This window comes from Oncorhynchus gorbuscha, linkage group LG03 (genome assembly GCF_021184085.1).
Source record: "Oncorhynchus gorbuscha isolate QuinsamMale2020 ecotype Even-year linkage group LG03, OgorEven_v1.0, whole genome shotgun sequence".
Lineage (NCBI taxonomy): Eukaryota > Metazoa > Chordata > Actinopteri > Salmoniformes > Salmonidae > Oncorhynchus > Oncorhynchus gorbuscha.
The window spans coordinates 30,358,239-30,502,417 of NC_060175.1; the positions used below are offsets into that span (position 1 = coordinate 30,358,239).

General features: G+C 44.6%; 5 protein-coding genes and 1 pseudogene across 9 annotated transcripts; 2 read left to right on the forward strand and 4 right to left on the reverse strand.

The window, feature by feature from the left end:
- The first annotated feature begins 5,350 nt into the window (after window positions 1-5,350).
- prph (peripherin) lies at window positions 5,351-12,508 on the forward strand. Its single transcript, XM_046334729.1, has 9 exons — window positions 5,351-6,056; window positions 8,948-9,008; window positions 9,655-9,750; window positions 10,047-10,211; window positions 10,409-10,534; window positions 10,790-11,010; window positions 11,101-11,150; window positions 11,347-11,420; window positions 11,579-12,508. Exons 1-9 carry the CDS (start codon window positions 5,479-5,481, stop codon window positions 11,675-11,677), a joined length of 1,470 nt encoding a protein of 489 aa, XP_046190685.1. The 5' UTR covers window positions 5,351-5,478; the 3' UTR covers window positions 11,678-12,508.
- A 28,045-nt stretch (window positions 12,509-40,553) lies between these two features.
- Window positions 40,554-68,354, forward strand: LOC124031201 (transmembrane protein 198-like). Of its 2 annotated transcripts, none has more exons than XM_046342162.1 (5): window positions 40,554-41,057; window positions 63,762-63,932; window positions 65,375-65,950; window positions 66,311-66,459; window positions 66,847-68,354. In XM_046342162.1, the coding sequence occupies exons 2-5, from the start codon at window positions 63,791-63,793 to the stop codon at window positions 66,994-66,996; spliced, it is 1,017 nt and encodes a 338-aa protein (XP_046198118.1). In that variant the 5' UTR covers window positions 40,554-41,057; window positions 63,762-63,790; the 3' UTR covers window positions 66,997-68,354. The 2 variants fall into 2 exon arrangements, with proteins under 2 accessions (XP_046198118.1, XP_046198117.1); XM_046342161.1 differs by having other exon boundaries at window positions 40,555-41,057; window positions 63,668-63,932.
- Window positions 68,355-70,017: 1,663 nt separating this feature from the next.
- On the reverse strand, window positions 70,018-77,693 carry LOC124016802 (annotated as a pseudogene).
- A 6,275-nt stretch (window positions 77,694-83,968) lies between these two features.
- On the reverse strand, window positions 83,969-100,635 carry suox (sulfite oxidase). Of its 4 annotated transcripts, none has more exons than XM_046342165.1 (5): window positions 100,478-100,635; window positions 91,123-91,199; window positions 88,196-88,391; window positions 87,653-87,925; window positions 83,969-85,949 (listed from the first exon to the last, which is right to left on the reverse strand). In XM_046342165.1, exons 2-5 carry the CDS (start codon window positions 91,179-91,181, stop codon window positions 84,714-84,716), a joined length of 1,764 nt encoding a protein of 587 aa, XP_046198121.1. In that variant the 5' UTR covers window positions 91,182-91,199; window positions 100,478-100,635; the 3' UTR covers window positions 83,969-84,713. The 4 variants fall into 4 exon arrangements, with proteins under 4 accessions (XP_046198121.1, XP_046198120.1, XP_046198122.1 ...); XM_046342164.1 differs by lacking the exon at window positions 100,478-100,635 and adding an exon at window positions 93,909-93,931; XM_046342166.1 differs by lacking the exon at window positions 100,478-100,635 and adding an exon at window positions 92,755-92,976.
- Window positions 100,636-104,312: 3,677 nt separating this feature from the next.
- On the reverse strand, window positions 104,313-113,418 carry LOC124016818 (microspherule protein 1-like). Its single transcript, XM_046332212.1, has 9 exons — window positions 113,365-113,418; window positions 112,425-112,563; window positions 112,104-112,179; window positions 111,969-111,997; window positions 111,695-111,787; window positions 105,466-105,509; window positions 105,037-105,124; window positions 104,541-104,665; window positions 104,313-104,399 (listed from the first exon to the last, which is right to left on the reverse strand). The coding sequence occupies exons 1-9, from the start codon at window positions 113,416-113,418 to the stop codon at window positions 104,313-104,315; spliced, it is 735 nt and encodes a 244-aa protein (XP_046188168.1).
- A 22,580-nt stretch (window positions 113,419-135,998) lies between these two features.
- Window positions 135,999-143,355, reverse strand: LOC124019410 (25-hydroxyvitamin D-1 alpha hydroxylase, mitochondrial). Its single transcript, XM_046334745.1, has 9 exons — window positions 143,048-143,355; window positions 141,918-142,108; window positions 140,891-141,087; window positions 140,341-140,541; window positions 139,637-139,800; window positions 139,166-139,332; window positions 138,146-138,227; window positions 137,794-137,991; window positions 135,999-137,208 (listed from the first exon to the last, which is right to left on the reverse strand). Exons 1-9 carry the CDS (start codon window positions 143,273-143,275, stop codon window positions 137,089-137,091), a joined length of 1,548 nt encoding a protein of 515 aa, XP_046190701.1. The 5' UTR covers window positions 143,276-143,355; the 3' UTR covers window positions 135,999-137,088.
- Between the last annotated feature and the right edge of the window lie 824 nt (window positions 143,356-144,179).

The following is a 144,179-nucleotide window of genomic DNA, read 5'->3' on the forward strand; positions in this document are numbered from 1 at the left end:
CTCAACGCTCTAGGTGACCAGTTTTGATAGCCTTTAGCCGCACCCTCATACTACTCCTCCTCTGTTCCGCGGGTGATGTGGAGGTAAACCCAGGCCCTGCATGTCCCCAGGCACCCTCATTTGTTGACTTCTGTGATCGAAAAAGCCTTGGTTTCATGCATGTCAACATCAGAAGCCTCCTCCCTAAGTTTGTTTTACTCACTGCTTTAGCACACTCTGCTAACCCTGATGTCCTTGCCGTGTCTTAATCCTGGCTCAGGAAGGTCACCAAAAATTCTGAGATTTCCATACCCAACTATAACATCTTCCGTCAAGATAGAACTGCCAAAGGGGGAGGAGTTGCAGTCTACTGCAGAGATAGCATGCAAAGTAATGTCATACTTTCCAGGTCCATACCCAAACAGTTCGAACTACCAATTTTGAAAATTACTCTCTCCAGAAATAAGTCTCTCACTGTTGCCGCCTGCTACCGACCGCCCTCAGCACCCAGCTCTGCCCTGGCCACCATTTGTGAATTGATCGCCCCCCATCTAGCTTCAGAGTTTGTTCTGTTAGGTGACCTAAACTGGGATATGCTTAACACCCCGGCAGTCCTACAATCTAAGATAGATGCCCTCAATCTCACACAAATCATCAAGGAACCCACCAGGTACAACCCTAAATCTGTAAACAAGGGCACCCTCATAGACGTCATCCTGACCAACTGGCCCTCCAAATACACCTCCGCTGTCTTCAACCAGGATCTCAGCGATCACTGCCTCATTGCCTGTATCCGCTACGGAGCCACAGTCAAACGACCACCCCTCATCACTGTTAAACGCTCCCTAAAACACTTCTGTGAGCAGGCCTTTCTAATCGACCTGGCCCGGGTATCCTGGAAGGACATTGACCTCATCCCGTCAGTTGAGGATGCCTGGTCATTCTTTAAAAGTAACTTCCTCACCATTTTAGATAAGCATGCTCCATTCAAAAAATGCAGAACTAAGAAAAGATACAGCCCTTGGTTCACTCCAGACCTGACTGCCCTCGACCAGCACAAAAACATCCTGTGGCGGACTGCAATAGCATCGAATAGTCCCCGCGATATGCAACTGTTCAGGGAAGTCAGGAACCAATACACACAGTCAAAGCTAAGGCCAGCTTCTTCAGGCAGAAGTTTGCATCCTGTAGCTTCAACTCCAAAAAGTTCTGGGACACTGTGAAGTCCATGGAGAACAAGAGCACCTCCTCCCAGCTGCCCACTGCACTGAGGCTAGTCGGTCACCACGGTCACCACCGATAAATCCATGATTATCGAAAACTTCAACAAGCATTTCTCAACGGCTGGCCATGCCTTCCGCCTGGCTACTCCAACCTCGGCCAAAGGCTCCGTCCCCCCCCCCCCCCCCAGCAGCTACTCGCCCAAGCCTCTCCAGGTTCTCCTTTACCCAAATCCAGCTAGCAGATGTTCTGAAAGAGCTGCAAAACCTGGATCCGTACAAATCAGCTGGGCTTGATAATCTGGACCCTCTATTTCTGAAACTATCCGCCGCCATTGTCGCAACCCCTATTACCAGCCTGTTCAACCTCTCTTTCATATCGTCTGAGATCTCCAAGGATTGGAAAGCTGCCGCAGTCATCCCCCTCTTCAAAGGGGGAGACACCCTGGACCCAAACTGTTACATACCTATATCCATCCTGCCCTGCCTATCTAAGTTCTTCGAAAGCCAAGTCAACAAACAGGTCACTGACCATCTCGAATCCCACCGTACCTTCTCCACTGTGCAATCTGGTTTCCGAGCCGGTCACGGGCCCCTCAGATACACTCACGGTACTAAACGATATCATAACCGCCATCGATAAAAGACAGTACTGTGCAGCCGTCTTCATCAACCTTGCCAATGACTCGGTCAATCACCATATTCTTATCGGCAGACTCAGTAGCCTCGGTTTTTCGGATGACTGCCTTGCCTGGTTCACCAATTACTTTGCAGACAGAGTTCAGTGTGTCAAATCGGAGGGCATACTGTCCGTTCCTCTGGCATTCTCTATGGGGGTGCCACAGGGTTCAATCCTCAGGCCGACTCTTTTTTCTGTATATATCAATGATGTTGCTCTTGCTGCGGGCGATTCCCTGATCCACCTCTATGCAGACGACACCATTCTATATACTTCCGGCCCGTCCTTGGACACTGTGCTATCTAACCTCCAAACGAGCTTCAATGCCATACAACACTCCTTCCGTGGCCTCCAACTGCTCTTAAACGCTAGTAAAACCAAATGCATGCTTTTCAACCGTTCGCTGCCTGCACCCGCACGCCTGACCAGCATCACCACCCTGGATGGTTCCAACCTTGAATATGTGGACATCTATAAGTACCTAGGTGTCTGGCTAGACTGTAAACTCTCCTTCCAGACTCATATCAAACATCTCCAATCGAAAATCAAATCAAGAGTCGGCTTTCTATTCCGCAACAAAGCCTCCTTCACTCACGCCACCAAACTTATCCTAGTAAAACTGACTATCCTACCGATCCTCGACTTCGGCGATGTCATCTACAAAATTGCTTCCAACACTCTACTCAGCAAACTGGATGCAGTTTATCACAGTGCCATCCGTTTTGTCACTAAAGCACCTTATACCACCCACCACTGCGACTTGTATGCTCTAGTCGGCTGGCCCTCGCTACATATTCGTCACTAGACCCACTGGCTCCAGGTCATCTACAAGTCCATGCTAGGTAAAGCTCCGCCTTATCTCAGTTCCCTGGTCACAATGGCAACACCCATCCGTAGCACGTGCTCCAGCAGGTGTATCTCACTGATCATCCCTAAAGCCAACACTTTTGCACACCAATATCTCTACCTGTACATGACCATCTGATCATTTATCACTCCAGTGTTAATCTGCAAAATTGTAATTATTTGTATATAGATAGACTCACCCTTTTTTTCCTACTGTGTTATTGACTTGTTAATTGTTTACTCCATGTGTAACTCTGTGTTGTCTGTTCACACTGCTATGCTTTATCTTGGCCAGGTCGCAGTTGCAAATGAGAACTTGTTCTCAACTTGCCTACCTGGTTAAATAAAGGTGAAATAAAAAATAAATAATAATAAATGGTTTGGGATGAGTTGGACTACAGAATGAAGGAAAATCAGCCAACAAGTGCTCAGCATATGTGGGAACTCCTTCAAGACTGTTGGAAAAGCATTCCAGGTGAAGCTGCTTGAGAGAATGCCAAGAGTGTGCAAAGCTGTCGTCAAGACAGCGTCAAGATTCTTGGAAGAATCTCAAATATAAAATACATTTTGATTTGTTTAATCACTTTTTGGTTACTACATGATTCCATATGTGTTATTTTGTGGTTTTGATCTCTTCACTATTATTCTACAATGTAGAAAATATGAACGATAAAACAAACTGGAATGAGTAGGTGTGTTCAATCTTTTGACTCATACTATATATATATATATATGTGTGTGTGTAGAGAAGCTTAGGCCTAACCCCAGAGAGAGCGATAGAGATACGCTGACGCTGACATGCATTTATTTATGTCAGATGGCTACTGCGTCTGCTATACAGATATAGACATACAGTAGGAGGCTAATTTGTTCATTTTCGATTATATTGTTAGATTATACAGTCCCTGGTTCGAATCCAGCCTGAGTCACATCTGGCTGTGATTGGGAGTCCCATAGGGTGGCACACAATTGGCCCAGCATTGTCCGGGTTTGGCCTTCTGGGTAGGCTGTCATTGTAAATAGGAATTTGTTCTTAACTGACTTGCCTAGTTAAATTAAGGTTAAATTAAATTAAATTAAAAAAATATAGGAGTAACTCTGGTAGGCCTGAAACAGACGTCTTCTCCTCAAGTTCAACTGTCAGAGTCAGTTGAAGCACCGAGGCGCACTGCCTTCATATCATAGGCCTGCAATAGCTAAAGCTTAATTATAGCCACCTCATACCAAACCTTCACAAATGTTTCTAAACTTTATTAGGGTAGTATCAAAAGTAAGTCAAGCCATTGTTTATAGGGAAAATACCAGCAGAAAACTAATGTAAACCAGGTAAGAAACGCACTTACCCTTCCCTGTGACCTATAAAAAAAACACACTCTTCACAAAGCAACAAAAAATGTTTGGACTACCCCTCCCCCAAGTCGCTCTGGATAAGAGCGTCTGCTAAATGACTTAAATGTAAATGTAAATGTACATTTCGATCTGTCCCTTACTCAGTCCAGAGTCTATCCATGTACTGTAGGTAATCATGATGTATTTTATTATTTTTGTTTCAATAAAAATAGGATTTACCCAAAGTACCCACAAAAAAATGTAAATCTGAAATGTTGATGTTGTCATTGTGTCTGGGCTCAGAGGACATGACTGGATCCACACAAAACAAAGTGTTCCTCTGAAATCTGTTCAGCTGCTGAGGAGATCTCGCCAAACCTAATTTCCAAAATAGGATTCAAACACAGATCACTCGATACCAGTCAGTGCACACTAGCCATGCGGGATAGTCAGTCAGCCTCCCAGAATATCAATATAATATTCCATTACAGTGGAAATAAAGGGAAGACAGAGCGAGGAAATACATTCAGCTCTGCAGTGACAACCAAATGAGCTTTGTCATATAAGAAACTGAAAAATAAAAATAAAATTTGTTTTGTGGATTTATTTAGACAAACTACTTTGTTGAACAACTTTAAAATGTCTTACATAATCACATTGATGATATCACTTATGTATTTCTACCATTACAGTAACAGTAAATTAAGAACATTAACAGTGAAAGAGAAGAGGATGGTGATAAGGAGTGGGACAGAGCAACAGGAGGAGATGTACTGATAAATCAAGATAGGAAAAGTGGAGAAAAAAATAGCAGGGAGCGGACACAGCATCCTACAGAGGATACACTGTCTCAGCTGTCAAGGTGAGGAGAGGGAGGAGGGCTTGGCGATGGAGACATCTTTAGAGATAGAGGCATTAACGTGGGAGACAGTTTGGCCTCCTGCCATGTGCTACGGATAAAAGGGAGGTGCAGATGGAAAATGAGAGAGAGAGAGAGAGAGAGAGAGAGAGAGAGAGAGAGAGAGAGAGAGAGAGAGAGAGAGAGAGAGAGAGAGAGAGAGAGAGAGAGAGAGAATACAGGGATGGAGGGGAGGAGGGCCTGCTACTGTAGGCCGGGGTGTGGCCTAAGACTGCATGTATGTTGAGGAGTGATGGATAGAGGAAGGAGGCAGGGGATCTGGAGACTAGAAAAGAGGGAGGGAGGGTTGGGGTGAGGAGGAGCTGTTTGCAGAGAGGCAGCAGGGTGTGGGGGTGGGGGTGAGGAGGATGGGATGTCGTGGGTATAAAAGCTCCGGCACTCCTCAGTCGGACGTCCTGTTGCTTTACTCCCTGCTCCGAGGCACCTTTGGCTCCAACAAACAGAGACAGCAAGAAGGAGAGCTAGACAGATAGATAGTAAGAATTAGAGACCACCAAACCTCAACCATGAGCCACCCTTCAATGATCCACCATTCAGGCCGCGCCTCCACTTCTTATCGCCGCACGTTCGGGGTCCCCAACCCTATCTCCATGTCCTCCTACTCTCCTTCCTACTCGTCTGTCAACTCCCGCAAGCCAATGTCCAGCGGGCGCTACATGCGCTCCATGTCTCCCGTGGTGTCCTCTCGCTCCTCCAACTACCACCACCAGCAGCGGCAGCGCTCCAGCACCCAGCTGCCTCGTCTCACCTACGAAAAGGTGGACTTCCAGCTGGCCGATGCGGTCAACGCCGAGTTCCTGGCCACCCGCAGCAACGAGAAGGTGGAGCTGCAGGACCTCAACGACCGCTTCGCCAGCTTCATTGACAAGGTGCACTACCTGGAGCAGCAGAACAGCGGACTGCAGCAAGAGCTGAGCCAGTTCAAGGGCCAGCTGCAGGAGGGCAAGCCCAACCGGGCCACCGAGCTCTTCCAGGAGGAGTTGAGGGAGCTGAGGCGCCAGCTGGACCACGTGGGCAAGGAGAGGGACCAGTACCAGGTTGAGAGGGACAACCTGGCCGAAGACATGAACCTCCTCAAACAGAGGTGGGTGACACAGAGGAGGGAGAGGGAGGTTAGGATGGGGTGGGGTATGGAGGATGTTTGGGTAGATTTGGGAAGTGAGGGTTAGGGTAAGGAAGGTGGGGGGTTATAGTTGGGGGTGTGCATGAGTGACGCAGATACATTTTGGTTGGTAATGGTGTTTGGAAAGGGGGGTGTAACAATTGGAAGTGTATTTTAGAAAGTTGGCAGAGGTGGCAGGGGACTGGCTGTTTTTTGGGCTCTGATGTTGATTGACACATTCTGGGCAGAGCCTGTCGGGGAGGGGACATGGGCAGGGCGTGTGACTGTGGACAGTCTGTGACGTTCACCACATCACCACCACTCTCCCCTCAGCAGTGGTTGTCTAGCTGGGGCGTGGCACGTTGGAAGGTCGGGAACAAAAGCACCGCAGCATACTACCACACTGTGGTCTACTGCAGTGTGTGTGTGTGTGTGTGTGTGTGTGTGTGTGTGTGTGTGTGTGTGTGTGTGTGTGTGTGTGTGTGTGTGTGTGTGTGTGTGTGTGTGTGTGTGTGTGTGTGTGTGTGTGTGTGTGTGTGTGTGTGTGTGTGTGTGTGTGTGTGTGCATGCTGAATGTCATGACAATGGACAAGATCCAACAAAAGAACAAGATGAAGTGCTTCAGCATATCATAACCAAGCAATGAATGGAACACCAAGGAAAACAAGGCATTGGATACAGTAGCAGAACATTTGTACATTAGCCGAACATGTCTACATTGGCAGTATTTACAAACTTTCCCTGAACATCTCAGCATTTGTTGAGCATCTGCAGATTTTTTACTAAATCTGTTTTATTAAATCAAGAAATGTTAAAAGGAAGATGAAACTCGTGCATGCATTGGATGTAAGTATGGACACAGTACATTTGATTTGAAATGATGTTGCAGTTCTGTCAGCCCTTTCTTACCAAACCACAATACTTTGCTTTGAAACCTACATTTGAGAAAATTCAGACAACTTGTTATGTGAAACAGTATTTTTCCCCATTTGAGTTAGATTATCGGAACAATTTCTGTAGACATAGTTACATATTAATACACAAACACTCCCCATGTCTATTCCCAGCCCTAAAGAGAGAGAGAGAGATGACAGAAGAGGAGGATGGATAGACTGCGCTCTGGGTGGCGCCAGGAAAAAAGTAGGGAGGGGGATAAGAGAGGGAGGGGGCATAAGAGGAGGAAGAGGAGGAAGAAGAGGAGGAGAGGGAGAGGTTGTGTAGACGCAGAGAAAAATAGCATCTGGTTAAATCAATGTGATTGAATAAGAGTGGCTCCATTAGTGGGTGGGTGTTTAGTGTCTCCTTGTGTTGTTGGGGCGGTGCCAGGGACACCATTGGGAAAAAAGGAACCCTGTGACACGGCATGAATTAAAGATGAGATGAGGCAGCAAACCCCCACATCCAGTACATGCAGTTTCATTAAATGAAACACATTTAATTAAAAGGAAGATGAAAGTCCCTGCATGCATGGAATTTAAATATAGACACAATAACACATGTAATTTAAATATAGACACAATAACACATGGAATTTAAATATAGACACAATAACGCATGTAATTTAAATATAGACACAATAACACATGGAATTTAAATATAGACACAATAACACATGTAATTTGAAATTACACTACAGTTTCACCAGCCCTTTCAAACCAAATCACAATATTTAGCTTTGAAAGTTAACATTTAGAAGAATCAGACAACCAGTCATGGGAAACAGTATTTTTCCACACTTGAGTTACAATTTCTGTAGACACACACTAGCTACATGTAAATACACATACACATCCCTGACCCAGAGAGAGAGAGAGAGAGATATGACAGAAGAGGATGGATAGACTGTGCACAAGGTGGAGCCAGGAAAGAAGTAGGGAGAGTGATGAGAGAGGGAGGAGGCGGAAGAGAAGGAAGAGGAGGGGTCGGGAAATGGGGTGTAGTCGGGGAGAAAATTGTATCTGGAAAAATCTATGTGACTCAATGAAAGTGGCTCCATTAGGGGATGGGTGTTCAGTGCCTCCTTGTGCTGATGGGACAGTGCCAGGGACCCCATTAGGAAAAAAGGACCCCTTCAACACGGCATAAATGAAAGATGAGATGAGGCAGCATAAAGTATATTTGACGTTTGGGAAAGGGAAGGCTTAGTCAGACCAGTCAGTATACTATAGGCTTACATAGTTATGTCTTTGGCGGCAAAATGCCCAGAGCTGTCAGGATTAAAACAGGGTGTGTGCAGTCCACGTGACCTCTAACAAGTGATTTGCCAACATGTGTTTGGAGTAGCAGCTGCTGACCCCATTGGATATGCTAACCCTAACCCTTTTACAGGACTTGTGAATTACCAAATTGATCCAGAGGCTTCTTTTGCCAGCTGATGCTTCTTCCAGAGGAGGCCTATGATAGCCAGTCAGACATATTCGTCTGTGTCCCAAATGACACCCTATTCCCTATATAATGCACTACTCTTGATCAGAGCCATATAGGGGATGCACTATATAGGGAATAGTGTGCCATTTGGGATGACACCTTGGATAGCACTTATGCAATTAGCACTGTGTTCAGCCCTGTCCCAATGCTTCAGCTTCCTTTGTCCAGAGCAGGACTTAACCTAGACTAAAGCCCAAGCATTGTAAACGACATAAAAAGGTTAAAGAGATACAGAGGATGTGTGTTTATTAACTACAATAATATATATATTTCATGTAATGTATATTTATTTTCCATTAATGTATTTATTTATTCTAAGGAGTCCCCTAAATAGATAACATGAAATTACAACATGAATTTACAACAGTAGGCCTATGCATGATTGTAATATATATGTTCTCCTTGTATGTGTGACCACACCCTAACCCCCCACCCTCTTCATACAGGCTGGATGAGGAGAATCAGAAGAGGGCGGAGGCTGAGAGTAACCTGATTGTCTTCCGCAAAGTAAACACACCCTAGACTCAAACCATCACACTGTACACCAAATCAATATTTTGGGCAGCGAGTCGATAGTTGACTGTAAAAGTCTGATTGAATCACACACCAGTTATGATGTCAGGGCCCAACCCAAAGCATATTTTTCCTCATAGCCCTGCATAACAGTGACATCTTCTGGTTCGCTGAGATAGAGCTGATTATTATGATAACTTGGCAGCTCTGAGAACCCGGAAATCAGGGGTATATTCACTAAGAACCAAACAGAAACAAACAGGCTGAAACGATGAGGAACTAATCTGAACTTCTCCAAAAATAAATGCTTGTTTTCAATGCAAAACATTATTCTATGGTTTGCACGAATGAATACAACCCAGGATACTTCCCACTGTGCACACACTGGTTGAATCAACATCGTTTCCACGTCATTTCAATGAAATTACGTTGAACCAACGTGGAATAGACGTTGAATTGATGTCTGTGCCCAGTGGGTTATAGCAATGACAAAAGACAATATTGATAGCACTGCATTGTTGATATATTACCATATGCAACCTACCCACTGTTGAGTGTTATCTAACCAAGACAATAACATTTGTTTACCTGTTTGGGAGTTGATAAATTGCTAACTAATAGTACTTTGATCTAAAACCAGGATGTGGATGATGCAACTCTGTCTCGCCTGGAGCTGGAGAGGAAGATCGAGTCTCTGATGGATGAGATTGAGTTCCTCAAAAAGCTGCATGAAGAGGTAGATGCCGCTGCTGAGACGGTCGAGCACAAATCATGATCTTTGTGATGGTCCATTATAATCCACTATGGTCCTTATGAATAACAATCAAACTGTGGTCCTGATGGTCATGTTATGGTCCTGGTGTATTACCTGTCATTTGGTATGCTGATCTGCTCCTACTTGCATTTAGTTTTGTACATATTTTTGTGAATAGTTCACTAAAGTTTATTTGCATCATACCTTTCTGGATTGTACCTGCCATTTAGAGGACTTTTTTCCCACTAAACTTCTCACTTGCTCTGCGGTCTTTTCAGGAGATCCAGGACGTGCAGGTGAGTGTCCAGACCCAGCAGATGAAGATGGAGGTGGAACAGACTGCCAGGCCTGACCTGGCCGCTGCCCTCAAGGACATCAGGGCCCAGTACGAGAACATCGCCTCCAAGAACATGCATGAGTCTGAGGAGTGGTACAAGTCCAAGGTGAGGGGGGAACAATACACACACACACACACACACACACACACACACACACACACACACACACACACACACACACACACACACACACACACACACACACACACACACACACACACACACACACACACACACACACACACACACACACACACACAGTAACACCTGTCCTTATTTGTGTTTCTTCTGTGCTCCCGGAGTTTGCTGACCTGACGGACTCTGCCAAGCGTAACACTGATGCTCTGAGGCAGGCCAAGCAGGAGCAAAATGAGCACAGGAGGCAGATGCAGTCCCTCAACTGTGAGATCGATGCACTGAAGAGCACGGTGAGGCCTCACAGAACCTTCCTATTTATTTGTAATCACCCCCAGTTTACACGGCTGAGTGAGGAACGAGAGTACATTGATCTTAGGCTTAACCCAAAATGGCTGCCAGCCATGAATCATCCAAGTGGGTCATGCATGTAAGTAGAGGATGATGCGAGTGAACAAAATCCCTCATAATTTCTTCCCCCCAAAATCTCCCACAGAATCATCCCCCAAAAATTGTCCTCATATGTACAGTATGTGTGTATTTTTCAGAACGAGGCTCTGCTGAGGCAGATGCGTGAGATGGAAGGCCAGTTTGGCGTGGAGGCCAATAACTACCAGGACAACGTGGGTCGCCTGGAGGAGGAGATGCACCACCTGAAGGACGAGATGGCCCGCCACCTGAGGGAGTACCAGGACCTGCTCAATGTCAAGATGGCCCTGGACATAGAGATCGCCACTTACCGCAAGCTGCTGGAGGGAGAGGAGAGCAGGTGAGGAGGATAAGGGTTAGGACATCCTTACTTGTGTTTGATTATGAATATGTTCCTGAGCTAACATCCTATTGCTTAATTTCTCTTTAGGATTATTGTTCCCATGCATCCCTCCCAGTACGGCCGTAGTGGTGATAGGGGTGAGATACATCATATTGCCAATAATACTAGTATTTTTTTCTCTCTCTTCTACTATTACTTTATTTCCTACTCCAAGGAAATACACAGATACTTGTCAGTATCATCTTTAGATTTAACATATCCATAATTGATTAAATTGATATAATTGATCATGCACAGTATCAATGTTACTAAATCAGACTTATCCCCTCATAGCCTATGACCACACCCCAGACACCCCTAAAAGGAAGCCTGTGGTGATTAAGACAGTGGAGACTCGTGATGGAGAGGTAAACATTCTAAACATTTCCTGGTATGAAGAAAATGTGTTCCATATTTTCCATGTCCCCATGATGATACTCACTATACAGTGTAATTTCACTATACAGCATTTGCTGGAAGTGATGTAATTTGACTGTGGTCTGTTTCGCTTCTTCTCTTCCTCCAGGTGGTGAAGGAGTCAAAGACGGAGAAGGAGAGGAGCGAGATGGATGGCAGCCATGGCAGGAATGAAAGGGACCATGATAGGAATGGCAGGGATGACTAGAATAGTTAGGTACCAATCGCCTGTTCCAGATTTAGATGTAACAAAACAAAAGATGGAAACAAGAAAAGCAAGAAGTAAAATAAATAGTTTAAAGCTCCTTAATTGCTTCTCACCTTTCACCCTTTAACAGATATTTTCTGTTGAGTAGAGAGCCTGTAGTAGATATTTGTGCAATGTTAAAACTTGAAGAAATCTCTTAGATAGCAAACTTAGTCACAGGATGTGACCGTGGGGTTACTTTTAATAACCGATCATTCCCCATTGAAGAAAAAAGACAAAGACAGCCTTACATGAGCATACAGACACGATAGTGCTATCAAGCAGAGAATGAACGTAAACTTGAGTGGCTTCTGCTGCAAATCAAACATTTATATTGATACATCACTTGAGGCCTTATTTACATTGAAATCCCTTACATAACATGTTTTGTAGCTGAATTTATCATTCACCAAGGGGAAATAGAAAGTGGCGTAACAAAGCAACAGGGTTTTAGTGATCCCTCTGACAGATTCTCTCCAGTAGAAGGACAAAATCTGATGGAGCTTTGAGAGACAGTGGACATCGATAAGGAACAGTTGGAGGAAAGGGAAAATGTCTCTGTATAGCGCCATGGAACTCTCAATGTCAAATATCAGGCCAGAGAGGGACCACCAATGGGATTGATGGGTGAATACTTCCCTTGCTGCACCACATACTCTGCACATTGCGCTCTGCTCAAAATACAAAAAGCTGACAGGGAAATGTGCTATGCAAACATATGAGAATGTGTGTTTCTGACAGCTATAGACAATTTTAAAAAATACAAATGCAATTAAAGTCAACTGGAACAGAGCTATAGAGTTTGTCTTGTCATTCATGTGTATTCCTCTCATACTACTACCCATGGGCAGCTCCAAGGAGGGGCAAGACAATGCTGAAGCCCCCTCTAGAATAGGCCCCTCCAAGAAAGATTTTATCAGTACATCCACACATCTTCACTGACATTTTCAACCTCTCCCTGACCCAGTCTGTAATACCTACATATTTCAAGCAGACCACCTGTCAGGACCCGGTTACGAACCCAGGTCTCCGGAGTGAGAAACAGTCACTTAACCAACTGAGCCACAAATAGTTGGCAGAACCCAGAAGATGAGGCAGACACAGCAGTACTTGAGACGGTGTATTTAATGAAGTAAAAAGCGAAGTTCTTCAGGAAAACATGTAACTCCACAATCTCAAAAGGAATTCCACAAGAACAAAGGTAATCCTCCAAGACAAAAAGGTAAATCCACAAGGTGGAAGGTATAGCACAAAAAGCAAAAAACAGAATTCCACAAGAGAGTCCACCGGGATCAACAAGAGTTCACAGAGAACTAGGGCTGGGTGCTAACATACAAACACAGAGCAAAGGACTGAGGAAAACAAAGGGTTTAAATACAATCAGGGGAAATGAGGCACAGGTGCAAATAATAATGGGGATCAAGGGAAAACAAAAGGTCAAAAGGCACAATGGGGGCATCTAGTGACCAAAAACCGGAACAACCCTGGCCAAATCCTGACAGAATCCCCCCCTAGGAACGGCTCCTGACGTTCCTACCAGCTCTCTCAGGGTGGAGGGCCCTGAACTGACGAATGAGGTCAGGGTCCAGTATGTCTTTGGCAGGAACCCAGGAGCGCTCCTCGGGACCGTAGCCTTCCCAGTCCACCAGATACTGCCAGGACCGCTGCACCCGGCGGGAATCCAGTATCCGATGGACGGTATAAGCCGGCTGGCCTCCAATGACACGAGGCGGAGGGGGAGGTCTGTCTGCCGGGACAAGGGGAGAAAAAACAACAGGTTTTAATAAGGAAATGTGAAATGTGGGATTAATCTTAAGGGATCTGGGTAAGTGTAGGCGATAAGAAACTGGGTTAACTCTCCTGGCAACCTTAAAGGGACCGATGTATTTTTGGGACAGCTTGCGAGACTCCACCCGTAGTGGTAAGTCTCTTGTGGAGAGCCAGACTCTCTGGCCGGGGCGCAGGGTAGGCCCGGGCCGGCGACGTCTGTTGGCTTGTTGTTGGTACCTCTGTGAGGAACGCATAAGATTAAGACGGGTCTTCCTCCACATAAGCCGACAGCGTCTGACGAACTTCAAGGCTGAAGGCACTCTGACTTCTGCCTCCTGGTCCGGGAACAATGGAGGGGCATAGCCAAACTGACACTCGTGCGGGGACATACCAGTGGAGGAGGAGCGCAAGGTGTTGTGCGCGTATTCGGCCCAAACAATGAAGGACGACCATGTGGACGGGTTGTTATGAGTCATACATCGGAGGGTGGTTTCCAGCTCTTGATTCATCCTCTCTGTTTGGCCGTTGGACTCCGGATGGTACCCTGAAGATAGACTGGCAGAAGCTCCCATGAGTTGGCAGAAGGCCTTCCAAAACCTAGAGGCGAATTGGGGACCTCTGTCAGAAACCATATCTTGAGGAATGCCGAAGACTCGGAACACATGATTAATTACCAACTCAGCCGTTTCCTTGGCAGAAGGTAACTTAGTCAGAGGGACGAACCTGGCCGCATTTGAAAACCTGTCGATTATGACTAGGATAGTAGTATTGCCATGGGATGGAGGAAGGCCAGTAATAAAGTCCAACGAGATATGGGACCAGGGTCTGTGGGGAACAGGTAAAGGGTGAAGGAGTCCTTGCGGGCGGAGGTGAGAAGATTTGCCCTGGCAGCACACGGGGCAGGCATTGACGAAAGTGGCAACGTCTTCTCTTATGGTAGGCCACCAGAACTTACGCTGGATGAACTCCAAGGTGCGACCTATGCCCGGGTGACAGGTGAGGCGAGAGGAGTGCCCCCACAGAAGGACCTGAGTCCTCACTGCCTTGGGGACAAACAACCGATTGGCAGGACCTCCTTTCGGGTCCGGTTCAATAGCTTGAGCTCGTCTCACGGTATCCTCAACTTGCCACGAGATCGGAGCCACGATCTTAGCAGCAGGAAGGACAGGCATGTCCGTGTCATCTCGAATGGCAGGAGCGTAGACTCGGGACAGGGCATCCGGTTTGAGATTCTTCGACCCGGGCCGATAGGTGAGGATAAACTGGAATCGATTGAAGAAAAGAGACCATCTAGCTTGTCTAGAGTTCAACCGCTTCGCCTGCTGGATATACTCCAGATTTTTGTGGTCCGTAAGCACTTGAAATGGGTGAGAAGCCCCCTCGAGCCAGTGTCTCCATTCCTTCAATGCCATCTTAACCGCTAGGAGTTCACGATCCCCCACATCGTAGTTCCTCTCAGCCGGGGTAAGCCGGTGTGAGAAGAAAGCGCACGGATGAAGCTTCTCGTCTTCACCCCTCTGAGACAGGACAGCTCCAACACCAACCTCTGAGGCGTCTACCTCCACCACAAACGGTTCATCCGTAGTATCAGGATGGGAGCAGAGAGGACGCGCTGCTTGAGTCCTTGGAAAGCCGTCTCAGCTTCTCTTCCCCACAAAAACCTTGCATTGCCACCCTTGGTTAAAGCTGAGAGAGGGGCTGCCACCAAGCTGAAGGTCTTGATGAACTTGCGGTAAAAGTTAGTGAAGCCCAGGAAACGCTGAACTTCCTTAACGGATTTGGGGGTGGGCCAATCCACTACCGCCCCTACCTTCCTGGGGTCCATTTGGACTCGACCGGGTTCCACTACAAATCCAGGAATTGTACTCGGGATGAATGGAATTCACATTTTTCCGGCTTAACGTACAGATGGCTGTCTAGGAGGCGTTTGAGTACTTGTCGGACATGCTTTGTGTGTTCTTGAAGAGAGCTCGAAAAGATGAGGATGTCATCCAAGTAAACAAACACAAATATGTTAAGCATATCCCTAAGCACATCGTTAATGAGCGCTTGGAACACCGCTGGGGCGTTGGTCAGGCCGAAGGGCATCACCAAGTATTCATAGTGACCAGTAGGCGTGTTGAAAGCGGTCTTCCACTCGTCACCCGGTCTGATCCGCACAAGATGGTATGCGTTCCGCAGGTCAAGCTTAGTGAAAACAACTGCTTCCTGAGCAGCTCAAGGCTGTGGCCATAAGGGGTAGCGGGTAACGGTTACGGACGGTTATGGCATTGAGTCCCCGGTAGTCGATGCAAGGACGTAATCCACCGTCTTTCTTGGCCACAAAGAAAAACCCTGCTCCCGCCGGGGAGGTGGATGGACGCATGAGGCCTGCTTCCAGAGCGTCCTTGATGTAGGTATCCATAGCAGCTTGTTCGGGTGGAGATAGGGAAAAGATCCGACCCCTGGGGGGGCAAGTGCCCGGAAACAGTTCGATGGGGCAATCATAAGGTCTATGGGGTGGTAGCATGGTGGCCCTCTGTTTGCTAAATACCAGTTTGAGGTCATGGTAACGCTCAGGAACTCGGGTCAGGTCGATGGATTCTAAAGACTCGGGAGTAGAACTCGGGGAATTCGGGAAAATACAAGTAGCTTGGCACGTAGGACCCCACTGCTTGATAGTGCCCACAGACCAGTCGATGTGAGGGTTATGGCTGTGAAGCCAGGGGTATCCAAGGACGAGAGGGAACTCGGAACAGGAGATCAAATGAAAGTTCATCAATTCCTGGTGTTGTGAAACTGAGAGTCGCAAGGAGGTAGTGACATGAGTGACAAGTCCAGATCCCAAAGGGCTTCCATCCAATGTAGTAACCCTCATGGGGTCACTTAGAGGTTCAGAGGGAATGCCATTCTCCTTCGCCCAGACACCATCCATGAAGTTACCTGCGGCTCCAGAGTCTACCAAGGCTTGAAGGTGAAGCTTGTGGTTATCCCAGGAAAGGGTGACTGGAATGAGCAGACGGGAGTTGGACGGATGGGAGGAGGTTATGTTTCCCGTTACAGTTCCCCCCAGTCTGTACGGGACAGAACGTTTCCCTGGAGCCCGGGACACGTGGAACGGAAATGGCCCGGTTTGCCGCAATATAGACAGCGTCGCTCCCTCATCCGGCGGTCTCTCTCAGCCTGGGAGATGCGTCCAATCTGCATGGGTTCCGGTGGAGCCAGCGAGGACAAAGGTGGGGACTCGGAGCTGGGACTGATAGGGGCTAGAGGTCTACGGTTGAGTTCTCTCTCTCTCAGACGCTGGTCAATGCGTGAGGCCAACTTGATCAGGGACTCGAGATTGTCCGGTGGTTCCCGAGTGGCCAGTTCATCTTGGATAGTGTCGGAAAGGCCTTTCAGAAAGCACACCGTGAGCGCCTCGTTGTTCCAGCCACTCGCTGCTGCCACCGTGCGGAACTGGATGGCATAGTCCGTCACGCTGCGCCGACCTTGGTAGAGAGTCAGGAGCTGTTTGGCTGAGTCAGGACCACTGCTTGGGCCTTGAAACACTCATTTGAATTCCTCAGCAAAGGCAGAGTAGCTGGCACAGCAGGAACTATGGGCATCCCACACAGCAGTAGCCCAGGCCAGGGCTTTTTCCGACAGCAGGGTGATGATATATGCGATCTTAGACCGGTCGGTGGGGAACAACGAGGGTTGCACCTAGAAGGAGAGAGAACATTGGGTGAGAAACCCTTTACAAGCACTTGGATCACCTGAGAACCGTTGGGGAGGTGGAAGACGAGGTTCAGCCAGAGGGTTAACTGCCATGGGTACGTGAATCTGAGGTACTGGGACAGGAACAGTTGCCGGGGTAAGTCGATCAGATATCTGCTTTATGGAAGTGAGCATCTCTGACAGAAGATGAGAATGTCTAGCCATTAAGGCCTCTTGCTGAACCAGGGCAGCTTCGTGGCGTTGGACAGTCTCCTGGTGGTGGGACAGCATGGCAACAAGGTCCTGGGAACTGGCTGCCTCTGGGTTCATTTTTGGCTCTGTGTTTCTGTCAGGACCCAGTTACGTACCCAGGTCTCCGGAGCGAGAAACAGTCACTTAACCAACTGAGCCACGAATAGTTGGCAGAACCCAGAAGATGAGGCAGACACAGCAGTACTTGAGACGGTGTATTTAATGAAGTAAAAAGTGAAGTTCTTCAGGAAAACATGTAACTCCACAACCTCAAAAGGAATTCCACAAGAACAAAGGTAATCCTCCAAGACAAAAAGGTAAATCCACAAGGTGGAAGGTATAGCACAAAAAGCCTAAAAAAATACTCAAAAACAAACAAACAAGAACAAAAAACAGAATTCCACAAGAGAGTCCACCGGGATCAACAAGAGTTCACAGAGAACTAGGGCTGGGTGCTAACATACAAACACAGAGCAAAGGACTGAGGAAAACAAAGGGTTTAAATACAATCAGGGGAAACGAGGCACAGGTGCAAATAATAATGGGGATCAAGGGAAAACAAAAGGTCAAAAGGCACAATGGGGGCATCTGGAGACCAAAAACCAGAACAACCCTGGCCAAATCCTGACACCACCATAGTCCCTGTGCCCAAGAACGCCAAGGTAACCTGTCAAATTGACTATCGCCCATAGCACTCGCGTCTGTAGCCATGAAATGCTTTGAAATGCTGGTCATGGCTCACATCAACACCATCATCCCAGACACTCTGGACCCACTCCAATACGCATACCGCCCCAACAGATCCACAGATGACGCAATCTCTATTGCACTCCACACTGCCCTTTCCCACCTGGACAAATGGAACACCTATTTGAGAATGTTGTTCATTGACTATAACTCAGAATTCAACACCATAGTGCCCTTCAAATGCATCACTAAACTAAGAACCCTGGGACTTAACAGACTCACACATACTACACTGACACTTCAACACACACATACACTCACACAATACATAAACTCTCACACACATGCACATGCATATTGACGTCACACACACACACACACACACACACACACACACACACACACACACACACACACACACACACACACACACACACACACACACACACACACACACACACACACACACACACACACACACACACACACACACACACACACACACACACACACACACACACACACACACACACTTTCACATATGCTGCTGCTACTCTGTTTATTATCTATCCTTAGTGAGTAGTCACTTTTACCCATACCTGCATGTACATACAGTGCATACAGTGCATTCAGAAAGAATTCAGACCTCTTGACCTTTTCCACATTTTGTTACGTTACAGCCTTATTCTAAAATGTATTAAATAAAACATTTTTTTTTTTTTAATGTTTGCAAATGTATTACAAATAAAAAACGGAAAAACCTTATTTACATAAGTATTCAGACCCTTTTCTATGAGACTTGAAATTGAGTTCAGGTGCATCCTGTTTCCATTGATCATCCTTGAGATGTTTCTACAACTTGATTGTGGTAAATTCAATACATTGTATAAGGGCACAAAGCGAGACCCAAATGCAGACACAGGAGGCAGATGATTGAGCTCCGATATTTAACATAGCAGAAAGGGGTAGGCAAAAGGCAGGTCGGGTACAGGCGATAGTTCATAAACCAGGTCCAAATGGTACAAGGCGATAGGCAGGTTCGAGGTCAGGGGCAGGCAGAGTGGTCAGGCAGAGTGGGCTCAGAGTCATGACAAAAAGAGAAAAGAGACACTGGAAAAAGCAGGAGCTGAGACACAAAAACAATGGTTGACTTGACAAACAAGACGAACTGGCACAGAGAGAACAGGGATAAATTCACCAGGGATAATAAGTGACACCTGGAGGAGGGTGGAGACAATCACAAGGACAGGTGAAACAGATCAGAGCATGACAGGGCGCCACCTGGCATCCTACCTGGGCGCATACCTGGTTGACCGGGGTGTCGGCGTTAGAAGTCGGCGATGAGGGCTGGATCCAGGATGTCTCTAGTGGGAACCCAGCACATCTCCTCCGGGCTGTAACACTCCCAGTCAACCAGGTACTGGAAACCTCAGCCCCGTGGTCGAACACCCAGGAGGCATCTCACCGTGTATGCTGTTTGGCCATCGATGACACGTGGAGGAGGGGTGGGCCTGGAGACAGAAGACAAAGGGCTTAATCTTGTTGTTTTGGAAAAGGAGGGAAGCGCCCTCTACCAAATTATGGCTCAGTGAATTGGCAAACACTGTACACTTAGAAATAATTAGATATATTCTTAGATATAGATATATATAGATAATTAGATATATTCTTTACAATCATGAAAAAATGTTTGTACACTAAAAAATAACATTAGCTATGCAGCTGTAATTTAAAAAAAACCTCTGAATTATTATCATCAAATTATTAACATCCCCTCTTGACTTGGCCTATTCAAACTGGTCCTTGTGTGCAACTTGGTGCATAATCTAGGGGAACAACATCACACTACTACAATAAGATGCCTCCAATGTCGTTTTAGAGAATTTTGCAATACGTCCAACCGGCCTCACAACTGCAGACCACGTGTATCGTAATGTCTACGTTGTGAATCGAGTGCCCCAAAGTGGAGATGGGGTTATGGTATGGGCACGCATAAGCTACAATTGCATTTTATAGATGGCAATTTCAATGAACAGAGATACCGTGATAAGATCCTGAGGCACATTTCTTTTTAAAGATATCTGTGACCAATGGATGCATACCTGTATTCCCAGTCATGTGAAATCCATAGATTAGTGCCAAATTAATTCATTTCAATTAACTGATTTCATCATACGAACTTAAATCTTTGAAATTGTTGCATTTTGCATTTTATATTTATAGTTAATCCTGAGACTTACCTTTGCCCCAACTCGACAATTTTGTCCAGATCATCATGGCATGTGTAGTTCTTTATGATAGCCACATTAACAGCTAATTAGCATTTCATTTGTTGGGGGTGAATACAGAAGAACATATTGATAAGTCACCTTGTCCGAGAGACAGGGACGCAGTGACTCAGTCACTCCGCAACTGCCAAGGGCAGACGACAGAGGGTCTTGATTGACCATGAGCAAGATGATGATTAGAGAAGTAATATAATAATAATAATATATGCCATTTAGCAGACGCTTTTATCCAAATCGACTTACAGTCATGTGTGCACACATTCTACGAATGGGTGGTCCTGGGAATCGAACCCACTACCCTGGCGTTACAAGCGCCATGCTCTACCAACTGAGCTACAGAAGGACCATTTTCAGTTTGATTAACTGTATTTATATACAGCTTTTCCAATTAGGTGCTCAGTGTTTTACATAGAAAGGGGGAAACTCACCTCATCCTCCACCAATCTGAGGAATCCAGTTGGACCCAATATGATTGAAGCATCTTCTTACACAATGCCTCTACAGGGCTGTATGGGGACTGAGGATGGGGAAACCTGGACCTTCACATACCAAATATTTCTGAGAAGGCAGTAAACAAGTCTTAGAGAAAATCCAGAGAGCGAGATAGCTCCAGGTTTATTGGAAACATGATGCATTTGATGGGCTTGTCATTATATTATTCAGTCTTTCTCTTCAGTATTCAGTGTTCTGTATGTCTTTCAAAGATCTAGCCAATACAGGGATTGTACTGTCAATGCTCAGGTTTTAGAATAAAAAAAGAGATGTTTCTTTCCATGGATTTGTCCCAAATGGCACCCTGTTCCCTTTATAGTGCACTACTTTGGATCAGGGTCCATACGGTGAAAAGTGTCATTTCGAGGCCGTCCATATAAACTCAATATTGTAATAAACAGATTACTGGTTAACATTTATCACTTTTGGGGAAATAAAATATCTGCTGTTTTTAAAAAGCTGTTTTCAGAATGTTTCTCATGTTGCATATACAGTTCAAGGTAAAACCTGCGCATGTTGACGAATAAAAAATTACAAGTTTTGCTTCTGGAGTACACCAGCACACCCTTTTCACCACTAGGGGGCACGTGCCAATGTAGAGAAGATTATCTGTCAACCACAAACTCAATTTCCTGGTGGATTTGTTCAGGAGCCAAGCAGAACATTTTTTAAGCACATGACAGAACCAATGTTAAAACTATTCCTCTATTATTGAAGAGATTAGAATTTGTGCAATTTCTTAATCCTTAAACATTTCTTAATCCCTTAAACATTTCTTAATCCTTAAACTTTACAACATACTATCTGTTTTTCCTAATTACTCCAGCATGTCAAACCAAATCAAATCAAATCAAATGTTATTTGTCACATACACATGGTTAGCAGATGTTAATGCGAGTGTAGCGAAATGCTTGTGCTTCTAGTTTCGACAATGCAGTGATAACCAACAAGTAATCTAACTAACAATTCCAAAACTACTGTCTTATACACAGTGTAAGGGGATAAAGAATATGTACATAAGGATATATGAATGAGTGATGGTACAGAGCAGCATACAGTAGATGGTATCGAGTACAGTATATACATATGAGATGAGCATGTAGACAAAGTAAACAAAGTGGCATAGTTAAAGTGGCTAGTGATACATGTATTACATAAGGATGCAGTCGATGATGTAGAGTACAGTATATACGTATGCATATGAGATTAATAATGTAGGGTAAGTAACATTATATAAGGTAGCATTGTTTAAAGTGGCTAGTGATATATTTACATAATTTCCCATCAATTCCCATTATTAGAGTGGCTGGAGTTGGGTCAGTGTCAATGACAGTGTGTTGGCAGCAGCCACTCAATGTTAGTGGTGGCTGTTTAACAGTCTGATGGCCTTGAGATAGAAGCTGTTTTTCAGTCTCTCGGTCCCAGCTTTGATGCACCTGAACTGATCTCTCCTTCTGGATGATAGCGGGGTGAACAGGCAGTGGCTCGGGTGGTTGATGTCCTTGATGATCTTTATGGCCTTCCTGTAACATCGGGTGGTGTAGGTGTCCTGGAGGGCAGGTAGTTTGCCCCCGGTGATGCGTTGTGCAGACCTCACTACCCTCTGGAGAGCCTTACGGTTGAGGGCGGAGCAGTTGCCGTACCAGGCGGTGATACAGCCCGCCAGGATGCTCTCGATTGTGCATCTGTAGAAGTTTGTGAGTGCTTTTGGTGACAAGCCGAATTTCTTCAGCCTCCTGAGGTTGAAGAGGCGCTGCTGCGCCTTCTTCACGACGCTGTCAGTGTGAGTGGACCAATTCAGTTTGTCTGTGATGTGTATGCCGAGGAACTTAAAACTTGCTACCTTCTCCACTACTGTTCCATCGATGTGGAACGGGGGGTGTTCCCTCTGCTGTTTCCTGAAGTCCACAATCATCTCCTTAGTTTTGTTGACTTTGAGTGTGAGGTTATTTTCCTGACACCACACTCCGAGGGCCCTCACCTCCTCCCTGTAGGCCGTCTCGTCATTGTTGGTAATCAAGCCTACCACTGTTGTGTCGTCCGCAAACTTGATGATTGAGTTGGAGGCGTGCATGGCCACGCAGTCGTGGGTGAACAGGGAGTACAGGAGAGGGCTCAGAACGCACCCTTGTGGGGCCCCCGTGTTGAGGATCAGCGGGGAGGAGATGTTGTTGCCTACCCTCACCACATGGGGGCGGCCCGTCAGGAAGTCCAGTACCCAGTTGCACAGGGCAGGGTCGAGACCCAGGGTCTCGAGCTTGATGACGAGCTTGGAGGGTACTATGGTGTTGAATGCCGAGCTGTAGTCGATGAACAGCATTCTCACATAGGTATTCCTCTTGTCCAGGTGGGTTAGGGCAGTGTGCAGTGTGGTTGAGATTGCATCGTCTGTGAACCTATTTGGGCGGTAAGCAAATTGGAGTGGGTCTAGGGTGTCAGGTAGGGTGGAGGTGATATGGTCCTTGACTAGTCTCTCAAAGCACTTCATGATGACGGAAGTGAGTGCCACGGGGCGGTAGTCGTTTAGCTCAGTTACCTTAGCTTTCTTGGGAACAGGAACAATGGTGGCCCTCTTGAAGCATGTGGGAACAGCAGACTGGTATAGGGATTGATTGAATATGTCCGTAAACACACCGGCCAGCTGGTCTGCGCATGCTCTGAGGGCGCGGCTGGGGATGCCGTCTGGGCCTGCAGCCTTGCGAGGGTTAACACGTTTAAATATCTTACTCACCTCGGCTGCAGTGAAGGAGAGACCGCATGTTTTCGTTGCAGGCCGTGTCAGTGGCACTGTATTGTCCTCAAAGCGGGCAAAAAAGTTATTTAGTCTGCCTGGGAGCAAGACATCCTGGTCCGTGACTGGGCTGGGTTTCTTCTTGTAGTCCGTGATTGACTGTAGACCCTGCCACATGCCTCTTGTGTCTGAGCCGTTGAATTGAGATTCTACTTTGTCTCTGTACTGACGCTTAGCTTGTTTAATAGCCTTGCGGAGGGAATTGCTGCACTGTTTGTATTCAGTCATGTTGCCAGACACCTTGCCCTGATTAAAAGCAGTGGTTCGCGCTTTCAGTTTCACGCGAATGCTGCCATCAATCCATGGTTTCTGGTTAGGGAATGTTTTTATCGTTGCTATGGGAACGACATCTTCAACGCAAGTTCTAATGAACTCACACACCGAATCAGCGTATTCGGCAATATTTTTAACTGACGCAATACGAAACATGTCCCAGTCCACGTGATGGAAGCAGTCTTGGAGTGTGGAGTCCGCTTGGTCGGACCAGCGTTGGACAGACCTCAGCGTGGGAGCCTCTTGTTTTAGTTTCTGCCTGTAGGCAGGGATCAACAAAATGGAGTCGTGGTCAGCTTTTCCGAAAGGGGGGGCGGGGCAGGGCCTTATATGCGTTGCGGAAGTTAGAGTAACAATGATCCATGGTTTTACCACCCCTGGTTGCGCAATCGATATGCTGATAAAATTTAGGGAGTCTTGTTTTCAGATTAGCTTTGTTAAAATCCCCAGCTACAATGAATGCAGCCTCCGGATAAATGGTTTCCAGTTTGCAAAGAGTTAAATAAAGTTCGTTCAGAGCCATCGATGTGTCTGCTTGGGGGGGGGGGGTATATACGGCTGTGATTATAATCGAAGAGAATTCTCTTGGTAGATAATGCGGTCTACATTTGATTGTGAGGAATTCTAAATCAGGTGAACAGAAGGATTTGAGTTCCTGTATGTTTATTTCATCACACCATGTCTCGTTAGTCATGAGGCATACGCCCCCGCCACTCTTCTTACCAGAAAGATGTTTGTTTCTGTCGGCGCGATGCGTGGAGAAACCCGTTGGCTGCACCGCATCGGATAGCGTCTTCCCAGTAAGCCATGTTTCCGTGAAGCAGAGAACGTTGCAGTCTCTGATGTCCCTCTGGAATGCTACCCTTGCCCGGATTTCATCAACCTTGTTGTCAAGAGACTGGACATTGGCAAGAAGAATGCTGGGGAGTGGTGCGCGATGTGCCCTTGTCCGGAGTCTGACCAGAAGACCGCTACGTTTCCCTCTTTTTCGGAGTCGTTTTTTTGGGTCGCTGCATGCGATCCATTCCGTTGTCCTGTTTGTAAGGCAGAACACAGGATCCGCATCACAGAAAACATATTCTTGGTCGTACTGATGGTGAGTTGACGCTGATCTTATATTCAGTAGTTCTTCTCGACTGTATGTAATGAAACCTAAGATGACCTGGGGTACTAATGTAAGAAATAACACGTAAAAAAAACAAAAAACTGCATAGTTTCCTAGGAACGCGAAGCGAGGCGGCCATCTCTGTCGGTGCCGGAAGTAGTACATCTAACGTGTGCAACTAGAGGCAAAAAATTCAAGACCACCTTTACTCCACACACTGAAACGCATACAAAGCTCTACACTCTCCATCTGACGAATCTGACCATAATTCTATCTTTCTAATTCCTGCTTACAAACAAAAGCACCAGTGACTTGCTCAATACGGAAGTGGTCCAATGTTGCCGATGCTAAACTACAGGACTGGTTCTTACGGCAGTTTGGAATACGTTCTGGGGTTCATGGCATTGAGTTTACCCCATCAGTCTTGGCTTCATTAACAAGTGCATCAATGACTTTGTCCCCACAGTGACCTTATGTACATATCACAACCATAAACCATGGATTACGGGTAACATCCGCACAAAGCTACAGGCTACAGCAGTTGCTTTCAAGTAGCGGGACACTAATCCGGACGCTTATAAGAAAACCCGCTACGCCCTCTGCAGAAACATCAAACCGAAAAGGCATCAATACAGGACTAATATTGAATCCTACTACACCGGCTCTGACACTCAGCTGTGGCCCATTCCTCCATGCAGATCTCCTCTAGAGCAGTGATGTTTTGGGGTTGTTGTTGGGCAACACGGACTTTCAACTCCCTCCAAAGATTTTCTATGGGGTTGAGATCTGGAGACTGGCTAGGCCACTCCAGGACCTTGAAATGCTTATGGTGGAAAATAAGTATTTGGTCTAACAGAAGTTTCTCACAAAGACACTCTTCTTTTCGTTGCTGGTATTTTGGCGGGCGGTGTGTTTTGGATCATTGTCATGCTGAAAGACCCAGCTACATTTCATCTTCAAATTACAGGCCTCTCTCGTCTTTTTAAGTGGGAGAACTTGCACAATTGGTGGCTGACTAAATGATTTTTTGCCCCACTGTATGTGTATACACACACATGTAAAAAAAAAAATTGGTCAGCTGTTTTTTTTTTGTCCTCAAATAATCGGTATCGGCGTTGAAAAATCATAATCGGTTGACCTCTACTTGATACATCTATACATTAAAATAACACAATAACTATTAGTGTATAATCAAAATAAAAATACCACAGCCTTCAAAACAAGAACACACATGAATCAACAACCAACATTTTAAAGTGAGGCTTAATCTGACAAAATCATCTATTGTAAGCTGAAGCTAAACTTAAATTCCTAACTGGGCATGTGACTGACTGCCTGGTAGATGCTCTGACTTGGTGGTGGTAGACTGGGTCCTTGTGAAGTCTGACCACACTGACTCTGACTAGCAGCCTCAGGTAGGGAGCTGCTCTGGGGTCCGGTGGTGATGCAAGGGCTGGGGTCTGTTTGCACCTGATCTGCCTGTTTGTGCTTCTTTAAAAATAAGTCTGATATATCTCCCTTTCTTTTCATGTTTAATTGACCCTATGCAAAAATAAGACAGTCTATGGTTTATCTAAGCATCCAATTACCCACATTTAAATCCAATCTCAATCTTAATTACAAATCCCCATTATTATAACTGTACCTTAAAATGAACTACCAGCCTAAATTACAAGTTAGATCTGTCACGCCTTGGTCATAGTGTTTTGTGTTTTCGTTATATATTTGGTCAGGCCAGGGTGTGACATGGGTTTTAATGTTGTGTTTCATATTGGGGTTTTGTGGCATTGGGATTGCGGCTGTGTAGGGGTGTAGCTTAGGTTTGGCTGCCTGAGGCGGTTCTCAATCAGAGTCAGGTGATTCTCGTTGTCTCTGATTGGGAACCATATTTGGGTAGCCTGGGTTTCACTGTGTATTTCGTGGGTGATTGTTCCTGTCTCTGTGTAGTGATCACCAGATAGGCTGTAATTAGGTTTTCACGTTCCGTTTGTTGTTTTGTAGTTGTATAGGTATTTCATGTATCGCTTTTTTTCATTAAAGACATGAGTAACCACCACGCTGCATTTCGGTCCGACTCTCTTTCGACAAACGAACGCCGTTACAAGATCATGGCTAACGTTAGCCCAACTCTGCAGTAAGTACCTGAGCTAGCTATAATTTCTTACACCTTTTATGATAGAAACAGGCTATCTGCAAATTGTGGTCATCTTTTGAGTAACTTTAACAGATTGATAATAACAATTGTTCGTTTTGAGTACGAAAATCTAACTGAGTTAATGGATTTCAAATAGCTGAACACTAACAGATGTAGCCTACTAGTTACTCCACATTAGCTAAACATTTGTATACTGCAACTTACGACACTGCACTGTATATGCGTGTATTACTAGCACAGATGTAAACATAATGTTAGGCTAAATTGGGAACCGATCTCTCTTAACTGTTTGTTATTGGAGCCAAAGTGTCACGCCCTGGCCATAGAGAGGCTTTTTATTCTCTATTTTGGTTAGGCCAGGGTGTGACTAGGGTGGGCATTCTATGTCCTTTTTTCTATGTTTTGTATTTCTATGTCTTGGCCTGGTATGGTTCTCAATCAGGGACAGCTGTATGTCTCTGATTGAGAACTATACTTAGGTACCCTTTTCCCCCACCTGTTTTGTGGGAAGTTAATTTTGACTTTGTTCAGGGCACATTGCCCAAATCTTCACGGTTTGGTTTTGTTCTTTGTTTTGTCGGCGTCATTTTTAAATAAAGAAACTGTATGCTTACCATGCTGCACCTTGGTCCAGTCCTTCAGCCAGCCGTGACAGAACTTCCACCAACACCACCAACGGACCCAGCAGCATGGTAAGGTGGACTCCTGGACATTGGAGGACGTTCTGGATGGCAAGGGAGTCTACACATGGGAGGAGATCTTGGCGCGAAGGGATCGCCTTCCATGGGAACAGGTGGAGGCAGCGAGGAGAGCAGAGGCAGCCGGAGAGAGGAACCAGCGGTATGTGGGATCATATTTTGGTTAGGCCAGGGTGTGACTGGGGTGGGCATTCTATGTCCTTTTTTCTATGTTTTGTATTTCTATGTCTTGGCCTGGTATGGTTCTCAATCAGGGACAGCTGTCTATCGTTGTCTCTGATTGAGAACCAAACTTAGGTACAATTTTCCCCCACCTGTTTTGTGGGAAGTTAATTTTGACTTTGTTCAGGGCACATTGCCTAAAGCGTCACGGTTTGGTTTTGTTCTTTGTCTTGTCGGTGTCATTTTTAAATAAAGAAAATGTACGCTTACCATGCTGCACCTTGTTCCAGTCTTTCAGCCAGCCGTGACACAGAGATCTAACTTTAAATTAGGCAGCGACTCAACTTTTGTAAAAGTTGTTCAGGAAACCTAAAACCGGTGTTAAACCTTAAAACGTTCTTCAAATATGATGCTTTCGCCAATGAGCTTGTGAAGCTGTGGAAATATTCTCTCTTCTTCTTCTGTATGTTCTGTATATTCTTATTCTTCTGTTTCTCGCAACCAACATTAAAATTCTCTCTTCCTCATCCTCGATTTGAAAACGTCAAAATAAATGCTTCTTTCAACGAGGTGAAATGAGATGTCAATAAATCAAACTGCCAGTAGCAAAATACATTTTGGGGTGGCACGCCAATCAGATGCCAGTGCCACCCTGGACACCCCTCTGGCTCCGCCCCTGCTCCCAGTCCCCACAGCATGATGCTTCCACCACCATGATTCACATTAGGACGTTGCCAGGTTTCCTCCAGACGTGACGCTTGGCATTTAGGACAGAGTTCAATCTTGGTTTCATCAGACGGTCTGAGAGTCGTTTAGGTGCCTTTTGTCAAACTCCAAGCGGGCTGCCATGTGCCCTTTACAAAGGAGTGGCTTCTGTCTTGCCAGCAGCATACCACCCTGCATACCACTGCTGGCTTGCTTCTGAAGCTAAGCAGGGTTGGTCCTGGTCAATCCCTGGATGGGAGACCAGATGCTGCTGGATGTGGTGTTGGAGGGCCAGTAGGAGGCACTCATTTGTCTGGTCTAAAAGAAATATCCCAATTCCCCAGGGCAGTGATTGGGACACTGCCCTGTGTAGGGTGCTGTCTTTCAGATGGGATGTTAAGTGGTCATTTAAAGATCTCATGGCACTTATTGTTAGAGTAGGGGTGTTAACCCTGGTGTCCTGGCTAAATTCACAATCTGGCCCTCAAACCATCACGGTCACCTAATAATCCCCAGTTTACAATTGGCTCATTCATTCCTTTCCCCTGTAACTATTCACCAGGTTGTTGCTCCAAATGAGAACGGTTTTTCAGTCAACTTACCTGAAAAAATAAATAACTCTACCATAAAGGCCTGATTGGTTGAGTCCTTCTGGAAGGTTCTCCCATCTCCACAGAGTGACCATTGGGTTCTTGGTCACCTCCCTGACCAAGGCTCTTCTACCCTAATTGCTCAGTTTGACTGGACGGCCAGCTCGAGGAGGATTTTGGTGATTCCAAACTTCTTCCATTTAAGAATGATGGAGGCCACTGTGTTCTTTGGGACCTTCAATGCTGCAGACATTTTTTTGTTACCCTTCCCCAGATCTGTGTCTCGGAGCTCTACGGACAATTCCTTCAGCCTCATGGCTTGTTTTTTGCTCTGACATGCTCTGCAACTGTGGGACCTTCCATAGACAGGTGTGTGCCTTGGTGGACTCCACATTGTAGAAACATCTCATGGATGATTGGAAACAGGATGCACCTGAGCTCAATTTCAAGTCTCATAGCAAAGGGTCTGAATACTTAAGTAAATAAGGTATTTCTGTTTTTTTGTGTGCAGCTTGATGAGGAAACAATTTAATCAATTTTAGAATAAGACTGTAATGTAACACAATTAGGGAAAAGGAAAGGGGCCTGAATAATTTTCAAATGCACTGTACATGTATCTACCTCAATTAACCTGTGTACTGTTGAAGTTGGAGGTTTACATACACGTGAGCCAAATACATTTAAACTCAGTTTTTCACAATTCCTGACATTTAATCCTAATACAAATTCACTGTCTTAGTCAGTTAGGATCAGCACTTTATTTTAAGAATGTGAAATGCCAGAATAATAGTAGAGAGAATGATTTATTTCAGCTTTTATTTATTTCATCACATTCCCAGTGGGTCAGAAGTTTACATACACTCAATTAGTAGTTGGTAGCATTGCCTTTAAATTGTTTGACTTTAAAATGTTTCGGGTAGCCTTCCACAAGCTTCCCACAATAAGTTGGGTGAATTTTGGCCCATTCCTCCTGACAGAGCTGGTTTAGTCAGGTTTGTAGGCCTCCTTGCTCACACACATTTTTTCAAATGTTCTATGGGATTGAGGTCAGGGCTTTGTGATGGCCACTCCAATACCATGACTTTGTTGGCCTTAAGCCATTGTGTCACAACTTTGGAAGATTGCTTGGGGTCATTGTCCATTTGGAAGACACATTTGGGACCAAGCTTTAACTTCCTGACTGATGTCTTGAGATGTTGCTTCAATATATCCACATAATTTTCCTTTCCTCATGATGCCATCTATTTTGTGAAGTGCACCACTCCCTTCTGCAGCAAAGCACCCCCACAACATGATGCTGCCACCCCGTGCTTCACAGTTGGGATGGTGTTCTTCAGCTTGCAAGCCTCCCCCGTTTTCCTCCAAACATAACGATGGTCATTATGGCCAAACAGTTCTATTTTTGTTTCATCAGACCAGAGGACATTTCCCCAAAAAGTACGATCTTTGTCCCCATGTCCAGTTGCAAACCGTAGTCTGGCTTTTTTATGGCTTTTTTGGATCAGTGGCTTCTTCCTTGCTGAGCGGCCTTTCAGGTTATGTTGATATAGGACTCGTTTTACTGTGGATCTAGATACTTTTGTACCTGTTTCCTCCACAAGCATAGTACCCTCCAAGCTCGTCATCAAGCTCGAGACCCTGGGTCTCGACCCCGCCCTATGCAACTGGGTACTGGACTTCCTGACGGGCCGCCCCCAGGTGGTGAGGGTAGGCAACAACATCTCCACCTCGCTGATCCTCAACACTGGGGCCCCACAAGGGTGCGTTCTGAGCCCTCTCCTGTACTCCCTGTTCACCCACGACTGCGTGGCCACGCACGCCTCCAACTCAATCATCAAGTTTGCGGACGACACAACAGTGGTAGGCTTGATTACGAACAACGACAAGACGGCCTACAGGGAGGAGGTGAGGGCCCTCGGAGTGTGGTGTCAGGAAAATAACCTCACACTGAACGTCAACACAACTAAGTTGATGATTGTGGACTTCAGGAAACAGCAGAGGGAACACCCCCCTATCCACATCGATGGAACAGTAGTGGAGAGGGTAGCAAGTTTTAAGTTCCTCGGCATACACATCACAGACAAACTGAATTGGTCCACTCACACAGACAGCATTGTGAAGAAGGCGCAGCAGCGCCTCTTCAACCTCAGGAGGCTGAAGAAATTAAGCTTGTCACCAAAAGCACTCACAAACTTCTACAGATACACTATTCGAGAGCATCCTGGTGGGCTGTATCACCGCCTGGTACGGAAACTGCTCCGCCCACAACCGTAAGGCTCTCCAGAGGGTAGTGAGGTCTGCACAACGCATCACCGGGGGCAAACTACCTGCCCTCCAGGACACCTACACCACCCGATGTTACAGGAAGGCCATAAAGATCATCAAGGACAACAACCACCCGAGCCACTGCCTGTTCACTCCGCTATCATCCAGAAGGCGAGGTCCGTACAGGTGCATCAAAGCTGGGACCGAGAGACTGAAAAACAGCTTCTATCTCAAGGCCATCAGACTGTTAAACAGCCACCATTTACATTTACATTTACATTTAAGTCATTTAGCAGACGCTCTTATCCAGAGCGACTTACAAATTGGTGCATTCACCTTATGACATCCAGCGGAACAGCCACAAGCTAAACACCTCAACTCCTGTCATTGTTGTGAGAAAGGAAATAATTGTACCAAGTTGCGCCCTGTAGCTACATTGAAGTTAGTTGTCAGGGATAGTTAAAGGAATTACACGTTTGGCACCTCAGGCACTACCTAGTGCCATTTGCCTCTTAGGGGCAGGCATAAAAGTAGATGCGCAATTAGTCATTGTAGTTAATTACCACATGTTCTCAATTGTGCAGGAAATGGACCCGTTGGAAGTTAGCCTGAAATAGTGTATGTGATTTAACTCAACAGCAACGAGCGCACTGAGCTCACTGGGAAAATGTTATATAAATAATTCAACCAAAGTCAGTCAATTAGTAGTTTTAAACACTAACAATATGACAACCCCAACTTAAGATATTGGACTAACATGTTAAATTTAAAGCCACTAAGCATAACCTGCAGCCATTTCCTGGTTGTCAAAACTGAGATTTTCCCCAAATACAGTTTAGTCAACAACTATAGGGTAGAGAATGATCGCACCATCGAAACTACTAATTATTTTCCAAAGCCAAAAATAATTTCAGCTGGTGTACAAAAGAAAGTAGAAGCAGAAAGGAAACTTCAGACCTGGAAGCATAGAAATGGCGCACCCATATCAGATCTATCCTACCGCTTTTAAGATTTTCAATTAGAGCTCTATAACTCGCATGTGAAATACGGTCAGGTCGCCCAAAAAGTTAAGTGTATTTGATATACCATCGACTAGAGAAACAACAAACTTCCTTTATTTTAAGTCCTACGCTCAAAATAGAGATCGCTATAAAGAGAACGTATAACACAATAACCAAAGTTATATATTTGTCCCCCGAAATGCCTATGCGAATAAGGTCAGCAAAACTAAAGTATCCACTAACCAATAAAACGTTTAATTCAAGATAATGTGCTCACGTCTACACCAAGTTAAGCAACAGATACCGGTATGTACCGGTATTACACTTCAGTAAGAACTATGGACGTCCATATGTGCGTCACATCACGCGGGGTGCAGTCTCTAGAACGTTCTAGAACTAGGCCGACCACGAGGGTGGACGCGCGCCATATCCTGGTATACCGCATACAAACGTTGTTACCTAGTGCAGTGACAAAAACTGTTTGAAACGGTCGATCGAATGTCAATCAAATAATTATTAGCTGTGATGTGTTAACCACCACTAACATTGAGTGGATGCTGCCAACACACTAACACTGACACTGACTCAACTCCAGCCACTTTAATAATGGGAATTGATGGGAAATGATGTAAAATATATCACTAGCCACTTTAAACAATGCTACCTAATATAATGTTACATACCCTACATTATTCATCTCATATGCATACGTATATACTGTACTCTATATCATCTACTGCATCCTTATGTAATACATGTATCACTTGCCACTTTAACTATGCCACTTTGTTTACATACTCATCTCATATGTATATACTGTACTCGATACCATCTACTGTATCTTGCCTATGCTGCTCTGTACCATCACTCCTTCAGATATCTTTATGTGCATATTATTTATCCCCTTACACTTGTGTGTATAATACAGTAGTTTTGGAATTGTTACTTAGATTACTTGTTGGTTATTACTGCATTGTCGGAACTAGAAGCACAAGCATTTCGCTACACTCGCATTAACATCTGCTAACCATGTGTATGTGACAAATAAAATTTGATTTGATTTGCTGTTGTTCTGGAATTGATTTTCACTTTTCGCACCAAAGTACGTTAATTTCTAGGAGACAGAACGGGACTTCCTTCCTGAGCGGTATGACGGCTACGTGGTCCCATGGTGTTTATACTTGCGTACTATTGTTTGCACAGTTGAACGTGGTACCTTTTTCTGAGGTCTTGGCTGATTTCTTTTGATTTTCCCATGATGTCAAACAAAGAGGTATTGAGTTTGAAGGTAGGCCTTGAAATACATCCACAGTAGAGGTCGACCGATTAAGATTTTTCAATGCTGATACCGATTATTGGAGGGCCAAAAAAAAAGATACCGATTAATCGGCCGATTATTACATTTTTTTAAAATAATGACAATTACAACAATACTGAATGAGCACTTTTATTTTAACTTAATATAATACAGAAATATAATCTATTTGGTCTCAAATAAATAATGAAACTGTCACGCCTTGGTCATTGTATCTTGTGTTTTTGTTATATGTTTGGGTAGGCCAGGGTGTGACATGGGTTTATATGTTGTATTTCGTATTGGGGTTTGTATTAATTAGGAGTGTGTATTAGTAGGGGTGTGTCTAGTTAGGCTTGGCTGCCTGAGGCGATTCCTAATTGGAGTCAGCTGATTCTCGTTGTCTCGGATTGGGAACCGTATTTAGGCAGCCTGAGTGCGCGTTGTATTTCGTGGGTGATTGTACCTGTCTTTGTGTTAGTCACCAGATAGGCTGTATTAGTTTCACTCGTTTGTTGTTTTGTATTCTCAGTTATTTCATGTACAGCATTTTCTTCATTATATGTCATGAGTAACCTACACGCTGCATTTCGGTCTGACTCTCTTCAAACAACAGACGAACGACATTACAGAAACATGCTCAATTTGGTTTAATTAATGCGAAAACAGTGTTGGAGAAGAAAGTAAAAGTGCAATATGTGCCATGTAAAAAAAGCAAACGTTTAAGTTCCTTGTTCAGAACATGAGAACATATGAAAGCTGGTTGTTCAATATTCCCAGTTCTTCAATATTCTCAGTTAAGAAGTTTAGGTTCTAGTTATTATAGAAATGATGAAGATTTGACTATTTCTCTCTATACCATTTGTATTTCATATACCTTTGACTATTTGATGTTCTAATGTTCTAATACTTTAGTATTGCAATCCTAATCTCAGGAGTTGATAGGCTTGAAGTCATAAACAGTGCTGTGAATCAAGCATTGCTAAGAGGGTCTCGTCCTTACAGAAACAGGGTCATTTCGAAAACAAAACGTTTATTCTTTCAGTGAAATATGGAACTGTTCCGTATTTTATCTAACGGGTGGCATCCATAAGTCTAAATATTGCTGTTACATTGCAAAACCTTCAATGTTATGTAATAATTATGTAAAATTCTGGCAAATTAGTTTGCTACAAGCCAGGCGGCCAAACTGTTGCATATACCCTGACTCTGCGTGCAATGAACGCACGAGAAGTGACACAATTTCCCTATTTAACATTGCCTGCTAACATTCATTTATTTTAACTAAATATGCAGGTTTAAAAATATATACTTCTGTGTATTGATTTTAAGAAAGGCATTGATGTTTATGGTTAGGTACATTCGTGCAACGATTGTGCTTTTTTCGCGAATGCGCATTTGTTAAATCATCCCCCGTTTGGCGAAGTAGGCTGTGATTCGATGATAAATTAACAGGCACCGCATTGATTATATGCAACTCAGGACAAGCTAGTTAAACTAGCAATATCATAAACCATGTGTAGTTAACTAGTGATTATGTGAAGATTGATTGTTTTTTATAAGATAAGTTTAATACTAGCTAGCAACTTACCTTGGCTCCTTGCTGCACTCTCGTAACAGGTGGTCGGCCTGCCACACAGTTTCCTCGTGGAATGCAATGTAATTGGCCATAATCGGTGTCCAAAAATGCCGATTACCGATTGTTATGAAAACTTGAAATCGGCCCTAATTAATCGGTCGACCTCTGATCCACAGGTACACCTCCAATTGACTCAAATGATTAGACTATCAGAAGCTTCTAAAGCCATGACATCATTTTCTGGAATTTTCCAAGGTGTTTAAAGGCACAGTCAATTTAGTATATGTAAACTTCTGGCCCACTGGAATTGTGATACAGTGAATTATAAGTGAAATAATCTGTCTGTAAACAATTGTTGGAAAAATTACTTGTGTCATGCACAAAGTAGATGTCCTAACCGACTTGCCAAAACTATAGTTTGTTAACAAGAAATTTGTGGAGTGGTTGAAAAACGAGTTTTAATGACTCCAACCTAAGTGTATGTAATCTTCCGAATTCAACTGTATATAGCTAAGTTATCATAACTCATTGTGTATTTATTATTACTTGTTTTATTATGTTTCACTTTTCTATTATTTATCTTTTCTTTCTCTCTTTATTGTTGGGAAGGGTCCGTAAATAAGCATTTCATTGTTAGTCTACGCCTGTTGTTTATGAAGCATGTGACAAATAATATGTATCCCTCACACATTACTATTCCCCCTACTATTATCTCAAATGAGAAAAATAACTCTGCTGTACCGTAGACTTCATTTCTGTCTTCTTCAGGGTTCACCCGTCAGCTTACCTATCTCTATTTTCCCAGACCCTGTTTCTGTAAGGACCAGACCTGTTTCTGTAAGGACCAGACCTGTTTCTGTAAGGACCAGACCCTGTTTCTGTAAGGACCAGACCCTGTTTCTGTAAGGACCAGACCTGTTTCCGTAAGGACCAGACCCTGTTTCTCTAAGGACCAGGCCCTGTTTCTCTAAGGACCAGACCATTGTTTCTGTAAGGACCAGACCTGTTTCTGTAAGGACCAGACCTGTTTCTGTAAGGACCAGACCCTGTTTCTGTAAGGACCAGACCCTGTTTCTGTAAGGACCAGACCCTGTTTCTGTAAGGACCAGACCATTGTTTCTGTAAGGACCAGACCATTGTTTCTGTAAGGACCAGACCCTGTTTCTGTAAGGACCAGACCCTGTTTCTGTAAGGACCAGACCCTGTTTCTGTAAGGACCAGACCCTGTTTCTGTAAGGACCAGACCCTGTTTCTGTAAGGACTAGACCCTGTTTCTGTAAGGACCAGACCCTGTTTCTGTAAGGACGAGATAAGGGAGAAAGTAGGTGGCTTCACAGGAATCCCAGTATGTTTACAATCAGGGCTCCCACTTTTCCCTGTTCCGCGGGGGTGGTCCCCCTGGTCCCCACATCTGGAGCGTGTTAGCCACTTCCTGTCGCTAGCATCCGGTCAGACCCCTATCCCACAGACCCAGAGCCGGGATGGGAGAGGGAGAAGCACAGCAGTGGTCTGGGCCTGTACAAACACGACAAGTGTGTGTGTGTTTGTGTGTCCTGTTACAAGAATAGTGACCCAGATATTAAATATTGACTGACAGCTCAAAGAGTTATGATTTCCAGGTTTTTGTTTAGCAATGAGGGATATAAATAAACTGTAGAGTAACATACTAGATGGTAGAGTTTACTTTTTGTTTTAAAGTGTTACGCTTTACAGGAGGAGTTTGTGATTAAACAAACATATTTCAAGTTGTAATATCAAAAGATGTGTCTATAAGACTGTATAGAGATAGACAAGAGGACATTTTGTGAAGGCTATTTTCAAGAAGTGGGCATATTGTCTAGCTGTGTTCTCTGAATCTCTTTCTATAAATGTTCTTCTGTTTCCTCATGGACTGATTTACTCTAACTATTTATTTATTTCACCTTTATTTAACCAGGCAGGCAAGTTGAGAACAAGTTCTCATTTACAATTGCGACCTGGCCAAGATAAAGCAAAGCAGTTCGACACATACAACAACACAGAGTTACACATGGGGTAAAACAAACATACAGTCAATAATACGGTAGAAAAATAAGTCTATATACAATGTGAGCAAATGAGGTGAGATAAGGGAGGAAAAAATACAAATAAAAATGTTTAAAAAGGCCATGGTGGTGAAGGAAATACAATATAGCAAGTAAAACACTGCAATGGTAGATTTGCAGTTGGAGAATGTGCAAGGTAGAGATAGAAATAACGGGGTGCAAAGGAGCAAAATAAATAAATACAGTAGTGGAAGAGGTAGTTGTTTGGGCTAAATTATAGATGGGCTATGTACAGGTGCAGTAATCTGTGAGCTGCTCTGACAGCTGGTTTTTAAAGCTAATGAGGGAGATAAGTGTTTCCAGTTTCAGAGATTTTTGTAGTTCGTTCCAGTCATTGGCAGCAGAGAACTGGAAGGTCAAAGGAAGAATTGGTTTTGGGGGTGACCAGAGAGATATACCTGCTGGAGCGCGTGCTACACGTGGGTGCTGCTATGGTGACCAGCGAGCTGAGATAAGGGGGACTTTACCTAGCGTGGTCTTGTAGATGACCTGGAGCCAGTGGGTTTGGCGACGAGTATGAAGCGAGGGCCAGCCAACGAGAGCGTAAAGGTCGCAGTGGTGGGTAGTATATGGGGCTTTGGTGACAAAACGGATGGCACTGTGATAGACTGCATCCAATTTATTGAGTAGGGTATTGGAGGCTATTTTGTAAATGACATCGCCAAAGTCGAGGATCGGTAGGATGGTCAGTTTTACAAGGGTATGTTTGGCAGCATGAGTGAAGGATGCTTTTTGCGAAATAGGAAGCCAATTCTAGATTTAACTTTGGATTGGAGATGTTTGATGTGAGTCTGGAAGGAGAGTTTACAGTCTAACCAGACACCTAGGTATTTGTAGTTGTCCACATATTCTAAGTCAGAACCGTTCAGAGTAGTGATGTTGGACAGGCGGGCAGATGCAGGCAGCGATCGGTTGAAGAGCATGCATTTAGTTTTACTTGTATTTAAGAGCAATTGGAGGCCACGGAAGGAGAGTTGTATGGCATTGAAGCTCGTCTGGAGGTTTGTTAACACAGACTCACCAGCAGCAAGAGCGACATCATTGATGTATACAGAGAAGAGAGTCGGTCCAAGAATTGAACCCTGTGGCACCCCCATAGAGACTGCCAGAGGCCCGGACAACAGGCCCTCTGATTTGACACACTGAACTCTATCAGAGAAGTAGTTGGTGAACCAGGCGAGGCAATCATTTGAGAAACCAAGGCTATCGAGTCTGTCGATGAGGATGTGGTGATTGACAGAGTCGAAAGCCTTGGCCAGGTCAATGAATACGTCTGCACAGTATTGTTTCTTATCGATGGCGGTTAAGATATTGAGCGTGGCTGAGTTGCACCCATGGCCAGCTCTGAAACCAGATTTGACTGACTGAACCTCCCACCTCCCTGTGCTGCAGTACAGAAAAACTGTAGTTTTATAGGCAGTTCAAAGCCTTTGCACCTCCAGTCAAACAGATTTCCTTGTAAACATGAACACATCAAATCCCCCTTCTTCTTGTGTACCCATATGTGTGCCATATGTATCGTCTACAGAACACTAACCACCTGTTCCCGACACCATCAACCCACTATAGACTACGTCTGGCCATGTTGCCTGTCTGTCATGGCAGATAGTTACAAATCCACAGGAACTCCAGGACTGTACAGAGCTGAAAGAGAAGAATACTAAGTGTCATCAGGTACACCTGATGGCTAATCGTGTGACACCATTCGGGTACACCAGGTCCCCTGCCTGTTTCTAGTGTCTTTTCAGGCTTGGAACTTGGTCGCGGAGCATTTCATATTATTCTGTGTGTAAATCTGTGACACTCCATTTAGTATGATATGTTACATTTAGTATGGTTACATAAGACAGATGGTAACTTAAGGCAAAAACAAAAGTTGGGTGGATGGGTGGGTGTTTGACTCTCATCACAGACAACTTCATTATTATTGCTGATTTACAACTTTTCAACTACTTTTTAGCTACTTTGAAACTACTTAGCGTGTTGGCTAACCCTTCCCCTAACCTTAACCCTTTAACCTATCTCCTAGACTTAACCCTAACCACTGGCCTAGCTAAAGTTAGTGAGCTAGCTAACCTAAGCCATCTAGCTAGAATTTGTAACATATCATACATTTAGCAAATTCTTAACATATTGTATGTTTTTCAAATGTGTAAAGTACGTTTAGAAAATTTGTAACATTTAATATGAATTCCGTAGCATATCATATGGAATGGGTGCTGGACATCCAAAATTAATATATACCATACGAAATGTAACATTTCATACACACACACAGTGCAGTAGACCTAACTATGTAATTACACTTAATATATTATTATTATTATTATAGAAGACCAACTCAGTCCCATCCAAGCCTCGTTCCCCTACCTTGCCCTTCCAGTCCCAAATTTGAATTCAACCAGGCAGCAATAACAGATGGTCTGTTGGCTATGATGTCAAGCGTTTTCAGCTGTTGGCTGAAAGTTGGAGAGACAGGGAGGGAGAGAGCGGGCGGGGGAGAGGGAGGGAGGGAGACAGGGAGGGAGGGAGCGGGCGGGGGAGAGGGAGGGAGGGGGAGGGAGGGAGACAGGGAGGGAGAGAGAGGGAGGGAGAGAGCGGGAGGGGGAGAGGGAGGGAGCGGGCGGGGAGAGGGAGAGAGAGAGGGGGGGGGACAGGGAGGGAGAGAGCGGGCGGGGGAGAGAGAGGGAGCGGGCAGGGGAGAGGCCTGGAGGGAGGGAGAGAGAGAGGGAGGGAGGGAGGGAGAGAGCGGGCGGGGGAGAGGGAGGGAGCAGGCGGGGGAGAGAGAGGGAGGAGGGAGGAGAGAGAGGGGGAGGGAGGGGAGGAGAGAGAGGGGGGAGGGAGGGAGGGAGGGAGGAGGGAGGGGAGGAGAGAGAGGGGGAGGGAGGGAGGGAGGAGGGGAGAGAGAGGGAGGGAGGGAGGGAGGAGGAGGAGAGAGAGAACGGTTGGACTCTCACAGAGAAAAATAATAGGCCAACTCTTTTTTTTATGAGTTTAGAACTCGAGGGAAAATCCCTTGGGTATCAACAACAGTCTACGCCAGAAAGAGGAGGTGTGCAAAAGAAAAGGGTTGGAGGAAAAACAATTTGGCTCGCTGTAACTAGCTTCTGTCAGACGTGACTAACTAGCCAACTGACAAACTGATTTTTAATACAATGCCATGGAACTTATAAATACATGTTATCAACCGAAATAACTCACTTAAGTTCCTCCGTTGAGACTGCAAAGAACGATTTATAATTTTAGACACCGTTTTTGAAGATGACAAGAACGCGGGGCTGATTCATTTTGAATAACCTACTCTTGTCCTTAAAACATTGAAAGGAAAACTTTTGTTTTTCTCACTGTGACTATAGCCTATGTGCATTGGAACCGGTTTTTCTCACTGTTGCTTCGATTTTCTGTTGTTTTCCGTTGTGTTCATGCCTGACAGTTTTCACGGAAAACAGATCCACGTAGCCGAACGGAGTCGGTAAGTGTTCTTCTGTACAGTGTGTAAATAAATTATGAACCTTTACAGGATGTAAACTACAGTCATATCATTGGCAATGGTGGATTATATTCGCACCGCAGACAATACTATTTATGATCTTTAGGCTCCTTTAAACAAGAGAAAGATACAATGAAACTGAATCACCCCGTGAAATTGAACAATCAATGTAACGTTAATTCCTGTAGAAGAGCTGCTGTTTGAAAAAGTCTGCGGGTGGGATGCTCATAAACGTGGTGTTAGTGACTAGTACACCGTTTTGAAGTTAAACATGATTTTAATAATGAATTCCATAGAGTAAGTATAGGCTAAACTTTTTTAGTTTTATTCATTCAGTCATTTATCATATCATTTTGATGTCACTCTCCAGTCAATTAATGTGTGGGCTCTGTTTCAAGATCATTTCAGTAGAACCTATTGGGTTATTATACAGAAGATAACAATGTAAACACCTTGGGCAATTAGCCATTTTATGGAGAAAAGCCTGAAATGGATTGATTGTTATCTTTTAACGATTGTTATCATAGTCAGACATGTATACTCCTTGATCCTATTGACCAGATAAGCATTGTTATGTGTTTTGTCCTTGACAGTTATACAATTACATACAAACAACACCAATTGTATACATGTTTAGTTATTTTCACATAATCCTTTTTTTCTATTTGTTTTCGTCCATATTTCCTCCACCATAGTCTCAGACAGGACATGAAAGAACCTTGGCCTTGTGGCCCAGTGTGTTTACTGGTGGGGGTGTGCCTTGTTTTATTTTTATTTTTTGGGGGGGGGGGGGTAATGATAGCTTTTGTCCCTCTGTGGCAAAGGAGTCATCTCTAGTTACACCCCCTCAATGCTCTCCCCCCTCCTACACCCTCTTAGCAAGGCCCCCCAAAGCCAGTCGGCTAGCTAGGGCCAGATGGCTTTGCCTAAACCACTCTGGGAAAATGCAGTGATGGAGCCCTTCCCTGCTCCGGAGAGAGAGAGAGAGAGAGGCATATGAGGGGGAACGAGCAGGCGGTCAATGCTGGGGTGTGTTACTTAACTCCTAGTCCTTGAGGTTCTGTAGTGTACTGTGTTATTCTGTTTTTCAATTAGTACTGAAGCACTCATCGTCCCTCCAATCAGGAGCCTTGGTCTTGACCTTAGGAGGCAGCCTCGGTGGCACGTATAATCCTCAGTCTCCAGGTGTATTGTAACTGCCTAGTTCTGTCTGGTTAGAAAACGAATCATTCTGAACTACTTTCCTTTCGTTGTCTACTTTCACTCACCACCTGTAGATCTGACAGTTAAATTGGAACTCCATCACAGGGTGTTCAACAATAGCCATTTTCACACTGGCATTGTCAACTCAGGGTGACTCAAAGACAAACTGGTTGATGAGATTTTCAACCTGAATGGTGTTAACTGTCAACCCTGCTAAGGACCAGGGTTGAAATAGGGTCAGGGTGGAAAGGAGAGGTGAGACACCCTAGTCTGACCTTAATGTAGCCCTGACCCATGATGACAGAGTGTATATTATCCATAATAGTCATGGGCGTCAGGTCTTATTGTGGAAACACTTCTAATGGTGGTGTCATAGTGAGTTGAATAGTCTTCTACTCTATTGTCTTTACTGACTGTACACTCCACACCCCATTTAGAGGGGCCTTTCTAATTGACCTGGCCTGGGTATCCTGGAAGGATATTTACCTCATCTCATCAGTAGAGGATGCCTGGTCGTTCTTTAAAAGTAATCTCCTCACCATCTTAAATAAGCATGCCCCTTTCAAAAGATATAGAACTAAGAACAGATACAGCCCTTTGTTCACTCCAGACCTGACTGCCCTCGACCAGCACAAAACATCCTGTGGCGGACCGCACTAGCATTGAATAGTCCCCGCGAAATGCAACTTTTCATGGAAGTCAGGAACCAATACACGCTGTCAGTTAGGAAAGCAAAGGCTCGCTTTTTCAAACAGAAATTTGCATCCTGTAGATCTAACTCCAAAAAGTTTTGGGACACTGTAAAGTCCATGGAGAATAAAAGTACCTCCTCCCAGCTGCCCACAGCTCTGAGGCAAGGTAACACTGTCACCACTGATAAATCCACAATAATCGAGAATTACAATAAGCATTTCTCTACGGCTGGCCATGCTTTTCTCCTGGCTACCCCAACCCCGGCCAACAGCTCCGCGACCCTCGCAGCTACTCGCCCAAGCCTCCCAACTTCTCCTTCACCCAAACTAGATAGCAGATGTTCTGAAAGAGCTGCAAAACCTGGACCCGTACAAATCAGCTGGGCTAGACAATCTGGACCCTCTCTTTCTAAAATTATCCGCCGCCATTGTTGCAATCCCTATTACCAGTCTGTTCAACCTCTCTTTCGTATCGTCCGAGATCTCTAAAGATTGGAATGCTGCTGCGGTCATCCCCTTCTTCAAAGGGGGTGACACTCTAGACCCAAACTGTTACAGACCTATATTCATCCTGCCCTGCCTTTCTAAAGTCTTTGAAAGCAAAGCTAACAAATAGATCACTGACCATTTAGAATCCCACCATACCTTCTCCACTGTACACTCCGGGTTTCTGAGCTGGTCACGGGTGCACCTCAGCCACGCTCAAGGTACTAAACGATATCATAACCGCCATTGATAAAAGACAGTACTGTGCAGCTGTCTTCATCGACCTGGCCAAGGCTTTCGACTCTGTCAATCACCGTATTCTTATCGGCAGACTCAACAGCCTTGGTTTCTCAAATGACTGCCTCGCCTGATTCACCAACTACTTCCCAGATAGAGTTCAGTGTGTCAAATCGGAGGGCCTGTTGTCCGGACTTCTGGCAGTCTATATGGTGGTGCCACAGGGTTAAATTCTCGGGCCGACTCTTTTCTCTGTATACATCAACAATGTCGCTCTTGCTGCTGGTGATTCCCTGATCCACTTCTACACAGATGACACCATTCTGTATACAACTGGCCCTTCTTTGGACACTGTGTTAACAAACCTCCAAACAAGCTTCAATGCCATACAACTCTCCTTCCGTGGCCTCCAACTGCTCTTAAATGCTAGTAAAACTAAATGTATGCTTTTCAACCGATCGCTGCCCGCACCCGCCCGCCCGACTAGCATCAATACTCTGGACGGTTCTGACTTAGAATATGTGGACAACTACAAATACCTAGGTGTCTGGTTAGACTAAACTCTCCTTCCAGACTCAGCTGCAAAGCATCCTTCACTCACGCTGCCAAACACACCCTCGTGAAACTGACCATCCTACCGATCCTCAACTTCGGCGATGTCATTTACAAAATAGCCTCCAACACTACTCAGCAAACTGGATGCAGTCTATCACAGTGCTATCCGTTTTGTCATCAAAGCCCCATACACTACCCACCACTGCAACCTGTATGCTCTCGTCAGCTGGCCCTCGCTACATATTTGTCGCCAGACCCACTGGCTCCAGATCATCTATAAGCCTTTGCTAAGTTAAGCTCCGCCTTATCTCAGCTCACTGTTCACCATAACAACACCCACTCGTAGCACGCGCTCCAGCAGGTATATCTCACTCGTCATCCCCAAAGCCAACACCTACTTTGGCCACCTTTCCTTCCAGTTCTCTGCAGCCAATGACTGGAACAAATTGCAAAAATCGCTGAAGTTGGAGACTTCTCTCCCTCACTAACTTTAAGCGTCAGCTATCTGAGCAGCTTATCGATCGCTGCAGCTGTACACAGTCCATCTGTAAATAGCCCATCCAATCTACCTACCTCATCTCCATATTGTTTTGATTTACTTTTTCTTTTTTGCACACCAATATTTCTACTTGCACATCATCATCTGCACATCCATCACTCCAGTGTTAATTTGCTAAATTGTAATTACTTCGCTACAATGGCCTATTTATTGCCTTACCTCCTTAATCCATTTGTACACACCTTATATAGATTTTCTTTATTGTGTTATTGACTGTACCTTTGTTTATTCCATGTGTAACTTTGTGTTGTTTGTGTTGCACTGCTTTACCTTACCTTGGCCAGGTCGCAGTTGTAAATGAGAACTTGTTCTCAACTGGCCTACCTGGTTAAATAACGGTGAAATAAAAAAAGAGACCCTCAGCTGTGGTAGCAGAGGTCAACCCTGCCAAGGCTCGTATGGTCCAGCCAAAAACATGACCTGTCAGAGTTGAAAGGCCTCAACTTTAGCTTAGCACCTCTTCATCTGTAGGAGGAGCGAGGGGGCAACGATGGGTTGTGTGTAAATAAGACTGCTGTTGCAAAGCTTGGGCAGCTGTATATACCATCAATGAGGAGGGTGGAGAGTGCAGCCCCTGAGGCATGCTCCATGTCCTGTTGATCTGTAATGCAGTTTGAAATCTGGGCCCTTTTTTGCCGAGCTGAAAGTTTTGAGATAATTTAGAATGGGAAGTTTGTTGAAGTTTAACTTTACATGATCTGACAAGCCTTTCTCATGTGGTCTCTGCATTAGGCTATTTCAGGAGAAGTCCTGTGATTGATAGATGCTCTAACTTTTTGTCTGGATATCCCAGTTTTTTTGACCCCTATAATGTTATTGCTGTGTCTATGTCTGCAATGTTAAATTCCTTCCAGTAAAATTGAATGCACAGAGCAGACTTCCTTGTCTATACAGAAAAGGGAAGTCTATCACGATAACAATATTTGTCATGGAGTGTTTATTACCAGATGCATTTAATTGATTATAATACCAAGTTACATTCTGAACTGTGTCTCAATAATCCCAACATGGTCTACTCAATCCATCTCACTGTCTAGTTTCTTTGTGTCACAGACCTTCAAGTAGCTAGTTCATAGGACATGAGCTCAGAAGAACAAGGCTTGCTTTGTTTAAAAGCACAGGCCTACATACAGTGCCTTCAGAAAGTAATCATACCCCTTGACTTATTCCACATTTTGTTGTGTTACAGCCTGAATTCAAAATGGATTGAATGAGTTACTATCCTGATTTCCATCATATCCCATGGTTGTCAGGCATTGCTCTACAAGCTAAGGACTGATTTAGGCATACTACTGTGCTGTGTTGGTCCTGCACTGGCAGAGTGTATCTATACACTGAACACACTAGGATCTCCCACAAATGAGCCCCCTCAGTTAAAAGAGCCTGGAAATAGTCTATGTTGAACCTTGTTGACAAGAGGAGATGCTTGTTGTGGGTTAGGCCGGGAGATGGAGAAAGTCTTCTCCTGTAGCATTAGTCTAGTAAGGGCAGTCAAAGTATTTGGGTGTGGAATAGTTCTGCTGTCTCATTGACTGAACTGAGCATCCAAAAGGAATAGTAGGGTTTTTTGGGGTCTTGGAGATCCACAAACATCCATTCATAGAGAGACTAAAAATTATTGGGTGATGTAGTTTTCCCCTGGTTTAGGGGCTGCCAGAGAACCCTAGAAGTGTACACGAAGGAGGTATTTTAGGATGGGAGAGACCATAAGGAGGTACAATTATACCCTGGCACCAGACAGATGTTGGGTGGAATGGAAGAACTGCTCTGCGCTGCTGTAAATGACAGAGCTGACCATGAAGTGGCAGAAACGCTTCAAGCTCTGTCAAGTTGGTTGTTGATCACTGTTAGACAGCCATTTTCAAGTCAAAACTGTAACTTGGCCACTCAGGAATATTCACTGTCTTCTTGGTAAGCAACTCCAGTGTATATTTGGCCTTGTGTTTTAGGTTATTGTCCTGCTGAAAGGTGAATTCATCTCCCAGTGTCTGAAGGAAAGAAGACTGAACCAGGTTTTCCTCTAGGATTTTGTCTGTGCTTAGATCTATTGTTTCTTTTTATCAAAAAACTCCCTAGTCCCAAGATGATGCAGCCACCATGCTTGAAAATATGAAGAGTGGAACTGTGTTGGATTTTCCCCAAATATAATGCTTTATATACAGGAAATAAAGTACATTTTCTTTCCCACAGTTTTTGTAGTTTTACTTTAGTGCGTTGTTATAGATAGGGTGCATGTTTTGGAATATTTTTATTCTGTACAGGCTTCCTTTTCACTCTGTAATTTAGGTTAGTATTGTGGAGTAACTACAATGTTGTTAATCCATCCTCAATTTTCTCCAACCATGGCCATTAAACTCTAACTGTTTTATAATCACCATTGGGCTCATGGTGAAATCCCTGAGTGGTTTCCTAACCCCCCCCCTGCAACTGAGTTAGGAAGGACGCCTGTATCTTTGTATTGTATTGATACACCATCCACAGCGTAATTAATTACTTCACCATGCTCAAAGGGATATTCAGTGTCTGCTTTAAAAAAAATATATATACCAATAGGTGCCCTTCTTAGCGAGGCATTGGAAAACCTCCCTGGTGTGCTTGAAATTCACTACTCGACTGAGAGACCTTGCAGATAATTGTATGTGTGGGGTACAGAGATGGAGTAATCATTCAAAGTCAAGACATTTCAGCGTTTAATTTTGTATTAACTTGTAAATATTTTGAATAAAATACTATTCTGTCATTGTGGGATATTTATTGTGTGTAGATCAGTGGCACAAAGTTTGAATTGAATCTATTTGAAATTCAGGCTGTAACACAACCAAATGTGGAAGAAAACAAGGGGTGTGAATACTTTCTGAAGGCCCTGTAGGTGAGGCTAGGCATCCACTCCTTTGTTTTTGTGTTCATAGTGACTCCATCACACTCCACTCCCTGTATAGCCTAGTCTGGCTTTGCAATGACACTGTATGTCCAATTTGTTTCTTATAGTCTGCTAGTTCTAAACCATGTGACGTGTAGACATAATTATTGCATTCAATGTTTGCTCTCATAAAGACCCCCATCACTCTTTTACTCTGTGTAATGATAAGTACACTACATTCAGTGGTGTAAAGTACTTAAGTAAAATGACTTCAAAGTACTACTTAAGTTGTTTTTTGGGGTATCTGTACTTTACTTTACTTTTTATATTTTTGACAACTTTTTCTTCACTACATTCCTAAAGAAAATAATGTACTTTTTACTCCATGCATTTTCTCTGAAAGCCAAAAGTACTAGTTAGATTTCGAATGCTTAGCATGACAAGAAAATGGTCCAATTCACACACTTATCAAGAGAACATCCCCGGTCATCTCTACTGCCTCTGATCTGGCAGATTCACTAAACACAAATGCTTCATTTGTAAACTATGTCTGAGTGTTGGAGTGTGTCCATGGCTATACATAATTAAAAAATGAACACATTGTGCCATCTGGTTTGCTTATTATAAGGAATTTGAAATTATTTATACTTTTAATACTTGAGTATATTTAAAACCAAAAACTTTAATTTTTACTCAAGTAGTATTTTACTATGTGACTCACTTTTACTTAAGTCATTTTCTTTTAAGGTACCTTTTACTTTTACTCAAGTAATATAATTGGCTACTTTTTCCACCACAGACTACATTTACTCCCAAATGCAGCAGGTTTTTCAGTATTTCCCTTTCTGCTCAAAACATTTATTTTGTTGTAGGCTATTTAACAACTTAATTCAATTATTAAGGAGGTCGGTGGCATTTCTGGCTCTCTGAACTACATTGACATTGTCAGTCTCTAGAAAAAGGCATCCCCATTTGTACTGTGACGACCCTCCCACTCTGTCTGCCGTATTCTGTCTTTGTTCTTGTTTCCTTATTAGGATGCCAGTGGGCGGAGTTGAGAGGGTCGTCAGCTACATGGGAAACACCTGGGCCAGGTGTCTCCCAGGATAAATAGACCTCTTCCACATTCATGGAGGAGACTCTCTCCATGCAGACACACGTTGTAGATTGTGTTGTGGTTCTTGGTGGCCTTTTGTTTGTTTGCTTTGGCACCTTTCATCACCCTGCATTATCACATTCATGCATGCAAAACACTCACTTACACTACTGATTACTGATTACACACACCATTGTATATTATACTTAGTTGCTTTAGTTAATAAATACATATTTTGCTACTCCTTATCTCCATGTTGTCTCCCTTTGTTACGGGCTTTGAGCCGGTTCGTGACAAGTGGGGGCTCGTCCGGGATCTTTGAACTATTGGTTTGGGAGACCGTGGAGGTACGTGTTTGGTTTGAATATGGTGTTTGAGTGTGATCGGCCCAGTATTGGTTGCCTTTGTTGTTTGGTTTGTGTGCTATGTTGGAGAGAGTATAATGGTTAGTTTCCAGGCCCTGCCTAGCCTGAACTCTTGTTCTACTTTCTGTTGGGACGTCAGTCTGAAGTGAGTAATCTGCTGTGTACCTCGGTGGGAGATTTGGGTAGGGTAGTGGAACTTGCTACCCGGAGCTATAGCCTTTTTCCCCTGATAGGTTTAGCGACGTGTTTCATTTTTTTGAATATGTTGGGCATGGTTAATGTTTGTTATTTTTGTGTGGTGTCTGTGGACTGAGCAGTTGTCTTGGGGGCACATCCGTGGCTTGGTGGAATTTGCCAGCATGCTGGGGAGTTCTATTTCCTTGCCAGCGGGCTACAGTGTGTAAATTCCCACCGCAAATCTGCACGAAGACTAGGGTTGAGTTATTGTAGGTTTTGGGGAAGCTCCATATCTCATCTCTCTTCTGTGGTGCTCAGGGTGATTGTCAATTCTCGGGTTGTGTTCTGGTGTGCTCAGCAGAAGGGAAAAGCGATAAAAAAAATTGTGTGATTATGGTGTCTTATGTAGATAAGTTAATTCGCTCTCCATCAGAGGAATTGTTAGATTTAGGTACTAAAGAACAGCTGTTGAAGGTCGCGGAACACTACAAGGTTGAGATTAGTGATAAATGTCTAAAGAATTCTATTAGGTTGATATTGAAAGCCAATCTGATGGAGAGTGGTATTCTTGAAGTTACCACCGGGCCAGCCTCTGCTGAGGATTTGTTGTCTCCCCATAACGTTACAATGGCCATTCCATCGGTTAGTCCTAGTAGCCTTCTTTTTGAACAGCAGAAAGAACTGCTTTTGTTACAGCTAGAGCATGATCGTGAGAAGCTAGAGCATGATCGTGAGAAGCTAGAGCATGATCGTGTGAAATATGAAAAGGAATTGGCATTTAAACAAGATATGGAGCGTGCTAAAATCAAGTTGCAACAAGAACGTATAGAGTTGGTTAGGGAAGGAAAGATCTCAGGGGAGAGTTTGTTTTGGGAAGGTGACCCAGATTTACCTAGGGGTAGTTCCGCTTTTGGTCATGCCCCAGAGACATTTGATATTGTTGGGAACTTGCGGTTATTGCCTCGGTTTAATGAAAGGGACCCCGAGACATTCTTTTCGTTGTTTGAGCGGGTTGCTGACGCTAGGAGTTGGCCTGATTCTGACCGCACTTTAATGTTGCAGTGTGTGCTGACTGGTAAAGCGCAGGAAGCATATTCAGCTCTTAGTGTACACGACAGTGCCAGTTATGATAAAGTTAAAACCGCTGTGTTACAGATTTATGAATTGGTCCCTGAGGCTTACCGCCAACGATTTAGAACTTTAAAAAGGGACGATAACCAGACTCATGTTGAGTTTGCGCGACAGTTATCTTTACAGTTTAATCGCTGGTGTTCCGCCTCTGCAGTTGTGACTTTCCAAGGGCTGTATGATCTGATTATGTTAGAGCAATTTAAGGACACAATTCCTGATCGTATTGCCACTTATATTAATGAACAGAAAGTAAAGAATGTTGCTGAAGCTGCGGTTTTGGCGGACGAGTATGTGTTGACTCACAAAAGTGTCTTTGCAAAACCCCGTATTCGGAAAGAGTGGGGGCATTCGGATAGATTTGGGCTTCGCTCACCGAGATACTTTGGTTCTCGGGCAGAGTTCTATTCAACTAGGGTTGAACCTGACTCCCATGGTAAGGCTGACTTTGGGCAGGAGTGTCACTACTGTCAAGGTTCAGGTCATTGGAAAAACGAATGTCCACTTCTCAGGTCAAAGGGTGCTTACGCTAAATCTAAGCCTGCTGCGTTAGCTGCACCTGTTCCACATCAGTTCATTCTTGACTCATTTCCTCAGGCCCAGGAGAATGTGAAAGTCCATATTGATCCAGACTATTTACCTTTCATTACAGAAGGTTTTGTGTCTATGTTAGGAAGTAAAGACCTAGTGCCAGTGAAGATCCTGAGAGACACAGGTGCCTCTGAATCATTTGTGTTGGAGTCTGTGTTACCCTTTTCTGCTGAGACTGATTCGGGGAATAGTGTTCTAATTAGGGGAATAGGTTTGAACACTCTGTCAGTTCCATTGCATAAACTGATGTTGGATTGTGGGCTGGTGAAGGGTGAAGTTGTTGTGGGGGTGCGTCCTTCGTTGCCTATTGAGGGTATCGACGTTATCCTTGGGAATAACTTGGCAGGTGAGCGTGTATGGCCAGTCGTGTTTCCATCTCTAGTGGTTTCCACTAAGCCGTCATTTGTTGGGATTCCTGATGAGAGTGTACAGAGTTTCCCAGAGGTGTTCTCTGCGTGTGCAGTGACACGTTCTATGAGCCGTGGCGAACTAGTCACTGCGCCGACTAATGATAATAATACAAAGTATGTCACTGTCTTCCCTGTTATCCCGTTATCTGTAACCCGCTCAGATCTAATCAATGCTCAACGGGATGACCCCACGTTGGAAGAGTTGCGTGATCAAATTGTGCCTATAGAACAGTTGGGAGATGTCGCCCATGGCTATTTTCTCCAAGAGGATGTCCTGATGAGAAAGTGGGTGTCTCATGATAGTGTTTTTCTGGGGGAGGCAATTAGTCAAGTTGTTGTACCAGTTAAGCTTCGTGAGTTGGTGTTGGAAACTTCTCACAGCGACGTTGCTGGACATATGGGGGTGAGGAAAACCTACAATCGCATATTAAGACATTTCTTTTGGCCTAGATTAAAGAGGGATGTTTCTGATTTTATCAAAACTTGTCACACCTGTCAATTAACTGGTAAGCCTAATCAAGCTATTAAACCAGTACCATTGTTTCCTATTCCTGTACTCAGCCAACCTTTTGAGTATCTGATTATTGACTGTGTGGGTCCTCTGCCTCGTTCTAAAAAGGGTAGCAGTTACCTGTTCACTGTGATGTGTCAGACCACTAGGTTTCCTGCTGCCTATCCTCTCCGATCTATCACGACTAAATCGGTGTTAAAAGCTTTGACTCAGTTTCTCTCATTGTTTGGAATCCCTAAGGTCATTCAGAGTGATCAAGGATCTAATTTTACCTCTAATCTGTTTGGTCAGGTTCTTCAACAGCTCCATATTAAACACAATGTGTCTAGCGCCTATCACGCGCAAAGTCAAGGAGCACTGGAACGTTTCCATCAAACACTTAAGTCTTTGTTGAGAGCTTATTGTACTGAGATGGATAAGGATTGGGAGGAGGGGTTGCCTTGGTTACTGTTAGCCGCTAGGGAAGTTTCACAGGAGAGCACAGGTTTCAGTCCAAATGACCTTGTGTTTGGACATAGGGTGCGTGGACTTTTATCTGTTCTCCAGGATGACTGGAAGTCTCCCGAGCCTCCTCAGTCCCTGTGTTTGTATGTGTGTGATTTCCGGCGACGGCTGTATGCCGCTGGTGAAATGGCTAAAGAGAAGTTATCATCTTCACAGGAGAGGATGAAGGGCATATTTGATCGCCGAACTGAGCCTCGTCACTTTAGTCCAGGTGACCAGGTTCTTGCTCTGCTGCCAATTGTTGGTTCTCCTTTTCAAGACAAATTTCAAGGTCCATATACAGTGGTGCGCCAGTACACTGAGCAAAATGATCTAGTTGCCACTCCAGAACGGAGGAAAGCACACCAGCTGTGCCATGTAAATCTGTTAAAACCCTATGCACGTTCCTCTGAGACTGAACAGTGGGATTCTACAGAGGACGGTAAACCTGTTCTTTTGGCTGATACCGTTGTTTCCTTGGGTTCTTGTCGTGCTAGATCTGTGCATGAGGAGGAAGATGTTCCTGGTCCTGACGATTGTATATTGCAGGGTAGATTGAAAAATTCAGAAACACTGGATATTTTAGACAGTCTTCTCACTCACCTACCTGTTGATGAGCGGAAAGAGATGGTTGGTCTGATTCAGAGATTTCCAGGTTTATTTTCTGATACACCTACACGTACAAACTTAATAGAACATGATATTGACATTGGAGGTGCTGACCCCATTCGTCAGCGGTTCTATAGAGTTTCTTCAGAGAAACTACGTTGTCTGGATGCTGAGGTCAAGTACATGCTGGAGAGTAAGATAGCAGAGCCTTCTTTCTCCAGTTGGGCTTCTCCCTGTATCTTGGTCAGTAAACCGGATGGAACAAACCGTTTTTGTACGGACTACCGTAAGGTAAACAGTGTCACAAAGCCAGATTCATTTCCTCTTCCTCGGATGGAGGACTGTTGATCAAGTCCGTGCAGCTAAGTTTGTGAGCAAATTTGACCTGTTAAAAGGCTATTGGCAGGTGCCACTGACGAGTAGGGCACGTGAAATCTCTGCCTTTATTACACCCTTTGGTCTGTACTCGTATTCAGTTATGAGTTTCGGTCTGCGCAATGCACCTGCCACTTTTCAGCGACTTATGAACAGGGTTGTCGCCGGTCTGACCGGGTGCGCTGTTTATTTGGACGATGTAGTGATCTATGCAGATACTTGGGAAGAACATCTGTCCCGTATTCAAGCCTTGTTCGAACGTCTGGCTGCGGGTCGCCTCACAATCAATCTGGCAAAATGTGAGTTTGCTCAGGCGACCGTTACATACCTTGGAAAAGTGGTTGGGCAGGGTGAAGTGCGTCCTGTTCGGGCTAAAGTGGTGGCTATTGATGCTTTTCCACCACCAACTACTAAAAAGGAACTGATGCGTTTCTTGGGCATGATTGGTTATTACCGTAGTTTTTGTAATAACTTCTCTACTGTGGTCGCTCCCTTGACAGATATGCTGAAAGCTAAGGCTGTTTACGTTTGGTCTACTCGTTGTCAACACGCTTTTGAAGATTCAAAGAGGTTGCTTACCTCAACTCCAGTGCTGGCTGCTCCTCGCATGGATTTGTCATTTACCTTGCAGGTGGATGCTAGTCATGTGGGGGCAGGTGCAGTTTTGCTGCAAGCAGATGTGTCTGGGATTGAGAGGCCTGTTAGTTTCTTTTCTAAAAAGTTTAACGATTATCAGTTGAACTATTCGGTTATTGAAAAGGAAGCGCTAGCACTCATTTGGGCGCTACAACACTTCGAAGTGTATGTCGGGTCGGGGGTAGTACCTATTGTGGTCTACACCGACCATAACCCCTCACTTTTTTGAGGTCCATGATGTGTCCAAACCAGAGGATAATGCGATGGTGTTTATTTTTACAATCATTCCATCTCGATGTGAGGCACATCCGGGGGACTGAAAACGTGATTGCTGATGCGCTCTCTCGTGCGCCCTGTTCCTAATGTTTACGTGACTGACCATTGTTTTGTATTGTCATGTTCTCTCTGTCCTGTCTGCTCCCTCCTGGTCTTGTTTTCTTTCCTCTTAAATGTTGCTTCCTGTGTGAAGGTTGCTGAGGTCTGGGGAGGAGGTTGGCTGGGGCAAATTGTAAGTGTGAACACGTAAACCCTCATCAATTTGGGACGCAGAGGCCTGTGTCAATTTGGGACGCAGAGGCCTGTGTCAATTTGGGACGCAGAGGCCTGTCAATTTGGGACGCAGAGGCCTGTGTCAATTTGGGAGGCCTGTGTCAATTTGGGACGCAGAGGCCTGTGTCAATTTGGGACGCAGAGGCCTGTGTCAATTTGGGACGCAGAGGCCTGTGTCAATTTGGGACGCAGAGGCCTGTGTCAATTTGGGACGCAGAGGCCTGTGTCAATTTGGGACGCAGAGGCCTGTGTCAATTTGGGACGCAGAGGCCTGTGTCAATTTGGGACGGAGGCCTGTGTCAATTTGGGATGTTTGTTCCGGGGTCCTTGTTGGTCCCCGGTTTTATGGGGGAATGTGACGACCCTCCCACTCTGTCTGCCGTATTCTGTCTTTGTTCTTGTTTCCTTATTAGGATGCCGGTGGGCGGAGTTGAGAGGGTCGTCAGCTACATGGGAAACACCTGGGCCAGGTGTCTCCCAGGATAAATAGACCTCTTCCACATTCATGGAGGAGACTCTCTCCATGCAGACACCCGTTGTAGATTGTGTTGTGGTTCTTGGTGGCCTTTTGTTTGTTTGCTTTGGCACCTTTCATCACCCTGCATTATCACATTCATGCATGCAAAACACTCACTTACACTACTGATTACTGATTACACACACCATTGTATATTATACTTAGTTGCTTTAGTTAATAAATACATATTTTGCTACTCCTTATCTCCACGTTGTCTCCCTTTGTTACGGGCTTTGAGCCGGTTCGTGACAGTACAAACACAGACTTGTCAATGTGCATGGTGGGGATCATTATAATGTGTGGATTGGAGTTGTTATATTTGCATGAGTGTGTGTGTGTGACGTTTGTGGGTCTGTTGTGTGAGTGTGCATGGAAATAGGGGTGTGTGTCTACATGTGTATCATACACGTGACTGCCTCTCGAAAAGGCCTCTCATTGTTTCTCTGTTCTTCTACTTACTGGTTTTTCTCCTTTTTTTGTAAGGAACTCTTTACAATCAGAGTTGAAAGGCCTCCATTGTTTGGGCCTTTCACAAAGGCAGGCATGGAGTGGAAGGGCTTGAGGGAGAATAGGATCTCTTTCTGAGACTGATAAAACTATTACAATATTTAAAAAGATATACAGTGTGTTAAACAGTTGGTTTTCTGGATACTCATTCAGTCATAATATAAAAGATGTGTGCTTGCCATCAGAGACGGTTGTTTGCGTGTCTGTAAGTGAAGAAATGTAGGCCTATAGACTACATTGGAGTTGAAAGGAGAAACGTGACCATAACTTTTCCTCCATGGTGATTGGGAGGTAGATGGTTTGGGGTGTTTGATTACCATTAACATGTATTATCTTTTATGATGACATTAGAGGTTTGTTATTTTGGCACGTCTGCACATGTTAGAAAGGTCAGTGTTTTTGGTCTTAGAGTTCATGTCAGTGTTAGGCGTTGTTGTAAACTTACTGCCCCTAAAAATCACTTTCTATATATTCTCACTCTGTAATTACTGCTCTCTGAAGGGGTTACAGACTGCATTCTCTCTCGTTCTCTCCCTCCCTCCCTCCCTCTCTCTCTTTGAAGAGCACTGTAGGGTTCAGAGCCTGGTCCAGAACTTGGACCGAGAGCTCTCTGCTCTCGGTCCAAGCCTGGCTAAAGAAAGACTGGAGGCATGGAGGGAGGGGAGTAGGAGACGGTGCGGCAGTGCCAAATTCATTGCAGGTCCCCCCCTCCGCCTCATTCACTCTTGAGGAACAAAGTGTTGTTTGAGAGGCACTGATCAGAGATTTAGAGGAGAAATGATAGAGACAGGCTGAAAGAAAGAATGGTGGTGAGCTGTGACTTTATCACCAACTTAATAAAAATGTCGCTGTGAGGATGTGGAAGGAGTGTAGATGAGGTTTAAGGGCTCCCGAGTGGCACAGCGGTCTAAGTCACTGCATATCCGTGCTAGAGGTGTCACTACAGACACCCTGGTTCAATTCCATGCTGTATCACAACCGGCCGTGATTGGTAGTCCAATAGGGTGGCGCACAATTTGCCCAGCGTCGTCCGAGTTTGGCCGGTGTAGGCCGTCATTGTAAATAAGAATGTGCTCTTAACTGACTTGCCTAGTTAAATAAAAATGCTAAAATTATTTAAGGATGTCTTTATGACGTTTCATCTTCAGAATCATAATTTCCTTCGTTAGTCAGCATGGATGAGTAAAGGTTATCATAGATCTGTGATTTTACCATAGTGGTCTAATCATGATAATAAATTTGTTGAAATGCACTTAATGACTTGTAACCATGGTATTTATGTTCCTCCTCAATAGAACATAGTGTCAATTCTGTGCCTTTTAAGAGATAAAAGGGAGGGTGTCTGTGGCTGTCTCTCAGTAGACCACTTTCAAACGCTGTCACATATCATGTGGAGTGCATCTCATTTGCTCCCTGTTTTTGAGATGAGCTGAGATGACAAACGAGTCTTGTCCCTTCGTTTCCCAGTCAAATGAGCTCCCAAATGCAGCAGGTTTTTCAGTATTTTCCTCTCTGCTCCAAACAACCATTTACATAACACTCTTCAGGACTACCTTTAATCTGATTAGCATTCCTCAATAACTAACAACAAGGTGTATTCAGTAACGACGTGGTGTATTCAGTAACGACGTGGTGTATTCAGTAACGACGTGGTGTATTCAGTAACGACGTGGTGTATTCAGTAACGACGTGGTGTATTCAGTAACGACGTGGTGTATTCAGTAACGACGTGGTGTATTCAGTAACGACGTGGTGTATTCAGTAACATTTACATTTACATTTAAGTCATTTAGCAGACGCTCTTATCCAGAGCGACTTACAAATTGGTGCATTCACCTTATGACGACGTGGTGTATTCAGTAACGATGTGGTGTATTCAGTAACGATGTGGTGTATTCAGTAACGATGTGGTGTATTCAGTAACGATGTGGTGTATTCAGTAACGATGTGGTGTATTCAGTAACGGCGTGGTGTACTCAGTAACGGCGTGGTGTATTCGGTAACGACGTGGTGTATTCAGTAACGACGTGGTGTATTAAGTGCAGCAATTTGACTTCATAAGAAACAAAATGGAAGATGTCTCATTGCACCATATATCAACATGTATTTCATGTCTATTTGATTTAATTACAAATATTTAAGGACCAGGTTTGGTTGGTAATGGATTGGACAGGTCAGTGAGAGGGGTTACTCAAGTTCAGGAGGATTGGCAAATCCTGTTTAATCTATTTGACCACATAAAACATGGCTTTATCTGTACACAAGTTGTGTTCAAGTTGCCAGCCAGAGAGCATTCTCTCTCAGCTGTGAATGTTGATATCATAGTGTCTCACATATTAGAGCATGAGTGAGTGCATCTGAATCCATGATGAAAGGCCCATATAAACACAATCCAGTTCTGAGATCATTTTGAACATGTGGACTGAGAGTGGAGTGTTTTATTTGACTTGTTTAGAGATCATAACCCACAGTTGTAGCATAACCCATTGTCATCATCATGTTCTAATAGCCAAGGCATTCAAACCTATATCACCAAGTTTTTTTGAGTCTGTTATGTTGGATTAAACCAGAAAATAAGAGTGTTGGTGTTGACGCTCCAGCCTCCAAATCCAACTCTAACTTTCCTGCTCTGCTTCCTGCCCTGAGGGAAAAGTCAACTCCAGCACCACCACTGATCTCCACTTCCTCCTCTTGGCCACAGCTTCCTTCCCTGAGGGAAAAGTCACCTCCAGCACCACCACTGATCTCCACTTCCTCCTCTTGGCCACAGCTTCCTGCCCTAAGGGAAAAGTCACCTCCAGCACCACCACTGATCTCTACTTCCTCCTCTTGGCCACAGCTTCCTGCCAATGAGAGAGAGTGATTCTCTTATGGTTAATAGGCAACCACAGTTGGCACAAAGTGGACACCATGGAGTAGGTTGGTCCTATCATGTCCATACTATTCTCCAGTCTCCACCATGCCCAATGGGCAGGACACATTGGGCAGGGTGTTTGGCATTTGGAATCATGGAGAATTAGGTTTATAGCTGTAGCTATAAGGGTGGGGGTTGGAGATGTAGATCAACAGGCATCATGCCCAGTCAGTGGGAGACCATGGCAAATGGTAGAGTCTCGCATACCCCCCTGTGCCAAGCTGTGCCACCATACAGCTGGGCTGTAACGTTTAGTTCTCAGCTGCCCTCTGCCTTAAAGCCAGAGCACCCTTGGAATCCCTGACCTCTCTCACACCCCCACAACTCCATCAGTGGTTAATGAAACCCACCCAAACTAGCTATGTGGGGAACATGGGCATGGCTCTGCCTGTCACTCAGCTGTTGAAGCTTGAGCCCCCCCACCCCACCCTTCCCTCCATCCATCCATCCATCCATGGTGTTTGTCTAGCAAGTGTGTTAGGCAACATTCTAAAGCAATTTGTTCCAAGGTCATTTCATACCAACATACTCAGTCATCTACAAGTGTGACTATATTTACATATACAGCACTAGCAGCAACCTTATTTGACCTGTTGTCATGACAACACACACAGAAATGTCATATTGGAATGTCATTCAAGATGTACTTCATCAAAATGTATCGAAAGAGAGTATTTCTCAACTTCTACTTCTGTGCCTTGAGCTCCGAGACAAAACATGGAGCCATGTCACTTCCTCCTTATCTGGTGAGAATGGGTGACAATATCAGCCTTCTGGACAGCTACCAGCTAGACCCCTTTATCCCACTGGGCACAGACGTGAATTCAACGTCTATTCGACGTTGGTTCAACTTAATTTAATTGAAATTAAGTGGAAACAACATTGATTCAACCAGTGTGTGCCCAGTGGGATCCTTCATCCAGCCACACGCTCAATGCCATGGCACACACACATACACACTCAGACACAGCCTCCTTTCCCTGGGTCCCTCCATCTCTATGTGATATGCCCTATCTCCCAGCATGATTTGCTGTGTGTGCCAGTAGAGGTCAATGCTAGGGCCTTATAGCCTTTGTGCCGCCCCATAATGGCACCATTCTCCCTGAGCGGCACGGACTCCAGGCCTCACACACACACTGGCCACCATTGTGACTCTCACATGGACGTGGGAGAGAGTTGGTGTGTGTGTGTGTGCGGTCGGATGAACAAGTTGTGCAACTTGATGGATTACCCGCAACACCCTTGCAGTTACTTTTGAATGTCTTCAGAGGTGAGCCGTTATCTTAGCTTTCCCTTGCTCTTCAAACTTTCTCCTATTCCTGTTTTTGGTCCAGCTGAATGGTGAAGATTGAGTAGAATTTTGACTGTAAACAGATACATTTGATAGTTTGCAAAAGCTCTGTCTTGTACAATCAGAGGATGTTTTTTTGGCATGAACTTCAATAAAAGTTCCTGTTAGTGTGTTAACTTTGACTTGGGCAGGTTGAAGGTAATGCCACAAATACATCCATGTCATCATTTATTTTATTATTTTTTTATTATTTTTTATTTCACCTTTATTTAACCAGGTAGGCTAGTTGAGAACAAGTTCTCATTTGCAACTGCGACCTGGCCAAGATAAAGCATAGCAGTGTGAACAGACAACACAGAGTTACACATGGAGTAAACAATTAACAAGTCAATAACACAGTAGAAAAAAGGGGGAGTCTATATACAATGTGTGCAAAAGGCATGAGGTAGGCGAATAATTACAATTTTGCAGATTAGCACTGGAGTGATAAATGATCAGATGGTCATGTACAGGTAGAGATATTGGTGTGCAAAAGAGCAGAGCAGAAAAGTAAATAAATAAAAACAGTATAAAAACAGTATGGGAATGAGGTAGGTGAAAATGGGTGGGCTATTTACCAATAGACTATGTACAGCTGCAGCGATCGGTTAGCTGCTCAGATAGTTGATGTTTGAAGTTGGTGAGGGAGATAAAAGTCTCCAACTTCAGCGATTTTTGCAGTTCGTTCCAGTCACAGGCAGCAGAGTACTGGAACAAAAGGCGGCCAAATGAGGTGTTGGCTTTAGGGATGATCAGTGAGATACACCTGCTGGAGCGCGTGCTACGGATGGGTGTTGCCATCGTGACCAGTGAACTGAGATAAGGAGGAGCTTTACCTAGCATGGACTTGTAGATGACCTGGAGCCAGTGGGTCTGGCGACGAATATGTAGCGAGGGCCAGCCGACTAGAGCATACAAGTTGCAGTGGTGGGTGGTATAAGGTGCTTTAGTGACAAAACGGATGGCACTGTGATAGACTGCATCCAGTTTGCTGAGTAGAGTGTTGGAAGCCATTTTGTAGATGACATCGCCGAAGTCGAGGATCGGTAGGATAGTCAGTTTTACTAGGGTAAGCTTGGCGGCATGAGTGAAGGAGGCTTTGTTGCGGAATAGAAAGCCGACTCTTGATTTGATTTTCGATTAGAGATGTTTGATATGAGTCTGGAAGGAGAGTTTGCAGTCTAGCCAGACACCTAGGTACTTATAGATGTCCACATATTCAAGGTCGGAACCATCCAGGGTGGTGATGCTAGTCGGGCATGCGGGTGCAGGCAGCGATCGGTTGAAAAGCATGCATTTGGTTTTACTAGCGTTTAAGAGCAGTTGGAGGCCACGGAAGGAGTGTTGTATGGCATTGAAGCTCGTTTGGAGGTTAGATAGCACAGTGTCCAATGACGGGCCGAAATTATATTGAATGGTGTCGTCTGCGTAGAGGTCGATCAGGGAATCGCCCGCAGCAAGAGCAACATCATTGATATATACAGATAAAAGAGTCGGCCCGAGAATTGAACCCTGTGGCACCCCCATAGATAGTGCCAGAGGACCGGACAGCATGCCCTCCGATTTGACACACTGAACTCTGTCTGCAAAGTATTTGGTGAACCAGGCAAGGCAGTCATCCGAAAAACCGAGGCTACTGAGTCTGCCGATAAGAATATGGTGATTGACAGAGTCGAAGGCCTTGGCAAGGTCGATGAAGACGGCTGCACAGTACTGTCTTTTATAGATGGCGGTTATGATATCGTTTAGTACCTTGAGTGTGGCTGAGGTGCACCCGTGACCGGCTCGGAAACCAGATTGCACAGGGGAGAAGGTACGGTGGGATTCGAGATGGTCAGTGACCTGTTTGTTGACTTGGCTTTCGAAGAACTTAGATAGGCAGGGCAGGATGGATATAGGTCTGTAACAGTTTGGGTCCAGGGTGTCTCCCCCTTTGAAGAGGGGGATGACTGTGGCAGCTTTCCAATCCTTGGGGATCTCAGACGATATGAAAGAGAGGTTGAACAGGCTGGTAATAGGGGTTGCGACAATGGCGGCGGATAGTTTCAGAAATAGAGGGTCCAGATTGTCATAACTGAATATGATGAAAGAGAAGTCCATACTATAACCTCAAGGTGAAATGCTCTCATGCTTTCAATAAGGGTGTTACTGCACTGCACATTTATTAGCCTAAATACTGTATGACTTCTGTATATCAGATTTCAGTCTCATTCTAAAGCATTCATTGTCCTGGCTTCATCCTCTCAGACCTACTTGGAAAGTCGTGCCACAGACACAGCAGATCAGTGGGACTGTGGAGCGCTCAGATGGCTAGATCATTTGTCTTGAGTTGTCCTTGGCCTTTTGAAAACAAGTGAGAGTCCCCTCTGTTCTATCTGGCTGAGACAGAGAGGCAGACACGTGAAGGACTGAGTGAATGAAGCCAGAACTCTTCCTCTAGCTTTGGAAAAAAGAGAGGGAAGCAGAGAGCTACCATCCAACGGGCCCTCATTCTTTCCATGTCAAGTCATGGCCAGGTCATAATGTATCTCAGACGGAGAGGGGGGGGGGGGGGTTAAAAAGCAAAAGTTTGGGAGAATGGAGGGAGAGGGGGACTGAGAAGTGAAAGAGCAGATCAGGAGAGCAGGCACACAGCTCTGTTACTGTTTTTCTCCTGAGCCTGGAAACGTGAGTTTGCTGTAATCGGATCAGAACTGGGGTGAGATCATAAAGAAGGCTGGCCAGCAGCCCCAGAGAGAGCAGCCCACCCTGAGCAATGAGCCCTACACATCCTCCCCAACAGGCAAACTGGGAGGGGAGTTGGGGCTGCCTGATTAACTGTTCACTAGCACCACTCGATGTCCGTAGTAGCCCTAATTTTAGTATAGTAATTTACTTTCACCCAGATATTTTACTACATAGCCTATTTTAAATGCCTGACATAGACACCTCAAGTTCAATTTAGGAGAGTTGTAAAAAAAACATTTAAAAAAAAACGTGGACCCCAGAGAACTTGAGTGGGTGTTTGCTGCTGATATGAAATCAGTGTTGAATATGCACACTGAAAATGATGTTGTTTGAGTGGACTTGAGTGGACACTGGACATCTGCTGCTATGTTGATTAGAATGGTCATAATTACAAAAATACAGTAGAGTAGACAGACACTGCAATAATTCAATATTATATAAGACGTTCCGGTACTTGGTACTGGTGTCTATAGGCCTTTTTGGTACAGTTTTTTTCCATTATTGTACTACAGATGTCTCTGTAGTATGTGGTTGTCCATGTTTATGTACTCCCATGATACTGTAGTCATGGCAACGGGGTGTATGTGTGGTATACAGGACTGTGGGTTATCATGGGGGGCTAGGCTAGCAGCATATGGAGTGTCTGGCAGGCCTATATGCAGAGTCACCAGGGAGAAGTCACAGATGGGCGGCAGATTTCACACTTCTCCTGAAGCCTCGGGGAACACTGGCGGGGGTGAGGGGTCAGAGGTCTGAATCAGGGGTGGAGGGGTGAGGAGGAGGAGGGGGGGGGGTTCTAGAGTGTCCTACATACACCATGTTAAACTTGTGACATTTAGCATCAATGGAGTCTCGCAACTCACCACTTTGTGTTCTCTATTTTGTGGGTAAGACAGTGTTTGTTAACCTAGCCCTAGATTTTAATGTTCTCAGTCCTCTTTGCCAGTACTGTGCCCTAAAGTCTTAACAGAGACAAATAAATACTGTAAGCCACTTTATTGCATTGTGAGTTAACGCATTGTGATGGCCTGTGATGATCTATGACCTACTCAGATATGTATCTTTCATGTTACAGGCACTCAAGCTGTTCTGATGAACTTCCGATAACAGCACCACTCCTTATCCTTCAGTCCCAACCTTCAACCACCACCACTTCCTTGTCTCCCCAGTGGTCTGGTCGGTCGGAGGGAGCCCCAGGATGACAGACCCTGACGGGGCTGAAGGGGAGGGCCTGGCCGAGGTGAACGCCTGCAGCCTGGAGATCGAGAGGAAGTATGAGGTCATCCCTGCCGTCATTTGCTCCATGTGCTGCCTGTTCGGCATCATCTACTGCTTCATTGGTAAGGTCACCACGGGGTCAAGACCACAAGTCGTAACCCAACCACGTCATGTCAACGAGTAAACAAAATCTTCAATAACAAGGGTTGCGTCCCAAATGGAACCCCAATCCTTATATAGTGCACTACTTTTGACCAAGGCCCATGGTGCACAACTTTTGAACAGAGCCATATGTGGGGAATAGGGTGCCATTTGGGACGCAAACAATGTAATAGAGCAGGGGATAAGGAATGTGTATTCAGACGTATCATATGTCTACTAATGTGTTATACAGCAGGGTTCTCCCCAGGATATTTTAACAAGGTGCTGCTGCTGATTATTTAACACCTGTAACTGACGTTTCCTGCAATCTACAGCAGAACAATAATCATCATATTAGGCTGTGGTGCATGGCCTTATAGATGATAACAAATAGAGTAAAAACACACTTTATAATTTCAGATTTTTCTCACCAAATCCAACTTAATAACCACAACTGCTTCTTTCTCCTCCACACCGCCTCTCTTTTTAGTTTTAACTGTAGGGTAATTTATACGGCATTACATTGCTTACAGTCGATATTGTGTAATATTTATAGAGTTGCTGATGCCCTAGCCTCTGCAATTTAACGTTCTCTTTAAGCTCTAACTTATCACCTGCATATTTTTTTACTGTTAGATTCCTCAGGCTATTGAATCTCCCCTCATTGAAGTGAAGTACAACTTTAAATAAGTATTGTTTTCTTTTCACCCCCTCTCTCTCTACCCCTCTCCACTCTCCCTCACCATTCCCTCTCTACCCCTCTCTGTCACCATTCCCTCTCTCTACTCCTCTCCTCTCTCCCTCTCTACTCTCCCTCACCATTCCCTCTCTACCCCTCTCCACTCTCCCTCACCATTCCCTCTCTACCCCTCTCCTCTCTCTGTCACCATTCCCTCTCTACTCCTCTCCTCTCTCCCTCTCTACTCTCCCTCACCATTCCCTCTCCACCCCTCTCTTCTCTCCGTCACCATTCCCTCTCTCTACTCCTCTCCTCCCTCTCTACCCCTCTCCTCTCTCCATCTCCCTCTCCACCCTCTCTCCCCTCTCTCTCCATCACCATTCCCTCTCTCTACTCCTCTCCCCTCTCCCCTCTCTCTCTCCCTCACCATTCCCTCTCCACCCCTCTCCTCTCTCCATCACCATTCCCTCTCTCTACTCCTCTCCTCTCTCCTTCTCTACCCCTCTCCTCTCTCCATCACCATTCCCTCTCTCTACTCCTCTCTCCTCCCTCTCCCCTCTCTCCGTCTGTCACCATTCCCTCTCTCTACTCCTCTCCTCTCCTCTCTCTACCCCTCTCCCTCACCATTCTCTCTCTCTACTCCTCTCCTCTCTCCCTCTCTACCCCTCTCCTCTCTCCCTCACCATTCCCTCTCTCTACTCCTCTCTCCATCACATTTCCATCTTCACCTCTCTTCTCTCCCAGGATATCGCTGCTTCAAGGCGGTCATGTTCCTGTCGGGCCTGATGTTCGGCTCTGTCATAATCTTCCTGTTGTGCCACAAGGAGCGTGTGCTGGACACCCAGCTGAGTGTGGAGGTCTCGGCGGGTATCGGCCTGGGCATCGGCCTGCTGTGTGGCCTGGTCACCATGCTGGTGCGCTCCGTGGGTCTCTTCATGACGGGTCTGTTACTGGGCCTGCTACTTGCCCTCGCCACCCTGCTGGTCACCCACCAGTTCTACACACCCACCACCGTCTGGGTGCCCTTAGGGGTGCTGCTGGGCACTGGCATGCTGTTTGCTGTGCTCACCCTACAGTGGCAGAAGCTCTTCACCGTGTTGTCTACGTCTGTGTTCGGGGCGGCCATCATGATGGTGTGCGTTGACTACTTTGTGGAGATGCTGGCGCTGGCCAGACACGCGTATCAGTACTTGAGGCTGTCACCGGCGCCGTCGCTCTGCTGGTACAGCTGGGTGATCCTGGGTATCTGGCCGGCACTCAGCTTCATGGGGGTGCTGGTGCAGTGGAAGCTGACAGCCGTGGGGTTCTCACATACTGAGGGTAAGCATCATAGAATTACATATAGACGTAATGTATAGGATCTCTGTGGTAAGCATGGGAGGTAGAGGAAGCTGTTTGTAGAGTATGATGCATCTGTATATCTCAATATGGACTATGGGTTATATTATGTTCTCTGCACTGCTACAATGGTTTTATGGTATTGGAGAACATTGTTATGGTATTGAAACAAGACAGATTGTCTCCAAGTCAGCTGTTTATATTACATTTCAGGTGATTTAAGAATGTCAAATTGTCCCCTAAAGTTCTCATGTGCTCTGTAGAATTACTAAGAAATGACTCACTGAGTAAACACACCTCTTTCCTCTCGCTCATATCTCTCTCATCTCTCTCTCATCTCAGTCATCATCAGCAGGAGGCAGAAGCGGGCCCAGTTGATGCAGATCAGACAGAAAGATGTCAAAAAGTGCCAGCAGAACAGTGGGCAGGAGGGCACATACCGTCGCAAGCCCACTCCCGTCAAACGCTATGCCGGAGACCTGCTGGCACCGGTCTCTCTCTCTCTCTCTCTCTCTCTCTCTCTCTCTCTCTCTCTCTCTCTCTCTCTCTCTCTCTCTCTCTCTCTCTCTCAACAGAGAAGGCTGGTGGGAGGAGCTATAGGAGGATGGGCTCATTGTAATGGCTGGAATGGAATAAATGCAACGGAGTCACCTCCCGCCAGCCTCTACTGACACACACACACACACACACACACACACACACACACACACACACACACACACACACACACACACACACACACACACACACACACACACACACACACACACACACACTATTCTATTTGAATTCCAACATGTAGAACAGATTCCAAGGTTGATTCTGATTATATTCCCTCTCTCCTCTTCTTCCCCTCTCTCCTTTATTCCTTCTCTCAGAGCTACCTGCAGAGTCTTAGGGACAGACAGATGGGCACAGGCAACTCCCTCAGCAGCCTGGGCACTACCAACCACACAATAATCGACTTTGACTATGAGACAAGCTCCACCGTACCCCTCACCATCACCACACCTGTCAACAGGGTCTGACGCACCGAGGGACAGACGGGGGATGACTCACTTGTTTCTTGCCCCCCCTCCACAGTCCTCCTCCCTATGTAGTGTACTATTGACCCTACAGACAATGTGAGAGTCTATTGAACAATGGACGTTCCTTACATTGACTTGGAAAAGGGCCTTGAATGCTGTCCAAGTGAAGATCAAAGCATACCTCCAGTGTACTGTACTGTACCTCGTTTGGGTTGGCAGACTGGAAGGTGATGGAATATATGGGTCCTCGATCTGTGAGCTGTTCCCTGAGAGTGGTTGGTGTTTGACCCCCTGTTTGATGTGTGCTGTAATCCCTCTCAATAGACTGGGCCTGTGTGGCCTCTCCCTGTGTTGTCTGCTCTGAGCGGTGGCATGCCCATGTGAAAGGTCTGGGGTTAGGACAGAGCAGAGTACACAGTCAGAAGAAGGAGCAGAAATGATCTCATTTGACTTCTGAGGTCCTATACTTTCTCTGGTGCCATTATGTGATTGTTTGATTACATGTGGGAGAAATCACTTGACTGATGAAAACAGACTTGTTTTTGCTGTTCAGAAAGCAATACTGGGAATGGAAATGGCCATGAATTACACGAGAGCTACCTCCGAGTGATTTCAACTTTTATAATTGGAGTTAACTGTGACTTTAATGACTTGAAATGAACCAGTGTAAACTCGGGTCAACCGCCTCAGAACAGGACACCAGCTGATGTTGACAAGGCACTGTGATGGGACAAAGAAGAGGACATTTCGAGATACATTTCTCTGACCAGTGTTTTCTGTCTGTGAGTGTGTGTGCGTTGGTAATGTTAAGGTGTGTGTATTGCTGTTTACTTGTCCCTTTTTTGAAGTAACTGCCTGTATAGTTGAGTGCAGAAGGTTCAGGTCCAGAGAGATACACGGCAACCATTTTGTGCCTAAATACAATGGAGATTACATGGGCATCTGTTTCAAGTGACATTTATGTTTGTTTTCATTGGAACTGCAGTGCCTTTTTTAGTGGTAGCAATACTATACAATATTGTTTCAAACCATACTTGGTTATGCCAGTTATTTTTGAGCAGTAGCTTGTTTTCATTACAATTTCAAGGCAGTTTTACCTGTGTAGTACCTGTATTCAGTAATGTATATGAACAATAACATTGAAGGAATGTGCTATGGAAAACAATTGAGCATACATTTGCTGTACTGTAGGTTACTAAGGAATTATCAGTGTTTTTAAAATTGTAATTTACTTTTGTTTTAGAATTTTAGAGGGACAGTAGGCCTACTTTCACTCAGTACTCTCAACTACTCTGAATCTGTACATAATTGTCAATAGGAAATTGAAAGATAAACCATTAAATTAGTTTAAAACAAAAGCTGTCTGAGTTATTTGTCTGAGGCTAAATGGCTCTATATTCCCTCACTGGTCACCTAGCAACATCAGCTGCCAAATTCTGCCTTGGAATCAGAAACACAGAGGATCTTGAAGGCAACAAATGGGGGTGATTTCCTGCTCCCTGATTGGTTTAAGCAGTGGTGTTGCTGTGGCAGCTCCGAACTTTAGCAGCCCACAAGTATCATGCATGAAAGCACATGGCTCTCGTCATAGGCTCTTCTGACCTCAAGTATTTAGCTAAACTTGGTTTCTCTGTTGTTCATAAGCCATTGCAATGAGATCAGAGTAGGTTTACATCATAAAGGAAACCAGGACAGTTTTTTTGTTGACTGTCATGACTAATTTGCACAACTATGTCTTAGATGAAAAAAGTAATTGCATACATATATTCTGAACAAAAAACTATTTTTTAAAGTGCTGGTCCCATGTTTCATGAGCTGAAACTTTTTTTCATTTAATTAAGCAAGTCAGTTAAGAACACATTCTTATTTACATTGACAGCCTACACCGGCCAAACCCGGACGACGCTGGGCCAATTGTGCGCCGCCCTATGGGACTCCCAATCACGACTCCCAATCACGGCTCCCAATCACGGCCGGTTGTGGATTTGAACCAGGGTGTCTGTAGTGACGCCTCTAGCACTGAGATGCAGTGCCTTATGCGCCACTCGAGATTCCAGACATTTGCCATACTCACAAGCTTACAAGGGCTATAGTACCCCTAACAAAGACAATTTCCCACAATGACAAAATGGAAAGGGTGCCTAAGTATGATTCCCAATCAGAGACAACGATAGACAGCTGTCCCTGATTGAACCTATAAGGGAGGCCCCGGACTGGGGAACCTTGTTGCTGGCCCCGGACTGGGGACCCTCGTTGCTGGCCCCGGACTGGGGACCGTCGCTGGAGGCTCCGGACTGGGGACCGTTGCTGGAGGCTCCGGACTGGGGACCGTCGCTGGAGGCTCCGGACTGGGGACCGTCGCTGGAGGCTCCGGACTGGGGACCGTCGCCGGTGGCTCCCTGCCATGGATCATCACTAGAGGCTTCGTGCCATGGATCATCACTGGAGGCTTTGTTCGCGCAGCAGGCACAGGACTCACCAGACTGGGGAGACACACAGGAGGCGTAGAGTTGAAAACAGTACTGAAAAGAGGACACACCACAACTGAATAATCCAATCCACATCTGTGGTGAGGGAGAAAATGGCCCCCCTGGAATGGCCCCTAAGATCATAACACACACACACACAGATCTAAGCCTAACATGTTTGGGCTGTTGGAAGAAAAGAGCAGATGAATACAGCTGGAGGTCCTGCTTGTGTTTGATGGAAACAGATAGCTTGGCCATCAAACCCAGCAGGTTACTGCTCCAGAACTAGAAACGCATTTTACTTATGTGGGACGACACTCAATACGCAACCTGATAAAAGTTATTGTGTTTCAAGAATAATTCATTTGATATAACATTTCAGTTTTATGTACATTGACTGTACCTAACTCAATCCTCACTTGAAATAATGTACCAGTACCACTGTCAGTCAATCACTGTCAAGTAATTTAACACAAGTATTACACAGTTCATACTATCAGTCTTTCTTTAAAAATCATCTCATGGCGATATGTTTATATGGTTTCCAGACACCTCACAGTGTGAACACAATGTTATCACAGTGTGGTTGTGGTTGCTGTTGTGGTTCCCTGAACTGAGCACACATCACAAAAGCACCCTATCAAGGCTTATAGTGTCTGCTTCCCCCTAGTGTCTTGCTCCTAACAGTGCATCCAGTGTTAACTCTTTCTGAGTGGACAGCCTTTGTCTACGCTCAGTAGACTGTTCACACGCCAGTACTCTCTTGAAGAAGTAGATTTTTCCATTGGTCCAGGTAAAGGCTGCATCAGGGCTGGAGGGCACCCCATTGATGAGGTTAGACAAGGGTTTGGGGTACACGTTGAGGTTACTGGAGTGCAGCTCATCCCACTGCCAATACCCTGTACTCTGAGGAGACGGACAACAGAGGACAAAGATGATTAGTACAAATGTTTTTTTTTTAAGGTTGTTATTTGGCATATTCATCACATTCAAGTGGGTAAAAATGCTAAAAGGCTTCAGTTGTTATCATGAATCTATTATCACAACTTACTGAAACCATACATCTCAATTGTCATTTGTAACAATGTTGAGTTTACTGGTTAAAAAGTATAGACATAATTGTGCTGTGTTGTGTTCAACTACCTTGAAAAACACCAGCTTCTTATTCTTCTCTAAGTACAAAGCGGCATCAATATTAGGTGCGAGGCGTTTGAGCTCTTTGGGATACCTGTACACCAGTTTTCTCCTGGACTATCTCCACACTATATCACCTGTGGTCAGAACCAGTTTTGGTGAGTAGGCTGAAATGAAGTGAGATTAACAGTAACACATTCTGGGCCGGATCACTGTCAATCACTGTCAAGTAATTTAACACAAGTATTACACAGTTCATACTATTAGTCTTTCTTTAAAAATCATCTCACTTTACCTAATTTGTTCATCAAAAACATTATACTTTTTAAAGTCGAGAAAATATTGTACCTTTAAAAAAGTATGTTTTGTTGGTTCTCTGAGAGTAAACAGCTGTTTTCAGGTTCCCAGGCAGTCCCATCCACAGCCGGTCGATCTTCATGGGTGCATTGTACCCCGTGTCAGAGACCGTCCACACATAATCACCACTGAAGGCAAATGTCTTCCTCCATGGACCTGATGAGAAAGAGGGGCATGAAATAGAACACTGAAGGTCCAATCAGAGTGTGATGTCAACCTGTCATATCCCATCTTCAGTTCCAATAAAGAGAGTAAAATAAGGTTAGTCGGCTTTATCAGAGTAAGAAATATTGCTTCAATCTTTCTTGACTAGTGGAAGGCAAAACTTGGTGAGGCAAAAATAAGCATTTCCAAAGGAGACTGCTCTTGAATGTATATCGCTGGCCAGTATTGTGCACAGACAGTTTACCCAACATGATGGCATCTAGCCTGGCGGTGAAGGGGTCTGGGATGTCTCCCTCAGCATCAGGGAGGCTGTCTGTGGGGAGTGTCACTGTTGGCTCAACTGGAACACTTGTACCACGTTTACCTAAAACAGACATAATTGGTGGAAGGGATTAGACTTAAGAGGATAAAAGCATTATATGTGACATTTGAGCCCTATTGTAATAATAAAGTATTCTGATAAGGAGGTACTACTATGTATGGAAAGCCAGCAGGTCAGAAAATCCTCAGGTCAAACTCAGGCTCCACTTACCATACATAGCTTGGATGCCTTTTACGTCTACGTCGTCGGGATGCAGAAGGAAGTTGCTACGGTAACCAGTGTAAAGAGGGGCTATCAGAGTACTTCTGTATTGCGAGTGGTCTAAGCCCAGGGCATGGCCTATCTCATGGGCAGCGATGATACGTAGTTTAATGCCATAGAACATGCCCTCGGTCCAAAACTCATCCTAGTCAAAATGAACAATCCCCGACTGTGGGTGTTCAGCATGGGCCAGCACGTGACCTACAGATTTAAAATATTTTATATTCTTTTATATTCCAATGGCAATTAGGGTTACTCCTACTGTGTGTGTGTTAGGCTATTGTTACTCCAACCCAATCGTATCCGGCCCACAGGCAGACGCACCCCTCCCGTCAAAAGGCACGGCACAAGTGGCATCTTCCGTGTGGAATGAGATCCTGATGTCGGCTCGTCCATACTCAACCTCTCGGAAGCTCAGGGGAGCCACATCGTTCCAATACTTCAAATGCAGAGCGGATGGCCCTCTTTGTCTCACTCTTCGGCACGTCTGGAGTGTAGTTGTAGATGCACCAGGTCAGGCTTCTCTTGCGCCCGTAGCCTACAGTAGAGACAAAAAAAACATGCATTTTACTACAAACACGTCTAGACGAGAAACTACAAGTGTGTAAATGAAGTTTATTTTTATTAGATGAGGATTATTATTATCATTTAATGTGCATAGTGTCTCCCTAGGTTTTAAGAACTGACCAACCATCTGGGAAACAGTGGTCCATCCCACCCCCACATATAATAGACCTCTCCCTTACCTCACCTCGCTCATCAACTCATCCCTGACCGCTGGCTACGTCCCTTCCGTCTTCAAGAGAGCGAGAGTTGCACCCCTTCTGAAAAAACCTACACTCGATCCCTCCGATGTCAACAATTACAGACCAGTATCCCTTCTTTCTTTTCTCTCCAAAACTCTTGAACGTGCCGTCCTTGGCCAGCTCTCCCGCTATCTCTCTCTGAATGACCTTCTTGATCCAAATCAGTCAGGTTTCAAGACTAGTCATTCAACTGAGACTGCTCTCCTCTGTATCACGGAGGCGCTCCGCACTGCTAAAGCTAACTCTCTCTCCTCTGCTCTCATCCTTCTAGATCTATCGGCTGCCTTCGATACTGTGAACCATCAGATCCTCCTCTCCACCCTCTCCGAGTTGGGCATCTCCGGCGCGGCCCACGCTTGGATTGCGTCCTACCTGACAGGTCGCTCCTACCAGGTGGCGTGGCGAGAATCTGTCTCCTCACCACGCGCTCTCACCACTGGTGTCCCCCAGGGCTCTGTTCTTGGCCCTCTCCTATTCTCGCTATACACCAAGTCACTTGGCTCTGTCATAACCTCACATGGTCTCTCTTATCATTGCTATGCAGACGACACACAATTAATCTTCTCCTTTCCCCCTTCTGATGACCAGGTGGCGAATCGCATCTCTGCATGTCTGGCAGACATATCAGTGTGGATGACGGATCACCACCTCAAGCTGAACCTCGGCAAGACGGAGCTGCTCTTCCTCCCGGGGAAGGACTGCCCGTTCCATGATCTCGCCATCACGGTTGACAACTCCATTGTGTCCTCCTCCCAGAGCGCCAAGAACCTTGGCGTGATCCTGGACAACACCCTGTCGTTCTCAACCAACATCAAGGCGGTGGCCCGTTCCTGTAGGTTCATGCTCTACAACATCCGCAGAGTACGACCCTGCCTCACACAGGAAGCGGCGCAGGTCCTAATCCAGGCACTTGTCATCTCCCGTCTGGATTACTGCAACTCGCTGTTGGCTGGGCTCCCTGCCTGTGCCATTAAACCCCTTCAACTCATCCAGAACGCCGCAGCCCGTCTGGTGTTCAACCTTCCCAAGTTCTCTCACGTCACCCCGCTCCTCCGTTCTCTCCACTGGCTTCCAGTTGAAGCTCGCATCCGCTACAAGACCATGGTGCTTGCCTACGGAGCTGTGAGGGGAACGGCACCTCAGTACCTCCAGGCTCTGATCAGGCCCTACACCCAAACAAGGGCACTGCGTTCATCCACCTCTGGCCTGCTCGCCTCCCTACCACTGAGGAAGTACAGCTCCCGCTCAGCCCAGTCAAAACTGTTCGCTGCCCTGGCCCCCCAATGGTGGAACAAACTCCCTCACGACGCCAGGACAGCGGAGTCAATCACCACCTTCCGGAGACACCTGAAACCCCACCTCTTTAAGGAATACCTAGGATAGGATAAGTAATCCCTCTCACCCCCCTTAAGTTTTAGATGCACTATTGTAAAGTGACTGTTCCACTGGATGTCATAAGGTGAATGCACCAATTTGTAAGTCGCTCTGGATAAGAGCGTCTGCTAAATGACTTAAATGTAAATGTAAATGTAATATCCTGTCCACATGTTTTCACTCATCCAGCACTCTGTACTTGAGGGTTTGTTGATTGAAGGGGTCCTCTATGCCACAGCGAGACTGTCTCACCATCTCTAGGGTGGCCTTGTCGATCACTCCAGTGACAGGAAGGTCTGTTACCCTCTGGAACACCCTCGGGAAAGGAAGGACTGAAAGCTCCAATAGCAGATACAGCATGTGTGTAGTGTAAATGTAAGGCAAGGAAACATTTCCTTCCAATGGGAAATGTTATGCTAAAGAATTGCATTGATTGTAGTACATGTATCAATGTGACTTGCAAAAAGCTATACAATAGAGCTGTGTTTGGATCTGTATTCATAAAGGGGGAATTTAGAGTAAGTGTGTTCAGATTTGTTGTGTTGGGGAAGAGGAATCACACATTGCCATGAAGAATTACACATGTAAGTTGTTGTTGTGTTCATAGAATGTAGTTTGTGTTGCTGTGGATCTACTTTACCTGAGTGCCTCAATTACATCTTCTTTCTGGAAGCCCTGGTTCTGAGGATCCAGTGAAGTGTGCAGATAGCCATACTTCATCAGGTATGCCTGGTAACACAATAATCACAGTGGGATACAAGGGTTAATTTTAGAAGTTTCAAAGTAATATTATTCACCTCTAACATTATGAATGACAACAGCCACAAGAGAAACCAATGCTGATTCAGTTGCAGTCTACCAGAAAGACTGTAAAAGCCACAGGTTGTACATGTGGCACTTTGCATCATACAATGGGTATTGGGGCGGCAGGGTAGCTTAGTGGTTAGAGCGTTGGACTAGTAACCAGAAGGTTCACCAATTACTTTGCAGACAGAGTTCAGTGTGTCAAATCGGAGGGCATGTTGTCCGGTCCTCTGGCAGTCTCTATGGGGGTGCCACAGGGTTCAATTCTCGGGCCGACTCTTTTCTCTGTGTATATCAATGATGTTGCTCTTGCTGCGGGCGTTTCCCTGATCCACCTCTACGCAGACGACACCATTCTGTACACTTTCGGCCCGTCATTGGACACTGTGCTATCTAACCTCCAATCGAGCTTCAATGCCATACAACACTCCTTCCGTGGCCTCCAACTGCTCTTAAACGCTAGTAAAACCAAATGCATGCTTTTCAACCGATCGCTGCCTGCACCCGCTTGCCCGACTAGCATCACCACACTGGATGGTTCCGACCTTGAATATGTGGACACCTATAAGTACCTAGGTGTCTGGCTAGACTGCAAACTCTCCTTCCAGACCCATATCAAACATCTCCAATCGAAAATCAAATCAAGAGTCGGCTTTCTATTCCGCAACAAAGCCTCCTTCACTCACGCTGCCAAGCTTACCCTAGTAAAACTGACTATCCTACCGATCCTCGACTTCGGCGATGTCATCTACAAAATTGCTTCCAACACTCTTCTCAGCAAACTGGATGCAGTTTATCACAGTGCCATCCATTTTGTCACTAAAGCACCTTATACTACCCACCACTGCGACTTGTATGCTCTATTCGGCTGGCCCTCGCTACATATTCATCGCCAGACCCACTGGCTCCAGGTCATCTACAAGGCCATGCTAGGCAAAGCTCCGCCTTATCTCAGCTCACTGGTCACGATGGCAACACCCATCCGTAGCACGCGCTCCAGCAGGTGTATCTCATTGATCATCCCTAAAGCCAACACCTCATTCGGCCGCCTTTCGTTCCAGTACTCTGCTGCCTGTGACTGGAACGAATTGCAAAAATCGCTGAAGTTGGAGACTTTTATCTCCCTCACCAACTTCAAACATCAGCTATCTGAGCAGCTAACCGATCGCTGCAGCTGTACATAATCTATTGGTAAATAGCCCACCCATTTTCACCTACCTCATCCCCACAGTTTTTATTTATTTACTTTTCTGCTCTTTTGCACACCAATATCTCTACCTGTACATGATCATCTGATCATTTATCACTCCAGTGTTAATCTGCAATATTGTAATTATTCGCCTACCTCCTCATGCCTTTTGCACACATTGTATATAGACTCCCCTTTTTTCTCTACTGTGTTATTGACTTGTTAATTGTTTACTCCATGTGTAACTCTGTGTTGTCTGTTCACACTGCTATGCTTTATCTTGGCCAGGTCGCAGTTGCAAATGAGAACCTGTTCTCAACTAGCCTACCTGGCTGGTTAAATAAAGGTGATATAAAAATAAAAATTTTTAAAAAGGTTGCAAGTTCAAATCCCCGAGCTGACAAGGTACAAATCTGTCGTTCTGCCCCTGAACAGGCAATTAACCCACTGTTCCTAGGCCGTCATTGAAAATAAGAATTTGTTCTTAACTGACTTGCCTAGTTAAATAAAGGTAAAATAAAAATAAATAAAAAAATAAAATAAAAAACATGGTCCAGTTCAGATAAAGTTTGTATTATGACAATAATGCACAGTATTCAGAAGTTGCACTGCAATTAAAATAATGGAGAAAGATACACTGCTATAAAAGCCTCCACTCTTCTGGGTAGGCTTTCCATTAGATGTTGGAACATTGCTGTGGGGACTTGCTTCCATTCAGCCACAAGTGCATTAGTGATGTTGGGCACTAATATTGGGCCATTAGGCCTGGCTCGCAGTCAGTATTCCAATTCATCCCAAAGGTGTTCGATGTGGTTGAGGTCAGGACTCTGTGCAGGCCAGTCGAGTTCTTCCACACCGATCTCGACAAATCATTTCTGTATGGGCCTCGCCTTGTGCACGGGGGCATTGTCATGCTGAAACAGGAAAGGGCCTTCCCCAAACTTTTTCCACAAAGTTGGAAGCACAGAATCGTCTAAAATGGCATTGTATGCTACAGCGTTAAGATTTCCCTCCACTGGAACTAAGGGTCCTAGCCCGAACCATAAAAAACAGCCCTGGACTATGCATTGGGGCAGGTATCGTTCTCCTGGTCCGTTGGACTGCCGGATGATGAATCACGCTTTCCACTGCTCCAGAGTCTAATGGTGGCGAGTTTTACACCACTCCAGCAAACGCTTGGCATTGCGTATGGTTATCTTAGACCTGTGTGTGGCTGCTCAGCCATGTAAACCGATTTCATGAAGCTCAAGGCCAAACAGTTCTTGTGCTGACGTTGCTTCCAGAGGCAGTTTGGAACTCAGTAGTGAGTGTTGCAACTGAGGACAGACGGTTTTTACGTGCTACGCACTTCATCACTCAGTGGTCCCGTTTTGTGAGCTTGTTTGACCTACGACTTTGCGACTGAGTCTTGTTGCTCCTAGACGTTTCCACTTCACAATGTCAGCACTTACAGTTGACTGGGGCAGCTCTAGCAGGGCAGAAATTTGACGGACTGACTTGTTAGAAAGGTGGCATCCTATTCTGGTGCCATGTTGAAAGTCACTGAGTTCTTCAGTGAGGCCATTCTACTGCCAATGTTTGACTATGGAAATTGCATGGCTGTGTGCTTGATTTGTGAATGGCTGATATAGCCGAATCCACTTATTTGAAAGGGTGTCCACATACTTTTGTATATATAGTGTATATTATAATACATTTGAAAGAAGCTGGTAAATTCCTACCGTTGCTTCAGTGACCTCCATCCTCCTGTCCATCACTCCTGTCATTACGCACTGCACAATAGCCATGAACACTGTCATCTGCTGAAGGTCACCCATTTTGCCAAAGTTCTACACAGGTAAAACAGCTGTAAATGTTAGGAAAGCCAAGCAAATATGAGATTCGTAACAGACTTTGCAGGATGCTCTTGTCTTAAATACTTTGAAAAAGTTCTTATACGTTGTTGAACAGATTATAAGGTACTGTACATTTGCTGCAGTTTGGTGGGTCCAGCGACCACTGTTGGCGACTGGCGAGGTATGAATTCAAGCAAAGAGTGATGAATTTAAAGGGGTGTGGCCCTGCTGGCACTGCTCCTCAACCCACAACCCAACCCCTCCCCGTTTCTCAAATGGTTGTTCAGTACAGAACCGTTTTTGTTTAATTGAACATTCCAGAAAGTAAAAACTTACTGAACGTAAACCAGGTGATATAGCGCTCCTTATTTGGCAATGGTCTTGTTAAGTGTAGTTTTCCTATATATTTTGCATGATGCTTCCTTGACTAGACGTTACACAAAATGTAAAAGGCAGTAAGGCACATTTCCACATATGACCAAATTCTACGTTTTTGCTTACCGTTTTATACACATCTACAGTGTCTTCAGAAAGTATTCACACCCTTTGACTTTTTCAAAATGTTGTTGTGTTACAGTCTGAAATTTAAATGGATTCAACTGACATGTCTTGGTCACTGGCTTACACACAATAACCCATTATTTCAACGTGGAATTATGTTTTTATCAAAAATTGCAATTGAAAAACAAAATAAAAATGTGAAATATGTTGAGTCAATATGAATTCAATCCCTTTGTTATGGCAAGCCTAAATAAGTTCAGGAGTAAAATGTGCTTAACAAGTCACATAATAAATTGCATTTAACATTATTTTTTTAAGACTACTGAAATGTAATTGTTCAGGTTTTTGGACCAATCGCGGATTGACTGCTCCAAAGCGGATTTTTGACCACAGATGAAAGGAGTGTTTTGAGTGCAATTACATGCACATTTACACATTTCGATAGGTTGCATAGAAAATAGATTGCCTGCTAGGGTGTGTTGCCATTTAACTATCTTGTGTCGATAAAAACAGTTGGACGTAATGACGTCACACCTTTTCCCTAAAACCTACAGTGTGTCTACATTTTTTTGATGTTGATGGGTTGATGTTTCCGTTACCCATTTAGGCAAATTGCGTAATAAATTGGCAACAGCAGTATGGCCTCCCACCGATCTGATTCATGTCTCAGGTAGCCCGTGAAAGCCAGCATGGATAGAATGTTATAATTGCCTAACATATCGCCAAGAATCTGGGCTAGGAAAGTCAGGACAAAATAGATTTTGCAGGCAGTAGGTTAGGCATTTAGAATAAATTGTGGAGTGGCGTTTATAGTTACGTGATCACATCACGTGCCCCGCATACATTCCGCAATCATCCTTTATTGTGAAAACTAAATTGCCGTCATAATTTGTCGCATTAATGAACTTTCTACGAAATAAAAATCCACCAGTCAAACAATTGTTTTTTAAATCTGTATAAAATATATCCTATATATGCCGTTTCCATTACATATGTCACAATAATATTTTGGCGGGCGGCATTGCTTTTGTCAAATAAATCTGGTTCAATGGAAACCTGAATAAATCTGGGTAATTGGAAACCTGAATAAAGCTTAGTCAATGGAAACCTGAATAAAGCTTAGTCAATGGAAACCTGAATAAATCTGGGTAATTGGAAACCTGAATAAAGCTTAGTCAATGGAAACCTGAATAAATCTGGGTCAATGGAAACCTGAATAAATCTGGGTCAATGGAAACCTGAATAAATCTGGGTAATTGGAAACCTGAATAAAGCTTAGTCAATGGAAACCTGAATAAATCTGGGTCAATGGAAACCTGAATAAATCTGGGTCAATGGAAACCTGCCTAGTGTTTGATCGTGCAGTGCTGTTTCACCTTGCTCTCGTGCGCCATCTAATGCAAGTTCGATTTTTGAACCAGATTTGATTCCATACAGTTGCTTCATAGATCAATGTGAGTTCTTATCTCACATTGGGCAGATATAAATTTTCTCTCTCCAAATCCTTTATTTACAATATTCATCCCATGCCCACACCCATCTCATTCTGAAAAGTGAAAGCATACCTGTGAGTGATCCCCCTGAAAACCAATCTGTGAGTTAATTTGACCATTGGAAAAATTGTTACTGCAACGGGGGTTGGATTGAACTTTGCCCTTTATCTTCATTTTCAAGGTGATGATTACACTTTTCTTTCCAACACAATAAAACATTTCATCATTTTTTTGTGTCCCATGGGGGATTTGAATATACAACACAAGTGGCAATAGATGCAATACACATAATTGTATTATCAGACCGTACCAATGGACTTCTGGTAAATATGCTTTTGTGAGCAATGTTGGGATCGGGTACAACTATGTTTACCCACCTCCAAAATGAATATTTATGAGCAATTCCCCCCATCCACAACTTCTCACCTGAATACATGTTTTGAACATTTGCTGGGCAAAGGCTGAAATTGGGGTTGTGAGAGTTACCATTTAAACATTGTATGTTTGAACTACAGACTTCTGTTGTACAATTAGATGAGTCTATTCTTCTGCATCTATAGATACCAACCATTCATCTGTGTGATTAACAGGGGCTGAACTAGAGCGGTGTTTGTGAGACAAGGACAGCTCCCGAAGGGGCATGGGGCTGGGTCTTTTTACAAAAACGTCTGTAGAATCCGAATGGTTTGAGCTACAAACTACATAAAGCTATCTATGAAAAACTGAGCCTTGTGTTTTTCTCTATGATGCTCCCTAGCTACACAAGAGTCGTTACAAGGTAAGGAGTTCTTCTACATAGTTGTGCATAGAAAATCCCTTGACATAGTGACTTTAAAACTGTAATAAGTAAACATAGTTAATGTCACAAACTCTACACAGTTGTCACTGACTAGTTGGACATTAATTTCCCCATGAGCAAACAATTTATGTACTTATAGCATTCATATAAATTAATTTTTATCAGGTTCTTGCTTTGGCTGACCTTCTTTAAAAATGTACATGTGTCAATAAACTCATGGATTAAACTGTTGATGTCAAATTGTTTTGTGTTTAACTTGTATCCCTGGTTGTCCTGAAAAGAAAATTGTAAAACACTTCATTGTGAGGCTAAATATAAGGGCTGGACAACAAGTAAGATAAATGAAAAGACGATTTCTGCTTGGGTCTCGGGACTGATAGGGTTAACAAAGATATCTATTCACAATTTATCTGTTTGGTCAGCCTGTAGGCTTCCAAGAGAAAGAGTCATACGTATTGAGTATGCAGGGTGAATCTAAGTACAATGTCATCAACTCAATCATGATTGCATTCTACAGCTGTTTGTAGGGACATTTATCTCATGTATCTGTTTGATGCCTATGGGGGTGCTGTGTCAATCCCCATCCATGATTAACAAGGAAGTGAATCACATTGAATCGGGTTTGCTTTCTCAGCTACCAAAAAAAATTAAATACATTTTCCTTCAACCCCACAGTGGTTAAAACAACACCAAACTTCAAAAAAGCATGTATCTAGTCTTGGTACCTGAAATGTATATCCTTGCTTCTCTTCCCCTTGAGTATGTGTGTATTTTTTGTATTTATTACACCTTTATTTAACCAGGTAGGCTAGTTGAGAACAAGTTCTCATTTACAACTGCGACCTGGCCAAGATAAAGCATAGCAGTTTGAACAGACAACAACAGAGTTACACATGGAGTAAACAATAAACAAGTCAATAACACAGTAGGAAAAAAAAGAGTCTATACACATTGTGTGCAAAAGCCATGAGGAGGTAGGCGAATAATTACAATTTAGCAAAGGGTCCTTCATGGAACCAAAAAGGGTTCTTCAAAGGGTCCTCCTAAGGGAACAGGCGAAGAGCCATTTCAGGTTCTAGATATCACCTGTTTTTCTGTTTTTTTCTTCTTTCAACTTTACCGCTAGTCAAACTATCCTACGGTGCTAGCGTGGAACCATTAAGGGTTCTCCTGTAACCAAAAAGGGTTCTCCTATGGGAACAGCCAAATAACCCTTTTTTCTAAGAGTGTAGCTGGCTCCCATGTCTATTTACTGAAGCACACATCGCTTAGTTGTACAATAGCCTAACAAGACAGAGGTGTGAAAACACTGTGTGTGGGGATGGAAAGAGGCATGCTAGTCTATTTTATTGTCGTGTGCCATGCTGGAATAGTTATGCTGGTACCAGTGGAGTTATGTGGTAGCACATGTATAATGGGGCCGACTGGGATGGAGAAGTTGTCAGCCATCATTAAGGTCCACTCTAACATATACTGTACCTCTTCCAAATCACTGTTATCAGCTTTACAAGCTGCAAACAGTGGGGACACTGGGGTGGAGAGGAGGCTTTGTGTGGTTTTGGCATGGTCCAGTCTTCACGGGGAGTGTTTGTGGTGATGTGAGTACTTGAGGTCATGCAAGCAGAAAAGCTACTCCTTTCAATTAAGATTGAGTCATTTTGTCCACCAGCCGGCTCTATCTTGCCTGGGCATGAGGTTAGATTCTGGTAAATGTGTGTGATGGTGAATATTCTGTCTGGAGAAAAAATCTGACCTTATCATGAGTGGGTCTGCATACCCACATCCACGCAGTCAGAGCCGACCCTAGCCTTTTGGGGGCCCTAAAATGTTGTTTTGCTGACATTCGCTAATTGAGTGAATGTCAGTGACTGACATAACAAGAGAAGAACTGCTGATGCACAAACACATTTTGGAAATTGATCCATGGGCCTTCAAAGGAGGGGCCGCGCGCGGGCCATCAGTTGACCATCCGTGAGTTAGAGGAATGGGTTCACAACCAGATGCCCCCATGCAAAAACATTTATTGATTCGCTTAAGTCCTGTATTTATTCATCTTGCTATAAAAATAAATAGCATGTGCAAAAACATGCAGATTTCTGGTCAAGTGTTCTGAATCTGATAAACATAATAATGATATTGATCTGCCAGCACAATTTCTGTGTAGCCAATTCAAATAAAATGTTATTTGTCATATGCGTCGAATACAACACGTAGACCTTACAGTGAAATGCTTACTTTACAAGCCTTTAACCAACAATGCAGTGAAGAAAAATAGATATATTTTTTAAACTTATATAATATATATAATTACTTTTTTTAAAGAGCTGCAGTAAAATAACATTAGCGAGGCCATATACAGGGGGTACCGGGACAGTCAATGTGCGGGGGCACCGGTCAATATGTAATATGTACACTACCGTTCATAAGTTTGGGGTCACTTAGAAATGTCAATGTTTTTGAAAGAAAAGCAAATTTTTTTGTCCATTAAAATAATATCACATTTATCAGAAATACAGTGTAGACATTGTTAATGTTGTAAATGACTATTGTAGCTTGAAACGGCAGATTTTGCATGGAATATCTACATAGGTGTACAGAGGCCCATTATCAGCAGCCATCACACCTCTGTTCCAATGGCACATTGTATTAGCTAATCCAAGTTTAAAATGACAAAGGCTAATTGATCATTAGAAAACCCCTTTGCAATTATGTTCGCACAGCTGACAACTGTTGTTCTGATTAAAGAATAATAAAACTGGCCTTCTTTAAACTAGTTGAGTATCTGGAGCATCAGGATTTGTAGGTTCGATTACAGGCTCAAAATGGCTAGAAACAAATAACTTTCTTGTGAAACTCGTCAGTCTATTCTTGTTCTGAGAAATGAAAGCTAATCCATGCGAGAAATTGCCAAGAAACTGAAGATCACGTACAATGCTGTGTACTACTCCCTTCATAGAACAGCACAAACAGTCTCTAACCAGAATAGAAAGAAGAGTGGGAGGCCCTGGTACACAACTGAGCAAAAGGACAAGTACATTAGAGTGTCTTTGTGGAAGAACTTAAATGGCCTGCACGAGCCCAGACCTCAACCCCATCGAACACCTTTGGGATGAATTGGAACGTCGACTGCGAGCCAGGCCTAATCGCCCAACATCAGTGCCCAACCTCACTAATGCTCTTGTGGCTGAATGGAAGCAAATCCCTGCAGTAATGTTCCAACATCTAGTGGAAAGCCTTCCCAGAAGAGTGGAGGCTGTTATAGCAAAGGGGGGGACCAACTCCATATTAATGCCCACTGTTTTGGAATGAGATGTTTGACGAGCAGGTGTCCACATACTATTGGTCATGTAGTGTAAGTTTAATATTCAACATTAATGTGTTATTTCTAAATACGTTTTTTTAAGTGATATTTATTACATATTCATTTAAAGCTCCTAATCAATCATGTAGCATGTAACCAGATAGGTGGAGAAAATATGTTTTATCACAATTGACAAAAGCAGTATCGCTGATTCATTTCAATGCAACATTGTGTGCAAAACAATCTCTCAAAAATATAACTGAGAACTTTTGTGAAAATCAAAACAATATGGCACCTTGCTTAATGCAGCAGATAACACTAGCTGAAACTTACAAGATCAAAGTGATTTTGATCTTACACAATGAATAATTAGTTATACGATAGATCATTTATCAATTGCTATAATCAATATGGGTTAAGACAATGCAACTCAAAGAATTAGAATATTCTCTGGATCCAGCAAATGACACCCTTATAAAAATCATGAAACAGAAGCAAGCTTGTCATTAAAGCCAAAGAAGTTAGTGAATAGATTTTAGGATATGAAAAGGACAGCACTGGCAAGGTGTTTTTGATTGTCCTTGAGCAACTGTTGACACCAACAGATTTGCTTCTGTTATCTTGTTTTGTGGTGCGTTTGGGATTCTTTTTAACCCAACTGGCCACAATGTTCTTTAAGCGCTCAACATTAGCTACACACAGATGAATGCCGATTTTTTGTTTCTTTTTTTTCCATCTCCACTGAACAGAATTAGCTGTTTTGCGGCGCAACAAGTCAACAGAGGGATTTTTAGTTTCAGTTCCCCCAGAGCTTTAGCGTGTTACACGCTGTCTGTCTGGAGAGGGGCAGGTTAAAACATCATCTGTTTACCTCTACACTCTTTAAGACTTGAACACAACCCCCTAGATCACAACAGTTTCTGATTTTCCTCATCCTCCTTGACTGTGACTTTCACCCTGTGCCAGGCGTTACTCAAAACTCCCCTCAGGTTCCAGATAGGTGCCACTGAGTCTGGCTGCATGTTGTAGCTGTTGTCCACCGCCTTGCACACAATCTCCAGTTCCTGGACCGCGGGGGGCAGTGGGGCTGTCAGCTCCCACAGCTTCCAGGCCCAGGCTCTGCCGGGTGGGGGCGAGGGGGCCGGGACCTGCCCCTTCTCACTGCTCTGTAGCTGCGCCACTTGCCAGGTCCGCCCCCCATCCAGAGACACATCGACACGCACCACCTCCCGGCCGCCCCCGCTCCAAGCGTAGCCCTTCACTGTCACCTCCTCTGCGCTGCGTTCCACCACAGCTCCCTCCACTGGCTCGGTGATGGCCGACTGGATGGGCAGCTCCTGGATGGCTGGGGCCGACTTGAAGTCCACCGTGTCCCAGTCAGTGGCAGGGGAGAAGCCCTTGTAGTCATTCTGCTGCCAGTGGCTGCTGCTCTCCTCCTCACTCACTATGATCTTTCCCAGCCACTTGACATTGCGGGCGCCCACCGTTCCCGGCACCACCACCCGCACGGGATAGCCGTGGTCAGCAGGTAGGTCTTCTCCATTCATCTGGTAAGCCAGCAGCACGTCGCCCTCTTCACTTACCGCCTTGTTGAGCGGGATAGATGCTCCATAGGTGGTGCCGGTCACGTCACTGTCAAGGCCTTCAAATTGAACGTGGGATGTCTGCTGGGCCACCTCTGACCTGAAGCCAGCTGCCAGCAGCACATCCTTCAGCCTGGCACCGCTCCACGTAGCATTACTTATCGCAGCGATGCCCCAATTGAGCCCCTTCACCTGCTTGACTTTATTCATCTCCGAGCGGCGGTTGCCAGCACACTGCAGCGTGGCCGTGACTGTGTGTTTGGGGAAGAGTGTCTTCAGCTCCTCCAGAGAGAGGCTCAGAGATGCTCCACCAGGCACACCCTCCACCTGCAACCGGTAGGATTTCGGGTCCACTTGTGGCACAGGCAGGTGGTTCCTCTTAAAGAAGATGGCTGAAGGGGTGATGTAGTTGTCGGAGAGGATTTCGGGTGGGGGCTCGGCATTGAAGGGCTTGAGGCTGTTGATGCGCAGGGCAGGGTGCCGCTCCGGGTCGGTAGAGTAGGGGTCCGTGGATTTCACGCTTTGTTGCTTCAGCCGATCCTCTGCACTCAGCTCACCCACCTTAAAAAAAAAAAACGTATATATATATACATACATGCATGCATACATGCATACATGCATGCATACATGCATACATACATACATACACAGTGCCTTCAAAAAAAGTATCCAGACCCTTTGACTTTTTCCAAATGTTTTTAGGTTACAGCCTTATTCTAAAATTGAGGAAGAAATTGATCAAATCTACAAACAATACTCCACAATGACTAAGCAAAAACAGGATTTTAGAAATGTTTGCTAATTTATGAAATATAAAAAACTGAAATATCACATTCACATAAGTATTCAGACGCTTTACTCAGTACTTTCTTGAAGCACCTTTGGCAGCGATTACAGCCTAGAGTCTTCTTGGGTATGACACTACAAGCTTGGCACATTTGTATTTGGTGATTTTCTCCCAGTCTTCTATACAGATGCTGTCAGGTTGGATGTGGAGAGTTGCTGCACATCTCTCCAGAGATGTTCGATTGAGTTCAGGTCTGGGCTCTGGCTGGGCCACTCAAGGACATTGAGACTTGTCCCGAAGCCACTCCTCCATTGTCTTGGCTGTGTGCTTAGGGTCGTTGTCCTGTTGGAAAGTGAACCTATGCCCCAGTGAGGTCCTGAGAATTCTGGAGCAGGTTTTCATCAAGGATCTCTCTGTACTTTGCTCCGTTCATCTTTCCTCAATCCTGACTAGTCTCCCAGTCTCTGCCGCAGAAAAACATCCCCACAGCATGATGCTACCACCACCATGCTTCACCGCAGGGACGTTGCCAGGTTTCCTCCAGACGTGACGCTTGGCATTCAGGCCAAAGAGTTCAATCTTGGTTTCATCAGACCAGCGAATCTTGTTTCCCATGGTCTGAGTCTTTAGGTGCCTTTTGGGAAATTCCAAGAGGAACTCTGGAGCTCTGTCAGAGTGACCATCAGGTTCTTGGTCACCTCCCTGACCAGGGTCCTTCTCCCCCGATTGTTCAGTTTGGCCACGTGGACAGCTCTAAAGAGTCTTGGTGGTTCCAAACTTCTTCCATTTAAGAATGATGGAGGCTACTGTATTCTTGGGGACCTTCAATGCTGCTGAAATGTTTTGGTACCCTTCCCCAGATCTGTGCCTCGACACAATCCTGTCTCGGAGCGCTACGGACAATCCCTTCAACCTCACAGCTTGATTTTTGCTCTGACATGCACTGTCAACTGTGGGACATTATATAGACAGGTATGTGCCTTTCCAAGTTAAGTCCAATCAATTGAATTTACCACAGGTGGACTCCATGTTGTAGAAGCATCTCAAGGGTGATCAATGGAAACAGGATGCACCTGAGCTCAATTTCGAGTCTCATAGCAAAGGGCCTGAATACTTATGTAAATTAGGTATGTGTTTTTAATATGTAATACATTTGCAAAAATAAAATTACAAAAAACTTTTTGCTTCGTCATTATGGGGTATTGTGTGTAGACTGCTGAGTTTTTGTTGTTGTTGTTAAGCCATTGTAGAATAAGGCTGTAATGTAACAAAATGTGGAAAAAGTCAAGGGGTCTGAATACCTTCTGCAGGCACTGTATATATTTTATTGTTATGTTATTTAGATAAAAAAAGAGAGTAAATTGTAACAAAGGTTTCATAATAAGAATTGGTTGTGGGAAGATATGCTGTCGTAGCAACAGTAGAATTATTCACACTTGCGCAGACCAGATAACAAGACCATACACAGCTCGTCCACCTTATACTCAGACAGGATCTCCAGCACGTGGTCTTGGCTGTGAACGGCATACAGTGCCCAGAAGGGCTCCAGAGCGCCACCTGCTGCTAGCAGGATCTTATCACCACCAGGGTGCATAGACACAAACTCTGTGATGTCATAGACACTGCCCTTGTAGGTGACCCAGACGCCCTCCTCAACAGAGCGGTGTTTGGTGACCTCGTCCTGGGTGTAGATGGGTAGAGAGGAGGCTGGGGCTATGGGCTGGACTATAGTGGTGGCTGCCTGCTCAGTCTGGAGAGAAGACAAACAGTCAAATATCAGCTACAGAAGAAAAGAAAAAAGGAAAAAAGAGCAGAAACATACCGAAAAGTCATTTTTGACATTAGTTATGCTACAAAACAGGTAACAAAATGAATTGTACTGAACAATATACAGCATTGAAAAACTATAAATGCTGTTAAATGCCCATATTGTAGGTTAGATTTCTCCAACAGTATAATAGCATAAATGCACCACAACTTCCATCACACCAGCTATTAGTACGCAGACTATCCCTCTCACCTGGCTGTGGTGGAGGCCATAGGCCAGTACAGCCCCTGTCCCAGCCAGCAGCCCTGCTAGGGCGTGTCTCCAGTTGGGGCCATGGCTGCGTTGGTACTGCCCTGACTTATGCCCCCCATGACTGCTGCCCCAGCGTGCACAGAGGCTGCCCGCACACACTGCCACAGGAAGGGCCGCACCCTGCAACAACTGCACCCTGTAGGAGACACACAGACCAGCGTCACAATCAGACAAACAGTAGTGGTGGGTCCCAAATGGCTCTGGCCAAAAGCAGTGCACTATATAGGGAGTCATTTGAGACACACAGAGCAGTTTACTCATGTACTGATTGCATTCATGTTACAGATAGTTACATCCATGTCCATACAAAGGACAAGTTATGGTAGGCAGTGCAAATATACTTGAGTAGATCCTGCTGTAAGATAAGGCGTAACTATGCAACTGACAAAAGCTTTTTCTATTCATGGACCAGAGGGCTCATCTAAAAAAGTTTGGGCCCATTAGACTTAACTGACATGTTAAAATAGTTTCTATGGTCCAGATTTCACCTGATAACCCAGACAGAGGCCTCTCCTAAGAGACTCCACTCCTTAAAGATGTTAAAGGTCAGGCAAACTGCTCACAGTTCATATCAATAAGCAATAAAACTAACTAAAACAAATAAAGGGGGAGACAAATCTATATTTCAGGAGCTCGTTTGATAAGGAGATAATTGATTATCTCTGCTCCTGCTTGGAAATCATTAACCCAGCTTCTGACACTAGGGCCACATTCCTATTTAGTGCACTACCGTGGATCACTTTTTACTTTGGGTCCTGGTCAAAAGTAGTGCACTATGTACAGTACATTTGGAAAGTATTTTGACTCCTTGACATTTTCTACATTTTGTAGATAGAGATCACTCAGACAGAGCTCCAGAGTTCCTCTGTGGAGATGGACAACCATCTCTGTAGCACTCCACCAATCAGGCCTTTATGGTAGAGTGGCCAGACGGAAGCCACTCCTCAGTAAAAGGCACATGACCGCCCGTTTGGTGTTTGCCAAAAGGCACCTAAAGGACTCTCAGACCTTGAGAAACCAGATTCTCTGGTCTGATGAAGCCAAGATTGTACTATTTGGCCTGAATGCCAAGGGTTACGTCAGGAGGAAACGTGGCACCATCCCTACGGTGATGCATGGGGGTGGCAGAATTATGCTGTGAGGATGTTTTTCAGCGGCAGGGACTGGGTCGAGAGAAAGATGAACGGCGCAAAGTACAGAGAGATCCTTGATGAGAACCTGCTCCCCAGCGCTCAGGACTTCAGACTGGGGAGAAGGACACCTTCCAACAGGACAACAACCCTAAGCACACAGCCAAAACAAAGCAGAAGTGGCTTCAGGACAAGTCTCTGAATGTCCTTGAGTGGCCCAGCCAGAGCCCGAACTTGAACCCGATAGAACATCTCCGGAGAGACATAAAAACACCTGTGCAGCGATGCTCCCCATCCAACCTGACAGAGCTTGAGAGGATCTGCAGAGAAGAATGGGAGAAACTCCCTAAATACAGGTGTGCCAAGCTTAAAGCGTCATACCCAAGAGGACACGAGGCTGTAATCACTGCCAAAGGTGCTTCAAAAAAGTACTGAGTAAACGGTCGAAATACTTATGAAAATGTTATATTACATTTTTTTTTAATTTTTTTTTTTAGAAATGTGCTAAAATTTCTTAACGACTGTTTTTTCTTTGTCATTATGGGGTATTCTGTGTAGACTGAGGAGGGGAAAAAATGATTTAATCAATTTTAGAACAAGGCTGTAATTTAACAAAATATTTAAGACCTGTCTGGGTTGGCGCCCCCCCCTTGGGTTGTGCCGTGGCAGTGATCTTTGTGGGCTATACTCGGCCTTGTCACAGGATGGTAAGTTGGTGGTTGAAGATATCCCTCTAGTGGTGTGGGGGCTGTGCTTTGGCAAAGTGGGTGGGGTTATATCCTTCCTGTTTGGCCCTGTTCGGGGTTGTCCTAGGATGGGGCCACAGTGTCTCCTGACCCCTCCTGTCTCAGCCTCCAGCATTTATGCTGCAGTAGTTTGTGTGTCGGGGGGCTAGGGTCAGTTTGTTATATCTGGAGTACTTCTCCTGTCCTATTTGGCGTCCTGTGTGAATTTAAGTGTGCTCTCTCTAATTCTCTCTTTCTCTCTCTCGGAGGAGGACCTGAGCCCTAGGACCATGCCTCAGGACTGCCTGACATGATGACTCCTTGCTGTCCCCAGTCCACCTGGCCGTGCTGCTGCTCCAGTTTCAACTGTTCTGCCTTATTATTATTTGACCATGCTGGTCATTTATGAACATTTGAACATCTTGGCCATGTTCTGTTATAATCTCCACCCGGCACAGCCAGAAGAGGACTGACCACCCCACATAGCCTGGTTCCTCTCTAGGTTTCTTCCTAGGTTTTGGCCTTTCTAGGGAGTTTTTCCTAGACACTGTGCTTCTACACCTGCATTGCTTGCTGTTTGGGATTTTAGGCTGGGTTTCTGTACAGCACTTTGAGATATCAGCTGATGTACGAAGGGCTATATAAATACATTTGATTTTGATTTGATTTAAAAAGTCAAGGGATCTGGGACGCAGTTAGCCGTAGTGAAAATTATTCCTTTAAAGTCAGTCAGGACATACTGGCCCTGCCTTGCACTTTCATGGCTGACAGCCCTGGGTGGCTGGTGTGTTTGTTTTTTTAAAGACATGTAAGATGTTTTTAGTAGCTGTTCCGACTCAGACCTTTGAATAGGCAAGACATAAACAGGTCATTAAAGTGGACTATAGCAATAAGGAAAAAAGGCAGATGCCAGGTCTGCCAGAATGGCCATGCAGTTAGTGATATATTTTTTTATAACTTTGATATTACTTTTAAGCTGAAAGGTAACAAATGCAGCTTATTTTATGACTACCTTTGAGTCTTGAGAAGGCCTACTCTGGTTAGGCCTCGACAGTGTCTGAGGAGCAGCATTGCATTGGTGTTGATAGTCTGAGGGGAAAGAAGTACAATTAATAAACAAGAAGCACAAATATACACGTTCCCCTAACATGAAAACCTCATTCAAAAATACCCATAGCATGGACCCATGCAAAACATGGATGTCATTCTTTTTAACACAGTCAACTCACATCAACCCAATTGTACTGAGGTGGGAGGGGTGGTAATATTTGAGGTATGTCATAAAAGCAAGCACAAAAGTGACAATTGCATGCAGCACGAAAGTTGAGTCCAACCAAAAGCAGGTCTTAACAATAACACAGATTGCTTGGTTTTTCATTTCAGCAGCCTATCAACAAAGGATTTGGTTCATGAGACTGCTTTAAATAAATATTAAATCACCAAAGCTTTATTAAAAGATCAAGTTTAGGAGCAGCAAAACAGTGAGTGAATGCAATCTGTATGATCCTTCCACAATGTTTATAAAACGTATAATGTATGGGGACTGCTCTTGCAGAGACACGGTCATTTGTGCTTGTCGTTTTCGTGCTTGTTTATTTAATGTGTTTTAAAGTTGCGATCCACCTCCATCAACCAAGTTTTTAGTGATATGAAATTAGATAGCTAATAATGAGGCAAACAGCAGTACTTTTGCTGTTAGTTTAAAAAAAATGTTTTAAGTGAAATGCACCAACCATGCTGTCGACAAATATATCCATATCAGTGGATATAGAGAGCCGCAACCGCGGATATCGTACACAAGATATCCTGCTTATTCTCCGACCCTTGGCTGCAAGTTTACACTAAAATGGACTTTCAATATAAAATGTGAATACTTTCAATACACAGCTGGACTCACCTGCTCCCGCTTTCTCACATTGTGCTATTTACAAACAAACACACATGTGACTGGCTCAACTGGGGAACTACAATACGTTTCATAATGTAAAATAATGTGACAGGTGAAATGAAGAACGTGGTCTGCTTTGTCTCCTAACGTATTGCACAAGTTAACTACAGGTATTTACTTACAAAGTAGCTACAAATATGAACATTGGTTGAAAAAAAGAATCATTTAAACAGTATTGAAAACCATCCCATGGCTATTTCAAAATACCCTCGTATACGGTATACCGCCCAAGCCTACTGACGAGCTACAGGCAATACCTGTCCGAGTACCAACAATCTAGCCTGATTTGTCTGAGACCTGGCTTATGGAACAGGAACCCGACTCTGCAGTGGAGCTGGACGGCTACACAATCATTAGAATGGACCGAAGCATCAACTCCACTAAGCGGAAAGGCAGAGGAGTTTGAGTTCATCAACGAGAAATACTGTAATTCAGCCCATATCACAACGAAGCACCAGGTCTGTACTAAAGATATTGAACTCCTTGCTCTTAACCTACAGTTATACTACCTGCCACAGGAAATAAATCAAGCCCGACTGTTTGTTTACATAGCCCACAACTGCCGACGTGATCCATGACCTTGTATCCCAGGCTGAAACAGTCACCTGACGCAGTAAAGCTGATCATGGGAGACTTTAACATGTGCAGTCAATCTGAACATTTACCATCATACCAGGAATATTTTACATGTCCTACCCGAAATGAAGCCTGTCTGGGCCTCTGTTATGGTAACATCCCAGGTGCGTATTCCTCCAAGACACTACCCAATCTCGGAGATTCAGCTCATAATATGGTCCGGCTCATCCCAGTCTACAAACCGCGACTGCAGCGAGAGAAGGCTAAATAGGTGGAGATTAAAAGCTGGACTCCTGAAGCGACTGACGCCCTCCAGGACTGTTTCAAGCCCACTGACTGGGCGGCCCTGACGGACAGAGACATTGCATGACCGTTGATAATGACTTTGTCTTTGCAAATTATTTGAACAGTTTCTATTGCAAGTTTGATGTGTGATTTTACATCGCAGCAGAAAGTGGAGTCATTGGAAAGCGGGATAATTCCAGATTCATGGAAAAAACAGCTGATTGTCCCAGTACTAAAAAAAACAGGCCAAAATAAAATAATGACTTAAGCCCTGTAATCTGTACCTATGAAATGTTTTGAAAAAATAATAATAAAAACATCTTCTCTCTGGTGTCTCAACTAGGGGTGGGGTGTTAACCCCAGTGTCCTGGCTAAATTCCCAATCTGGCCCTTAAACCATCACCGTCACCTAATAATCCCCAGTTTATAATTGGCTCATTAATCCCCCTCCTGTCCCCAGTAACTATTCCCCAGGTCGTTGCTGCAAATGACAATGTGTTCTCAGTCAACTTACCTGGTAAAATAACGGATAAATAAATAAATAAAACTAAATCCAAACCAGGGGTGTTGATGATGTGTTACTGGTCATGCTGAACAACATTTACAAACACTTAGAACAGGCAAATAGCCTAGTTAAAGTGGTATTCATTGACTTCAGTAGCACGTTCAATAACATCCAATCCACCTACCGGTGGATAAACTGGTGAATATGGGTGTCAACTCTGTATTGATCAACTAGATTAAATGTTTCCTTGTGAACCGTACCCAACATGTTAAATTTAACTCCGCCATCTCCACATCTAAAACGGTGAATATGGGAGCCCCGCAAGGTTGCGTACTTTCGCCAATCCTGTACACGAACGATTGTCAATCCTCTGATCCAGCCCCAAAATTATTTAAATACGCAGATGACACCTCTGTTGTGGGTTTCATCCACCCAGGAGCCAGTAACTTCTCAGTGCAATTTGGCGTACCAGTTAAACATTTACCTGCTGTGTCATTGTTGGTTGTTGAGCAACCAAACCGACGTGTGCGCAACTATGGGGGAAAAACAGAAGAAAAAAAGAATTCACGAAAAAAAGTCATGCTATTTGCATTTAAGCAACATGATTGGACGTTCATTCAACAACGCTCCTGGCGAGTTACAACTTCTCGAGAAGTACATAGCTAAATTGATGCGTTCACACAGCACACATGAGCCTGTCGACAGTAAAAATAAGCTCTCATCAATACACTTGCTGAATTTAGAGAAATTGATTTACAAGTAAAACGTTCAATTGTGAACATCCTAGTAATATGCTAGCTACTGCTGATAGTCTGCACAAAGAAAACTACAAAAAGACACATAGCATTAATCTACTGTAGCCGGATCAATATCTCTTTTTAAAGGCTGTTGTCTTAAAGGGGCAGCATCCTGATGTTAAATGTTTAAAAAATCTTCTCAAAATGAGAGTAATAAAGTAATGACTTACACTGCTAGATTATATTACACAGCTTTTTAATACATACCATAATAACCAACTTTTGTCTAATACAGCTGAACATAGAAAGCACGTCAACCTATTGGCCCTGCATGACCCTTATGCATTTTAACTAGGCTACGCCATGTCCGGGCCAGTAAAGTTTTGATTAGTGTTATTTAACATTGGAAACTATAGGAATAGTGGTTTTGGGTTGATTTTTTCCTTTAATATTATATTACCACGGGGAGCAATTATGGTGCCTCTAACTGTATTTTGACATAGCCTATTTAAAACAAGTTGTTTAGTTTTGATTAGAATTATTCACTCTTCTAAACCTTATCAATAGTGAATGTAATCTTGCTTATTGACAACATTTGACATGTACATGGCAGACATAATGCAATTTACATTGAGTCTAGCCCCTATATCAGTGTGAATGCTATGTTTAACAATATATACTGAACAAAAATATTAAAAACAACAATTTTACAGTTATATTAACTGTAAGGAAATCAGTCAATTGAAATAAATAAATTAGGCCCTAATCTATGGATTTCACAAGACTGGGCAGGGGCGCTGCCATGGATGGGCCTGGGAGGGCATAGGCCCACCCATTGGGTAGCTAGGCCCAGTCAATCAGAATTAGTTTTTCCCCACAAAAGGGCTTTATTACATTCAGAAAAACTATTGAGTTTCATCAGCTGTTTGGATGGCTGGTCTCAAATGATCCCGCACGTGAAGAAGCCGGATGTGGAGGTCCTGGGCTGGCATGGTTACACGTGGTCTGCAGTTGTGAGGCCGGTTGGACGTACTGCCAAATTCTAAAACAACGTTGGATGTGGCTTATGGTAGAGAAATGAACATTCAATTCTCTGGAAACAGCTCTGGTGGACACTCCTGCAGTCAGCATGCCAATTGCACACACTCTCCAAACGTTATGTATCTGTAGCATTGCATGACGAAACTGCACATTTTAGAATGGCCTTTTATTGTGTAATGATAATGCTGTTTGATCATCGTGATATGCCACACCTGTCAGGTGGATGGATTATCATGGCAAAGAAGAAATTCTCTAACTGGGATGTAAACAAATATGGGCACACAATGAGAGAAATAAGCTTTTCATGCGCGTGAAACATTTCTGGGATCTTTTATTTCAGCTCATGAAACTTAGGACCAACACTTTACATGATGCGTTTATATTTTTGTTCAGTATATATCCATATATATGGGCTAGCTTAAAATGTCACGAAAACAATGCACACGCTTCAATGGGGCAGAAGTCAGAGCTGTTGTGATTCTGGATGGCCAGATGGCTACCAACATTGACAGGAAACTGCCATGTGGGGAATCGTATGTGGTTCATTTCAGCTAGTTTCATCTTGTTCTTGATAGCATGTCTTGTTTTGAGGTGTTTTGACCAATTTCATGGCAATGCTAATGCTAAAATTCAAAACCTAGCTAACCTACAACTGTAACAATGTATTTAAGAGACAACAAGTGATCATTGTGTAAATGTATTTGTTTTCAATAAACATTGGAGACTAAATATAATTTACATTCTAAGCCAACCCCATCTACTTTGCCCCATAGTTGCGCACACACACACACTTCGGTTTTGTTGCTAAACAACCAAACCCATTTATTAAAGCCACGTAATTAGGCTTCCTACAATGTAGACCGCAAACATGTTCAACATATTTAGGAAAGATGACATAGGCCTACATACATTTAGTTTCTCTAGGCTATTTAACAAACTATGCTGTAACGGACTAACATTCTTATTGGAGTTGATGACAATGCAATACATAAAAGACTGTAAATACACAACTTGAAGCAACCACATATTTAGCCCTGGAGCACGTTGTGATTGGCCAGTGAGGGGGTCAAGCCTACACACACCTACAACTAATATATGAATCAAAACTCAGTCCTTTCGCACTACCGCACCCATAATTCCGATTGTGAAAATAGCTGAAATATTTCTGCCACATCCCCAAACCTATAACGCTACCGCAAGCACTAAGATTTACCATTGCGTTAGGCCTAGGTTTGTTAAAATAGAGCCCAGAGTGTGTGTGTGACCTAAAAAGAGAGTCGGTGCTATCAGATTTCACAGTGCCTGGGTGACCCCAGCATGAGTCGGGCATGCACCCAACAATACAACCAGGGCATGCACCAAAGTTCAAAATAATTGTTCAAAGTAGACATGTCATTCCCCATGAAGTAACCTGTTCACTTTATTGTGTGTACAGTATAGTCCCTAGTTATATCTACAGAGGGGAAAATCTCACATGGCAGGAATAGGGCAAAACTATTCAGTTTCAGTTCAATGTATATGGAACTCTGTGTCCTAAATGACTCTGTGTTGAGAATGTATGTTTTCAAATAGAAAGGTTAGCCTTAACAATTTAAGGGGCAGTTAACTTAGCATGACTCACTATAACTCGATATTAACTGCTCTCCGTTTCACTGCCAACATGTTCCTGCTGCTCCGGAGTAAAGTTTCCCCTAGATCGGGAGCCTGATTGGTGTTGTACTTTTGCCCCAGCCCCAACTAACACACCCGACTCCAATAATCAACTTCAGTTCAGAGAGTAATTCGTTTAATCAGCTGTGTGTGCTAAGGGATGGAGAAAAAGTCTGACACCACTCCGGCCCCCGAGGGCTGAAGTTATCCATCCCTGCCCTAGATACAGATCTAGGATAAGCTTCCCTTCCTCGATACTAACCTTAACCAATAGTGGGGGAAATGCAAAACTGACGCCAGATCAGCATCTAGGGGCAACTTCACCCTATACCAGTTCTGCTCCAGCAACCAATAGGTCTTTCAATATCCTTCAACGCCTCCTCCATCGACCAATCAAGGGCTACCAAGCCAAACTAGCCAAGGGGCGTGAACCAAGGGGAGGGCTAGCTTGTCAGAGTCAGGTCTTTTCTCAGCCCATTCAGAACTGTTACAAAAGTAGATTCAGTAGGGAAAGAAGAAGTAGGCTAACTGGGGAAAACTCTGGGCCCTTGTAGTATTAATAAGCTATACATGTTGTATCAACACTTATTTAAGTTTTGTTTAAATTCCTGTTTATGACTTTAGCAGCTACCTGCATCATTTACTTATATAAGTATCATCTCATATCAGTTTCTGACAGTACCGCCTAACACCAGTCAGAGCAGTGGGTGACCCTTACGAAACTGGCACTTGATCAGATATTATGGATTTTTTAAACTTCCACAACCACCAACGCAGGTATATAAAAATGACCTGACGATTTCATCTGGATGCATTTTGGGTAATGAGAATTTGGGGTTAAAATGTTAAAAAAATGAAGAGTGAAAATGTATTTTAAATCAGACACTAGGCATCTTAGCCTTCAGAATGATAGTTGAAGATGCATCATGGTTTTCTACACTGAATAAATATAAATGCAACATGTAAACTGTAAACTGTTGGTCCCATGTTCCCTGAACTGAAATAAAAGATCCCAGAAATGTTCCATATGCACAAAAAGCTTATTTCTCTTAAATTGTGTGCACAAATTTGTTTATACCCGTTAGTGAACATTTGACCTTTGCCAAGATAAACCATCCACCTGACAGGTGTGGCATATCAAGAAGCTGATTAAACAGCACAATCAAACGTGCTGGGGAAAATAAAAGGCCACCCTAAAATGTGAAATTTTGCCACACAAAATGCCACCGATGTCTCACATTTTGAGGGATTGGCATGCTGACTGCAGGAATGTCCACCAGAGCTGTTGCCAGAGAATTGAATGTTCATTTCTCTACCATAAGCTGCCACCAATGTCGTTTTAGATAATTTGGCAGTACGTCCAACCGGCCTCACAACCGCAGACCACGTGTAACTACACCAGCCCAGGATCTCCACATCAGTCTTCTTTACCTGCAGGATCGTCTGAGACCAGCCACCCAGTCGGATGATGGAACTGTGGGTTTGCACAACCTAAGAGTTTTTGCAAAAATGGTCTGAAACCATCTCAGGGAAGCTAATGCATCCTTGTTGCCCTCAAGAGGGTCTTGTCCTGACTGCAGTTCGGCATTGAAACCGACTTCAGTGGGCAAATGCTCACCTTCGGTGTTCATTAGCACAGTGGAGAAGTGTGCTCTTCACGGATGAATCCCAGTTTCAACTGTACCAGGCAGATGGCAGACAGCTTGTATAACATTGTGTGAGCAAGTGGTTTTCTGATGTCAACGTTGTGAACAGAGTTCCCCATGGTGTCAGTGGAGTTATGGTATGGGCAGGCATAAGCTACAGCCAACAAACCCAATTGCATTTTTCGATGGCAATTTGAACGCAGAGATAACGTGACGAGATCCTGAGGGCAATTGTCATGGCATTCATTCGCCACCATCGCCTCATGTTTCAGCATGATAACGCAAGGCCCTATGTCGTAACGATCTCTACAGTATTCCTAGAAGATTAAAAATGTCCCACTTCTTTCATGGCCTATATACCCACCAGACATGTCACCCGTTGAGCATGTTTGGGATGCTCTGGATTGACGTGTACGATAGCATGTTCCAGTTTCCGCCAATATCCAGCAACTTCGCACAGCCATTGAAGAGGAGTGGGACAACATTCCACAGGTCACAATAAACAACCTGATCAACTCGATGTGAAGGAGACATGCCACGCTGCATGAGGCAAATGGTGGTCACACCAGATACTGACTGGTTTTCTGATCCACACCCCTACCTTTTTTAAAAGGTATCTGTGACCAACACATGCATATCTGTATTCCCAGTCACATGAAATCCATAGATTAGGGCCTAAAATGTATTTATTTCAGTTGACTTATTTCCTTATATGAACGGTAGGCCGTCATTGTAAATAAGAATTTGTTCTGATTTGGCAAGTTAAAAAGGTTACATAAAAAATAAACACATTTTAAACTCATAAAACTCTTTGAAATTGTTGCATATTGCGTTTATATTTTAGTTCAGTGTAATTCAACTACTGCCAGGGTTAAAACAGGTTTCATGAGAATCACCTGACTACACTATCAGAAGAGTGAAAAGTCGGTGATTAATCAACTGTTTCAAGTGGTTTATTGCCCATCATAAATCTACATAAGACCGATTGTGATAACACGTTAAACACAGCAATCCGGCGCTTCCTGCCTAGAACAAAATGTCCTTGACACTGAAAGAGTGCATTTACTTATTTTCATGCAAATTGAGGCACTCATGTGGTAAACACCCTTTTAGTAGGTTTTTAATCAAAAGTCAAATATATTTTAAACAAGTCAAATATACTTTAAACACAGCATCCTGGCTTGATACATACATACAATATAAACACAGAGTAACAAATCCTGGACACTGCAATTGTATTATAGTGATCCTGCTATATGAGCCACGGTACGATTCCAACAGAGAGTTAACCCTACTGAGTATTGACGCAACTCGGGTGTCTGGCTTTCATGCCAGCGACCCGGGTTCGATGCCTTGCCGTTCGTGTTAAAAGTGGGATGACTGCTGTGAGGCCATCGGAACGCACGACCCGGACTTGTAAGGGGGGCTAAGCAAGCATACGAAGCACCGGAACGTGCCTTCCCGTTGCGTCAGCAGTGTTCTAATTCATACCAAGTGACGTCACTATTGACGTTATGCGTTTACTTTCACACCAGCGACCCGGGTTCGATTTTTGGTGCACCGTTCGCTAGATATGTGTTTTTTCTTAATCAAAACCATATTTGCTACAGCACTGATTCCACATACCCTTATTTCGAATGGCATCAATGGTTCAATTGATTAAGACATACTCATGATTTAATTTAATTAATTACCTAACGTTACCTTTGTAGTGCCTGCATAATCTGAAAATCGGATGGATGGCAAAGACCTGATCAAATGTCATGGCTTGTAATCATAGCTGCTACCAGCCGCAAACTAGCCACATTACGTTAGCATTAGCTAGCATGTGGATTTGCCAGCTAGCCATGTCAGGACCATGTCATAAACAAGCCACTCAATAGTATTTCTAGGTGTGGCTAGTGTTCTTGCATTCCAATTATTGAATATAATCGATAAATTAGCATCTTTAAAAGAAAGTGACATTAACTGTTACTCACCTAAAGTTCAATATTGTCTATTTTTTTTATTCCTGATGCACTGCTGACAAATCCTCGAGGATCGAGCTCTCCTCCACTAGCCGGTTGGGTACGTAGTTTGATTGTCAGTGGGCGAGTTCGTCTTGCATGCCCCGGTGTACCGGGTCGGTTGAGATGTTGTTTAACGACCAATAGAATGGTCTAAAATATGCAACATCCGCCCATCCAGGGCAACTGGCAATGTTAAACGAACTCGCTCATTGTGGAATAATCGCTGGGCGAAATTGGCCAAATAGGGTTAACTAGCTACTTCAGAAATTGTCTACATCCCCAAATCAAATGGTAAAACATAAAGCAAGCCGTGAGTAAACCTATTTTGTTATTCCAATTCCTGATGCTGCTGATCAGTTTAAATATCCAACATCCACATTTGATCAGATACCACTTTGTTTTACATTATCTGAAGATGGTAAATCCTCACTGTATGAACAACAAATAGTGGGGAAAAATTTCTAAACGAAGATCTGTATTTAGACAAATGTCTTTTAGGTGAACGGAGCAAAAATGATCCAGCTCACCGAAAATTGGCACCCAGGATAACACAGGGTGTTTGATTTAAATTTAACAGAAAATTCCACAATGAGGAGATAGCATAAGATCATAGGGTTTATGTAAATAATACCACTATTTATTAATGTATTAACTGCTACTACAATTGAGCGTTAACAGATTAATATCGTATTTTTCAATAGACTTCTTTCACTTCTAGAAAATCTGCATATCCACCGATCTGATATTCTTTAATATTGCAGCATATTAAAACGGAGACTGTGGTGTCTCTCCGATTTTGGAAATTAACTTCCAACTTTCTACTATGTTGCGAAGAAAATAGTACTATACTGTAGTCAGACAAGCACTACATCTGCTCATGGGACTCTGAGGTTCCGTCTACACCTATCAGGCAAATTATGGAGTATAATTTATATATTTTCATTTACCGCTCAACTCTCAGATATGAATAACATGAAATACACTGTAATAATGTGTGCTTCAGTATCAAGACTGAAGACTAAAAAACAACAACAATCTGCCATTTTGAACCGATGTAATTATCCAACAGCGTTACCTTGTGGTAGAACAAACCCCCTACATTTACATGCTATTATGACGACACTTAAGAAATGGCTCCCCAAAGGAAGGACATACAACTAATGGCAAAGTTTAATCCAAACTTTCATACAAAAATCTAAGAAACTGTCACATTTACATGGCTATGGCTTAAGTAGCACTAATATAGATACATACATTTGGAGTCAGAAGTTTACATACACTTAGGTTGGAGTCATTAAAACTCGTTTTTCAACCACTCCACAAATTTCTTGTTAACAACCTATAGTTTTGGCAACTCGGTTAGGACATCTACTTTGTACATGACACAACTCATTTTTCCAACAATTGTTTAAAGACAGATTATTTCACTTATAATTCACTGTATCACAATTCCAGTGGGTCAGAAGTTTACATACACTAAATTGACTGTGCCATTAAACAGCTTGGAAAAATCCAGAAAAAGATGTCATGGCTTTAGAAGCTTCTGATAGGTTAATTGACACAATTTGAGTCAATTGAAGGTGTACCTGTGGATGTATTTCAAGGCCTACCTTCAAACTCAGTGCCTCTTTGCTTGACATCATGGGAAAATCAAAAGATATCAGCCAAGACCTCAGGAAAAAAAGACCTCCACAAGTCTGGTTCATCTTTGGGAGCAATTTACAAACTCCTGAAGGTACCATGTTCATCTGTACAAACAATAGTACGCAAGTATAAACACCATGGGACATTGCAGCCGTCATACTTAACTGACTTGCCTAGTAAAATAAAGGTAAAGTATATATATATATTTTTTTTTAAATACTGCTTAGGAAGGAGACTAGTTCTGTCTCCTAGAGATGAACGCACTTTGGTGTGAAAAGTGCAAATCAATCCCAGAACAACAGCAAAAGGACCTTGTGAAGATGCTGGAGAAAACAGGTACAAAAGTATCTAAATCCACAGTAAAATGAGTCCTATATCGACATAACCTGAAAGGCCGCTCAGCAAGGAAGAAGCCACTGCTCCAAAATCACCATAAAAAAGCCAGACTACGGTTTGCAACTGCACATGGGGACAAAGATCGTACTTTTTGGAGAAATGTCCTCTGGCCTGATGAAACAAAAATAGAACTGTTTGGCCATATTGACCATTGTTATGTTGGGAGGAAAAAGGGGGAGGCTTGCAAGCCGAAGAACACCATCCCAACCGTGAAGCACGGGGGTGGCAGCATCATGTTGTGGGGGTGCTTTGCTGCAGGAGGGACTTGTGCACTTCACAAAATAGATAGCATCATGAGGAAAGGAAATTATGTGGATATATTGAAGCAACATCTCAAGACATCAGTCAGGCAGGAAGTTAAAGCTTGGTCGCAAATGGGTCTTCCAAATGGACAATGACCCCAAGCATACTTCCAAAGTTGTGGCAAAATGGCTTAAGGACAACAAAGTCAAGGTATTGGAGTGGCCATCACAAAGCCCTGACCTCAATCCAATAGAAACATTTGTGGGCAGAACTGAAAAAGCGTGTGCGAGCAAGGAGGCCTACAAGCCTGACTCAGTTACACAAGCTCTGGCAGGAGGAATGGGCCAAAATTCACCCAACTTATTTTGGGAAGCTTGTGGAAGGCTACCCGAAACACTTGACCCAAGTTAAACAATTTAAAGGCAATGCTACCAAATACCAATTGAGTGCATGTAAACTTCTGACCCACTGGGAATGTGATGAAATAAATAAATAATTGCCTCTATTATTCTGACATTTCACATTCTTAAAATAAAGTGGTGATCCTAACTGACCTAAGACAGGGAATTTTTCCTAGGATTAAATGTATTTGGCTAAAGTGTATGTAAACTTCTGACTTCAACTGTACATACATGCACAATATCCCTTTTCAAGTGATTCCCTATCCTAGTCCTAAATGCATTTTCGCATGTACCAGCTCAACCTAAACCAATCTGTATGGGGGAAAAACAGAATTAAAACCACTTGATTGTCTTATATGCACTGTGGAACCTCATGATATGAATGCCAATTTAAACAAGACTAAACTGGTGTTATGGTCCTGTAGTTTTGAAAGTATAATTGAGAGTCTTTGAGATAAGATTCACCTTAAAATACCCAGCAGTGGAAAGGTTACCAAATATCACAACCATTCTCAGTGTGTGGGTGTCCTGCTCTTACTCCACTGTATAACCATAACCAAAGGGGTTCTGGGTTCCTTTCATTCAAGTCTGTGCTCCTTCATGTGTACCTCATTGATCTGTATGTAGGAGCTGGCTGGGTAGTAGACAAAGGCTTGTGCTGCTCCACTGAGGCAGCACAGCTCTCTCTCTCTCTCTCTCTCTCTCTCTCTCTCTCTCTCTCTCTCTCTCTCTCTCTCTCTCTCTCTCTCTCTCTCTCTCTCTCTCTCTCTCTCTCTCTCTCTCTCTCTCTCTCTCTCTCTCTCTCTCTCTCTCTCTCTCTCTCTCTCTCTCTCTCTCTCTCTCTCTCTCTCTCTCTCTCTCTCTCTCTCTCTCTCTCTCTCTCTCTCTCTCTCTCTCTCTCTCTCTCTCTCTCTCTCTCTCTCTCTCTCTCTCTCTCTCTCTCTCTCTCTCTCTCTCTCTCTCTCTCTCTCTCTCTCTCTCTCTCTCTCTCTCTCTCTCTCTCTCTCTCTCTCTCTCTCTCTCTCTCTCTCTCTCTCTCTCTCTCTCTCTCTCTCTCTCTCTCTCTCTCTCTCTCTCTCTCTCTCTCTCTCTCTCTCTCTCTCTCTCTCTCTCTCTCTCTCTCACTGCTGGTTCATCTTAGCTGCTTCTGCCTTGATGAGTGAGATCAGCTGCTGGTTGATCAGGAATACAAAACGAAGACCGGCCATCTGGAGAGATAAATTACTTGTGAGGTTCATGTATTATAAAGAGGTGGCTGTTGATGTTTATGAAATATACCCTTTGCCACTTTTAACACATTTCTCAATCATATTCCCTGCCATTTAAGTTGTCCAGAACCATCCACACACCTCCACCACAGAGTTATTGTTGAGTTTCCACTTGTAGCCAGACAAGACTGGTCTGCTGTCTATGTAGATGGGCCTGCGGCCTTCGTTGGCTATGAAGAAGTCTCCGTTCTTTAGTTTAATGATCCCTGTACATTATGGACATATAATTATAAACCAGTTATAAACACACAATGACAAACTAGGTAAAGTCCTGATAATATTACCCCATGATAGACATTTAGCAGAAAACAGTCACATTTTAACAGGGTATAATTTCACTAAGGTGACGTGAGGACAAGACAAGCACTGCCCTGTAGAGTCCAGATAATACTGGTTGTTCAGCTTCAGACCCAGATAATGCAGATAGGGGGTGTGTCTGAAATGGCATCTTATTCTTTACATAGTGCACCAATTTTGACCATGGCCTATAGCGCCACCCCGTAGGGTGCCATTTCAGTCACAACCAGTGTTAAATGAGGACCTATGTCATGGTGCTGCATGTGATGTAGTGAGTCACCTTGTTTCCTGGAGATCTTCCAGGCAGGTCCTTCCAGAGTCAGATCTACATCGATCTGCTTGTCCTTGGTGGCTCTGCCCAGGGTGATCTAGAGGAACAGTCAGATCAGCTTCATAAAATACAGGACATTTAGCAGACCAAAGGAAGTTAGTCATGTGTGCATATATTTTCATATTTTGTAAGCATACATTTCCGTATAATTAACCTGCTCCACAGTCATCTAATCCACAAGCGGCTCCTTGCGTTGGCAGTGTCCGAAAAGCTATTGGACGCAACGAAACCACCCGACTTTATAATCTGACAAATCCCATGCAGCCATGTTAGAAGTTAATGCAGCCGTGTTAACAAGTTCTATTGTCTACACCTCAATTAGACTGATACTAGGCTATAAATCCCCCTATCCTATTCGAGATCCTTATTCTATCCCACCTCAAAACCATCACAGATGCCCTCCTTGACCCCCTGCAGTTCGCCTACAGAGCCAACAGGTCACTGTCAAAATGGGTCTCCAATTAAATAAAAATGTTGTGTTTGTGTTGGAAAGAGAAAGATTAATGCTGAAGAGAAAAAAATATCCAATCAGGATTTTCTTTTGTGGTCTCTGGGTTGAAAAACCTAGCTAGCTCAGTCAGCCATTGACTAGGCCTTCAGAAGAAGGCCTCAGCCATACAACTGTATTAGAGCCGAATTTTGGAATAACAGTGAAATGAACTAATCACATTTTGACTTGCAATGGGTGTGTCATGTTTGTCATTTATTATCATGTCTTGTCCCTGTGCTCCCCATTCTATTCGTTTCCCTCTGCTGGTCTTATTAGGTTCTTTCCCTCTTTCTATCCCTCTCTCTCCCCCTCCCTCTCTCACTCTCTCGCTCTCTCTTCTCTCTATCGTTCCGTTCCTGCTCCCAGCTGTTCCTATTCCCCTAATCAATCATTTAGTCTTCCCACACCTGTTCCCGATCCTTTCCCCTGATTAGAGTCCCTATTTCTTCCTTTGTGTTCCGTTCCTGTCCTGTCGGTTCCTTGTTTAGAATTCACCGTGCTGTGATTGTGTATCGCCCTGTCGTGTCGTGTTTTCCTCAGATGCTGCGTGGTGAGCAGGTGTCTGAGTCTGTCTGGTTCGAGTGCCTTCCCGAGGCAACCTGCTGTTCACCTGCTGTTCAAGATCGAGTCTCCAGTTTGTCCTCGTCATTTCGAGTGAAAGTTGTGTTTTTTTGTTTGTATTCACTTTACTGGATTAAAGACTCTGTTTTCGCCAAGTCGCTTTTGGGTCCTCTTTCACCTGCATGACAGAAGGAACCGACCAAGGAATGGACCCAGCGACTTCAGACGCTCGTTACACTGCCGTCGAGATCCAAGGAGCCATGCTCGGCAGACACGAGCAGGAATTGTCTGCTGCTCGCCATGCCGTGGAGAACCTGGCCGCTCAGGTTTCCGACCTCTCTGGACAGTTCCAGAGTCTACGTCTCGTGCCACCTGTTACTTCCTGGCCTGCCGAGCCTCCAGAACCTAGGGTTAATAACCCACCTTGCTACTCCGGGCAGCCCACTGAGTGCCGCTCCTTTCTCACGCAGTGTGAGATTGTGTTCTCTCTCCAACCCAACACATACTCTAGAGAGAGAGCTCGGGTTGCTTACGTCATTTCACTCCTTACTGGCCGGGCTCGAGAATGGGGCACAGCTATCTGGGAGGCAAGGGCTGATTGCTCTAACAAGTTCCAGAACTTTAAAGAGGAGATGATTCGGGTTTTTGACCGTTCAGTTTTTGGTAGGGAGGCTTCTAGGGCCCTGGCTTCCTTATGCCAAGGTGAACGGTCCATAACGGATTATTCTATTGAGTTTCGCACTCTTGCTGCCTCTAGTGAGTGGAACGAGCCGGCGCTGCTCGCTCGTTTTCTGGAGGGACTCCACGCAGTGGTTAAGGATGAGATTCTCTCCCGGGAGGTTCCTTCAGATGTGGACTCTTTGATTGCTCTCGCCATCCGCATAGAACGACGGGTAGATCTTCGTCACCGGGCTCGTGGAAGAGAGCTCGCATCAACGGTGTTTCCCTGCTCCGCATCGCAACCATCTCCCTCCTCTGGCTCAGAGACTGAGCCCATGCAGCTGGGAGGGATTCGCATCTCGACTAAGGAGAGGGAACGGAGGATCACCAACCGCCTGTGCCTCTATTGCGGAGTTGCTGGACATTTTGTTAATTCATGTCCAGTAAAAGCCAGAGCTCATCTGTAAGCGGAGGGCTACAGGTGAGCGCAACTACTCAAGTCTCTCCATCAAAATCCTGTACTACTTTGTCGGTCCATCTACGCTGGACCGGTTCGGGTGCTACATGTAGTGCCTTGATAGACTCTGGGGCTGAGGGTTGTTTCATGGACGAAGCATGGGTTCGGAAACATGACATTCCTTTCAGAGAGTTAGAGAAGCCTACGCCCATGTTCGCCTTAGATGGTAGTCATCTTCCCAGTATCAGATTTGAGACACTACCTTTAACCCTCACAGTATCTGGTAACCACAGTGAGACTATTTCTTTTTTGATTTTCCGTTCACCGTTTACACCTGTTGTTTTGGGTCATCCCTGGCTAGTATGTCATAATCCTTCTATTAATTGGTCTAGTAATTCTATCCTATCCTGGAACGTTTCTTGTCATGTGAAGTGTTTAATGTCTGCCATCCCTCCCATTTCTTCTGTCCCTACTTCTCAGGAGGAACCTGGCGATTTGACAGGAGTGCCGGAGGAATATCATGATCTGCGCACGGTCTTCAGTCGGTCCCGAGCCAACTCCCTTCCTCCTCACCGGTCGTATGATTGTAGTATTGATCTCCTTCCGGGGACCACTCCTCCTCGGGGTAGACTATACTCTCTGTCGGCTCCCGAACGTAAGGCTCTCGAGGATTATTTGTCTGTGTCTCTTGACGCCGGTACCATAGTGCCTTCTTCCTCTCCGGCCGGGGCGGGGTTCTTTTTTGTTAAGAAGAAGGACGGTACTCTGCGCCCCTGCGTGGATTATCGAGGGCTGAATGACATAACGGTTAAGAATCGTTATCCGCTTCCCCTTATGTCATCAGCCTTCGAGATTCTGCAGGGAGCCAGGTGCTTTACTAAGTTGGACCTTCGTAACGCTTACCATCTCGTGCGCATCAGAGAGGGGGACGAGTGGAAAACGGCGTTTAACACTCCGTTAGGGCATTTTGAGTACCGGGTTCTGCCGTTCGGTCTCGCCAATGCGCCAGCTGTTTTTCAGGCATTAGTTAATGATGTTCTGAGAGACATGCTGAACATCTTTGTTTTTGTCTATCTTGACGATATCCTGATTTTTTCTCCGTCACTCGAGATTCATGTTCAGCACGTTCGACGTGTTCTACAGCGCCTTTTAGAGAATTGTCTCTACGTAAAGGCTGAGAAGTGCTCTTTTCATGTCTCCTCCGTTACTTTTCTCGGTTCCGTTATTTCCGCTGAAGGCATTCAGATGGATTCCGCTAAGGTCCAAGCTGTCAGTGATTGGCCCGTTCCAAGGTCACGTGTCGAGTTGCAGCGCTTTTTAGGTTTCGCTAATTTCTATCGGCGTTTCATTCGTAATTTCGGTCAAGTTGCTGCCCCTCTCACAGCTCTTACTTCTGTCAAGACGTGTTTTAAGTGGTCCGGTTCCGCCCAGGGAGCTTTTGATCTTCTAAAAGAACGTTTTACGTCCGCTCCTATCCTCGTTACTCCTGACGTCACTAGACAATTCATTGTCGAGGTTGACGCTTCAGAGGTAGGCGTGGGAGCCATTCTATCCCAGCGCTTCCAGTCTGACGATAAGGTTCATCCTTGCGCTTATTTTTCTCATCGCCTGTCGCCATCTGAGCGCAACTATGATGTGGGTAACCGTGAACTGCTCGCCATCCGCTTAGCCCTAGGCGAATGGCGACAGTGGTTGGAGGGGGCGACCGTTCCTTTTGTCGTTTGGACAGACCATAAGAACCTTGAGTACATCCGTTCTGCCAAACGACTTAATGCCCGTCAAGCTCGTTGGGCGTTGTTTTTCGCTCGTTTCGAGTTTGTGATTTCTTACCGTCCGGGTAGCAAGAACACCAAGCCTGATGCCTTATCCCGTCTGTTTAGTTCTTCTGTGGCTTCTACTGATCCCGAGGGGATTCTTCCTTATGGGCGTGTTGTCGGGTTAACAGTCTGGGGAATTGAGAGACAGGTTAAGCAAGCACTCACGCACACTGCGTCGCCGCGCGCTTGTCCTAGTAACCTCCTTTTCGTTCCTGTTTCCACTCGTCTGGCTGTTCTTCAGTGGGCTCACTCTGCCAAGTTAGCTGGTCATCCCGGTGTTCGAGGCACTCTTGCGTCTATTCGCCAGCGCTTTTGGTGGCCGACTCAGGAGCGTGACACGCGCCGTTTCGTGGCTGCTTGTTCGGACTGCGCGCAGACTAAGTCGGGTAACTCTCCTCCTGCCGGTCGTCTCAGACCGCTCCCCATTCCTTCTCGACCATGGTCTCACATCGCCCTAGACTTCATTACCGGTCTGCCTTTGTCTGCGGGGAAGACTGTGATTCTTACGGTTGTCGATAGGTTCTCTAAGGCGGCACATTTCATTCCCCTCGCTAAACTTCCTTCCGCTAAGGAGACGGCACAAATCATTATCGAGAATGTATTCAGAATTCATGGCCTCCCGTTAGACGCCGTTTCAGACAGAGGCCCGCAATTCACGTCACAGTTTTGGAGGGAGTTCTGTCGTTTGATTGGTGCGTCCGTCAGTCTCTCTTCCGGGTTTCATCCCCAGTCTAACGGACAAGCAGAGAGGGCCAATCAGACGATTGGTCGCATACTACGCAGCCTTTCTTTCAGAAACCCTGCGTCTTGGGCAGAACAGCTCCCCTGGGCAGAATACGCTCACAATTCGCTTCCTTCGTCTGCTACCGGGTTATCTCCGTTTCAGAGTAGTCTGGGTTACCAGCCTCCTCTGTTCTCATCCCAGCTTGCCGAGTCCAGCGTTCCCTCCGCTCAAGCGTTTGTCCAACGTTGTGAGCGCACCTGGAGGAGGGTGAGGTCTGCACTTTGCCGTTACAGGGCACAGACTGTGAGAGCCGCCAATAAACGCAGGATTAAGAGTCCAAGGTATTGTTGCGGCCAGAGAGTGTGGCTTTCCACTCGCAACCTTCCTCTTACGACAGCTTCTCGTAAGTTGACTCCGCGGTTCATTGGTCCGTTCCGTGTTTCCCAGGTCGTCAATCCTGTCGCTGTGCGACTGCTTCTTCCGCGACATCTTCGTCGCGTCCATCCTGTCTTCCATGTCTCCTGTGTTAAGCCCTTTCTTCGCACCCCGTTCGTCTTCCCTCCCCCCCCTCCCGTCCTTGTCGAGAGCGCACCTATTTACAAGGTACATAAGATCATGGACATGCGTTCTCGGGGACGGGGTCACCAATACTTAGTGGATTGGGAGGGTTACGGTCCTGAGGAGAGGAGTTGGGTTCCGTCTCGGGACGTGCTGGACCGTTCACTCATTGATGATTTCCTCCGTTGCCGCCAGGATTCCTCCTCGAGTGCGCCAGGAGGCGCTCGGTGAGTGGGGGGGTACTGTCATGTTTGTCATTTATTATCATGTCTTGTCCCTGTGCTCCCCATTCTATTCGTTTCCCTCTGCTGGTCTTATTAGGTTCTTTCCCTCTTTCTATCCCTCTCTCTCCCCCCCCCTCTCTCACTCTCTCGCTCTCTCTTCTCTCTATCGTTCCGTTCCTGCTCCCAGCTGTTCCTATTCCCCTAATCAATCATTTAGTCTTCCCACACCTGTTCCCGATCCTTTCCCCTGATTAGAGTCCCTATTTCTTCCTTTGTGTTCCGTTCCTGTCCTGTCGGTTCCTTGTTTAGAATTCACCGTGCTGTGATTGTGTATCGCCCTGTCGTGTCGTGTTTTCCTCAGATGCTGCGTGGTGAGCAGGTGTCTGAGTCTGTCTGGTTCGAGTGCCTTCCCGAGGCAACCTGCTGTTCACCTGCTGTTCAAGATCGAGTCTCCAGTTTGTCCTCGTCATTTCGAGTGAAAGTTGTGTTTTTTTGTTTGTATTCACTTTACTGGATTAAAGACTCTGTTTTCGCCAAGTCGCTTTTGGGTCCTCTTTCACCTGCATGACAGGGTGGGGCTGTTTAGCTATCTCTGAAAATAATGACTGAAGCATTGTTACGTGTAAACTCTTTAACCCAAATGGCCACAATGTTCTTTAAGCGCTCAACATTAGCTACACACAGATGAATGCCTATTTTATTTTGTCCATCTCCACTGAACAGAATTAGCTGTTTTGGGGTGCAACAAGACAACAGAGGGGTACTTTAGTTTCAGGGCACCTTACACACAGCGCCTGTGGTACGGTCAGTTCCCCCACTGAGCTTTAGCGTGTTAGACACTGTCTGTCTGGAGGAGTGGCTTCGGGACAAGTCTCTGAATGTGCTTGAGTGGCCCATCCAGAGCCCAGAATGAACCCGATCTAACATCTCTATGGATACCTGAAAATAGCTGGGCAGCAACTCCCCATCCAACCTGACAGCACTTGAATACAGCTGTGCCAAGCTTGTAGCGTCATAGCCAAAAATGTAATCCATTTTACAATAAGGCTGTAACGTAACAAAATGTGGAAAAAGTTAAGGGGTCTGAATACTTTCCGAATGCACTGTATTGCTCACCTGTGATGCTGTCCACCAGGACCTGCCAGCGTGGTAGCTCCTGTTCCAGCTGTCTTATCTCCTTCTTCTGATGGCGGTCAGAGATCATCAGCTCTGAGAGTGAGGAGAAAATGAGGAAGGGCAGGAGAGATGACGCAAATCATTTCTACTCCAATAAACCATTAACATGCATTCAGTTGCTCTGAATTTGGTCAATGAAGCACCTTCTTAGACTCCTTTTTATGTGTTAGTAATGTGTAATTTATATACATGTTTCTATGGTTGAGTAACCCACCATGCTCCAGCACCTCATCCCTGCGCTCCCTGGGTAACGAGACAGAGACACTGATTAAAATGACCGACAAGAGAGGAGCTCTGATTTTAACCTCAGGGAAACTTTAATTAATTGTGGTCAGAACGTTTCTCTTACTTTAGCTTAGCATCATCCACCAGCTGCTCAGCATCAGAGAAGTTGAGAACTTGGTTTCCTTTAGGGAGAGGTTGAACTGCAAAAGAGAATCAAACCATACAATAAGGCTCAACTCACTTAGTTTTAGTTTAACAGTCAAACATTTGTGTATAGTTAACTTTAAAAAATATATATATAGTAACTACACTCCATGGATGTCAAGTGATGGGCTAACAGTGTCCCAAATGGCACCACTACTTTTGACCAACTACAAGGGAATAGGGTGCCATTTTGGATGTAAACTGTGTAATGAACAGATAATCCCAGTTGAGTTTCTCTCACCACTCTGGTCCTCCAGCAGATAGTACTGTTCGAGTAGCTGCCAGTGCACCAACAAGCTCTTGGGAGTGCGGGAGGGATAGAACACACTGGGGTGCTTACTCAGCATCTCCTGGAACACCTCCAGCTTGGGCTGACTGCTCTGCTCATCAGAAGAAGAAAAAAAAACACGTATTTAAATAAATGCACACTCACTTCTTCAAACGGACACAAATACAGTGCTATCAATCACACACACTTAAACATATGCAGCGAAATACATATTTCACCACTGATTTTTCCAGCCTCATTAAACTTAGTTAATGACCGAACCATATACACACACACAAGTGCATATAAATGACTATATGCACGTGTATATGAAGTCCACACCATATGTATTTGGACAATGAAGCTGAACTGTTACATGTGGCTCTATACTCCAGCATTTTGTATAGAAAGTAATTTTTTATTAAAGTGTATTTTCATACAGATCAGCTTTAATATTGCATATTCGGGAAAGTATTCAGACCCCTTGAACTTTTCCACATTTTGTTATGTTACAGCCTTATTCTAAAATGGATTAAATAAAACAGAACATACACACAATAACCCATAATGACAAAGCAAAATGACTTTATTACTTTCCCCTAACCCTTCCATCTCTCCCCTAAGTGGAGTAAACTAATGGACAGCAACACTTAGGCTTCTACTTCCAGCTTATACATACTATATACATTTTACGGACTCTTGTTTGTTTTTAATCCCATCCTTCAGCTCCACTCAACCCCTCCCATCTACCTCTCAACTGTGCTGCTTCACAAAAGTTCTGAACCTCTATTCTCATAGATTCTACATATTGCAAATTAAATAAACATTTTTTTGCGAAGAGTATAATTATTACGGATGCACAATATGTTGGTGAGCATATCGGAATTGGCCGATATTTGCTAAAAATGCCAACATCGGCGTCAGCCCGACGCTGATGTGCAAAACCGATGTCGAAGCTGACGTGCATAGCTATATAATGTAGATAGATGACGTAATGACGCCATGAAAAATACAGCGCTACACAGAACAAAAATATAAACATACTAAGAGCACACTACCAACAACAACAGTGGGTCAAAAAAGTATTTAGTCGGCCACCAATTGTGCAAGTTCTCCCACTTAAAAAGATGAGAGAGGCCAGTAATTTTCATCATAGGTACACTTAAACCATGACAGACAAAATGAGGGGGGAAAAAATCCAGAAAATCACATTGTAGGATTTTTAATGAATTTATTTGCAAATTATGGTGGAAAATAAATATTTGGTCAATAACAAAAGTTTATCTCAATACTTTGTTATATACCCTTTGTTGGCAATGACAAAGGTCAAACGTTTTCTGTAAGTCTTCACAAGGTTTTCACACACTGTTGCTGGTATTTTGGCCCATTCCTCCATGCAGATCTCCTCTAGAGCAGTGATGTTTTGGGGCTGTTGCTGGGCAACACAGACTTTCAACTCCCTCCAAAGATTTTCTATGGGGTTGAGATCTGGAGACTGGCTAGGCCACTCCAGGACCTTGAAATGCTTCTTACGAAGCCACTCCTTCCGTTGCCCGGGAGGTGTGTTTGGGATCATTGTCATACTGAAAGACCCAGCCACGTTTCATCTTCAATGCCTTTGCTGATGGAAGGAGGTTTTCACTCAATCTCAAGATACATGGCCCCATCCATTCTTTCCTTTACACGGATCAGTCGTCCTGGTCCCTTTGCAGAAAAACAGCCACAAAGCATGATGTTTCCACCACCATGCTTCACAGTAGGTATGGTGTTTTTTTGGATGCAACTCAGCATTATTTGTCCTCCAAACATGACGAGTTGACTTTTTACCAAAAAGTTATATTTTGGTTTCATCTGACCATATGACGTTCTCCCAATCTTCTTCTGGATCATCCAATTGCTCTCTAGCAAACTTCAGACGGGCCTGGACATGTACTGGCTTAAGCAGGGGGACACGTCTGGCACTGCAGGATTTGAGTCCCTGGCGGCGTAGTGGTTTACTGATGGTAGGCTTTGTTACTTTGGTCCCAGCTCTCTGCAGGTCATTCACTAGGTCCCCCCGTGTGGTTCTGGGATTTTTGCTCACTGTTCTTGTGATCATTTTCACCCCACGGGGTGAGATCTTGCGTGGAGCCCCAGATCAAGGGAGATTATCAGTGGTCTTGTATGTCTTCCATTTCCTAATAATTGCTCCCACAGTTGATTTCTTCAAACCAAGCTGTTTACCTATTGCAGATTCAGTCTTCCCAGCCTGGTGCAGGTCTACAATTTTGTTTCTGGTGTCCTTTGACAGCTCTTTGGTCTTGGCCATAGTGGAGTTTGGAGTGTGACTGTTTGAGGTTGTGGACAGGTGTCTTTTATACTGATAACAAGTTCAAAGAGGTGCCATTAATACAGGTAACGAGTGGAGGACAGAGGAGCCTCTTAAAGAAGAAGTTACAGGTCTGTGAGAGCCAGAAATCTTACTTGTTTGTAGGTGACCAAATACTTATTTCCCACCATAATTTGCAAATAAATTCATTAAAAATCATACAATGTGATTTTCTGGACTTTTTTCTCATTTTGTCTGTCATAGTTGAAGTGTACCCATGATGAAAATTACAGGCCTCTCTCATCCTTTTAAGTGGGAGAACTTGCACAATTGGTGAATGACTAAATACTTTTTTGCCCCACTGTAAATTAGTTCAAGTCGAGCAGTCATTTGAAAGAGTAAGTACATTTCAGCGAGACAACTCCAAGGCAAAATCCATTAACGCAAAGATAATGGAATTCTTTGCCCTTGACAATCAACCGTTCTTTGTCGTGGGTGATGTTGGCTTTCGCCGACTGGTCAAGCACCTTGAGCCCCGGTACACGCTACCAAGTAGGTGCTATTTTTCAGATGTTGCCCTACCGGAGTTACACAGTATTGTTGAAACACATCCATGAGCTACTTGCAATGGGCATCACTGCTATTAGCTTCACAACTGACATTCGGACCAGCAATATTTATTTATTTATTTTACCTTTATTTAACCAGGCAAGTCAGTTAAGAACATATTCTTATTTTCAATGACGGCCTGGGAACAGTGGGTTAACTGCCCGTTCAGGGGCAGAACGACAGATTTGTACCTTGTCAACTCGGGGGTTTGAACTCGCAACCTTCCGGTTACTAGTCCAACACTCTAACCACTAGGCTAGGCTGCCGCCCCAGCGAGCATGCTGAGCCTGACAGCACATTCAGACTCAGAAAGAGATCCACACCCCTGCAGAGATGGTGTTTGGTCGGCCCCTGGATAGCCCTCATGTTCCCCTGGGGCTGGAGTATGCCCGGAGACTCCAGAACCGCCTGGAGACAGCCCACACGTTCGCCAGAGAGCAGCTGGTGAATGCAGGTGTGAGGCAGAAAAGGAACTACGACGTGCACACCCGGGGAAGGCACTTTGTGGCTGGGGAGCTGGTCTGGGTCTACAGCCCCCTAAGAAAAAAAGGCAGATGCCCCAAGTTGGACAGTCACGGGGTGGGACTCTGCAGCGTTGTTTACCGGGTGCAGCTTCCTCCCGGGGGGAGAAAAGTGACATTGCACCTGGACAGGTTAGCCCCATACAGAGGGGCCTCTTCTCCTCAAACCCCAGGGACCCCCACAATTCCCCTCTCTGGCAATGACATTCTCCAGGCACCCACCCCCAGATGTCGCAGACAAGGCTCCAGACAGCCCAACCCCCCCTGTCTCCCTCCCTGTGTCACTGCGTGGTTCCCTAGAGCCACAGACTGCATTCCCCATTCCCGCTTCCTTGTCCCCCATATCCCTTCCTTCATTCCCTGGTTCCCAGAGAGGCAGCCCCCTGCCACGGATGGAGCCCCCTGTTTCACATCTGGACACTGCGACCATCACGGCCACGCAGGCAAAGGAGACCTCTGGGTCACTTCAGAGACTTTGTTTGTTCCCTCGGGGATGAGGGACTTTGTGGGGGGGGGTGGGGGGGGGCTGTGTAGCGACCAGCACAGACGGCTGTGTGTTATGTGTTAGGCTATTAGTGGGTTGTGTTGTACTTACCAGTGTTCGCGGGGTCCAACATGGCAATCAACCTGCTATCTGCCAATCACGGGAATGCCTGGAATGTTCTGATGCCGGGCATCCTAGCAATTGGCGGAGTGGCGTGGAGGGGGGGTTGGGCAGGGGATGGAGCATTGGAAGTTAAGACCAGGTTTAGCCATTGTTCTCTCTCTTATGTCTGGGCTTCACAAGAGAAGGTCACGGTTGGCTTGTGGGGTATCTTTCATTTATTTGGCGTGGGCTACGGCCTAACAGTAGCCTGTGTAAAGTTGGGTTAATAAACCGTCAATTCGTAAAATCAAGCCTCACACCCTGTAACTCTTCTAATGTCAAGTCTCGCACACCCAAATACCTGTCTGCAGCTGCCACCACAACCTACATTTTCTGCCACTTGCATTCCATCTATGCAGTACAGTTGATAACCATTGCTATAAATGCTAAAAATCCAATCTTACTGAAACATATTTCACTTGTTGGTTTATCCTTCTGTATTGGTACAGATCTACTACTCACACCACCTCTCAGGATCCCTCCCCCATGACCCATCTTCCTTTACTTTCTTCACAACCTCAGAACACGACAACTTCTGCACAACTCTAACCCTGGAAACCTAGACCTGCTTCTCTCGCACGGGACAATTCTGATCCCCAACCACTACAATTATCACATACCACTACTTTCCCCAATGCAACACATTCCTTTGTCTCATGCCCTTCTGCACACTTCTCACACCTAGGAACCTCCCTCCTACACACTGCTGCCACATGTCCATAAGCTTGACACCTGTAACGTAATATATTCGGCACAAAAGCTTGTAAAGGATAACTTACAGTTGAAGTTGGAAGTTTACATTCACCTTAGCCAAATACATTTAAACTCAGTTTTTCACAATTCCTTACATTTAATCCTAGTAAAAAATCCATGCCTTAGGTCAGTTAGAATCACCACTTTATTTTAAGAATGTGAAATGTCAGAATAATAGTAGAGAGAATGATTTATTTCATCTTTTATTTCTTTCATCACATTCCCAGTGGGTCAGAAGTTTGCGACCAAGCTTTGACTGATGTCTTGAGATGTTGCTTCAATATATACATATATCTTTCCTCCTTATGATGCCATCTATTTTGTGGAGTGCACCAGTCCCTCCTGCAGAAAAGCACCCCCACAACATGATGCTGCCATCCCAGTGCTTCCCGGTTGGGATGGTGTTCTTCGGCTTGCAAGCCTCCACCTTTTTCCTCTAAACATAACAATGGTCATTATGACCAAACATATCTATTTTTGTTTCATCAGACCAGAGGACATTTCTTCAAAAAGTACGATCTTTGTCCCCATGTGCAATTGAAAACCTTCGTCTGGCTTTTTTATGGCGGTTTTGGAGCAGTGGTTTCTTTCTTGCTGAGCAGCCTTCTAGGTTAGGTCGATATAGGACTTGTTTTACTGTGGATATAGATACTTTTGTACCTGTTTCCTCCAGCATCTTCACAAGGTTCTTTGCTGTTGTTCTGGGATTGATTTGCACTTTTCGCACCAAAGTACTTTCATCTCTAGGAGACAGAATGCGTTTCCTTCCTGAGCGGTATGACTGCTGCGTTGTCCCACTTGCATACTATTGTTTGTACAGATGAATGTTGTACCTTCATGTGTTTGGAAATTGCTCCCAAGGATGAACCAGACATGTGGAAATCTACAATTCTTTTTCTGAGGTCTTGGCTGATTTCTTGAGATTTTCCCATGATGTCAAGCAAAGAGGCACTGAATTTGAAGGTAGGCCTTGAAATACATCCACAGGTACACCTCCAATTGACTCAAATGATGTCAATTAGCCTATCAGAAGCTTCTAAAGCCATGACATCATTTTCTGGAATTTTCCAAGCTGTTCAAAGGCACAGTCAACTTAGTGTATGTAAACTTCTGACCCATTGGATTTGTGATACAGTGAATTGTAAGTGAAATAAATTGTCTGTAAACAATTGTTGGAAAAATTACTTGTGTCATGAACAAAGTAGATGTCCTAACCGTCTTGCCAAAACTAATTTTTTTTAATAAGAAATATGTGGAGTGGTTTAAAAACGAGTTTTAATGACTCCAACCTAAGCATTTGTAAACCTCCGACTTCAAATGTATATATCCTAACATAACTTTGTTGAGCAAAGACTTCTGTTTCACCACTCACACCACTCTGTCTGCGTCGCACGAAACGACAAGCATCACAAACAACGGGAATCTTCGCCTTCAGTTGGACAACTTTTACATTTACTGCTACCCCAGTAATCACTCATTTCAATGGCACTCTTTTCTTGAGAGCAAAACAATTCACATTTCTTGCCCCCATTTGTTTAACGCGGAGCGCCTTTTCCCTCTGACCAGCAGAAACACAAACAATTATCACAAGACCACTTCTGGTTACCCTCACCGTTTCCACAGCCCCCAAATCTGTTTTCACCCACCCTGAAACCACAAATGGATCTGCGAAAAGGCAAGGGTCCACTTTTCCCAAAAACTTCACTCCTACTTTCACAGACTCATCTTTATCCTGACCCTCAGTGCAAGCCTTGGGCCTGAGAACTTCATCACTCTTAACAACTCCGATACTTCAACCTCATTAACTTCCATTTCTCCTACTGTCTTCAGCTCACTCTGCTTACACTTTCTACCATTCTTCTTTAACAAACCATCTCCCTTTTCCCGCCATCTTCCTCCCTCTTTCTCTCAGACCTCTGACTCTCTTTTTCCCTTCATTCTTCCTCAGTATTCCAAGTATTCGTCTCCTTATGATAATACTGCACTTCTCCTGACATACATCTTATTCTTGCCTTTTCAAGGGACGCCATTTAACCAGCTGTCACAATCTCTGTACAATCAGCACAAACCCTTCGGGATGTAGTGTAAAAGATGTGAAACGGCTAGCTTAGTTAGCGGTGCGCGCTAAATAGCGTTTCAATCGGTGACGTCACTTGCTCTGAGACCTTGAAGTAGTTGTTCACCTTGCCCAGCAAGGGCCGCGGCTTTTGTGGAGCGATGGGTAACGATGCTTCGTGGGTGACTTGTTGATGTGTGAAGAGGGTCCCTGGTTCACGCCCGGGTGTGAGCGAGGGGACGGTCTAAAGTTATACTGTTACATTGATGCTGTTGTCCCGGGTCACTGATCTCTCTTCCGGCGCCGACAAAGATGGCCGCCTCGCTTTGCGTTCCTAGGAAACTATGCAGTTTTTTGTTTTTTTTACGTGTTATTTCTTACATTAGTACCCCAGGTCATCTTAGGTTTCATTACATACAGTCGAGAAGAACTACTGAATATAAGATCAGCGTCAACTCACCATCAGTACGACCAAGAATATGTTTTCCGCGACGCGGATCCTGTGTTCTGCCTTACAAACAGGTCAACGGAATGGATCGCATGCAGCGACCCCCCCCCCAAAAAAAAACGACTTCGTAAAAGAGGGAAACGTAGCGGTCTTCTGGTCAGACTCAGGACACGGGCACATCGCGCACCACTACCTAGCATTCTTCTTGCCAATGTCCAGTCTCTTGACAACAAGGTTGATGAAATCCGAGCAAGGGTAGCATTCCAGAGGGACATCAGAGACTGTAACATCCTCTGCTTCACGGAAACATGGCTCACTGGGAAGACACTATCCGGGGCGGTGCAGCCAATGGGTTTCTCCACGCATCGCGCCGACAGAAACAAACATCTTTCTGGTAAGAAGAGTGGCGGGGGCGTATGCCTCATGACTAACGAGTCATGGTGTGATGAAAGAAACATACAGGAACTCAAATCCTTCTGTTCACCTGATTTAGAATTCCTCACAATCAAATGTAGACCGCATTATCTACCAAGAGAATTCTCTTCGATTATAGTCACAGCCGTATATACCCCCCCCAAGCAGACACATCGATGGCTCTGAACGAACTTTATTTAACTCTTTGCAAACTAGAAACCATTTATCCGGAGGCTGCATTCATTGTAGCTGGGGATTTTAACAAAGCTAATCTGAAAACAAGACTCCCTAAATTTTATCAGCATATCGATTGCGCAACCAGGGGTGGTAAAACCTTGGATCATTCTTACTCTAACTTCCGCGACGCATATAAGGCCCTGCCCCGCCCCCCTTTCGGAAAAGCTGACCACGACTCCATTTTGTTGATCCCTGCCTACAGACAGAAACTTAAACAAGAGGCTCCCAGGCTGAGGTCTGTCCAACGCTGGTCCGACCAAGCTGACTCCACACTCCAAGACTGCTTCCATCACGTGGACATGTTTCGTATTGCGTCAGATAAAAATATTGACGAATACGCTGATTCGGTGTGCGAGTTCGTTAGAACGTGCGTTGAAGATGTCGTTCCCATAGCAACGATAAAAACATTCCCTAACCAGAAACCGTGGATTGATGGCAGCATTCGCGTGAAACTGAAAGCACGAACCACTGCTTTTAATCAGGGCAAGGTGTCTGGTAACATGACCGAATATAAACAATGCAGCTATTCCCTCCGCAAGGCTATTAAACAAGCTAAGCGTCAGTACAGAGACAAAGAAGAAATCTCAATTCAACGGCTCAGACACAAGAGGCATGTGGCAGGGTCTACAGTCAATCACGGACTACAAGAAGAAACCCAGCCCAGTCACGGACCAGGATGTCTTGCTCCCAGGCAGACTAAATAACTTTTTTGCCCGCTTTGAGGACAATACAGTGCCACTGACACGGCCTGCAACGAAAACATGCGGTCTCTCCTTCACTGCAGCCGAGGTAAGTAAGACATTTAAACGTGTGAACCCAAGCAAGGCTGCAGGCCCAGACGGCATCCCCAGCCGCGCCCTCAGAGCATGCGCAGACCAGCTGGCCGGTGTGTTTACGGACATATTCAATCAATCCCTATACCAGTCTGCTGTTCCCACATGCTTCAAGAGGGCCACCATTGTTCCTGTTCCCAAGAAAGCTAAGGTAACTGAGCTAAACGACTACCGCCCCGTAGCACTCACTTCCGTCATCATGAAGTGCTTTGAGAGACTAGTCAAGGACCATATCACCTCCACCCTACCTGACACCCTAGACCCACTCCAATTTGCTTACCGCCCAAATAGGTCCACAGACGACGCAATCTCAACCACACTGCACACTGCCCTAACCCACCTGGACAAGAGGAATACCTATGTGAGAATGCTGTTCATCGACTACAGCTCGGCATTCAACACCATAGTACCCTCCAAGCTCGTCATCAAGCTCGAGACCCTGGGTCTCGACCCCACCCTGTGCAACTGGGTACTGGACTTCCTGACGGGCCGCCCCCAGGTGGTGAGGGTAGGCAACAACATCTCCTCCCCGCTGATCCTCAACACTGGGGCCCCACAAGGGTGCGTTCTGAGCCCTGTCCTGTACTCCCTGTTCACCCACGAATGCGTGGCCACGCACGCCTCCAACTCAATCATCAAGTTTGCGGACGACACAACAGTGGTAGGCTTGATTACCAACAACGACGAGACGGCCTACAGGGAGGAGGTGAGGGCCCTCGGAGTGTGGTGTCAGGAAAATAACCTCACACTCAACGTCAACAAAACTAAGGAGATGATTGTGGACTTCAGGAAACAGCAGAGGGAACACCCCCCTATCCACATCGATAGAACAGTAGTGGAGAGGGTAGCAAGTTTTAAGTTCCTCGGCATACACATCACAGACAAACTGAATTGGTCCACTCACACTGACAGCGTCGTGAAGAAGGCGCAGCAGCGGGGCAAACTACCTGCCCTCCAGGACACCTACACCACCCGATGTTACAGGAAGGCCATAAAGATCATCAAGGACATAAACCACCCGAGCCACTGCCTGTTCACCCCGCTATCATCCAGAAGGCGAGGTCAGTACAGGTGCATCAAAGCTGAGACCGAGAGACTGAAAAACAGCTTCTATCTCAAGGCCATCAGACTGTTAAACAGCCACCACTAACATTGAGTGGCTGCTGCCAACACACTGTCATTGACACTGACCCAACTCCAGCCACTTTAATAATGGGAATTGATGGGAAATTATGTAAATATATCACTAGCCACTTTAAACAATGCTACCCTATATAATGTTACTTACCCTACATTATTCATCTCATATGCATATGTATATATGTACACTTGGCTCTGTCATAACCTCACATGGTCTCTCCTATCATTGCTATGCAGACGACACACAATTAATCTTCTCCTTTCCCCCTTCTGATGACCAGGTGGCGAATCGCATCTCTGCATGTCTGGCAGACATATCAGTGTGGATGACGGATCACCACCTCAAGCTGAACTTCGGCAAGACGGAGCTGCTCTTCCTCCCGGGGAAGGACTGCCCGTTCCATGATCTCGCCATCACGGTTGACAACTCCATTGTGTCCTCCTCCCAGAGCGCTAAGAACCTTGGCGTGATCCTGGACAACAAACTGTCGTTCTCAACTAACATCAAGGCGGTGGCCCGTTCCTGTAGGTTCATGCTCTACAACATCCGCAGAGTACGACCCTGCCTCACACAGGAAGCGGCGCAGGTCCTAATCCAGGCACTTGTCATCTCCCGTCTGGATTACTGCAACTCGCTGTTGGCTGGGCTCCCTGCCTGTGCCATTAAACCCCTACAACTCATCCAGAACGCCACAGCCCGTCTAGTGTTCAACCTTCCCAAGTTCTCTCACGTCACCCCGCTCCTCCGCTCTCTCCACTGGCTTCCAGTTGAAGCTCGCATCCGCTACAAGACCATGGTGCTTGCCTACGGAGCTGTGAGGGGAACGGCACCTCAGTACCTCCAGGCTCTGATCAGGCCCTACACCCAAATAAGGGAACTGCGTTCATCCACCTCTGGCCTGCTCGCCTCCCTACCACTGAGGAAGTACAGTTCCCGCTCAGCTCAGTCAAAACTGTTCGCTGCTCTGGCTCCCCAATGGTGGAACAAACTCCCTCACGACGCCAGGACAGCGGAGTCAATCACCACCTTCCGGAGACACCTGAAACCCCACCTCTTTAAGGAATACCTAGGATAGGATAAAGTAATCCTTCTCACCCCCCCCCCCCCCTTAAAATATTTAGATGCACTATTGTAAAGTGGTTGTTCCACTGGATGTCATAAGGTGAATGCACCAATTTGTAAGTCGCTCTGGATAAGAGCGTCTGCTAAATGACTTAAATGTAATGTAAATGTAAATATACTGTACTCTATATCATCGACTGCATCCTTATGTAATACATGTATCACTAGCCACTTTAACTATGCCACTTTGTTTACTTTGTCTACATACTCATCTCATATGTATATACTGTACTCGATACCATCTACTGTATGCTGCCCTGTACCATCACTCATTCATATATCCTTATGTGCATATTCTTTATCCCCTTACGCTGTGTATAAGACAGTAGTTTTGGAATTGTTAGTTAGATTACTTGTTGGTTATCACTGCATTGTCGGAACTAGAAGCACCAGCATTTCGCTCCACTCGCATTAACATCTGCTAACCATGTGTATGTGACAAATAAAATTTGATTTGATTTGCGGAAAGGAGGAGGTCAAAAGGGGGGTGAGTGTAACGGATGTGAAACAGAGAGCTTAGTTAGCGGTGTTGTGCGCTAAATAGCGTTTCAATCGGTGACATCACTTGCTCTGAGACCTTGAAGTAGTTGTTCCCCTTGCTCTGCAAGGGCCACGGCTTTTGTGGAGCGATGGGTAGCGATGCTTCGTGGTTGACTGTTGTTGATGTGTGCAGAGGGTCCCTGGTTCGCGCCCGGGTATGGGCGAGGGGACGTTCTAAAGTTATACTGTTACAGTAGCGCTCAACAGTGCATCCCACTTATAACGCAGCTGCTTCCTCTTGATATTCTCCTTTATCAAAAGCTACCGAAAAGCTTTTCCATTTCAAACAAGCGAGCTCCTCAAACCATCCTCCACCATCCCGCTTCATAACAGGGCTGTAGTATGGAATGCTTGTTGACATGTAGCCATTACCCCAAAATGCAAATAATGGCTGTGTAGTTCCAGCATGTGAACTCTTAGGACATGTGCAATTAATGATGACCTGGGTTAGTCAAATATTTTACCAACAGATGGTGCTGCAAGACACCTCTCTTTTTTACAGTCATTGCACAAGACAGCGTTTTGTTTGAATCATCTAGATCAGGGTTACCCTTGCACGACACAGCTGATTCAAATAACCAACTACTCCTCAAGCTTTGATCATTTGAATCAGCTGTGTAGTGTCAGGGCAAAAAACAAAATACGTACAAATTGGGGTCCCGGGGACCGAGTTTGGGAAACGCTGATATAGATGTATAGAGATTGCAATGTTGTATCTGTCACATTATGGCGTCTGTGAGAGTACGGGCAGAGTCATCTCCATTTTTAAGTAGTCAATTTCATTCTTCTACTAGCTACTTCTATGACTAAACAAACTGAAAGGATACATACTGTGTTATTTGAACAGGTAAAGCCAAGGTTGGTGATTTACTGCCACTTGCAGTTATGGAATGTTTGCTCACAAGTATAATTCATTGGGTTGATCCTCCTGATGACCTGGATGGAATTATGTGATCCTTCCTTAACCCATAGGAAGTCCCACCCAGTTGACTATTTCAAGATGGTGAAAGTCCTCAATGCCAGTGCCTATGTTAAAACAGGATTTTAGGTGCTAGAGTCCTCTATACATCTCTATGGTTTGAATTCACAAGACTATAATAGACTACATTATTTTCGAAATTAGGAAGTACAATCATACTAATGGATTGAGCAATTCTGAAAAATCAAAATCAATCATTATAATCTATAATTTGTGTTATCTATTTCAACTTTCGCAAAACCCTCCTTATGTCCCCTAACTCCACATCCCCTTCAACACACCCTGTTACGTGTTGTCTGTTTACCAGACTGACTAGACTGAGTCTGTATAGGCACTGAAAGGCACAGACCCACTGCTTACAGTCACCTGCTAAAGTCCAGCATTGACCTGGTCTGTTCTCAGCCCACCTAAGGCCCCTACCTCTGTTGCTGCCCCTGCCAGGCAGAGGGTGAAATAAGAGAAAAGGAGTCTATGAATTATTAACCTTTTTGGAGAAAATTCAGCTCTGACTGGCTATGGATGTTTTTCCTCCAGTATTTTAGTCCACCACAATCATTTATTGTAGGCCTATGCATGTATAATACTATAAAATGCAACATATGTTTACAGCTGTGTTGGAAATGCATTGTTCTGTTCATGGTCAGAACATTTTGGAGAGTGAAGCATGATTAATTGAAGGAAGTGTGGTTGGTATTTTACTCAGAAAGAGAGGCATACCCATCAAAATAACATCCTACTAATGAGTAGGCCTACCACTGCAGTGTACTCTTTTACATAATTTATAATCTAGCGGGTTGCTTCCTGTCTCTCAACCTTTGTTCCAGTGTGATTTGGGCATTTTGGACAGTCAGGGTTATGTGCAAAACCCTCACTCTCTCATCCAGAATGTAATTGGGGGTGGAGTAGTTATGTTATGCAAACTGTTGACCTGCAAACTTAGCACCAATGTACGGTAGCACAATGTCCCCACAGACACATCCCACAGGAACAGCGATACCCAGCAGCGGCATTCTCAGAACCACCTGCCTTCATGTCTAAATATTAGTCCATTGGTTTGAGCCACAGACAAGCTCGAACCAGAAACTAGGTTACAATGTCTTATACGTCTGGGAATTGCCAGGGACCTCACAATACAATATTCTTGCGATAATTATGTTCCGATACGATATGTATTGCGATTCTCACGATTCTATATGTATTGTGATACGATACTGAGATTTTATTGAGATTTGATGTTCCAAACATACTGCTCACTATATGTCTTCTGCAGAGAGTCAAGAGAGAGCATGAGAAAATGTCCTTGATCAGTCAAGGAAATAAAAATGCTGAAAACACGTAGGCTAACTATTTAAAAAGGAGATGGAGAACAAGCTATAGGATGAAAATGAGCGGAATGTTAATGCAGGTACTGCCGACTAACGATAGCTAGCGGTACCTGCAGTAGCAAAAAATAATATATACACTGAACAAAAATATAAATGCAACATGCAACAGTTTCAAAGATGAGTTAGTGAGTTACTGTTCATATAAGGACATCGGTCAATTGAAATAAACAAATTAGGCCCTAATCTATGGATTTCACATGACTGGGAATACAGATAGGGATCTGTCGGTCACAGATAAAAAAAAAGTAGGGGCGTGGATCAGAAAACCAGTCAGTATCTTGTGACCACCATTTGCCTCATGCAGCATGACACATCTCATTTGCATAGAGTTGATCAGGCTGTTGATTGTGGCCTGTAAAATGTTGTCCAACTCCTCTTCAATGGCTGTGTGAAGTTTCTGGATATTAGCGGGAACTGGAACACGCTGCCGTACACATTGATCCAGAGCATCCCAAACATGCTCAATAGGTGACATGTCTGGTGAGTATGCAGGCCATAAAAGAACTGGGACATTTCCAGCTTCCAGGACTTCAGACCCTTCAAATCAAATCCAATTTTATTTGTCACATGAGCCGAATACAACAGCTGTAGTAGACCTTACTGTGAAAAGCTTACTTATAAGCACTTAACCAACAATGCAGTTCAAGAAAATAAACTTTAGTAAATAAATTCAAGTAGAACAAAAAAAGTAACACAATCAACATAACAATAATGAGACTATATACAGAGGGTACCGGTACCGAGTCGATGTACGGGGGGTATAGGTTAGTTGAGGTAATTTGTACATGTAGGTAGGGAGACAGTGATTATGCATAGACAATAAACAGCGAGTAGCAGCAGTGTAAAAACAAAGGGGGCGATGTCAAAGTAAATAGTTCGGGTGGCCATTTTATTAATTGTTCTGCAGTCTTATGGCTTGGGGGTAGAAGCTGTTAATAAGGAGCCTTTTGGACCTGGACTTGGCGCTCCGGTACCGCTTGCCATGCGGTAGCAGAGTGAACAGTCTATGACTGGAATCTTTGACCATTTTTTGGGCCTTCCTCTGACACCGCCGAGTATATAGGTCCTGGATGACAGGAAGGTTGGCCTCAGTGATGTACTGGGCAGTATGTACTACCCTCTGTAGCACCTTACGGTCGGATGCCTAGCAGTTACCATACCAGACAGTGATGCAACCGGTCAGGATGCTCTCAATGGAGCAGCTGTAGAATTTTTTGAGGATCTGGGGACCTATGCCAAATCTTTTCAGTCTCCTGAGGGGAAAAATGTGTTATTGTGCCCTCTTCATGAGTGTCTTGGTGTGTTTGGACCATGCAAGTTTGTTAGTGATGTGGACACCAAGGATCTTGAAACTCTCGACCCGCTCCACTACAGCCCTGTCGATGTTAATGTTCGGCCCTCCTGTAGTCCATGATCAGCTCCTTTGTTTTGCTCACATTGAGGTTGTTGTCCTTAGCTTAGTGATGAGCTTTGAGGGCACTAATGGTGTTGAACACTGAGCTGTAGTCAATGAACAGCATTCTCACATAGGTGTTCCTTATGTCCAGGTGGGAAAGGGCGGTGTGGAGTGCGATTGAGATTACGTCATCTGTGGATCTGTTGGAGCGGTATGCGAATTTGGAGTGGGTCTAGGGTTTCCGGGATGATGGTGTTGATGTGAGTCATGACCAGCCTTTCAAAGCACTTCATGGCTAACGCCGTGCTATGGGGCGGTAGTCATTTAGGCAGGTTACCATCGTTTCCTTGGGCACAAGGACTATGGTCGTCTGCTTGAAACATGTAGGTTTTACAGACTCAGTCAGGTAGAGATTGAACATGTCAGTGAAGACACTTGACAGTTGATCCGCGCATGCTCTAAGTACACGTCCTGGTAATCTATCTGGCCCCGCGGCCTTCTGAATGTTGACCTGTTTAAAGGTCTTGCTCACATCGGCTACAAAGAGCGTGATCACATAGTCGTCCGGAACAGCTGGTGCTCTTATGCATGCTTCAACGTTGCTTGCCTCGAAGCATACATATAAAGCCTTTACTGTAGCTTGTCTGGTAGGCTGACGTCACTAGGCAGCTCACGGCTGGGTTTCCCTTTGTAGTCCGTAATAGTTTCCAAGCCCTGCCGCATCCAACGAGCGTCAGAGCCGGTGTAGTAGGATTCAATCTTAGTCCTGTATTGACGCTTTTCCTGTTTGATGGTTCGTCATGCGACATGGGGCTGTGTATTATCATACTGAATCAGGATGTGATGGCGGTGGATGAATGGCACGACAATGGGCCTAAGGATCTCATCATGGTATCTCTGTGCATTTAAATGGCTTATGCTTGCAAATACCATAACCACACCACCACGGGGCACTCTGTTCACAACGTTGACATCAGAAAACCGCTCGCCCACACGTCTGCCATTTGCCTTGTACAGTTGACACTGATATTCATCCGTGAAGAGCACACTTCTCCAGCATGCCAGTGGCCATCGAAGGTGAGCATTTGCATACTGAAGTCAGTTACAACGCCAAACTGCATTCAGGTCAAGACCCTGGTTAGGACAACGAGCACGCAGATGACCTTCCCTGAAACGGTTTCTGACAGTTTGTACAGATATTCTTCGGTTGTGCAAACCCGCAGTTTCATAAACTATCCATGTAGCTGGTCTCAGTCGATCATGCAGGTGAAGAAGCAGGATGTGGGGGTCCTGGCCTGGCATGGTTACACGTGGTCTGCGGTTGTGAAGCCGGTTGGACATACTGCCAAATTCTCTGAAATGACATTGGAGGGGGCTTATGATATAGAAAAAATTAACATTAAATCATCTGGCAACAGTTCTGGTTGACATTCCTGCAGTGGCAGCATGCCAATTGCATGCTCCCCCAAAACTTGAGACATCTGTGGCATTGTGTTGTGTGATAAAACTGCACATTTTAGAGTGGCTTTTTATTGCCCCCAGCACCTGTGTAATGATCATGCTGTTTAATCAGATTATAGATATGCCAAGTGGACAGATTATTTTAGCAAAGGAGAAATACTCACTATCAGGGATGTAAAAAAAAAAGAGTTCACAAAATTTGTGAAAAGCTTTTTGTGCGTATGAAACATTTCTGGGATCTTTTATTTCAGCTCATGAAAACAACACTTTATATTTTTGTTAAATATACTGTATATTATACAGTTGAAGTCGGAAATTTACATACACCTTAGCCAACTACATTTAAACTCAGTTTTTCCACAATTCCTGACATTTAATTCTAGTAAAAATTCCCTGTCTTAGGTCAGTTAGGATCACCACTTTATTTTAAGAATGTGAAATGTCAAAATAATAGCAGAAAGAATTATTTATTTCAGCTTTTATTTGTTTTAACACATTCCCAATGGGTCAGAAGTTTACACACACTCAATTAGTATTTAGTAGCATTGCCTTTAAATAGTTTAACTTGGGTCAAACGTTTCAGGTAGCCTTCCACAAGCTTCCCACAATAAGTTGGGTGAAGTTTGGCCCATTCCTCCTGACAGAGCTGATGCAACTGAGTCAGATTTGTAGGCCTCCTTGCTCACACACACTTTTTCAGTTCTGCCCACAAATGTTCTATAGGATTTGATGGCTACTCCAATGCCTTGACTTTGTTGTGCTTAAGCCATATTGCCACAACTTTGGAAGTATGCTTGGGGTAATTGTCCATTTGGAAGACCATTTTGCGACCAAGCTTTAACTTCCCGTCACGTCCTGACTTAGTTCCTTGTTTATGTCTTTGTTTTAGTTTGGTCAGGGCGTGAGTTGGAGTGGACATTCTATGTTTTGTATTTCTATGTTTTGTATTTCTGTGTTTGGCCCGGTATGGTTCCCAATCAGAGGCAGCTGTCAATCGTTGTCTCTAATTGAGAACCATACTTAGGCAGCCTGTTTTCCCACTATGGGTTGTGGGTAGTTATTTTCCTTTTCAGTGTTTTCACCATACGGGACTGTTTCGGTTTTCCTTTATTATTTTGTTCGTTTTGTATTCAGTGTTCAGTTTATTAAAGGCATCATGAACACGTACCACGCTGTGCTTTGGTCTACTCCTTCTTCAACCAACGAAAATCATTACAGAATCACCCACCAACCAAAGACCAAGCAGCGTGGTATCGAGAGGCTGCGATATCTGGAGAAATGGACATGGGAGGAGATATTGGACGGCAAGGGACCCTGGGCACAGGCAGGGGAGTATCGCCGTCCGCAGGAGGAATTAGAGGTAGCTAAGGCTGAGCGGAGACACTATGAGTAGTTAACACGATGGCAAGGAAGCCTGAGAGGCAGCCCCAAAAATGTATTGGGGGAGACACACGGGGAGTGTGGGTAAGTCAGGTAGGAGACCTGAGCCAACTCCCCGTGCTTACCGGGGCTAGAGGTTGACCGGGCAGGCACCGTGTTATGCGGTGAGGCGCACAGTGTCCCCAGTGCGCACGCATAGCCCAGTGCGCTACATCGCAGCTCCTTGCATCGGCTGGGCTAGAGTAGGCATCGAGCCAGGAGGAATGAAGCCGGCTCAGCGCACCTGGTCTCCAGTGCATCTCCTCGGCCCGGGTTATATGGCACCAGCCCTACGCACGGTGTCCCTGGTTTGCCAGCACAGCACGGTCTGTTCACCAGGACAGGTTGTGCAGGCTCGGTGCGCGAGACCTCCAGTGCGCCTCCACGGTCCGGTCCATCCGGTGTCGTCCTCCACGCACCAGGCCTCCTGTGGCATCCCCACGCCCCAGGCTGTCTCTCAGTCTCCTCCTTCCAGGTGCTCCCGCCTGTCCAGCACTTCCAGAGTCTCCCTCCTGTCCAGCGCTTCCAGAGCCTCCCTCCTGTCCAGCGCTTCCAAAGCCTCCCTCCTGTCCAGCGCTTCCAAAGCCTCCCTCCTGTCCAGCGCTTCCAAAGCCTCCCTCCTCCTGTGGCATCCCCACGCCCCAGGCTGTCTCTCAGTCTCCTCCTTCCAGGTGCTCCCGCCTGTCCAGCACTTCCAGAGTCTCCCTCCTGTCCAGCGCTTCCAGAGCCTCCCTCCTGTCCAGCGCTTCCAGAGCCTCCCTCCTGCCCAGCGCTTCCAGAGCCTCCCTCCTGTCCAGCGCTTCCAAAGCCTCCCTCCTGTCCAGCGCTTCCAAAGCCTCCCTCCTGTCCGTAGCTGCCGGAGCCGCCCTTCACTCCCGCCTCTCCGGCGCTGCCGGAGTCTCCCGTCTATTCGGGGCCCGCTGCAAGGGTCCCCAGTCTGAGGTCGGAGGCGAGGGTCGCCGCTCCAAAGGCACCACTTAAGTGGGCCAAGACTATGGTGGAGTGGGGTCCACATCTTGCGCCATAGCCGCCACCCCGGACAGATGCCCACCCAGACCCTCCCCTATGGGTTTAGGTTTTGCGGCCGGAGTCTGCACCTTTTGGGGGGGGGGGTACTGTCACGCCCTGACCGTAGATTGCTTTGTATGTTTCTATTTTTAGGTTGGTCAGGGTGTGATGTGGGTGGGTATTCTATGTTGTAGGTCTAGGTTTTCTTTTTCTATATGTTTGGCCTGGTATGGTTCTCAATCAGAGGCAGCTGTCTATTGTTGTCTCTGATTGAGAGCCATACTTAGGTAGCCTGTTTTCCCCATTTTGAGTTGTGGGTGATTATTTTCCGTTTCAGTGTTTGCACCATACGGGACTGTTTCGGCTTTCATTTATTCTCTTGTTCTTTTGTATTTTGTGTTCAGTTTATTCAATATATTATGGACACTTACCACTCTGCGCATTGGTCCGATATTTCATACTCCTCGTCAGAGGAAGAAGAAAACCGTTACACTGATGTCTTGAGATGTTGCTTCAATATATCCACATAATTGTCCTTACTTATGATGCCATCTATTTTGTGGAGTGCACCAGTCCCTCCTGCAGCAAAGCACCCCCACAACATGATGCTGCCATCCCAGTGCTTCACGGTTGGGATGGTGTTCTTCAGCTTGCAAGGCTCCCCCTTTTGCCTCCAAACATAACGATGGTCATTATGGCAGTTCTATTTTTGTTTCATCAGACCAGACAACATTTCCCCAGTAAAACTACGATCTTTGTCCCCATGTGCAGGTGCAAACTGTAGTCTGGCTTTTTTATGGAGGTTTTGGAGCAGTGGCTTCTTCCTTGCTGAGCAGCCTTCCAGGTTATGCCAATTATAGGACTCATTTTACTGTGGATTTAGATACTTTTGTACCTGTTTCCTCCAGCATCTTCGCAAGGTCCTTTGCTGTTGTTCTGGGATTGATTTGCACTCTTCACACCAAAGTACGTTTATCTCTAGGAGACAGAACGCATCTCCTTCCTGAGCGGTATGACGGCTGCGTGGTCCCATGGTATTTATACTTGCGTACTATTGTTTGTACAGATGAACGTGGTACCTTCAGGCGTTTTGGAAATTGCTCCCAAGGATGAACCAGACTTGGTCTTGGCTGATTTCTTTAGATTTTCCCATGATGTCAAGCAAAGAGGCACTGAGTTTGAAGGTAGGCCTTGAAATACATCCACAGGTACACCTCCAATTGACTCATTATGTAAATGAGGCTATTAGAAGCTTCTAAAGCCATGACATCATTTTCTGTAATTTTCCAAGCTGTTCAAAGGCACAGTCAACTTAGTGTATGTCAACTTCTGACCCACTGGAATTGTGATACAGTGACATAATCTGTCTGTAAACAATTGATGGAAAAATTACTTAGATGTAGATGTCCTAACCGACTTGCCAAAACTATAGTTTTTTAATAAGAAATGTGGAGTGATTGAAAAACAAGCTATATACAACTGTATATATAGATATATATATTCTTATACAACTCAATACTTGAGTACAATATTATAATATCGCCCAAAAATAATATAGCAATATGTAACTGTATTTATCCTCCCCCACCCTCACTAATGCCTTACAGGAAAACAAACGATGCCGCAAGGTAGTATAATAGACATTTCTAGAACAGAAAAAGAAGACCATGAATACATGTGATTTTTTTGTATTTATTAGAAAACAAATAGAAAAGTAAAATAGTTCCATATTGTTGTAACAGTTTTCCACAATGTGTTATTACAACAGAGAAAGAAGCACCACATCATACAAGTCACGTAAGGTTCTAGATGTAGAAAAACTGGTAACAATTTTTTAGACGTAAGAGGTACAGACACCACACATTAGCTAAATAGTTTGGGACTTCATAAAAGTTGAAAATAGTATAAAAAGACTGTCTTTAAACAGAGTAACCCAGGTGGGTTATGGTGCACCATGCTAGTCCCACCAGCTGCCATTTTTCATTAAGATATTAACGAGCACCACATAAGCACCAAATGAGCACCATCCTGATAGGAGCATCATAGTTGACAAATTATTATTATTCAATAACACTCTTCTAAAAAAGGTAGTACATGATACATTTCTAAGCATTTTAAGGAACCTTCATCAGCAATGCCTAAACATTATTAAATGCAACTGAGATGTCAATGCAATTGGCATCTGCCAATCTATGATTGCTATGCTTTCATTTTACATTATAGTAATTTAGCAGACACTCTTATCCAGAGCGCCTTACAGGAGCAATTAGGGTTAAGTGCCTTACTCAATGGCAGATGGTTCACCTAGTCGTCTCGAGAATCGAACCAGCACCTTTTGGGTTACTGGCACAACGCTCTTAACTGCTAGGCTACCTGCCACCGTAATTTCCATTTGTGTTAGCTAAGGAATAAGTTACAACGTCACAGTCCATATTCGTTTTGCATTACATGCTATGGTCAGGATTCTTACAGTCAAATAGCAATTGATGTCTAGTTAGGTGAGAGGAACATGTGAAGTTAATCAGATTCCTTTGATAATAACATTGGCAACACCATTTACTACAATCTAAATCACAAGTAAGTATAAGTGATTGTATTCATGAGCATTATTGAATAAATCAGAATGTTTAAAGAGATTGAACCGGATCTTAAGCACTTACAAATTTGTAATATATCATACGAATTGCAGATTTGTAAAAAATATATACAGTGCCTTGCGAAAGTATTCGGCCCCCTTGAACTTTGCGACCTTTTGCCACATTTCAGGCTTCAAACATAAAGATATAAAACTGTATTTCTTTGTGAAGAATCAACAACAACTGGGACACAATCATGAAGTGGAATGACATTTATTGGATATTTCAAACTTTTTAACAAATCAAAAACTGAAAAATTGGGCGTGCAAAATGATTCAGCCCCCTTAAGTTAATACTTTGTAGCGCCACCTTTTGCTGTGATTACAGCTGTAAGTTGCTTGGGGTATGTCTCTATCAGTTTTGCACAGCGAGAGAATGACATTTTTTCCCATTCCTCCTTGCAAAACAGCTCGAGCTCAGTGAGGTTGGATGGAGAGCATTTGTGAACAGCAGTTTTCAGTTCTTTCCACAGATTCTCGATTGGATTCAGGTCTGGACTTTGACTTGGCCATTCTAACACCTGGATATGTTTATTTTTGAACCATTCCATTGTAGATTTTGCCTTATGTTTTGGATCATTGTCTTGTTGGAAGACATCTCCATCCCAGTCTCGGGTCTTTTGCAGACTCCATCAGGATTTCTTCCAGAATGGTCCTGTATTTGGCTCCATCCATCTTCCCATCAATTTTAACCATCTTCCCTGTCCCTGCTGAAGAAAAGCAGGCCCAAACCATGATTCTGCCACCACCATGTTTGACAGTGGGGATGGTGTGTTCAGGGTGATGAGCTGTGTTGCTTTTACGGCAAACATAACGTTTTGCATTGTTGCCAAAAAGTTCAATTTTGGTTTCATCTGACCAGAGCACCTTCTTCCACATGTTTGGTGTGTCTCCCAGGTGGCTTGTGGCAAACTTTAAACGACACTTTTTATGGATATCTTTACGAAATGGCTTTCTTCTTGCCACTCTTCCATAAAGGCCAGATTTGTGAAATATATGACTGATTGTTGTCCTATGGATAGAGTGTCCCACCTCAGCTGTAGATCTCTGCAGTTCATCCAGAGTGATCATGGGCCTCTTGGCTGCATCTCTGATCAGTCTTCTCCTTGTATGAGCTGAAAGTTTAGAGGGACGGCCAGGTCTTGGTATATTTGCAGTGGTCTGATACTCCTTCCATTTCAATATTATCGCTTGCACAGTGCTCCTTGGGATGTTTAAAGCTTGAGAAATATTTTTGTATCCAAATCCGGCTTTAAACTTCTTCACAACAGTATCTCGGACCTGCCTGGTGTGTTCCTTGTTCTTCATGATGCTCTCTGCGCTTTTAACGGACCTCTGAGACTATCACAGTGCAGGTGCATTTATGCGGAGACTTGATTACACACAGGTTGATTGTATTTATCATCGTTAGTCATTTAGGTCAACATTGGATCATTCAGAGATCCTCACTGAACTTCTGGAGAGTTTGTTGCACTGAAAGTAAAGGGGCTGAATAATTTTGCACGCCCAATTTTTCAGTTTTTGATTTGTTAAAAAAGTTTGAAATATCCAATAAATATCGTTCCACTTCATGATTGTGTCCCAACTTGTTGATTCTTCACAAAAAAATACAGTTTTATATATTTATGTTTGAAGCCTGAAATGTGGCAAAAGGTCGCAAAGTTCAAGGGGGCCGAATACTTTCGCAAGGCACTGTATATACTGCAGGACGTAACATTTCATACGAAATGGATGACGTTGTACACAATTGTGCACAATTTTCAGGGCACGTTGTGGCTTTAAGTGCTACTTTCAAAACTACTGGCTGAAATTATACAAAACCTTTATAATGCATCTTTAAGAGGTGAAAAGAGGGATCAACCTGATATTGAGAAGGAAAATCACTTGTCATTAAAGGGGAAAATCAGCAATTTTTTACTTATCAATTAATGTTATGTACCCATTGATTCTTGAATAATGCAACTTATAAATGCTTCATGATCTTAGTTCAACTGTCGTATCCCATCAGAACCCAAAATACAAGCTTGTTTTACTCCAATGTTTGGAAACAAAGTAAATGTAAATAAACACTACATGGCCTCAAAACTATAATTTTGATATCATGGATGGTCAGTCCTATCATCCATAGCTTTGTCTATTAATTTTTAAGTGGTTACATTTCTCCAGACCCATCCCTCAGCTTTTTACCAAAATAGGGGAGGGGCACAGTTTGTTATAGTTTCTACTGCTGATTGCAGCTTTATAGTACTATGTCACATAATATCTCCTGATGCACTTTTCAAGTTTCAGTCAAAAGTTTCAAGTTCTATGCATTTCACTCTGCATGGAGAGAAGTTTCAAGATAGGCTCTAATGCACTTGAAATATTGCCGTACCCTCCTTTCACCATCTCCAAGCCTCCTTGTGCAAAAAATGTGTGGGAAGTGAGTTTCAGTTCACTGGAAATGAAACTACTACTGTTCATATACAGAGCGAAAGGTTTTCAATTAACAAAGACCTATCAGCCCCTCATTCAGCTGCTGTATCAACTCAGACCCAGGCCAGCCCAAACCAACTGAACTTGGGATCTGAGGGGCTGAGGGCCTGGTCTATGGGTTTAGGCCTACAAATTCAGTCGGGCCCTCTTTCGCAATGCTTTTCCCAGTGCTCCCAACTGTCTCACTCTGAGAGCTATGGATTGTCAGTCACAGTCAAATACACATAGCTAGTGTTCAGCAGGTCATCGACTCATCTTTCAATAAACTGCAGGTTGATCTCACTCTCTGGCACCAGCAGTGTCCGGGTCATGGGTTTGACTGCTGCACCACTGCCTTCTGGATCGGGCTTTACATCAAACTGCATCAGAATCTGAGGGGACCAGGAGAGGGGTTGAGGCAATTAGAGGGCACCCCTCACATGAACAGTACTTAGAAGAACGGAGGTCTACTACAAGGAGAAAAACACAGTATACAGTCACAACCGAAATGATCGTCACCCTTGATAAAGATGAGAATAGGACTGTATAAAATAATAAAAATACTGAGCTATATCGTATGCAATAAAAAAAAGGGAAATATTACATTTTATACGAATACAATTACGCAGATGTTTTTCTTTTTTTTCCTCAATACTCTGGCACCCTCCCCTTGCGAAGATAACCTTTTTGTAAAATGTTATGAGATTGGAGAACACATTGGGAGGGATCTTACACTAGAGGGGAAAATGACTTGTTAAACAAAATCTCATTAAATAAAAAAATGTTCCCAAAAAATGTAGTGTACTACATAGCTCAATATTTGTGTTATTTTATAGTTTCTCATCTTTATCAAGGGTGCCAATTATTTCAGTCGCGACTGTATGTACTGGGACTCAAAATGCAATGAAAAGTAATGTCATTTTATGAGACACTTTCTGCCAAAGCCTCGATGTAAAAGTTACCAAGAATCAACTCACTCGTGCAAGTGCCAGGTAGACCTCCAGTTCTGCGATGCGGCGGCCGATGCAGCTGCGTTTGCCCACACCAAAGGGCACCGAGGCATAGGGGTGGTGGCCTTCGTCCCGGTTCAGCCAGCGAAGGGGCTGGAAGGCATTTGGGTTCGGGAAAAATGATGCATTCCGGGATGTGGCAAAGTGGCAGAGGGTGATCAGAGTCTGGATAGGATAGAATCCTGCTGTTAAGAATCAGTTGTTTTTTTAAACTTACCATTACACACATTTGCCTTTACACATGAATATTACACCATATTACACCAGATTGCTGTAAAAGTGCATAAAAATAAGCACTCAACATCACGTCAACACTTACGTTTTTGGGGAGGAGGTAGCCTCCGACCTGGATGTCTTTGTCTGCGATGACCCTGGCATTGGCCGGAATAACAGGATAAAGTCTGAAGAAGCCAAAACACAACAATGTCAGTGTGACTGATCAGTCTAATGACTGATCGATTGGTTGTAGTAGTTGATTGAATCAAGGGTACATGGTTCACCCCAATTTGTAGTGGATGAAATTAACTTCCCTTAATTAATTATATAACGAGGAGCTTGGTTGGAATAGTGCTATAAATATCCAAACCTATATCATTACTATTATTATTTTGGGGCGGCAGGTAGCCTAGTGGTTAGAGCGTTGGGCTGGATCGAATCCCTGAGCTGACAAGGTAAAAATCAGTCGTTCTGCCCCTGAACAAGGCAGTTGACCCACTGTTCCCCGGTAGGCTGTCATTGTAAATAAGAATTTGTTCTTAACTGGCCTAGTTCAATACAAAAATGATCATTCATCATATTTATGTTGCAGTAGTTTGTGTCGGGGTGCTAGGGTCAGTCTGGAGTATTTCTCCTGTCTTATTCGGTGCCCTGTGTGAATTTAAGTATGCTCTCTCTAATTCTCTCTTTCGCTCTCTCTCGGAGGAGGACCTGAGCCCTAGGACCATGCCTCAGGACTACCTGGCATGATGACTCCTTGTTGTCCCCAGTCCACTGGGCCGTGCTGCTGCTCCAGTTTCAACTGTTCTGCCTGCAGCTATGGAACACTGACCTGTTCACTGTGATTACTATTATTTGACCATGATGATCATTTATGAACATTTGAACATCTTGGCCATGTTCTGTTATAATCTCCACCCGGCACAGCCAGAAGAGGACTGGCCACCCCTCATAGCCTGGTTCCTCTCTAGGTTTCTTCCTAGGTTTTGGCCTTTCTAGGGAGTTTTTCCGAGCCACCTGTATTGCTTACTGTTTGAGGATTTAGGCTGGGTTTCTGTACAGCACTTTGATATATCAGCTGATGTAAGAAGGGCTTTATAAATTTATTTTATTTTATTTTTACCTGAGAACTTCCTTGACCACAGCCTTCATGAGGGGCATGCGAGCCACGTCTGCAGCCCCAGGCACCCTCCGACCCCCCATCACAGTCAATACCTCCTCCCGCAGCGAGGCCTGAACCTCAGTGTGCCGAGACAGCTCGTAAAGGGACCAGGACATGGTGCTGGAAATCTGAACACACACAGGACACAGCAGATCAGTACGACTGTAAAATCATTCACCATAAGAACACCGCAGCAGTGGATGGAGAGGATAGTGAGCTCTCTACAACTAAGCCTGACTGTATGGGATCAGACTTAACATACAGAGAGGGAGATTAAGAAGAGGAAGTACGCTGTGACTAGGAGTGAGGGGGAATGGAGACGTTTGGCTATTGGATATGTTAAAAATTAATATTAAAGCACTAGGTCAAAGAGCGATGAGGACAGAGGTGAGAGAGATGAGAGAGGAAGGAGAGATTAGAGATGTTCCTCACCGTGTCCACCCCAGCCAGGAGCAGCTCAGTGACGTTGCTGTACACCGTCTTCATGGGTAGCCCCGTGCGGGTCAGAAAGTAAGTCAGATATCGCCCCTCCACCTCCTCTCCCCGCGCCACCTTCTCCGCTTCCTCCATCAGACGCTGGTCAATGTGACCTTTAGCTGCAATGAGATAGATCAGGGGTCAAGATCAGAATGAAGGAGCTCAGTCAGACCTGGGTTCAAATACTATTTTACATTTTTCAAATACTTTCAGCGTTTTCTTTAGCCTGCCTGGAGTACCAGATGGGCTAGGTGTGCAGTATTGCGACATTTATATTGGTTCCATAGCACCAGGCAAGCTCAATCAATTCTAGCTAGTATTTGAAATGATTTCAAATAGTATTTGAACACATGTCTGAAAGAGCTCTAGTCAGACTTATGGGATCCGTACAGCTTGAAGAGGAAAATAATTGACCTCTGGGAACGCTTACTACAGGGATTACAGGTAATGAATGGATGGAGACCACACACTATGGGTTCTGTTCAAAGGGAACTATTTATAGTTACTATAAGTTACTAGAAATCTATCCGTTGGGAAAAACTACCACTGGGGACAACTAATAATAAATCAGTAGGTCAGTCAGGTAGCATGGATTAAAGAAGTCCGTGGAATTAAACCAAGGTGGAGCAAGTATGAGGCTATCCAAGATGGCAGCTCACCGAATTGGAACATGTAGTCCCAGCACTGGCAGAAAGTGTCCCAGGGCTTGGGGAACAACTGGTGTAACCAGGCAGGCATAGCCATGGTGAGGAGCGTCATGACAAACATGGTGTTAATGGACTGAATGAAACGTTCTGTCTCCATGGGAACCACAGGGTCTAGACAACCAATCCTGGAATCGAACAAGATTGAGGAGATCCCTGCAGAGAGGAAGACAGGCAGAGGGTAAGGGGAGAAGGGTTTGAAAGGCTTTGTGTTTTCCCTCTGTAATACAGATCCAATTAAGACTATTATAGACTTGTCAGAGTAACATACTCGTACCATACACAAGCATGTTATGTTAATAGACTAAACTAGTAACCTACAATGCTAATTGACATTGATACAATAGAATGACAATGATAAAGCTCCTTCCTGATTTAGTCTGTTATTACAGGCACCTGACCACAGATGCTAACCTCATATGCCACCGTTTAAAAACATCAACAAAGAGAGTTGAGTAAAATCAGGCCTCAGGGGCAAACCACAGCGAATGTAAATAGGCCTTACCTTCGAGGCCGAAGCGGTAGAACTCGCTGCCGATGTCCGGGACGAGGCCGCGGGGGTCCTGGCGCCTGCGGAGGCGGAGCTTAGTGATGAGGTCATCTACCACGCCGTTTAGAGTCGCATCGTAGGCCTCCACCGCCTTCGGACGTAGCATGTGCTTCCCCAGGAGAGTCCGCACCGCCTGCCACTCCTCCCCCTCACTGAAGAAAGTAAGGTAAACAGAAAATAATGCCATCAAATGAGTTTGCACACCAACAAACATCAATAATGTACATGTTTTATACAGGCTGGGCCAACTGTACTGTAGGCTACATTATGGAACTGTAATTGTTCAGTTTGTGTCCTTCTTTTGTTTTTTTTTATCTTGTGTTTGTTGTGTAGTAAATATTTCAGCTTTAATTTTCATGGTTTTATTTGAGTTTTTTTCCTGTAAAGCACATTGTGTTGCATTCCATGACTGAAATGTGCCGTATAAATAAATCTTGAATTAATTTGAGATAGTATTTTCATATTCCTGGTGATTAGGTAATAACCCATAGGTAATAATAACCCATTATAGATCGAGGGATGACTCACTGTCTGTATGGCCACTAGCCAATTATTCCTTTGTCTAAAGTCTTTGTTTCATCTCTGTTAATCTTTCCTGTTTCCTGTGGACAGCACGTCACCCTGACGTCAGAACAGTTTAAATCAGCTTGACAACTCATTGAGTAAGATCACACAGTCAGACACTGTCACAAAGATAATTAGGCTGCTATAGTGATATTATGAAATATGGGACACCCATAAAAACAGATGCTATGTGTCAAGTTGAACAGTGTCCAATGGTGATGACTGTGGCTGTCTGAGGGTGTGGTAAAGACAAGAGAGGAGGAGAGGGGAGGGGGGAAGAGGAGAGGTGTGGTGATGAGAGAAAGGAATATGGCGATAGGGGAGGGAAAGGGATAGGAGAGGGGAGGCAAGGTCGACAGAGTAGAGGGGAGGGGGACAGCATGGGAGGAAAACAGCAGAGGAGATTAATGGTACTCACGCTGTGAGCAGTCCGTAGCCGTGGCCTCGTTGTTTCCTATAGTCCTTCCAAGAGGAGAGGTCAGAGCGGATGGGGGTCTGGCCCTCCTGCCTCAGCACCTGCTCTATTAGGGCTGGTTCGGCCACGTGCACCGTCAGGATGGGACCGAAGCTGGCCTTCCACATTGGCCCGTAGCGCTTCACACCCTCAAGCTGGGAGAGGACAACACATTAGCACACAACGCATATGGATGGCATGATTCAGTAGAGATGGAACAGTCTATAGAATTATTCTATTTCTATGGATGGAACATCAATATGTTGTGAGCAGACCTAGCTACAGTTCTAAAGCTGCTTGATGTAAAGTTTATGGCCAAAATCTGTACAATGTTCAAAGTTTTAGCAGCCGCCCTATGGTCAATATGTGATAAAAAGCTTGCCTTCTTGCTCCTTATGCTCCCCATCTACCCCTATGAGCCAGCAGACACCCCCAAAGCACAGGAACGTGCCTGAGTTGCACTTTCCAAGGCACTTTCCTGCTCAATGATCCACTTGTCTTACATAGCCTATACATTCGCAACTGCATGTCTGGTACATTTAGGTAGCTTTTGTTGGCCCCTTCATAGCTTTTTAATTGTTGGACAATTACATTACACACTGATGGTTAGGTTATACAGTACATGTGAGAGCCAGTGACATGGTCTGCCAGTCTGACACCGTTTATGGCCTTGGCTGACTGAGGGGGGCAAGCCTCAAGCCTGCCCTTCTCTATAGCACCATGCCATATCTAACCTAATGGAGCAGGTGCAGAAAGATGCCTGAGCTGAGTTCCCACTTCCCGTTTTTTCAGGGGAAACAGAAGTTAGGTTGAAAATACTGTACCCCTGAAAACCGGATGTTAGCGTTTTCTGGCGACTGCATAGGCTATGCCAAACCCAACATCAATGTAATAACCTATCTATTCCAAGAAACAATGTGAAGACCATATACATATCCTAATGAAACATTAATTACTATGGTTTTGCCGTTAAAAAGACAAACCCATAAGCACTAAGTATAATAAGTTATAAAACACAAATGTCATACATTTACATCAGTGTCTGGCTAAAAAGTAATGATTAAAAAGATCAACAAGTCAACAACATAATTTACCTGCAGCTCGTGGAGGCGGGACAGTCCCCGTTTGGCGAAGAGGTCCCAGGCAAATTTGGCGACGGTGGGTCCCGGCATCTCCTTTAGGGTTTTCATCCCGTGCGTCGCCTCGATCTTCTTCAGGCCAGCTGCGCTCTCAGCCCACTTCTCCATCCACTTGATCAGCGGGGACGCACTGCGACCGGACACTTTGAGGGCTTGCTGCAGCATAAGTATGGCTATGTTCATACGATGGAAGATGAACGAAGGAAAGTATATCGGGTGTCGGTGCTCATCTTGCACCAAGACACTGCATTTATACCGCTCGACCCATGCCGGACTAGAGTTATTAAGTTTCTCAGTGTGGGCCAATGAAAGCGAATGCTGGGGTCGACCCCGCCCAGTGGCCAGGCTGGGACGCAGTAGGCGTGAACTATTTGGAAGGTGTGTCCAATCAGATGGCAGAAGTCAGACCAACCCAAAGAAGCGCACACGTGGAGGGTAAATAACCTAATCAACTTTTATGTTGGACGATTTTTCTCAGACACCGGTGGAGGCTGCTGAGAAACAATTTTCCTGCACTGCATTTCTCAGTCTAGGCTTTTATTAGGAGGAAATTAATAGCAAACAGATATATGATAAGAATAAGATGCGTTACCCCAAATCACATATTGAAAAGAGTGTAGCTTAGCCTACTCCTATTATATGACATGTATCTGATGTGGGTAATCAATTCTACACATGAATATGAAACAAACATGCAAAATAATTTCAGTGCTGTTTAGCCTATAATATTCGGGTATTATATAAGGGATGCTTTGTTTCAGTCACAGTGGGGTTAATATATTTTCTTTCAGTGACTCCAGAATAACCCATGTTAAATTAGTGTTCACTTTTTCCACGTCATAAATTGATTGACTGATATTTTAGAATGCATTTTCCAGTCCTGTAGATGTTGAGCAATAGGTCTATGCGTGATCCAATTATAGGCCTAGGCGTCTCAATTCAAGAATTCGTTAATACTGCGAATTATCTGCTCATAAAGGGTCTACTGAGAATTTATTGCAATAGGCTACGTGGATTGTTTGCTGACTAAGGGTTTTCCTGTTGGGTGCTGGCCTCTGTGTGAGCACGAGAGAATATCCTGACCCGC

Excerpts from the sequence above, each read along its gene's own strand:
- prph (XM_046334729.1), top strand. The coding sequence starts at position 5,479 with ATGAGCCACCCTTCAATGATCCACCATTCAGGCCGCGCCTCCACTTCT. Across the intron at positions 9,009-9,654 it reads ACCTGATTGTCTTCCGCAAA|GATGTGGATGATGCAACTCT; the intron begins GTAAACACACCC and ends ATCTAAAACCAG. Across the intron at positions 9,751-10,046 it reads TCAAAAAGCTGCATGAAGAG|GAGATCCAGGACGTGCAGGT; the intron begins GTAGATGCCGCT and ends CGGTCTTTTCAG.
- LOC124031201 (XM_046342162.1), top strand. The coding sequence starts at position 63,791 with ATGACAGACCCTGACGGGGCTGAAGGGGAGGGCCTGGCCGAGGTGAAC. Across the intron at positions 63,933-65,374 it reads CATCATCTACTGCTTCATTG|GATATCGCTGCTTCAAGGCG; the intron begins GTAAGGTCACCA and ends CTTCTCTCCCAG. Across the intron at positions 65,951-66,310 it reads GGGGTTCTCACATACTGAGG|TCATCATCAGCAGGAGGCAG; the intron begins GTAAGCATCATA and ends CTCTCATCTCAG.
- suox (XM_046342164.1), bottom strand. Across the intron at positions 87,926-88,195 it reads ATGGCCTCCACCACAGCCAG|ACTGAGCAGGCAGCCACCAC; the intron begins GTGAGAGGGATA and ends TCTTCTCTCCAG. Across the intron at positions 85,950-87,652 it reads AGATCCTGTCTGAGTATAAG|GTGGGTGAGCTGAGTGCAGA; the intron begins GTGGACGAGCTG and ends TTTTTTTTTAAG.
- LOC124016818 (XM_046332212.1), bottom strand. The coding sequence starts at position 113,418 with ATGCACGTCAGCTTCGACATCGGTTTTGCACATCAGCGTCGGGCTGAC. Across the intron at positions 111,998-112,103 it reads GTGGATGATGCTAAGCTAAA|GGAGCGCAGGGATGAGGTGC; the intron begins GTAAGAGAAACG and ends CTCGTTACCCAG. Across the intron at positions 104,666-105,036 it reads GAAGATCTCCAGGAAACAAG|GGATCATTAAACTAAAGAAC; the intron begins GTGACTCACTAC and ends CATAATGTACAG.
- LOC124019410 (XM_046334745.1), bottom strand. The coding sequence starts at position 143,275 with ATGAACATAGCCATACTTATGCTGCAGCAAGCCCTCAAAGTGTCCGGT. Across the intron at positions 141,088-141,917 it reads GGCTACGGACTGCTCACAGC|TGAGGGGGAGGAGTGGCAGG; the intron begins GTGAGTACCATT and ends TACTTTCTTCAG. Across the intron at positions 137,992-138,145 it reads GCTACCTCCTCCCCAAAAAC|ACTCTGATCACCCTCTGCCA; the intron begins GTAAGTGTTGAC and ends TATCCTATCCAG.